Here is a 140,466-nt window from a genome sequence, read left to right as displayed (position 1 = left end):
CAGTTCCTCAGATTGTGGTGAACCCCCCATCATAAAATTATTTTTGTTTTGCTGCTACTTTACAACTGTCATATTGCTCTTGTTATGAGTCATAATGTACATATTTTTTGGAGATAGAGGTTTGCCAAGGGGGTGGTGACCCATAGGTTGAGAACCTCTACTCTAAGGGCTACCATGTACAGGATGCTGGATGTGCAGATTTGGAGACAGGTTCTAAGGTTAGAGGCTTGGACTTGGTATTCAGGGCTGGGTGCTTAGGCCTGCTTCTTGGTGTTACCGGGGCTGCTATGTCCTTACTGCTCATATGCATAAAAACAGTGATATGGTAAAGCAGGAATTGAAATACCTATCGGCACACAGAGTTGCTTTGTCTGCCTTGTTTTTAATTCCAAAGCCCAAGCTGTACCCAAGGCCAATTAGACAACAATCTCTCCAGTAAGATGCCTCTCCAGTATATTTGATGCCCCCAAGCGGTTCCAGGTACAGAGAAAAGTGGAGACTACGGTGGTAGTGAGAAACATAGCCTTGCAAAGGTGTGTGGTCTGGGCACCTGTCTGCCCCGGCTTGGGATGGGTTCCCAGAGAATGGCTATGGATGCACTGCTAAGTGAAAACACTGCTCTTTTCCTTTTTTTTTTTTTTTTTGTTCTTTGTTTTGTTTTTTGAGACAGAGTTTCTCTATTGCTTTGGAGCCTGTCCTGGAACTAGCTCTATAGACCAGGCTGGTCTTGAACTCACAGAGATCCGCCTGTCTCTGCCTCCCGAGAGCTGGGACTAAAGGCGTGGGTCAGAATCTGGGGTGCTTCTGGGATCTGTGAGTGCTGAAAAGGGAGCCCTACCAGTTCATAAAGAGTTAATGCTCAGGCAGGCAGGATGGCTCAGCAGATAAAGATACCTATTAAGCCTGACGACCTGGGTTCTATCTTCAGGTCTCATACCATGGAAGGAGAGGATGATCTTCTCTAAGTTGTCATCTGACCAGCACAGGAGATAGACAGGGAAGGTTCAAGCAGTGTTCCCGGCCCCTGACCTTGTCAGGTACATTGGCTTCTCCATGGCTGTGGTATGAGAGGATGAGGTAAGACCCAACCCCGGACAAATAAGGTATATGTATAGGACAAAGGCAGTGACCTTGCTCCAGTTTGGGGTGTGTGGTTATTTGCATGGCTGGACTGGCATTTCCTTGGTGTTGGTTACGGGGACAAGTCAGTCCAGTAAATAGACCCTGTAAGAATGATTGGGGCCAAGCTTTCTTCTGGGACCGTTTGTTCATACTGATAAAGAACCTCTGAGTGTCCAACCTCTAACAGGGCACTAGATCCCCTGCTGGCAAGGCGGTACCTGCAGTTGGGAACTGGGAATCAGTTGGGTTTTTGAGGTCAAGTACTTGGGGTTGAGTTTCTCAGTCTGAGTTTCTGAGGTTGGGCACTGAAACCTGGGTACTTGTGGCTAGGTGCTTGGACTTGCTATCTGGGTGAGCAAACCTGTTTCCTCCCCTGACTTCTCTGTGGCTGTCATAGCGCATGACTTCACATATGACACTGTTTGTCTTGCCTGTCTATCTTTGGAGATGGCAGAGGCTGAAAGGCAAGAGAAAGCTCTGCCCAGCCTCTTTACATGCCTTTCTGGAAATCCTTTCTCTCTTGACCAGGAGGCCTGAATTTCCTAGTCTTCCACCCCTCCCCCCAGCCATCTGCTTGAAGGAAGTGGCTCCTTAGTTCTTCACAGGAAGCCACAGGCCTCTTCTGCTTCAGCAACCTCCAGCTGCTGCTGGCCCAGGCCACTTTCCAGGCCGGCCTAGTGACGCCCAGTTCCTAGCATCTCCCTCAACCGCCAGCCAAGAAGCCTGTGTGGCATGTTTTTCTTTTAAATAATTATGTCTGGGGCATAGGCTGTGGACCTGAAAGATAGACCTGATGGCAGAGGGTCCTGAATTGTGGGACTGAAAGCAGGAGAAAGGTCCTTCAGAAATCCTGAGGATGATCACTCCAGCGTCCAGGGTTCCTGCTGCAGAGCAGAAGCAGAGTCCATTCATTCCAGTCTCGGAAGACAGTGGTGGAGACTGCCCCAGGGAAGGCTTTTAGTAATTGCGGAGCAGCTCAAGGATAATGAGGGTTGAGGAAGAGTCTAGCCCGGGACTATATTGCCACCTGGTGGTCATGGTCACACACAGCACCACGAAATTGTGGGAGCCTTTTGAGGCTGTTGAAGGGTACTAGGGCCTGGAAGACCCTTAAAGAAAGAGGAAATTCCTAGATAAAGGATTTTATGAAAGGTCAGGACTCCTATAAGTCAGCCAAAACTGTAGTCCAGCGTCCGAGGGGCAGAATTGTTGAAAATTGTTGAGCCAAGGAGTTCAAGGCCAGCCTGGACAGCCCATCAAGAGCTCCCCTTTGGTTTTTCGAGACAGGGTTTCTCTGTGGCTTTGGAGGCTATCTTGGAACAAGCTCTTGTAGACCAGGCTGGTCTTGAACTCGCAGAGATCCTGCCTCTGCCTCCTGAGTGCTGGGACTAAAGACATGGGCCACCAGCCAGCAAGATATTGACTCAAGGAAGGAAGGAAGCAAGCAAGCAAGCAAGCAAGCAAGCAAGCAAGCAAGCAAGCAAGCAAGCAAGCAAGCAAGCAAGCAAGCAAGCAAGCTAGCTAGAGATGGCTCAGCAGCTGCACTCCTCCAGAAGATGAAGGTTCCGTTAGTGACTCGCAACTCCAGCTCCTCCCTCTTCAGGCCTCCACGGACACACACATTTTTTAAATCTTTAAGATAACAGAGACACCACCTCTAAAGTCATCCAACACCTGGGAAGGACATCTTTGGTCTAGAGGAGATTCCTCTGACCCCATTTGACAATCTAGGAAACAGGGGACCAGAAATGAGCTTGGCATTGTCTTACAGCAAGGCAGTCAGAAATAGGGGTCAGACTTTATTTATGTATTTATACTTGGGATTGAGTCCAGAGACTCAATTTGGGGCTCATCTGAGGATGTGGCTCTAGAGTGAAGAGCGCCCTCTGTTAGTTCCTACTCACCCCTGTTTGTGACCAAACATGGCATTGCCCGGCACCATCGCCACTTTAGTCACCAAAGTTGGCACTACAAGGTGGCTTTTCCCAAAAATAAACTCCACTCCGAGACATGAGGCTCTGAGAAGGCTTGGGGTTATGGAGTGTGTGCTTCCGGCTCAGCAGAACTTTAGAAGGGGAAACCCACAGGGCTGGAGAGATGACTCGGGTCACAAGAGCTTTCCGCTCTCCCAGAGAACCTGTTAGGTTGCTAGAACCCACATCAGGGACTAATAATTGCCTGTAATTTTAGTTTCAGGGGATCCAAAACCTTCTTCTGGACTCCACACATGCACACACGCACACATACTTAAAAATAAAAATTAAAAAAAATTTAAATCTTATTAACAACAACAACAAAACCCCAACTATTTTAGTGGAAGAAATTCACTGGTTTTAAAGGAAAGGGAATTGGGACTTCAAGAATGCTAGTAACTTGTCAGACCCCAATCCTGCAGCCGGGCCAGGACTCAGCTGTGCCTTGTCTGAAGGCCACCTCCAGAGAGAAGTCAAAAATGCATACATGTTCCATGTCCCTCCTGCTGTGTGTCATCATGCTGTCTGGTACTGTGTGGATGCAGTAACTGAAGTCTGTGAAGACTGACGAGGGTTCGAGTTGGGAAAGAAATCGGGTGAAAAGGAGATGAACAGGAAGGGAAAGGAAGCCTCATGGATTCATTGTGAGCTCCGAGTAGCCAGGAAGTGGATCTCGTTTGCTGTGGGGTCCTTAGCACCTGGCACAGTGCCTGGCATAGATTGATTACTCGGTAAATGCCTGTGGGATGAAGGTGAAGAATTAAGTTGCATTCTGGGAGAATGCTGTGAGGATGAAGAACAGGCCGGCCATTTTCAGTGTAATTCAACCTGAGGATTGCTGGGGGTTGGGCTTTAGAATACTTAGAGACATATACCAGCAACCCTGATCCTCAGAAGGCCGAGGGAGGAGGACAGCCACGAGTTTGTAACCAGCCTGGGAAGACTGGCAAGATGAATTAATTATGAGGTGGGAGAGATTCCTCAGAGGTTAAGAGCACTTGCTGTACACTCTGAAGACCTGGGTTCAGTCCCCAGAACCCACATGTCAGCTTCCAGCTGTCTGTAACTCCAGTTCCAGGGGACCACAAGCCTCTTCTGGCCTCTTCAGCCACTAGGTACACACATGGTGCACAGATATACATGCAAGCAAAAACACCCCCACACATAAAATAAAATAAAATAAAATAAATATTTTTAAAAATGTATTAATTATAGCCAGGCAGTGATGGTGCACACCTTTATCCCAGCACTTGGGAGGCAGAGGTAGGCAGATCTCTTGAGTTTGAGGCCAGCAGAAGAGCAGAACTGCCCATCTTTGATATGTCCAAGGGAATAAGTGGATAGGGGGCACTCCAGGAGAGAGGGGACCAAATTTGATGCTCATCTTTGGGAGAAAGGAAGAACTCTGAGTGCCTAACAGCAAAGCCCAGCTGCACAGTTAGGTTTTCTGATTCCCAGCTTGTTCTTTGGCTATTTCATTTATTCCCTGCACTCCCTTACTGTGGCAGCAGCTGACATTTTCCGTGGGCTTGCTGTGTGCCAGGTACGGTGCTCGAGCCTTTCTATGTTGTGCCTCAGCCTCTTATGCTTCCTGCCAGGCATACTTCTCTGGGGACAAGCCAGTGGTGGCAAACAATTGCCATCTGCAAAGCTGTCCCTGGAATGAAGGTGGAAGCGATCAGGATGGGTAGGAGATGGGAATCATGAAGTCCCTCTTCACTCCTGCTGTCCGAGGGCCCCAGACATCCTGAAATTGCAGTTCTTGGGGAAGCAGCAACTTCTGGAGGGCCAGATCTCCCAGCAGACTTGGCATGCAATGACCCCACTCAATGGTGTACCCAATTAGATGAAAACCATAACATGGTCCTTCCTCTTTAGGGTTGGAAACCATACCCCTGCCCTCTTGGCTATTTTGTTGTATCTTTTGAGACAGTCTTGATATGTAGTTCAGGATGGCCTTGAACTCTGGATCCTCCTGCCTCAGCCTTCTTGCTACTGAGATTACAGGCATGCACCACCACGCCTGGATTTGCTGTTGCCATTTGATTATTGGGTCTTTTTTGACCTTCTCCTGCCTTGACCTGGGTACTGTATTGTCCCTGGACACTCCTCCCCAACACAGACAAACATTAAATTCACCCAGCATAGCTTGGGTAATGTTTCTCTTCCAATTACCACTCAAGAGGTCTGTGGGTTCCATGTACAAACCTCCTCCTCCACTGGAGCTCTGTGAGGACAGGGAGATCTTGCCAAGCCTTTACAAAGTATCTCATACACACACACACACACACACACACACACACACACACACACACTGACTGCAGTTTGTATTCTCCATCCAATGGAGTCACCAACATGTTTCTCTAGAGACTGGAGACCTGGCTTATCCACCTCTGCCTAAGCCAAGAGTAAATAGCCAGTCAGTCTGTCTGTACAAAGTCCCTGCCTCCCCCACCCCAGGACCCTGGACAGGAGCACTGCGGCCAAACAGGCCCCATTGAGGAGGAACCTCCAGGGAAGTTAGATCTCAGAACAGAAAGGAAGACTTCTGCAGGCAGGTGAACTTTAGAAGGAGACTCCAGGCAAAGGACGGCTCGTGCTCTGGGCCAGAAACAAAATCACCTGGTTTTGTTCCAGGACTGTGGTTGACTTGAGGGGAAAATGAGGGTGGGGGCGTGTGGCTGAGGCAGGCCCGAGCGAGCAGGGCTTCCAGGGCATCTCATTGCATGGGTGACTCACAGGACACAGTCTTCTCATCTAGGTCACTGGGGAGTGACAGAAAGTTCTGGGCTGCAGCTGGAAGAGGGAGGAGGAGAGGGTTCTTAGGGACCACTGGCTGTTCTTTCTTGTGACCACCCCTTTTGCTTTTGAGGTGCTTGGAGACAGTGTAGTCCCAGAGGGCGCTGCTGCCATGGACACCTGAGACAGGCCTCCAGGGCCATAGAACAGGACCAGGGAATCCAAATGTCTGAAAGCCAATGGTCTGAAATCCAGATGGAGTAGTCAACGCTCAGAGAGGGGGCTTCTGTGAAGTGATCTCATTCCCACCATGTTTCCATTCCAAAACCAAGATGGTGTGAGAGAGATGATCCAAACAAAAACAGTGGCTTCTTGACTTTATGTCTGCAGCAAAAATGCCATGTACTGTCGCCACCGCCACCATCATCGTATATAGACACACTTGCATTATAGACAAGTGTTCTGCCTCTGAGCTACGTCCCGAGCCCTAATGTGTGTTATTATTATTACTTTTGTTTTTGAGACAGGGTTTCTCTGTGACTTTGGAGCCTGTCCTGGAACTCAATCTATACACCAGGCTGGCCTCACACTCACAGAGATCCTTCTGCCTCCCGAGTGCTGGGATTAAAGGCATGTGCCACCATGCCTGGCTTTCCTAATGCATGTTATTATGTTACTAATAATGAATGCTTGTGTCAGCTGCCTCTGTGGAGATCCCCTTGTGTGGTGCTGGAGGGTTCAAAAACACAGCATCACCTCATCTCCTCACAGCCCTGTGACCTGAGAGTGGTCACCGTCTCACAGCACTAGGGTATTTGCAACCTTGTCCAATCCAATCCCCAGCCAAGACATCTCCATCTTCCCTTTCAGGGGTTCAGTTTGTTTGTTTTGATATTTGTTTGTTTTTTAAGACAGTGTCTCACTTTGTAGCCCTGGCCACTATATAGATAAGGCCTCGAACTCACAGAAATCTGATTGCTTCTGCTTCCAAGCTCTGGCTAGCATTGTAGTTGTGGGACTGCCACGCCCAACGAAGCTGAGAATGGTCATCCTTCTTGTCAGACGAGGACACTAAGGCTTGGTGTGACTTGGCCAATGCCTCCGTGAGACACTAGCCTAAGTGGCTAAAAGCGGGTTTCTGAATGATGCTGACTGCATTCGAATGCTGCACCTGGTTCTGAGTGGTTTCAAGAACTAAGTAAAACCATGCTACAGTACTGACCCCTGTGAGTCCCAGCCACGAGCCCTGAGGCCGGACAGCTCAGAGAGAAGGAATGAGATCAGGGGCAAAAGTACCTGAAGTCTGCACCCTCTCACCCACCTCTTCTGTGCCCCCCGCGCCCCAGAACCCCAAAGCACTGTCTTCAGAGCTCCTGTGTTTTATTTCTGCCTGAAGGGCACTAACAAAGCTGAAAGCATGAGTGTTGGAGGAAATCAGGGGTCATCTACTTTGTGTCTAGTGTTCAGCATCTCACAGAAGGAAAGGTTCTTTCTCCAGGCACTAAGCTTTGGTGGTCATGGGACTTCACTGGCAATGATGCTTCGGTAATATAATTATCATTGTAAAAAACACTGGAACTGATCTAGCAGGAGTTCGTCCCTGGGACCCTGGCTAACTCTTATGCTGCCTCTTGTTTGTGCTGCCCCCTCCCAATTGCAGAAACATGTCAGAATCTCTCTCATAAGGATCCAGAAGCTCTGCCCCGAGCTCTGCTCGCCTTTTTTGTCCTGCAGCCCTTCCATCCCTTTGGAGCCTTACCTGCCTCCAGTTATCCACTTTAAGTGGCAGATAGTACAAGGACGATACCTCCCTTTCCCGCACGGGGGCGCCTCTCATGAACCTAGGCCCATAACTGCAAAATGAGAGGGAGAGACATGGGGACCTTCAGACGCTTTTTGGTCTATCATTTCTCCTTCCGATTTGGTGGTGGGTTGGTGCGGGGTGGGGGGGAAGGACGACGACGACGAAGAAAGCAGGATGTTACAGCGCGGGGGGCACAAAAGAGGTGGGTGAGAGGGTGCAGACTTCAGGTACTTTTGCCCCTGATCTCATTCCTTCTCTCTGAGCTGTCCGGCCTCAGGGCTCGTGGCTGGGACTCACAGGGGTCAGTACTGTAGCATGGTTTTACTTAGTTCTTGAAACCACTCAGAACCAGGTGCAGCATTCGAATGCAGTCAGCATCATTCAGAAACCCGCTTTTAGCCACTTAGGCTAGTGTCTCATGGAGACTAGAACCCTTGACTCCGGAGTCGCGGCAAGGCCCTGTTTTTTTTTTTTTAATTCTGCTCCATCTGGTGGCCATGCGTACAGGTAGCTGTCACGCAGTTACTTGGGTCTGTTAGCAGGGTGGGGTGGCGTATGCCTGTCATCTCCACACTTAAGAGGCAGGAGGATTGCCGAGAGTTCCAGGACAGTTTAGGCTACCGAGTGACTTCCAGGCCAGCCTGGACTACAAAGTGAGACCTTAGATGATGATGATGGTGATGGTGGGGTGATGATGATGATGATAGCAGCAGCAGCAGGAGGAGTAGTAATAATAAATAATAGGAGCTGGAAAGATCGCTCAGTGATTAAGAGCATTTGCTGCCCTTGTAGAGGATCGAGGTTCAATTCCCAGCACTTATATGGTGGTTCACAGCCTTCTATAAATAACTCCAGCTCCAGGGGATCCAGCACCTTCTTCTGACCTCCTCAGGCACCAGGCATGCACATAGCATACATATATGTGTTCAGGCAAAACACTCATGCACATAAAAGTGAAATAAATCTAATAAATAAATGAATAAAATGTAATAAAACAAACAAAACCCCATGGTGCCATTATTACCAACCATGCATTACAGATAAGAAGAGTGGAACTTGGAGATAGTAAGTAATAGCCCCAAGACTTCACAGCCAACAAGATGAAGAGTCAGGGTTTAAACTCACAGCTCACTGCTATTCATGGCTACACTTGCGACAACCATTTCAGATGACTTCATCTGTCCTCAGAGGAGAACTCAAAGTCACAGACCTTAGGAAGGGTGGCCTAATCTCCATTAAAAGTCCTTTATTTATTCATTGCTTTGTTTGTGTGTTTGCTTTGGGGTGTGGAGGGGAGCATTTGCCATGTCGCATATATAGAGGTTAGAGGCCAGATTGCAGGAGTAGGTTCTCTTTCCACTGTGTGTGCTCTGGGTACGGACTGAACTCAGGTTGTCAGGGGTAGCAGCTGCCTCTGATAGTTAAGGTGATTGCTGCTACCCCTTTAACTATCTGAGGCATCTTGCACCTTGGAAGGAACCAAGGTGCAGTGAAGTGATAGGGTTCAGGGCATAGAGAGTTGAAATGGCATCTCTAAGCTAGGTTTTGTGGTTCTCACAGCTTCCCAATCCATCTGCTAAAAGCCCTATCTTCATATTAGTCACAGCCCAGGGCATGAAAGGAACCCAAGGATTCTGCCTCCCTAATAGGAGGCTCACCGGCAGGCAGCTCATGGGGGGGGCAGCTTTGCACCCACACTTCCTGCCTCCTGGTTTTACCTTGGAGGAGAGAAGAAAAGCCGTGTTGCTGCCCAGAGCCTGCTGATAGATGGGTGCCGCAGGAGGAAGCTACTTTCTGGCTGGCTGAAGGCTGGCTTTTTATAATCATGTTGGATCCCCTCCACCCTGCCCCAGGCAGCCAATCCCCATCAGAGTTTCCATTTCCTGCACTATGCAGAGTTTTCTGGTCTCCTCTCTCCCAGCATCTGTGCCCTGCCTGCTGGCAGAAGATTGTAATTCAAGCCAGGGACCTTGGGAACAGCCAAGAGTATTCAAAGCATGTCACGCCACTGTGGGAGCCACCGCCCTGTCAGGCTTAGTGGAGCTGACCACCAGCTTCCCTTAGGGCACAGAGATCTTTCAAAAGCCAACCCAGTTAACACTGAAAACATTTATTGAGCACTTGCTGCATGACAGGGCCTGCACAGAGTGCTCTGTGTGTATGAGGCCGCTCCTGTTCCACAATGATCTCATGAAGCTCCATAGACTGTTATAACCCTTGCAAAGCTTTGGGGGATGAAGTCACTCCCTTCCATTGTTCCCTCAGGCTGTCTACTTCTGTGTGATGGGTGCATGGTAAAAATGGCAAGAGCATGTGCATATGGCTATTGTCACATTTATATATGTATCTTACATAATATATGCATGTGTATACACATACACACACACACAAATGTATACACTTTCCCCTTGCATGCCAGGCCTTGAACTCCTTTTGTAGCCGAGGATGACCTTGAACTTCTGCTCCTCTTGCCTCTGCTTTCTGAATATTGAGATTACAGGTGTGCACACTATGCCTGGTTTCTTCCATCATGGGAGTTCTGAAGGACTGAACTCGGCTTGGTGGCAAATACTTTTATCCACTGAGTTATCTCTCTGATTCAGATAGAGCACTCTTGGAAGCCTTTGAATGGTGCTACTTACAGAAGCCCTGTGAATAATTTTTTTTGGCTAACATTGCAATTCCTGAAGGTCAGAATTATTACTGACCCCCAAAATAGAAAGGGTCTGATGTAGCCACCAGGTGGCTGGCTGTTGTCTCTGAGCAAATTCAGCTGCACTTCCTGTTGCTGGAAGGTTGGTATTTGGTTGGTGGTTGCTAGGTCAGTCTCCACAAGGTGGAGCCTAAGTTGTCTAGCTGATTCATAGCCCCATCATTGTCTCCATTGATACTCCTGACAAAGTCTACTGCAAAGCTAGAGGAGTGAAATGAAGGGGCTAGCAGGCATCCATAGGTGGGGACTGGCTGTGCAACCTCCTCCTGGCCAGTATTCTTGTGGGACAGAGGGTCACATGATGTGTGCCCATTTTGTGGATTCATATATATATGCACCCACCCACACTACCAGCCTTCCAGTCCTGTTCTGGACTCAGCTTTCCCCCTCCTTTACCAGTGGCTTGCCAAAAAGCCTCCTTAAAGCCACCAGGGCAGGTCAAAGGTGAGTTGTCAAATCCACACAGATGCTAGAGAGCCTGAGCCTGCTGGCATTTAATTTCACACACATTACACACACATGCACACACACACACACACACACACACACTTAATTTCACACACACCTTCTGGGGCTGACTGACTCAGCTGTGGATGTACCACGGCTATCAAGCATTAGAATGCTGCAGTGCCTGTATGCTGATATCTTGCTTGGACATGTGCCTATCTGGCATGTAACCATAGATGCTTAGTCACACCTGGGGCCCAGCGACACATCTGCCCACTCTGTCCAAAGGACCACAGTGAGCATGGCTGAACATCAGAGCCTCAGATGTTCTGTGATTAAAGGCATGTGCTGCCATGCTGTATCCTCCAAGGATGAGGTACGAACACAGGGCCTAACACTTGGTGCTTCCCCCCCCTCCCAGACAGGGTTTTCCTGTATAGCCTTAGCTGTCCCGAATGAAACTCATTCAGTAGACCAGGCTGACCTCGAACTCACAGACTGCCACTTGTCTCTGCCTCCCGAGAGAGCTGGAATTAAAGGCATGAGCCACCACCACCCAGCCTGAGAATTTACCTTTTAATCCATAAGCACAAGGCAGAGATAGTCTAAAGACTCGTTTATGTATTTATGTATATGAATGATCTATCAACTTTATGCCAGAAGAGGGCATCAGATCCCACTATACATACATGTTGTGAGCCACCATACGCAAGTGTGTGAGTGTGTGTGCGCATGTGAGTGTTGGGAATTGAACTCAGGACTTCTGGAAGAGCATTCAGTGTTCTTAACTGCTGAGCCATCTCTCCAGCCCTGGAGATATTCTAGCTAACTGGGAATTGTGCAGGTTTTTGAAACCCCAGAACCACTGACACACCTCCACCAAGAAGACCACACCTCCTAAACTTTCCTAAATAGTTCACCAACTAGGGACCAAGCATTCAAATATATGGGAGGAGGGCATTCTCATCCATAACGCAGCTTCTGTGTCTTTCACAGACAGTGACAATTCTGAATGTCCTTTTCCAATCAGTCCACCCCAGCACTCAGCAGCCATCCCGTCAGGAACAGGCAGATGTTTATTACCCATAAACGTGGCGGCACTGTGCATGGTGGCTTAGGTTTACTATCCTAGCACTTGGGAGACATAAGTAGGAGGAATTAAAAACTGAGGATGGCCTCTGTGATATAAGGAGCACCTGTCCAAACAAGGGGGTGGGGTGGGAAGAAGTAGCTCAATTAATAGAGTACATCTACGAAGCACAAGCAGGAAGCCCTGGATTTGATCCTCAGCAGAAAATAAAGCGGGTGTGGTACACAAGCCCATGATCCCAGCACCCAGGAGGTGTAAACTGAGGATTAGAACTTGAGGTTATCTTCTGATTCATAAGGTGTTTGAGGCCAGCTTAGGCTAGAAATCCTTTTTTTTTTTTTTTTTTTTTTTTTCCCCCAGAAATCCTATTTTTTTTTAAAAACTAGAGCTGAAGCCCAGCGTTGGTGGTGCATACCTGTAGTCCCAGAACTTGGGAGGCAGAGGCAGACAAATCTCTGTGAGTTCAAGGCCAGCCTGGTCTACAGAGCTAGTCCCAGGACAGGCTCCAAAGCACTACAGAGAAACCCTGCTTCAAAAAACCAAAACAAAAACAAAACAAAAAACTAGAGCTGAGCATGGTGACACAAACCTTTAATTCCAGCATGTGTGGCAGAGGCAGGAGGATTTCTCTTAGTTCAAGGCCAGCCTGGTCTACAGAGTGAATTCCAGGACAGCCAGGGCTACATACACAGAGAAACCCTCTCTTGAACCAAAAACAAAGAAGCAAAAAAAAAAAAAAAAAAAACCCAACCAACCAAAAAACAACAGAGATCCTTGGGGCTTAGTTCATTGGCCCCACAAAGTCTGCTGTCTGAGTGAGGCTTAGTTTGGTGTTGGGGGAGCTAAAGTGTCTAAGATGTCCTATTCCTTGAATAGGACACCGAGATGTCTCCACATGGCCAGCTCCTACCTCCTTGTGTGGTAGGGGCCCGGCTGGATCGGATTTCCTCCGTGGTGCTAGTTTTCCTGTGGTGCTAGTTTTCCTAACAGCTAGCCTGGAGCTGGAGCCGTTTTGTTTCTATCGCCTTTTCTTGGTGAGGGCAAGTCACAAGGCCAATCAATGTCGATACAAGGACAAGGAGAAACAAACTTCAAATATTATACATCTGTGTACGCATGTGTGTGTATTTATGCATATGGGTATCGCGGTAAAATAAGGATCAGGATAAACAAATAGGCCGAATAGATGTTTATTCAGGGAGAAATAACTTACAACCTAGACAGATGAACACCAGGAAATTCAACCCGATCTTCTCCTGTCCCAGTCATGCCAGCAAGAGAGTGCCTTTCCTCGCCCCCTCCGACCTCCTTCCACAGGTCACTCCGCCCATGGCTCCACCCCCCCAATGGGCGTGGTCAGTGCCACAGAACTATCTCACTACATTTGGGTGTGCTTATCTAGGCATACATGGAAGTCAAAGGTTCATGGTGAGATTTCTCTTTTGTTTTACAGGTAGAGTGGCATACTGGGCACTGAACCTAGGATTTCATACGTGCTAGCCAAGTACCAGACCACTGAGCTACATCCTGCCCCTAGAGAGCATCTCTTGGTGTGAGGTGTGGCCAGTGCACAAAAGAGAAGGACTTGACCATCTTTGGAAAGTACCTGGAGAGGCCAGCTCAAGGCTGTTGTGGAATATTCCTTTACACCGTGTGAAGACGTGTCACTGAGACAGGTTTAACAAAGAACTGAATGACCGATAGCTAGACAGGACCGATAGCTAGACAGGACGAGTTTAGGTGGGACTTCTGGGGACAGAAAGGAAGAAAGGAGGGGCCACCAGCCAGACAAGGAGAAAGCAACATGATCAGTATGGAGAGATGAGGTAATGAGCCACTTGACAGAATGTAGATTAAAATAAATGGGTTAATTTAAGTCATAAGAGCTAATGGGACAAGCCTAAGCTAAGGTGAAGCTTTCATAATTAATAACAAGTCTCTGGGTTGTTATTTTGGAGCTGGCAGGAAAGAGAATTACAGTAGGCATATTTGCAAGAAGGTTGTGTCACTGGAGTGGTCCCAGTAGACAAATTCCTTCAGACCTTATCTTAATCTCATCATGTGTTCTGACTGCCCCCCCCCCACTGCCACCTCCAAGTCTCCAAAATTGTTAGGTACCTCTTCCAAGCCCTCTGACATGCAGTTTACCTTTCCCAGGTCATGACTGCTCCACTCTGAGTTGCTAGGAACCCAGTTATTTGAGTGTGACAGAAATAGATCTGAAGAAAGACAAATCGGCCTCTACTTTGCACAAGACCATTGTGTACTCTCAGGTAAGAGGAAACTGCTTTTCCCTGCATATAGGGGAGGAGATATCTCCACCACCTGGAAACCAGGAGCCTGAGAGAGTTAAGTTTGCCCGTGTCAGTGTTCTTATCCCTGACCGCAGGGTCCTGTTCATTCTCTACTAAAATGTTGCCTGGAAATGGAAAACTGCATAGAAAGTCTATTTAGAGCCCTCTGTGATGATACCCTTTAGGATCCTTTATCAGCAAAAGATTCAATAATTAGGATGCCTAGCTGGGTGGTGGTAGAGCATGCTTTTAGTCCCAGCACTTAGGAGGCAGAGGCAGGTGGTTTCTGTGAGTTCAAGGCCAGCCTGGTCTGCAAAGGCAGTCCCAGGACAGCCAGGGCTACATAAAGAGACCCTTCTCAAAAAAAAAAAAAAAAAAAAAAAAAAAAAAAAAAAGTAGGGGGGACATCCACTGAAGGTCAGAGCTATTCTCATTTCTACCATTATTTGCTTCCAGGTTACTTTTCACAATCCTGAAATCACACCTTGAAGGTCTGCTTTGATGCTAAATGTCAGCCTAGGTTCCCTAGGAAACAGACCCTGAGAAGAAAGGTACAGCTGGATGCTTTTATGGAAGCTGCAATCCTTAGGTAGCAAAAGTTTACACTTTGGGACTATTACCTTATTCCACCACACTGTCGCTGGGGAAGCTGGAGCCTCGAAGGCTTAGCTGGTTCAAACTCCACTGTGGGAGCTGCTTCAGTCCCCATTATCACAGGCTTAATGGAGTTCTTGACAAAGCTCTAACACTTGACTCCTGGTGAAGCTTGAGACAGCCTGTGACGCTCGGCACCAAGGTGCAATGCTGGATGCTGAGGCCTTGGACTGAGACATAACTATCCTTGGTTGGAGCCAAATGTGTGCTGCTTGTCTATAATCCCAACACTAGGAAGGCTGAGACAGGAGGATTGCTAAGAGTTTGAGGATAGCCTGGTCTCCACAGTAAATTTAGGCCAACCTGGAATCCCCATAGTCAGACCCAGTCTCAAACAAACAACAAAAACAAACCCAAGTCTGCCTATTGTAGGGAGCGACTTGGACATTTACTTACAATATGGTAGATAGAGAATGGGAGCCAGGGAGATGCCTCAGTCAGTAAAGTGTTTGCTGAGAAAGCATGAGGTCATGAGTTCAGGTCTTCAGTGCCCGTGTGAAAAGCTGGGCATGGTGACATACCTGAACTCCTGCACTGCGGGTGTCAGACAGAGACAGGAAGGTCCCTGGGCTCGCTGTCCAGCCAAGACTGGACTAACCATGAGCTCCAGGTTCAGGAAGGGCTCTTCTCAAAAACTATCAAAGTCAACTATTCATTGGGGGCTTACAGTTTCAGAAGGTAAGTCCTTGGCCATCATGGTGGAGGGCACGGCAGCAGGCAGGCAGGCGTGGTGTTAGAGCTCACGTCTTGATCTACAGACAGGAAGTAGAGACACCAGAAATGGCATGGGCTTTGGAAACCTCAAAGCCTACCCCCAGTGACATGAACACACCTTCTCCAGATCCCATAAAGGAGCGCTACAACCCAACAGTGAAGACCAAAGGACACACAGTGTCTGGTGGTGGAGGCAGAGGCAAACACAGGTGGATTTCTGTGAGTTTGGTCTACATAGAGACACAGGAAGTTCTAGAACTTTTGAGACCCTGCCTCAAAAAAAGAAAGAAAAGGAAAGAAAGAAAAGAAAGAAAAAGAAGCCAAAAAAAAAAAAAAAAAAAAAAAAAGAACAAAGCTACCAGGTGGTGGCACACACCTTTAATCACGGCCCTTGGGAGGCAGAGACAGGCAGATCTCTGTGAGTTTGAGACCAGCCTGGCCTACAAGAGCTAGTTCCAAGGCAGGCTCCAAAGCTACACAGGGAAACTCTGCCTTGAAAAACAAAACAACAAAAACAACAACAAAATTGAAGGTTGGATGTATTGGCTCACAGTCAGGAGGCAGAGGCAAGTGGATCTCTGTGATTTTGAGGCCAGCCTGGTCTACACAGCATGTTTCAGGCCAGCCAGAGTTCTATAGTCTGACCATGTCTCAAATAAATAAACAAGCAAACAAATATATAAATAAAATGGAAAGGTTTTCAGAGACTTTTTAACACAGCATAGCCGCATTACTCACAGACACCAGAAGGTGGTGCTGTCGCCAAATGTGTTCCTTCCAAAAGTCAGGAGTTGGGTGAAACCATCTACCAGGATGGTCCTGAGGGCCCCCTTCTCTTCAGCTGAATTAAGGATCTCATGAAAGAGGTTTCATCTCTCCGTGCCCCTTGACCCTCTTCTGCTGTGAGATGACACAGTATTCCTCCTCTCTAAAGAGTCAACAGGGAGCACAGCCCTCAGAGAACCAAAACTGTAGCGCCTTTATCTTTGGTGGAACAGATTTCTGTTGTTTGTTTTCGAAGACAGCATTTCCCTGTGTAGCCCTGGCTGTCCTGGAACTCACTCTGTGGACCAGGCTGGCCTCAAACTCAGAGATCCGCCTGCCTCTGCCTCCCGAGTGCTGGGATTAAAGGTATGCACCAGCCAAATTTCTGTTTGTTTGGTTTTTTTTCCTTTGAGAAATTATAATCTCAAAATCTATTTAAACACAATATTTCCACGAATTGGTAATTATTGGAAAACCTGCCCTTTTTTTCCAGTTTCATTATGAGATAAATGCAAAGTAAATGACATTATCGTTAGTGGATGTGATTTATATAATTTGTGCTAGAGTTTTCCTTTGTAATAAAATGCCTTTTCCCCCAAAAGGAGAAGATAGCACATTTTAATTCCAAGGAAATTTTTATAGTAAAAATTTTATGATTTCTTTTGACTTAATTTTGAGTTTCATTTAATAAAATTCTGGGGCTGTTTGTTTGTTTGTTTGCTTGTTTTAAATGAACTGCCCAGTCTTGGATGATTTGTTGTAGCAGCACAAAGTGGACACACACTCACACACACACACACATACACACATACTCACATACACACACACATACTCACACACATACTCACACATATACTCCCACACATACTCTCACACACATACTTACACATACACACACACACACATACACACACATATACTCACACACATACTCACACATATACTCTTACACACATACTTACACATACACACATACTCACACACACATACTTACACATATACTCTCACACACACACATACACACACATATACTCACACACATACTCTTACACACATACTTACACACATACACAAATACACACACATACTCACACACACATACACACACACTCACACACATATACACACATATACTCACATATATACTCACACACACATACTCACACACAATACTCACACACACACATACTCTCACACACACATACACACATACTCAAACACACATATACACACACACTCACACACACATACACACATATACTCACACACTCACACACACATACACACATACTCACACGTATACTCACACACACATACTCACACCCATACACACACACATACACACACATACACATTCTCACACACACATACACACATACACACACATACTCACACACTCACATACTCACACACACTCACACACATATACTCACACACACATACACACACTCACACATACACACACTCTCACACACACATACTCACACACACATACACACATACTCACACATATACTCACACACATACTCTCACACACACACATACACACATACTCATATACTCACACACATACTCACACACATACTCACACACACACACTCACACACATACACACACACACACTCACACACACATTCTCACACACTCCTCTCTTGTCCCCCCTCCCGCACTCACTGAATCTTATCTTCTTTCCAACAAATTTCTATTTTCATATCTGCTTTTAAAAACCTTGTTTCTGAGTCAGGGTCTTAGTACATAGCTCTGGCTGTTCTGGAATTCAGTATCTGTAGCTATATTAACTTACATGAACCTCTCAAGTGTTGAGATTAAGGGCTGTGCTCCCATACTCAGCTGAAGTCTCTGCCTCCCAAGTGCTGGGACTAAAGGTGTGTACCACCTATACCCAGCCTAGAAGAAGATTTTTGCTAAGTTGTGCCTGAGAATTCAAGCTATAGAAGTCAGTTACCTTTGTGTGTGTGTGTGTGTGTGTGTGTGTGTGTGTGTGTGCATGCGTGCCATTGTGCACATACACTCTTGATGTTGAGGAGAGCAGAGCCCAAGCCTTTACATGTCACTTAAACCACCAGAATTATTTTTAAATCTGGGGGACAGGCAGTGCTGGGGATTAAACCTGGGTGTTTCTCGTGGTAGGCCAGGCACTGAGCTGTACCTTCTGTTCTGCTTTCCTCCATCTATCGGTGGCTCCCAGAGCTCCACAGATGCTTGGCGGAGGAGCTGTCTTTGACCTCTAACCACAAGGACAAGAGTCCACGTGGGATTTAGGTGGGACTCATGGAGGTGTCACAAAAACCTTTTCTGTGCCTTCCGGCTTTGCCCTTCCACCAGGAAAGTAAGGAGCACGGAGCAGGGCAGATGTCACCTGGGTCTGACTCTGTAGGGATGGTCTCTTTTGTCCCTTGCCTGACAGGCTGGTCTGGTCTCGTCCCCGGTCCCGTCCCGTCCCGTCCCGTCCCGTCCCCCGTCCCCCGTCCCCCGTCCCCCCCCCCCCCCCCGCGACTGAGGATTGCCTGGCCCTCAGGGCGGCCCACATCCATCCCCAAGGTACTCGTGATAGGCAGTTAGACCAAGTTCCCAGTTGGACAGTACAGCAGGCAGCCTGGTGAGACAGGGCCAGAGCAACACCCTTCCAGGGAGGACATGGCCTGGAGTGGCTGGGACCACGCCGAAAAAGAGGCAGCAACCAGACAGACACCAAAACAAAACTTTTTAAACATATGTTTAAGACCAGATGGGTGCAGGGCAGGGGTGGGGGCAGGGGTGCCACAGAGCATGTGCAGGGCAGGGGTTGGTTCTCTCCTTTCATCCTGAGGTGTAGGGGCTCAGACTCCTGCCATTTGTTCATTCACTAAGCAGTCTCACGGAAACTCTGTCCAGGAGCGCAAGAGTTCAGACTCTGAAGTCCTGAAGGCATTTTCCTGGAGGGCCAGGCTTGCTGTGGCCAGAGCATAGATACCGGCTGTCTGACTGAGGCCATGCTCACCCAGTGTTTGTCATTGAGGAGCTGGTTGCCTTCGTATAGCCACTGCTTCTCTCGTGGCCACTTGAGGGTACCCTGGATGATGCGCTTCTCCAACATGGCGGTAAGATTCCTCGGTTTCCACAGATTGTGATCTTGTAGATTGTGAGAAATACAGGCATTGGTGACCAAGTCTGTCTGGACACCATGGCACCTCCTCATCTGGGTTTACAGTTCTGGCTGGCCTGGAACTTGCAATGTAGTCCTGGGTGGCTTGGGCCTTTAAAGTAATTCAGATTTTTTTTTTTTTTTTTTTTTTTCAGGATCAGTAGAGAGATGCACTGCGATGGAGTTCAGGCAAAATATTATTTAGTAATGTCTGGGATCCAGGGCTGGAGAACCTGGAGTGGGGGAAGGAGATCTAAAAGCAACCACAGAGCACCAAGAATCCCGTACTTTCATACACTTTAGAAGAGAGGGGTTTCTGAATTTAGCACATTTAAGGAAGGTGCCAGATAGGATATAAGGGGTGGCTGATCCCCTCTATAGTTGGAGCATCTATTTTGACACCAGGAACTTGCTGTGTAGCCAAGGATGACTTCCAACATATACAGGGATCCAAGTGTCTCTGACTCCTGGTAGGTGGGGTTCTGGGCATGCACTACCACACTAGGGTGTTTGTTTCATATTTAACTTTAAGACACAGGGACTGGAGAGATGGCTCAGTGGTTAAGAGCATTGGCTGCTCTACCAGAGGACCCAGGTTCAATTCCCAGCAACCACATGGCAGCTGGCAACTGTCTGTAAATGGAGTTCCGGGGGTTCAACCCTCTCAAACAGACATACCTGCAGGCAAAACACCAATGTAGATAAGATAAAAATAAATAAATGAAAAAGAAATGGCAGGTAGAAAAATTATAGATACAAAAGAAAAGACAGACATAGGATAGACTTGGGAGGGAAATCTCCAGTGAATACTGGGGAAAGCCCCAAGATTATTAAACACAGTCCTTATACATCTCCATCAAAAGTGGGGGGGGGCAAAGAGACTTCCTTGCCAAGATACAAAGAACAAACAAGCATGATTACCTTCTCAATACAAACGTCAAGAAACCACACCCAAACCAAGTATCCTGTCTTCAAGGCAAGACACATAATAGCCATGCCATAGGCCAAATGCCCTGTTGTTAAAGTTAGACACCCATTAGTTACTTCTTGGGGCAAAGATCCTGTGGTTTGACCTTGAAAGGGCAATAGAGGGTTTGAACTCTCTAAAGATGATGTGGAGCCATTTCTATGGCTCCACCTGGACCCAAAACAGGTTACTCACTCATTGATCTTTCACTGGATAGGTATTTATTTAGAGATATGATGCCTAGATCAGGCTCTTTGAACTCTCACCCAAGGATGATTTTAAACTTCTGCCTCCTGCCTCCACTTCCAGAGTACTGTGATGACTCCCAGTGTATTAGGTGCTGGGGATCAAATGTAGGGTTTCATGCTCGGCAGGCACTCTGTCAATGGAGCCATATTATTTATCTGGTTTTGTTTTTGTTTTTGAGACAGTTTCTTTGTGTAGTCCTGGCTGCCCTTGAACTTGCTTTGTAGACCTCAAAATCACAAAGATCTCCCTGCCTCTGCCTCCCAAGTACTAGCATTAAAGGCATATGCCACCACCACCCAGCTGTATCTTGTTTTGTTTTTTTTTTTTTTTGGACAGGGTCTTGATAAATAGCCCATCATGGCACCAAACTCACCATGATCCTGCTTTAGCCTCCTGAGCACTGGAATTACGAACAGGAATCATGGCTGGGAGGTAGTGGCTTACACCTTTAATCCCAGCACTCAGGAGGCAGAGGCAGGCAGATTTCTGTGAGTTCAAGACCAGCCTGATCTACAAGAGCTAGTTCCAGGATAGTCCCCTAAGCCACAGAGAAACCCTGTCTCGAAAAAAACAAAAAAGAAAAGAAATTTCATTTTTAGGGCTGGAGAGATGGCTCAGTGGTTAAGATCACTGGTTGCTCTTCCAGAGGACCTGAGTTCAAGTCCCAGCACACCCACATGACAGCTCACAACTGTCTGTAACTCCAGTTTCAGGGGACCTGACACATATGGCGAAACATCAATGCATATAAAAATAAATAAATTGAAAAAAAAAAAAAAAACAGAAATCACCACATCTGGCTTGGTATTTGCTTTCTTTATTCTTGTATTTTGCCTCTCTGAACAAAACCCATAAGAACTTTTTTTCTCAGTTTCCTCCAAGGTACACCCAGCCAGCCATTGCTGCTAACGTCACAGAGAGGCTGGGTATGATGGTGCGTGCCTCGAGTCCCACCATACAGGAAAAGGAGGAGGCAGGCTGTGTTAGAGGCCAGCCTGGTTTATAGAGCAAGTTCCAGGCCAGCCAATGAGTCCCAGCCTCAAGACAAAACAAGACACAAAGGAAAACATGATAGATAAGCTCTAGGTTTTTCAGCCTAGACATTTAGCAAATACAGGCAAGGCTGGTTCAGCCATCAAGTAGCTGTTAACAAGGTTGACTGGTGTCTCTTGCTCTTTTCCTGGACTCAGATCTAACTTTTGTTTTGTTGTTCTGAGGCAGGATCCAATGTCTCTTGGATTCTGTAATGCAACACCCTCTCTTTCTGCATCTTTATATTTCAAAATTTATCTTGTGTATATTGGTGTGAAAGTGTCAGATGCTCTGGAACTAGAGTTACAGGCAGTTGTGAGCTGCCATGTGGGTGCTGGGAATTGAACTGATGTCCTCTGGAAGAGCAGCCAGTGCTCTTAACCACTGAGCCATCTCTCCATCTCCTTTCTGCATCTTCTTACATATGGCTCCTCTATGGATGTCTCCTCTCTAGCCGGATCTCTGTTTTCTTTTGCCTCACAAAGGTCTTACATGATTTCAAGGTCACATCCAGGCTCAGGACACTAAATTCCACATGCAGATTGATAATTCCCTCAAAACTCTATCTTTCAGGAGCTAGAGAGATGGCTGGGAAGTTTAGAGCACTTGTCCTTATAAAGGATCCAGGATTGAGTTATGGCATGAATATGGTGGCTCACAATTGTCTGTAAGTTCAGGGGGGCCAAGATCCTCTTCTGGTCCCCAAGGGTACCAGGCAATCATAAGGTGTATAGGCATGCCAGTCAAACAGATGGTGTTATAGGCATGCATATATGCAGGCAAAGCACTCATACACATTAAAACAAAGACTGGGAATGTAGCTCAGTGGAGGAATGCTTATCTAACAGACACGAAGTCCTAGGTTTGATCCCAGGCACCAAATAAACTGAGCATAATGACTAAGGCCTGTGGTTTTGGTACTTGGAAGGTAGAGGCAGGAGGATCACAGGTCATCTTTTGATATTGTTTTGCTTTTTTTGAGACAGGATTTCTCTGTGTAATAGCCCTGGCTGTCCTGGAACTTCCTTTGTAGACAGGGCTCACACAGAATATACCATGAAAGGTATATTCTGATGAAAAGGGTGAGAACTGTAAAATGGCCAAACAGTACAGATCTGGCGCTAGAATCAGAGGCAACAGGAGCACAAAGGCTGGCATCTGAGCAAGCACATACATAACCCTGGGAGAAAGGAGGCCATGTTTAATTGGTTAAAAATCTTTTCTTTTCTATTACATTTTATTTGGTGGTGAATATCTGTAAATGCACGCAAGTGCAGATGCCTGCAGAGTTCAGAGGCATCGGGAACCCTTGCTGCTGGAGTTACAGACCATTTGAGCCACTAGATGTGGGTGCTGGGAATCAAACTCCTCTGTAAGAGCAGTAGCAGACAAGACACTTGGAGCCATCTCTCCAGCCTATAGAGGACACTCGTCTTAATATCCTGTTTCCCTCTTAGAGGGCTGAGCAGACTCGCCGACTCCGAGGATAGAGTTTCCTTCTTGGCTGACCACCTGGTTCAAACTCAGGGTCGCCTCGGAGTTCGAATCCGACGTAGCAGCACTGTCACCCCGATCCCGCCCTCTTCCGGCTAGCAGGAAGCTCCATGGCAACCCAAAACATCACAACTTCACGGAGTATCGCGAGAAGCATTTATGAGCCCGCGGCCCAGGAGAGGCGGGGCGAAGGCGTGGACACGGCGGGAAAGTGGGCGGAGCGAGAGAGCTTCCGCGATCCCCGGTCGGAAGACGCTCTCTTCAGGCGGCGCCCCCGCGTGACTGCGCTTTACATAATCGCGGCCTCGAGCGTCATAGTGGCGTAGTCCAATCTAGACCGAATCAGAGCCGTTGGGACCTTTACGTTCCGCCCCCTCCGGTTTGATCGACGTCCAGGCGAACCAGCGAACGGCCGCTCAGCACCGGAGAGCCCGCCCCCGCGCCGGCGGCCCGCCCTCGCCCGCCCGCTCGCCCGCCCTCCGTAGCCCGCGGCCGGCCGCCGCCGCCAGGTTGTGCCTGAGACTGTCAGATAAAGCGGCGGGCCGGCGGGCGGGGCGGCGGTGAGCACGGCCCGGGCCGGACATGGCGGCGCTCTACGCCTGCACCAAGTGCCACCAGCGCTTCCCCTTCGAGGCGCTGTCTCAGGGGCAGCAGCTGTGCAAGGTGCGCGGGCTGGGGCGGCGGCCGGGAGCGGGGGACGCTCCGGGCGCGGCTCGGAATTCTCGGTCTTACGAGGACGCCCGCCGGGGTCCCCTCGGGCAGGGTGTGGCCGGTCCGCTTCGCCGAGAAACGGCGCCGGGCAGGCCGGGGACTGCGGGGCACGTGGGGGAGCCCGGGGCCGAGTTCGGGCCCTGATAGCCGGCGTTCCCGGTGCTTAGCAACGGCGGGGTTTTCTCGGACCCGGTGAGGTCGCGGGAGGGGACGACGAGTCTCTTGTTTGTCCCCGACTGGCTCCCCCGGCAGGATCTCATTGGACCGCCTCTTGCTGTGATCGCCCTGGGTGCAGAATGAGGGCCCGGGGACCCTCCTGTCCCGCCTGAGATTGAATCCCGGAGTTGGGTGCAGCCTGTGAGGAGTGTCTCGAACTCGGACACTTCATGGGCACTTTTCAGCCAATCTCAAAAGTTGGAGGTGGCAAGGCTTTATTAGGGAAAATGAAAAAAGTTTTCAATGTAGCCTTGGAACGCACAAATCAGATGACTTTTTAGCACCTTGTTGGTAGCCTTATGCCTTGCCCTAACCATTTTTGAACTCCTGAAATGCCAGCGGTTTTGTTTCTTCATCCCACTTTGTTCAGGTGAATAGAGCAACAGCAATTAAATCACCAAACTCCTATGAAATGACTGTTTATGAATTCTCAGATATTTCAGAATGTTTCTAGCTCACGAGGAAAAAAAAAGCTCTTATCTTTACCTCTTTCCTTTAGCTACTCATGTTTACTGAGTCTGAGAGAGTGTTTCAGTGTCCCTTTTGATATAAAAACAGATTTGAGATTTTCTTTTTGTTTGTTTTTGAGACAGGGAAGCTCTGGCTGTCCTGGAACTCATAGAGATCCGATTGTCTCTTCAGAAAGTCGTGTGCCCCCTAAACCCAGCCCAAGAATGATTTTTTTTTTGGTTTTGATTTGTTTGTTTTTTGAGACAGGGTTTCTCTGTGTAGCTTTGGAGCCTGACTTGGAACTTTGTATACCAGGCTGGCCTGGAACTCACAGAGATCCACCTGCTGTTTTTTTTTTTTTTTTTAAAGGAAGTTCTGTAAACAAAGTGGCTTGAATCTGTTGCCTTTATTTTCAAGTCATCCTTGGTATTCAACAATGGCAGATAGTCAGCCGTGGAATCTGGAGTCTGCTTTATTCATGCATACATTTGCTTTTCAATCTATGAGTAGTTCATACAGTTTCCCATTTCCACACCAACAGCAGGGAAGTGATGAGGATATTACAGAGGAGGAAAATAAGGTTCAGGGAGTTACATGACTCACTTCAAGCGTAGTGGCTGTGCTAGGAATAGTTAGCCCCCAGCTCTGCTGCTTCCTGCCGAAGCCTGTTTCCACTCCCAGGGCCTTTTCAAATGATCGCCTCCTCTCTTTTCAGGAATGCCGGATTGCTCACCCTGTTGTGAAGTGCACCTACTGCAGGACTGAGTACCAGCAGGAGAGGTAGAGTTCTGGTTGACTTTGAAAGAGGTTTTCTTGCTGTTTTTAGGTTTCTTTTCGAGACAGTAGTCCATGCTAGCTTTCAGTTTGAAATGGTCTTTATCTTTAGCTTCTCTAGGTCTGGGATTAAAGCCATGTGTCATCATTGCCTGGCCAGAACATACATTTTTTTTTTTTTTGAAAAATAGTAACATTAAAAAATATATGCCAAGGATAGTAGCACACACACTCCGGAGGCAGAGGCAGGTGGATCTTCAAGTTCAAGGCTAGCCTGGTCTACAGAGTGAGTTCCAGGATGATCAGGGTTACACAGAAGAACCCTATCTCAAGAAAACCAAACCAAAACAAATAGAAACGTAAATAGACTTATTTCTTAAGGTTTTTGCTTGCTGCTGCTGGTGGCTTATGGCTTTTAATCCCAGCACTCAGGGGGGCAGACAGGCAAAACTCAGTGAGTTCAAGTCCAGCCTGGTATACAGGACAGTCAGGACTATACACAGAGAAACCCTGTCTCTAAAAAACAACCAAACAAAAAATTCTGCTTGCATGTACACATAGGGCTGTAATTAGTTGTATTGTAGCAACCTTTTTTTTTTTTTTTTTTTAAGTTTTATTCTTATTGTTAAGTGTGTTTGTGTGTACAAGTTCTGGTAGAAGCTAGAGGTATCAGGTGTCCCTGGAGCTGGAGTTAAAGGTGGCATGAGATACCTACATGGGTACTGGGAGCTGAACTCAGGTCCTCTGGAAATCTCTAAAGTGCTCTTAACCAGAACCCAGCTCTCCAGTCCCAGAATAGTCTTTTTGTTTTGTTTTGTTTTCTTGGAGACAAGGTTTCTTTGTGGCTTTGAAGGCTGTCCTGGAACTCATTCTGTAGACCAGGCTGGCCTCAAACCCAGGATAGTCTTATGTATAGAGATCTGCTTACCTCTGCCTCCATAGCAGTGAGCTCAGGGCATTCACCACTACCCAGCTAGAACATACAGATTTGTAGTCAGTTACATTATACACAGTTATGTGGTTTCCTGTATATTCACTGGCATATAGTATGCATGTTATTTCCTGTATATTATTACCCATTGTCCAATTAGATTTTTATTTTACTAGTTCAGTTTTCTGCCCCTTTGAGCACTCAGTGGTGCCAACCTGCAATCCCAGGGTCTGGTGAGACCTTGCCTCAGGTAAATACCATATACAGTGATCATGGATCTGGAGAGTGAATGACACATGACTTTAAACAAGCTGGCTGGTCGAGCACATATCTTTAATCCCAGCACTCAGAGACCCTGTCTCAGAAAAACAGCAACACCGCTCTTCCCCCACAATAAAATACTAGCAGTCCTTTAATTGCAGCATTGGTCTACATAGTGAACTACAGGTCAACTACCAAAGCTACGTAGTAAGACTCTGTATAAAACAAACAAAACTATAACTCCAGGGAATGAGAGCCCCTGAGGGCACCACCTGCTCCCACAGGGATTGCCAATAGGCAGGCATGCATACATACAGATAATTAAAAATTGCCCTGGTAAATATTTGCTTTGCATACTTTTCTGTTTTTCTTTTGTGAGTGCTTGGAATTAAACTCAGGGCCTTCCATCTGACAGACAAGTAACTCTATCAGCTATATCCTGAATTTCAGTTAAAATGTTCTCCATTTTGAGGTGTCTAATTTATCTTCCTTCCTTCCCTTTCATTCTTTCTCTTTCCTTTCTTTCTTTAAGACAGGGTTTCTCTGTGTAGTCCTAGCTGTCGTAGAACTCGCTTTGTAAACTAGGCTGACCTCAAACTCAGAGATCCACCTGCCTCTGCCTTCCGAGCGATGGGATTAAAGATGTACAGCATCATGCCCACATTGTTTTCTGTTCTAATGTTATGGTCCCTCTGTAGAAATGGTATGGCAAAATAATCACAAAATGGACTCAATTTTTATTTTGGTCTCGGGCCATTTAATATGTCTTTATCCATCAGACATTCTTTTGTGTAAAGTGTTAGCTTATGTGTATGTGTGACATACTTTTACTGTGTAGCCCTAGCTGGCCTGGAACTTGCTCTGGATGTAAAGGCATGTGCCACTATGGCTGGCTAATTTGTCTTTATCTGAAGATGGGGTTTCTGTAAGCAGATTGCTTAGTTCAGGCACTTAGGTCATACCATGACTTTTTTTTTTTTTTAAAGATTTTATTTATTTATGATGTATACAATTATCTGTATGCATGCTTGTACACCAGAAGAGGGCACCAGATCTCATTATAGATGGTTGTGAGCCACCATGTGGTTGTTTGGAATTGAACTCAGGTCCTCTGGTAGAAACAGCCAGTGCTCTTAACCTCTGAGCCATCTCTCCAGCCCCCATACCATGACTTTTAAATCTTCACAAGGCAAAGGAAGTGTTAATTCTGGTCAGTGGCAAACTTCGAGAAATCACAGATACTAAGTATTTGTCCTGGATAGCATCTGTTTCCCTGAGTCTGATTTTTAGTCTTCCTTACAAAGCAGAGTGTAGTCTGGAGTTCATATTCCAGACACACATTTATTCCTCACCTGGAATTTCTCAAATATGCATCAGAAGCCGAGAGAATTAACCTCTTTTCTGGTATTTTGTTTCGGTGAACACCATATTTTCCACTTTGGATACTTAAAGATGTCATAATTAAAGCTGGGCATGGTGGTCCCACATCTGAAGTTTTAGCATGCAGGAGGTTAAAGGTGTTCTCAACTACATAGTGAGTTTGCAGTCAGCATGGGCTGTAACGAGTACGTTTTTTCCGCCTGCCGCAGCTGGTCTTGTCCTGCTGCCGCGCCAGCCCCAAATAATACACAGAGACTCTGTATTTGATATTATACTGTTGGCCAGGTACTGGTTTCTTATTGGCTAGCTTTGTCTTAAGTATTAACCCATTTTTGCTGTCTATGTATTTTCATATGGCCTTCTCTTACCGGGGAGGCGGCTGGCGTCCAGATCTCTCCAGATTCTCCATCTTGACTCCTCCTTACTACTTCCTATTTCCTCCTTGTCTCTCTTATCTTCCTTTCCTTTTGACCAATGGTGCTTTATTATTAACCAGTATGAGAAACATATACAGAATGACATCTCCCATCATTTCCTCTTTTCTGTCTAAATAAAAAGAAGGGTTTTAACCTTATCATAGCAAAATATATTATACAACAGTTATCAAGTAAGAATCACAGTTAACAATATTTAGTCCATTAACATTTAGCAAGATTTGAAGAAAATATTCCATCATTCTTTGTGTGTCTAAAGTCTAAGTAACGTATCTTTAATCCTAACTAATGAACTATAACCATAACTATCTGTCTTCAACTCCTTTAAAGACCACAGAAGGATAGTATATAAACTCTAGAAATGACAGAGACATCTTGCCTTGTCAGTCACCTGAAGTTCTTCTGTAATCTTCCATCTTCAGCCCACAGGCCATAGTGTGTCTGGCAGACTCTTTAGCAAAGCAGGAAAGTTTAAACTGTCTTCTTGTATTGGCAGTTTGTCAGTCACTTTTCTCTGTGTCCTGCAGACTGTCTGGCAGACTCTTCCATGAAGCAGGATCTCTGTAGCAATGTCCATCTTGAATCAGCAGTTACTTTCCGTTGTGTCCTGCATGTCCAGCTTATATTATATAGCATAAAGTCAAACAGTCCAGACAAGAGCAGTATCTTGTCCAAATGGCTAGTCTTGCCATATTGGAAGTAAACTCCATAATGAGTTTCTTCAATGTCCATCTTCCTTTCTGACGCAGGTGGTGTTGCCAGGAACAATTATGTCTCATTTTCAAGAAAAACCCTAAACCATTTTAAATGCCATATTCTGTAGGTCTTTGAAAGGTTTGAAGAATTTCTATCTATCTCAAATACATCTCTGTGTATCTTGAAAACCTAACTTAACTATAAGCTTTGACTATCATAGGTAATTATCTATAATCTGTACTACATTATACATTACATTTCTAACTGAGCTATATAAACACAATACCTAAACAAGAGGAGAAATATACATATCACAAAATTTACCTTAAATTGTATCAATAAATGAAAATCCATTCCAAAACAAAGTATTCATATCTATACCATAATGGGCTGTATGAGTAAAGTACCAAACTGGGGTGGGGGCGAGAGGCACAAACTGAAGAAACTCATTCTCTCCTTAAACTAGGGTTTTATTACTAGTTTATCAAATGTGCAGGCTATACACCCCCTACCGCTAGCACCTCAGCAATGACAAGTGCCTTGGATTTCAGAGGAATGGGTTACAGATGTTCTAAGAGAAGTCTTGTTTCATTGTTTTCTTCAACAGTAAAACCAATACAATATGCAAGAAGTGTGCTCAGAACGTGCAGCTGTATGGAACGGTGAGTAGGATTTCTCTGAACCAAAATCCCAACAGGAGTGAGTACTCAGATCACGTAGAGCTCAACCTCTAGGGCTGGAGCGATGGCTCAGTTCCTGGCACCCACATGGTGGCTCACAACCATGTTGACTCCATTTCCAGGGGATGTGATGCCCCTTTTTGGCCTCTGAATACAATGTACCCATGCACTGCACATATGTATATGCAAATGCCCATGCACATAAAAAGCTTAAAAATCATATATAAACTTTACCTTCCTTTTTTCCACCGTCTTCCCCTCCTTCTCCCTTCTTTCCTGCCTTCCCTCCTGGATATTTGTTTGTTGACATAGCATGTATGTAAATGTTAGTTTTGGAGTTTGTTCTCCTCTACCTTTGTGAGTTCTGGGATTGGCAAGCACCTTTGCCCATTGAGCACAACCATGCCCACCCACCTTGTTGTTTTCTGGTCTATCGTTATGGTCCCACCATAGAAATGGTATGGCAAAATCACAAAGTGGACTCAATTTTTATTTTGGTCTTGGACCATTTAATATGTCTTTATCCATCAAACATTCTTTTATATAAAAGGTTAGCCTGTGTGTGTGTGTGTGTGACATACTTTTACTGTGTAGCTCTGGCTGGCCTCAAAAGTGCTGGAATCAAAGAAAGGTGTTTACCACCATGCTTGGCCTGTTTGTTTTTTGGGGATAATGTCTCATGTATCCCACGCTGGCTCAAACTCAACTGTGTTCTACTGGATTTTTTTTGTTGAAGTTTCATCATGGACACTAATGAACTTTGGCTATTTGCTATTTTATTTTAAAAAATGAATAATCCATCAGGTAGTGGTGGCATACACCTTTAATCCCAGCACTACTCAGGAGGCAGAGGCAGGCATGTTTCTATGAGTTCAAGACTAGCCTAGTCTACAGAAGGAGTTCCAAGCCAGCCTCCAAAGCTACAGAGAAACCCTGTCTCAAAAAAACAAAACAAAACAAAACAAAACAATAAACCAAAATAAAGTCAATCATTTTTTTAATGATGCTAAGAATTGGTCTTTGCTGGGCGTTGGTGGAACATGCCTTTAATCCCAGCACTCAAGAGGCAGAGGCAGGTGGATCTCTTGAGTTCGAGGCCAGCCTGGTCTACAGATCAAGTTCCAGGACAGGCTTCAAAGCAATACAGAGAATCCCTGCCCCTCCGCCCCCCAAAAAAGAATTGGTCTTTGTTTGAACATGTAGAGACAAATGCATGATGTTGGGAATAGTGTTCACCATGTGTCATAGGCTACAGAGTAGGAATTACTACTATAAAAAAATGATACTTACTTCATACTTTCTTTTTCTCTCCTTTAAGCCTAAGCCTTGTCAGTATTGCAACATAATTGCAGCATTTATTGGCAATAAATGCCAACGCTGCACAAATTCAGAGAAGAAGTATGGACCTCCTTATTCTTGTGAACAGTGCAAGCAGCAGTGTGCGTTTGACAGGAGAGATGATCGAAAGAAGGTAAATTGCTAGGCTTTTCTTCTTTGTCTTTTGGTTTTTTGAATTATATTGAGCCAAATCAGGAGGGCATAATTCTGTCCTTCTGTTACTGACCTCAGAGAGTTAGACTGCTTTCTTCATTTATCAAATCTAGACCATTATATTTTAGCATTTCTTTAAGTAGTTTTTTTTTGTTGTTGTTATTGTTGTTACATTTATTTATTGTGTGTCAATGAGAGGGATGCTTGCCACAGTGTAAACATCTTTGTGTGTATGCGTGGGGGGGGGGGGATTGCAGGGATAGGTTCTTTGTTTCCACCATGTCTGTCCCAGGGAGCCAACGCAGGTGGACAGGCTTGGTTGCAAGTGCCTTTCCTACTGGACCATCTTAGCAGTCACATTTTTTTCTTTAAAACAAAAAATGGTGTTTCTTAGGATTATTTGTCTTACTTTGTGTTTGGCCTGCATATATATATATATATAGTGTGTGTGTGTGTGTGTGTGTGTGTGTGTGTGTGTGTGTGTATGTATTTGTGTGCACGTGTGTATTTGTGTGCGCGTGCTGGACAGGGTCAGGAGTGGGCATCATATCCCTGGACGTGGAGCTAGTTGTGGTCGAAAGTTACCACATGCATGCTGGAAATCAAATCTGGGTTCTGTACAAGGACAACAAGGGCTCTTAACCACTGCTTGCTTTTTAAGACAAGATTGCTTTGTATCTGGTTAGCTTGAAAACCACTGTATAGACCAATTTAGCTTTAACTGTTAAGATCAGAATTGTGTGCCACCATGCCCTGTCCATTTCTTCCCATTACAGTTAGATTTTATATGTTTACTTCTGTGTTCATGTGTGTGCTCACCTTTGTACCATAGGTACACCTTAGAGTTCAGCGTTCTCTCTTATCATATGGATTTCAGGTATTAAACTGAGGTCATTAGGTTTGCGTTTATCTGCTGAGCAGTCTTGCTGGCCCCTAACAGTATTCATTTATTTATTTGTTTGTTTTGAGACAGGGTTTCTCTGTAGTTTTGGAGCCTGTTTTGGACTCACTCTGTAGACCAGGCTGGCCTTGAACTACCAGAGATCCACCTGCCTCTCCCTCCTGAATATTGAGATTAAAAGTATATACCACTACCACCCAGCCTGTTTTGGTTTTTTGAGACAGGGTTTCTCTGTATAGGCCTGACTGTCCTGGAGCTTGCTTTGTAGACTAGGCTGGCCTCAAACTCAGAGATCCACCCCTGCTTCACAGGTGCTGGAGCTAAAGGTATGCATCACCACCCATCTTCTCTTAACATTTCTTAATAATTCAGGTTAGGGCCTGTGAGAGTGCTCAGTGGATAAAGGTTCTTGTTTCCAAGCCTGATGACCTGAGTTCATGTCCAGAGTGCGTATGGTGGAAGGAGAACATTGGCATCTGTAAGTTGTCTTCTGCACTCCACCTGCATAAAAAAGTCTTCTCCACATGAATGAATAACAGTGCAACAGAATTTTAAATAATTCAAATTATAGTGAGCAATATTCCATATGAGTGGTAATTGGCAAAAATCTGTTGAAGTTAAAGACCACAGCATGACATCACATAGAATGTGCATGTGGAGTTGCTGTGTCTTGATGGATCAAAATGGTTTGGAGTTTGGTCTTGCTATTCTCTCTATGCTTAACCCTCTAGTGACTTCCTTTTTGTTTCCTTTTGGTTTTTTGAGAAAGGGTTTCTCTTCATAGCCCTGGCTGTCCTAGCATTGACTCTGTAGACCAGGCTGACCACAAACTCACAGGGATCTGTCTCTCTCTACCTCCTCAAGGCTGACTCTTGCTAATCAGATTAATTTTTAGTGGAGGGATATAACTTTCATTGATGAAAATATTCCTGCCTGTCAGTTGGGACACCTTTCCCTAAAGATGTTGGAAAAGCTGGAGGTAGGGAGTAATGCTCTTCCCTGGGCTGCAGAAGTGGCTCAGTGGTTAAGAGCACTGCTCTTCCAGAGGACCCTGGATTGAGTCCCAGCTCCCATGTGGCAGCTCACAACAGCCTCTTAAACTCCAGTCCCAGAGATCCAAGACCCTCTATGGCCTCCGAGTGCACTCTACATAAATGGCACATAGACACACATGCTGGCAAAACACCAATACACATAAATAGAAATAAAGAGGAAAAAATAGTGTTCTGTCCATCTCTAGGGATAGGGGACAGTTTGGGCTTTGCAATACCTTAGACCTGAGTCCTGTCTCATTCCTGGGGCTAGCTGAATAATTTTGGACAATTTGTTCTCATTGTTTTCTGATAGAGAAACAGAGGGAGACTGAATGAGGTAGTTACAGAAAATAGCTTGTTTGTTTTTTGTTTGAATTAGGCTCTCACTGTGTAGCCCTGGATGTCCTGGAACTCTGTAGCTCAGGGAGGCCTTGAACAAATGGCTGTTTGCCTGTTTCTGCCTCCCAAATGCTAATCTTAAAGATTTGTACCACCACACTTGGCTTTCTTTTTTATTTTTTGAAATAAGGTTTCATGTAACCCAGCCAGCTTTGCACTCAGTGTGTAGTAAGATTGGCTCCCATCACTCCTGATCCACTTGCCTGCATTCCTGAGTGTTGGCATTGTAGGCATGTGTCACCACACTGAGATAATTTTTTTTTACTTCAAATTTTATTTTTTATTTAAAAATATTTTAAATTAGGCTAGGTAGTGGTGGCACGCACCTTTAATTCCAGCACTTGGGAGTCAAAGGCAGACACATCTTGAGTTTGAGGCCAGTCTGAGCTACATAGAGAAACTCTGTTTCAGAAAAAAACAAAAAAATTTAAAATTATGTCCCTTCCTTTTTCTCCCTTCAACTCTCCCATATTCCCTGATCTTTTCCTCCTTCTGAAATTTCAGGCCCTCTTTTTCTTTGTTGTTGTTACATACATATTTATAAACACATAAATGTGTGAATACAACCTGCTCAGCCCATTTAGTGCTGTTTGTATGTATATGATTTTCGAACTGACCACTTGGTATTGGATAACCAGTTAGGGACATCATCCCTGGGGCAGCAAGATAAATTTATTTATTTGGTTTTTCAAGACCAAATATGTTTGGGACTTGCTGTTCTGGAACTCATCTGTATACCAGGCTGACCTCAAACTTAGAGATCCAGAGATCCACCAGCCTCAGCCTTCCAAGTGCTGGGATCAAAAGTCTCACTTTGTAACCCAGGCTGGCCTCAGACTTATGAGCTACCATACCTGAGTTGGATTTTTTTTTTTTTTTTTCTTAAAGCAGAGTTAGACTTTAATAAGAAAGGTGTTGGACCCTGGAGAGATGTCTTGGGTTAAGCACTTGGTTTGCTTTTATAGATCTGCATTCAGGTCCCAGAACCCATGTGATAGCCTGAACCATCTGTAACTCCAGTTCCAGAAGTTAGATGCACTCTTCTGACGTCTAGAAACAGCAGGCATTTGAGTGGTACACAGATACCTACTCAGGCAGAACACACCTATACACATAAGATAATTCTAAAACATTGTTTTTAAGATGTTGGCCCGCATATGATACCGTGTATCTTTAATCCCAGCACTTCGGAGGAAAAGGCAGATGGATATCTGTGGACTACATAGTGAGTTCCAGGAGAGCCAAGGATACTTGGTGAGACCCTGTCTCAAAAGAAAACCAGTTTCTCTTTGTAGCCCTGGCTGTCCTGGAACTCACTCTGTAGATCAGGCTGGCCTCAAACTCAGAGGTCCACCCGCCTCTGTCTGTGGAGTGTTGGAGTAAAGATATACACTATAAAACAATCAATTTTTATGTGTTTGGCACCATATTAGGTAATTTACGTATATCCTGTGACTTGCCTCATGCTTACACAGCTTGCACTTGGCAAGCTTAACCCAGTGGTTCTAGCTGCCAGTGCTCATCGTCTTAGTGTTCATGGTTGAGCACTGATCTCACCTCTTAATTTTGTCTCGTTTTTAGGTAGATGGGAAGCTGCTGTGTTGGCTGTGCACACTGTCATACAAGCGTGTCCTTCAGAAGACCAAAGAGCAGAGGAAACATCTGAGCAGCTCTTCTCGAGCCAGCCATCAGGAGAAGGAGCAGTACAGTCGCCTGAGTAGTGGCAGCCATTACAACAGGTAACCCCAGGTTCATGAGGGACTGCAGGAGCCAGCAGGCCAAGTGCCTCACTCCTCACTCCGCGGGCAGTCCAGGAGGGCGCCATCTCAGAAGTTTCCTATTGTTATGAGGCTTTAGGAAGTCTCTTGCTTTCCATATTTATAATTCGTATGTCTCCAAGTGCCGGGGGGGGGGGCGGGGGGCGGGGGGGGGGTTTCTGTATTGTGTCTTTAGGTGTATAGAACTTCTAGGTGGAATTCTCTTCTTTAATTGTGCATAATCTCGTGGGGTTTGGATGTTTTGTTTCCTGACTAGGGACTGACTGCATTTAAATATATATTTGGACAAATAGTTGATAGGTATTCTAGACTTTTTCAGGGTGGGAGCCAGTTGAAAGATGTCCTTTTGTTGATGGCTGAATCTTCCTTTTAGAGTATGTGCAATGATGTTGAGAATTGGGCCTTAGGTTTAATCCTGTCTCTAGCAAATTTTCTCATCGACAATGAGAAAGAGAATAATGTTTCCTCATGGGGTTGTTGTGAAGGCAAATTATATAGTACATGAATAGCAGTTTGTTTTCTAATGACGGTATTCAATGGGTTTTAGCTGGTTTTTGTTATTACTGTCATTATGGGTTTGTTTGTTCACTAGGCATTATTAAGTACTCTCGTGGGCCAGAGACTCTGCTGGGAATACAGAGATGAATAAAAGCCATGCTGCTCTCAATAGTATGCCTTCTGGTAGAGAAGACAGACTTGTAATCAAGTCATCACAGTCTAATGGGATGGGCACACTTTGAAAACTTGTCCAAATCAGGTAGGAGAAGCAGTTCTAATTAACTTCCTAGGAAGTCAGGAAGGCTGGCTTGGGAAGAGCCTCCTGTAACTACCCCTGGGGTGGATTGGACTTGTCGGAAGAGGACAGGGCAGGTATCCTAGTAGAGGGACTAGGCTTCCAGGGGACCAGAGGGCATGAGACCACACAGAACCTGGGAGAACATCAGCCCATTTGTATAGTTGGAAACTGGAGGAGGAGGAGGAAAGGGCACTACTCACATGGTTGGTCTTATGGGCGGCCAGCAAGGGACCTGTGCAAGGGAAGGACCCATCCGTGTTGGCAGTAATTTCCCTGACTAGTAGAGAAGACACTGAAAGAAATGGGAACTGAGGACTGGGAATATAACTCAGTGTAGTGTTGCCTAATGTTTGCAAAGCTTGGGTTTATAGCTCTTCCCATTGGGGCTACTCTTTTTGTGCAAGTATAGGTAAGCTAAGAAATGTTACAGGAACTTCATCTCAGCCTGGAGATGGTGATGCACACCTGTAATCCCAGCACTCTGGAGGTGAAGCAGAAGGATCAGGAAGGCCAGCCGCAGTTACATAGGGAGTTCTAGGCCAGTGTGAGCTACATGAAATCCTACCTCATTCTCACATACCCCAGCTACTCCCACTCTCACCCCCACTACATACAAGCCACTGTTAGAACTGTGTGTGTGGATGGTACAACTCAAAGTGGAGTCTGAGAACAGAAGCATTTGGAAACATTCATTATTCAAGAGTCAAGAATAAAATAGCCTCAAAATAGGAAGTTCCAGTGGTCAAGAGTTCCAAGGATAGAGCAGTCACTGGAATCACATACTGAGGAGAGGTCAGCAATCACTGGAATCACATACTTGGGGGAAGTGTGGCTTAGTGGTTAAGAGCACTCACTCATTGCTCTTTGAGAGGTCCTGGGTTCTTTTCCCAGCACCCTCATGGTGACTCCCAGCCATCTGTAACTCCAGTTCCAGGGGATCTGATATCTGCTTCTGGCCTCTAAGGACAATAGGCAATGCACACAGTGTGCAGATTGCACATACAGACAAAATACCCACACACAAGATAAAAAAAAATAGCACACACCTCGCTTGGGTATAGCATTGGGACATCTGTCAGTATAAAGGGACTTCATCCCATCAACAGACTCCCATCTTGGTGTTTCAGTCAGTTTTGGGTGACTGTATTAGACTTAAAGCTAGCTTTATTGTGGGACTGAGGTCTTGAGTGAATTCACAGAGATGTGATGAGGAAGACCAGGAGTTCAGATGTGTCTGCTTGGCTCTTGTTACAACTTTCATGCTGGATGTCCTTGGGCCAGGCTTGTCAGAGAATAGCTTGTCTGTACTTCCCAGAGCTATGAGATGGAAGATGCTTGGGGGATAGGAAATGGGAAAGACTTCCTAAAACAGAAAACATACTTCTTAAAGTTTGACTAGGGCTATTTTCATACCTAATAATTAGGTAGTAAGTAAGTAATGGTTTTTGATACAATAGAAACTGGCTGCCTATGCATCTGAGCATCCAAACCTCTAAATCACCTTAGTAGATTTCACTAATCAAAAATAATTTTTTGGTCAGGCTGTGGTGCATGCCTTTAATCCCAGGACTTGGGAGGCAGAGGCAGGCGAATCTTTGTGAGTTTGAGGCCAGCCTGGTCTACACAGCTAGTTCCAGGACAGCCTCCAAAACAATACAGAGAAACTCGGCCTCGAAAAACCAAAAAATAAATAAATAAATAAATAAATAAAAATAAAAAAAATTATAAAGCTGTTGCCCAGAACATTGTTGGTCCATTTGACAGACTTTCCTTGGAGTATTTTATTAATCCTTGATTTCTAATCTGTGTCTCTCTCTTTTTGCCATCAAAAGCCAGAAAACACTTTCTACATCTTCAATTCAAAATGAAATCCCAAAGAAAAAATCCAAGTTTGAGTCAATCACAACTAACGGAGACAGGTGAGCCAGTTGGAGTATGAGTGTACGCACACTTGAAGCACTTACGTAGTTCTTGACTACACTTGAGGGAGTACCTTGGAGCTAGCCAGGGTCCTGAGTGGACCTGTTGTGGGTCCTATGCTAGTCACCTTATAATTATATATAAGCGCTACTGATAGTTGTATATCAGTTGGATATAAGAACTTAGTGGGCGTGTTGGCTCATGCTCATAGTCTCAGAATTTGGAAGGTTGAGTTAGATGAGTGACCTTGAGTTCAAGGGCAGTCCATATAGTTGGCCATATAGTTGGTTGTGATGGCACACTCTTTTAATCCCAGCAGAGGCAGATAGATCTTTGAGTTCAAGGTCAGCCAGGGCTACATAGTGAAACCCAGTTCAAAAATAAAAAATACACATTTAGAACTAGCAACCAGATTAACTATAGTTAAATTCTGTAGTCCACTAAGGAAGTCTGAAGTGAGGAGATGGGTGGTCTTCTGTGTTGTGTGCCTGTAGTCTCCAGGAAGAGCTGGTTTAGAGAGCGTAGAAGAGGGGTGAAGGCAGAGCTGTATGTCTGCCAGGGTACTCCACACTTCTTCAGTGTCTACTTGTATAGATGCCAGGACAAGCGAGAGAGATACAGTTCAGTGTTTCTGTTTCAGTTTTGGCCTAAGTGCATGTTTTCTCCTTCTCATCGATGCTTCCTCTCATGAGCTGCTTTGTCCTAGTACCTAGAGCCCGTCTGTGTTGGTGCAGTGGGCCTCTTCCCAACAGAGTTGTGGAGACATCATTTCCTGTTCCTCCGGGCTCAGGCATTCTGAATTGAGATCACTGACACTTCCCCAAAGTCTTTGGAAGTTTCTCCATCCTGAGAGCTCACATTTGTCGCTCTCCCTGCCTGTTGCTTTGTCTCACAGAGTGTAACTGTCTGTGGAGTCTCCTCTTCCTGTTGCAGTTTTTATTTCCTTGATTTTAGGTCCTACTGAGGTAGTAGTGTCTGTTGACACTAGTTTAATTGGTTTTCAACTTTTTTTTTTTGGAGACAGTTTCTCTGTGTAACAGCTCTGGCTGTCCTGGAACTTGTTCTGTAGACCAGACTGGCCTTGAAAACAGAGATCTGCCTGTCTCTGCCTTTTGAGGGCTGGGATTAAAGGCATGCCACCATTGCCCATCGGTTTTCAACTTCTTGAACCTTTGGGAAATGCATAAGTTTTTCAGGTTGTATGTGGGAAAGAACCATGCAGACCAACTGTCTAGTCTCTTCGCCCATTCTTTTCAGCAGCTAGTTGGGTTGTTGTGAAGAAAACAGATGTGCCATCATCTTTGCATGATCCTGTGAACTGCTTCAAGGAACACTTTTTTTGAAGCCCTAGAATGCAGGGCCACTAAAGCCCAGCCCTGTACTTTCAGGTCCTCCATTCCTATCAGCTTACTTATCCTTATCCCCAGGCTGTGCTGGTGGTCCTGGGAAGCTCATTGATAGCTGAGGTTCTGTCAGCCCAGTCTTTAGCAGCTTCACCTCTTGCCAGCTTGTTTGTCTTGAGGTATTTGCCTTTAATCTTACACTCTGTTACCTTGGATGCACCAAGCTAAAACCTAGACTGGCCCTGCAGATTGTTGAATCATATCCCAGCCACAAGTAAGGATGGTTTTGCTGGGTGGGATGCTAGGTACATGATTATGTCCTCCAGAGAAGACATTAAAAGATCATTTTTCTCCATACTGTTTTTGTGTGTATGTGATATTGGGAATTCCAGGGCTTTCTCCCTTTAGGAAAGTACTCTACCACCAGGCTGCATCCCTAGCCTCATAGATTTAAAAGGTTGTTATTTTTATTTTTCTGTCTGGGGAGTGCAGGGTTGGAGATAGTCTCACTGCAATTTTGGTTCTCCTGGAACTTGGTGGTAATCCAGGCTGACCTCAGACTTTAGATGATCCTCTTACCCCAGCCACTGATTGCAGGATGTGCCACCATGTTTATCTTACAATTTGAAAATTTAGGTGATTTATTTTTCTGCTGTCACAGAAATGTTCATCCATAACATATTCCTTTTGAATGTTCACACATTAGTCCTTTTAATAATTTAGTTGCTTGTTTACATTTTTTCTTTTAAGTTTTCATAACACAACATAAGTTAAATTTTGTTATACTTTTTGTGGGTTTTTTTTTTTTTTCCTGCTTTTTCTTTGTTTTGAACCAAAAAAGGAGGGGCTAGTGTCACCTACTTCTCATCTCAGCACTCAGGAGGTAGAGACAGGAGAGTCAAGGGTTCAAGGTCATTCTCAGCTACATAGGGAGCCCCAGACCAGCCTGGAGTGCACGGACACTTTACAGAAACAATGCAAAGGCATTTTTACAAATTTTTTTCTTGTTGTTGTTTGATACAGGGTTTCTCTGTGGCTTTGGAGCTTGTCCTGGGATTAGCTCTGAAGACCAGGCTGGACTCTTCACTCACAGAGATCCACTTGTCTCTTGAGTACTGAGATTAAAGGCGTGCACCACCAATGCCTGGCTATTTTTACAAATTTTGATGCTCCTTTTTAAATATTCAAACAATATTTTATTTATAAATATGAAATGCTTCAGGGATTAGCATATCCTCCTTACACAGGGGCCATGGTGATCTTTGTATTTTTCAATACAAAATCTTCCCATTTTAGTATATGTTCTGCCAAAGCAAGCACTTCATTGTGTGTGTGTGTGTGTGTGTGTGTGTGTGTGTGTGTGTGTGTGTGTAAATGGGACAGTGTATCCCAGGCTAATCTCATTCTCTGTGTAATGGAGGATGACCTTGAACTTCTGATTGTCCCATCTCTACCTCCTGAGACCTGGAATTACAAGCATGGGCCACTCTTGCCAGGTTTATGTTTTACTAGAGAACCAACCCAGGGCCTTGTGCATAGTGCACAAACATTGTCAACTAAGGTTCTTCCTTATCCCTGAAGTATGGTATATATATTCATGCACTGGGGGATGGGAGCAGCTGTTGAGTAACTGGTGAGTGCTTCCTTAGCAGAGGGCCCTTAGTTTTCAATCTTCAACACTATTTTTTTTTTTAATTTATGCTTTTAGTCCTTAAACTTTATTCCTTATGTCTTCTGTATGTTCCTTCATGGCAGTTCTGTGTTGATCTTATATTGCCATATTCCCTTATTTAATATTGAGGCATGTTTGAGTTACATTCTCTCTCTTCTCTCTCTCTCTTTCTCTCTCTCTGTCTCTTTGTTTGACACAGGGTCTCACTATGTAGACCTGGCTGGCCTGGAATTTTCTATTAAATTGATATGAATATTACTATATAAAGACTTCGTCTTAGTCAAAAGACTAAGAAGCAATCCTGGAACTTTCTATTCATATCTAGGCTGGTTTGGAACTCAGGGATCTGCCTGCATCCACCTCCCCTCCCCCTCCCAAGTGATAGAATTAATGGCATGCACCACCGTGCCTAGCCATTATTCATTGCCTTATTCATTGTCCCTTAGCTTTTCATGTTGTAGACAGAACACATTATCTTAGTTTTCTGTGATGTTCTGAAACCTAGAAGGTATCTTAGTCTATTTGTTTTTCAGTAGCCTACAAAATTCACAGCCTCCACTCAATATTTCTAATTTGCTAGTTAAAGTTGTGACCAAAACTTTCTGATTTGAGGAATGTTATGAGCAGTTTTCCCACCAGCCTGGACCCATAGCTGTGTCAGCCCCAGATAACACATAGAGATGCTGTATTAAATATAAAGCTCTTGGCTTATTACTATTGTTTCTTATTGTCTAGCTCTTGTCTTAAATATTAACCCATTTCTATTAATCTAAGTATTTCCACGTGGCCTTATCTTACCAGAGAGAGAGTCTGGACCTTCTTCTCAAGTCTCTATATCTTGAATCTCCCCTTTTACATCTACCAGAATCCTCCTTGTGTCCTAGTCATGCCTATCTTGCCTTCCTATTTGCCAACAGGGCTTTATTCATTAACCTATAAGAGAAACATATTTACAGAATGACATCTCCCATCATCTCCTCTTTTCTGTTTAAAAAGAAGGGTTTTAACTTTAACATAGTAAAATATATAACAAAACAGTTATTAAGCAAGAACTATAGTTAATAATGTTTAGTCCATTAACATTTAGCAAGATTTAAAGAAAATATCCTATCTTTGTGAGTCTAGTCTTATATGTTACTTATCTTTAATCCTAATTAAGGAAAATTATAACCATCACTATCTGCCTTCAACTACATCAAAGACCATAGAAAGATAGTATATAAACTCTAGAAACGACAGAGACATCTCACTACCTGTTCAGTCACCTGAAGTTCTTCTGTAATGTTCCATCTTTAACCTATAGGCCATGGTGTGTCTGGCAGACACCTTAGAAAAGCAGGAAAGTTTAAACTGTCCACCTGTATTGGCAGTTTGTCAGTTACTTTTCTCTGTGTCTTGTAGAATGTCTGGAAGACTCTTCCATGAATCAGAAACCCTATATAGCACTGTCCATCTTGTTTTAGCAGTCATTTTCCTGTTGGTCATGCATGTCCAGTTTATACAGCATAAAGTCGAACAGTTTAGACAAGAGCAGTATCTTGCCCAAATGGCTAGTCTTGCCATATTGGAAGTAAGCTTCCTTAGGAATTTCTTCGATGTCCATCTTCCTTTCTGATGAAGGTGATGTTGCCAGGAGCAGTTGTGCCTCACTATTAAGAAAAACCCTAAACCATTTTAAATGCCATATTTTGTAGGTCTTTGAAAGGTTTGAAGAATGCCTATCCATTTGAAATATATTTCTGTATATCTAGAAAACTTAACTAACTTAACTATAAGTTTTAACTATCATAGGTAACTACAATCTATACTTAGTTATATATTACATTTTCAAATGAGCTATATAAACACAATACCTAAACAAGAGAGATAATACTTATCACAAAATTGACCTTAAATTTGTATCGATAAATGAAAATTCATTCCAAAACAAAGTATTCATTTCTATATCATAATCCCCTTTTTACCTTAAAAAGAGATTGGTTGTGATTATTAACCATTTATAACCAAGCCCATTTAAATGAAAATAAATATTTATAGACAGTATTTGGGAATTAGAATTCTTTTCCCTAGTAACCTGTCCTTAGACTTAAATTTTGAAGTTAAAGCATTTTAAAAACATATAAATTGGGTTAATATGGAGAAACATATTTACAAAATGACATCTCCCATCAAAGGGATATGAGTTAGCCAGTGTTCCTTTCTTGAGAAAAATCCACCCCTTAGTCTTCAGTCATACTGCTAAGTGCGCTGTAGGCAGTCCTAGAGTCAGAGGGATCAGGCCCTAATGCAGGATAGACTGGGCTGATTTTGCCACAATTGATTGGTACAAGAGTGATTGCTATGGCCTGCATCTAAGCCCTGTGGTTGAATGCTCTCCTCTCGTGCACGAGGCCCTAGCTTCAATCCTCAGCACTGCCAACAGCAGAGATTGTCTCCTAAGAAGCAAGTAGAGCAGAGTGTTTGGAGCGTAGGAGACAGTGAAAATTTACACTAGGTCAGCATGTACTCTGCCCTTACCTGCTCTAGTTGTGAGTTTAAATAGGCTGTCGGGTTGAGGAAAGACATGTTTTGTTGGATATTGAAATAGATACAAGGAAACTTCCAGAATTGAACTTGGAGAAAGAAGACTGATGGCCCTTATCCTGAATGCCTGGTTTATTATTTTGATTGGCTATTGCTCATCCTGAACTTACACTTGTGCATATTGGTCATTTAGGAGAGCATCAGTTTAGTCCCCTCCAGGGCTCTGTCCCAGATGCCTCAAGTGGATGGGTTGAGTGAGGGTAATGCTGTGGTCAGTAGTTGCCTGCTGTCTTCCAGCCCCAGCCTTAGGAGTGTCTGACTGGAAACTGAGGGAGCATGTGCAGTAGAAAGGCTGCATTTTAGCTGCCATGTAAGGTTCAGGAAGGAGCAAACTCAAGGGGCTGTGACAGAGGATTGAGATCAGTATCCACATTTGTGTGTTGCTTTAAAGATTGTCAAGAAGAGTACAGAACTTCCTGTGGGAATTCCCTGAAGAAAAACAGGAAGTGACCTTCAGTGATTCCTTGTTTAGTCTGAGGCACCTCTGATATACGGAAGACTTTGGATCCTCACCCAGAAAAGATTTTGAAGTAATTTCAGGGCCTTACAGATACCTGAAGTGGGAGAGGTTAGGAGGGTCTGCTAAAAGGACATGAGAGCCACCAGCACAAAGTAGTGCGTTGTAGAAAGCATGTGACATGACTGGAGTTTGGTGCCTTTGGCCCTTTCTCCACCAAGCATCACAAATTGTTTTTGTTGTTTTTTGAGGCCATGTCTCATATGATAGCTCAGACTGTCCTGAAATTCACTATATATATAGCCTAGGCCTGCCTCAGACTACAGCAGTCTTGTTGCCTCGTCCTGCTGAATATTAAGGTTATAGGCTGCCAGTGTAGCACAGAAGCTAGTCTTCCTGTACACCCCATCTTTTTAGGGGAGACTGGATGGTTGGGGCTGCAGTTTCTTTTCTTCTTTCTCTTGTTTTGGTTTTTCCAGACAAGGTTTCTCTGTGTAGCCCTGACTATTCTGGAACTCAGTCTGTAGACCAGGCTGGCCTCAAACTCACAGAAATACACCTGCCTCTGCCTCCTGAGTGCTGGGATTAAAGGTGTGTGCCACCAGGTACCTCAGTTTCTTAGGGGCTTGCGCTCATAATTGATAGTCTATCCAGGATTCTAGGAAAGATCTCTAATCACAAACATGGCTGTATGACCAGTAACACCTGGAGATCTTCACCAAGCCTGAAGTAGTAACCTTAGCTTTTGGGATGTCATGTTTATTTTGGTCTCACTTTTGAGAGGTTATGGAGTTGTAGTTGGATTAGCATCGTTTTCTGATGCCCACCTTTCCTGTGCTTGGTTCAAGTCCAGCAGATACTGGTGAGTCTGAAGTGCACTGACCAATGTACTTTGTTGGCCAGAATTCAAATAGTTACTGACCCTAAGGTCACCGCCAGGTGACCTGGAGTGTGTCCTAGGTAGAGAAAAGTTTTCCATTCAAGTTATGAAATTTCTGTCTTCGTTTACTGCTCAGCTTTTCCCCAGACCTGGCTCTGGATTCCCCCGGCACTGATCACTTTGTCATCATTGCCCAGCTGAAGGAAGAGGTGGCCACTCTGAAGAAGATGCTGCATCAGAAGGATCAGATGATATTAGAGAAAGAGAAGAAGGTATGAGTGCAGTGGGAGATGATGCTTCCTCTGTTGGGTACAGACTCCTGGAGAAGAGGTGTCTGTTTGCCAAGTTGATTCCTGGGATGACATTCAGCCTAGGGGTTCAGAAAGCTGATCTTTCTCAGCATTTCCGAGGAGCTTCCACTTCTCAGCAGGACATTAGATAATGAGTCTAACAGTTTAAAAAACTATGTGTAAAGCCGAAGGTGAAGCTCAGTGCCAAGTGCTTGTCTAGTATGCTCCAGGCAGGCCTAGAGTTCAGTCTCCAGCAGGGAGCATATAACAATGTATTTCTGTGTGTGTCTGTGTGTACACGGGTGTGGTGAGGAGGTGCTAGGAAGTGTTGTGTCACTGAGCTACATTTCTAGTAATAAACTACTTAGTGTGAGCTGTCGTAAAAGGTTGCCATCTCAAGGTATTGAATAAAAGCCAGGCATGCTGGCACAAACCTATAATCCCAGGAGTTAGGAAGCAATGCAGAATGATGAGTTCTAGACCAGCCTGGGCTCTGTCTAAGAAAAGGAAAAAAGGGGGGAGGGGAGAAGGTGCTGAGTGGGGAGTGGGTATAGAATTGGGATATAAATACTCTCAGGCTATAACAACCTGATGCCTATGTGTCATTTCTTCCTGGATGATTTGATGACTCTTTATAGACTTTTATTTTATTTTTGGCCCTGGCCTGGTACTTGCTCTATAGATCAGGCTGGCCTCAAACTCCGATTTGCCTGCTTGTCTCCTGAGCAGTGGGATTAAAGGCATCATGAGCCACCAATACCCAGCCTTAGATTTATTTCTTAAGTGTCTGAGTATTTGCCTGCATGTGTGTACATGTACCACAAGTGTGCATGGTGTCCTTGGAGGTTGAATGAGGGCATTAGAGCCACTGGCTCTGGAGTAACAGGTGAGGCAACTCTCCAGCCCCAGTTTTGATTTTTGAGATAGGATCTTGATATGTAGGCCTGACTGGTCTGGAATGTGCTCTGTGGACCAAGTTAACCTCCAATTTACAGCAAAACTTCTGCTTTCACATCCCAAGTGTTAGGGTTACAAGAAACATGCCTGGCTCCTTGATTTTTACAGAGCTGTTTCATTGATGATAGTTGCCGTACTAACTGAACTGCCATAAATACTGAATACCTTAACATCTTTAGTATTGATATTATGTCTTCATGCTTTAAAGTTTCTTTTAAACATTTTATTTATTTATGGGGTGGACACATTTCACAGTGTGTATGTGGAGGCATGTGTCCAGGGGTTTGCAACCTGGTCATAGACTTGGTGGCATTTTCCCCACTGAGCCAGCTCATTGGTCTCTTGCTTGTTTTTTGTTTTGTTTTGTTTTGTTTTGTTTTCAAGACAGGGTTTCTCTATGTAGTCCTGACTGTCCTGGAGCTCACTTTGTAGACCAGGCTGACCTTGAACTCACAGAGCTCATTCTGCCTCTGCCTTCCAAATACTGGGATTAAAGATGTGTGCCACCATGACCCAAACTGTTTTAGTTTTGTTTTTTGAGATAGAGTTGCTTTGTGTAGCCATGGTTGTTCTGGAACTCATTCGTAGACTGGGCTGGCCTTGAACTCAGAGATCCACCTGCTTTTGCTTCCCAAGCGCTGGGACTAAATTCATATGCAGCAATAGACGTGAGTCTGGTGTGTAGAGTTGGAAATCAGCACATTGACACTGCTGGTCCTTGTGGCATACTTTAACCTTTAGACCTCAGACAAAGTATGAGTTAATTTTAAAAAACAATAGGGCCAGTGAGGTGGTTCAACAGTCTCAGGTGCTTGCCACCAAAGCCAGTGACCTGAGTTCGATCCCCAGGGTCTACACCATAGAAAGAGAGAGCAGACTCCTTCAAGTTCCCTGCCTCCACATGCACACTGTGGCACACACACTCACATGTAAGTAGATAAGCAAATGTAACTTAGAAATGTTTTTGTAAACACAGTAGGTGTGCTGAGATGGCTCAGTGGCTCAGTTGCTAGCTGCCAAGGCCTGACAACCTGAACCGGATCCCTAGAGACTGAAACTCCACAGAGTTGTCCTCTGACCTCCAAGTATGTGCTGTGTCACTTTTGTGCCCACGTGTCATACATAAATAATAGAATTTTTAAAAAAAATCTAAATAAAATAATAAAGATTGAATAAAATAATACATCAGTGTTCTTGGAAATGAGAGCAATGATTACTCTCTACTCTTCTCAAACCCTGTCAACTTTTATTTGTAGTTGAGCATTCGGAGAATTGTTGGAGCTGTCAAATCTTAAAAGGATTAGTAGTTTAAGTACCCAAAGTTCTTTGCTGTTGTTGTTTGGGTGGGTGTGTTTGTTTTTGAGACAGTTTCACTGTAGAGCCTAGGCTGTCCTTGAGGTAGCCCTGCCGCACTGCCTTGGCCTCTTGAGTGCTTAGATTACATGTATGCACAACCATCATGGCCAGCCAGAAATGTTTACTCAGAGTTGGGGGAGGCGGTATGCAGCTGTAACCACAGCCACTTGGGAGGCTGAGCCAGGAGAATTCTTGACCCTAGGACTTTGAAGATAGCCCGGGGAATGAAACCCAAAAAGGAAGAATAGAAGAGAGGGGGCAAGGAAGAGCTTGGGAGTTTGTGAATCTTCAGAAAAGCCTTAAGGAAAAGGATACTGTATGTCCTCAATGGATGGTGATTCCATTAAATTGGACGACTGTCTGTTTAGATGTCTGATACCAAAACATTTACCATTATCAAGTTGTTTGAGTCACTCTGATTTTTTTCCTTCAGATTACAGAGCTGAAGGCTGATTTTCAGTATCAGGAGTCTCAGACTCGGGCCAAAATGAATCAAATGGAGAAAACCCACAAGGAAGTCACAGAGCAGTTGCAGGTATGTGGTGACCTGGTGTGCTGAGGGTTTTGTTTGATAACCATCCCTTACATTGCTTTCTCTCTCTGGGTGTTTACAAAGTGCACAAACCCCTTCAGACAGCTTTCATTGTTTTATTTAAGCTAGGTGTGTTTTTGTCTTTTTTTTTTTTTTTTTTGTCTTTTTTTTTTTGATTTATTTATTATGTATAGTGTTCTGCCCGAATGTATGCCCGCAGGCCAGAAAAGGGCACCGGATCTCATTGCAGATGGTTGTGAGCCACCATGTGGGTACTGGGAATTGAACTCAGGACCTCTGGAAGAACAACCAGTGCTCTTAACCTCTGAGACATCTCTCCAGCCCTGTGTTTTCATCTTCTTCTCTCAAGAACTGGAATTAACAAATGTACCCTTTTATTTCTTTAATTCACCAGATGTGAGTCCAGATATCTGAACTATAATCCTACTTATCTTGCTCAGTAGGGCTCCCTGGCTGGTGTGTGTTGTACACACCATCTTTTTGTAGATCAAACTCACCAGTGCACATCTACCAGATACTTTTTTACTTAACCAGGTGTCAAGCCCCAGAACTTCCTGTTGATTTCCCTTCTCTGGACCAGTGCCTGCCTCTCAGAGTGCTCCCTCACCCCCTTACATCCACACAGACCTTACCGTTATTATCATTACCCATTAAACTCATTCTGCGCAGAAAGCACAGACTGTCCTGGGAAAGCTGCTCTTGCACTGACTTATTTTTATGGTTTTTAGGCCAAAAACAGAGAGCTTCTGAAACAGGCAGCTGCTTTGTCCAAGAGCAAGAAGTCTGAGAAGTCGGGCACCATAACATCTCCATGAAGACCCTGAGAAGGCTCCCAGCAACAACAGCCAGTGCTCCTGGGTCAGGGTTGGCAACCTGGCTGTTCTCTGGGAATTGTGCTTTCTTACAAAATCTCTATTTTCTTAACCGTTACCCTTCTTTGTGCGAATGTAGTGGGCTGAATGGAAACACCTGGTTTGTGCCGTTATGCCTGCATGCTGAGCGTTTGGGGTTTCAGACCTGCTCCTCCTCCGCTCCCCTGTGCGCTCCCCACTTTAGTACTTGATGTTTTCCATAGTGGTCACTGCTCAGTGTTATGTGCAGAGTTTCTGTCCACTGTCACACCTGTCGTCCACTGTGCATCACTGCCACCATCACTGCCACCCTCTGAACCTTGAAAACTGCCACCTTGAGACTTCGTGCGGTGAGAGAGGCTTTCTCTCGCCAATAAACCTTTTGCTTCAGGGTATACTCTTGGGTTTTTTCCAGGTATATTATGTATGACCTTTGTACTATGTATAGACAGAGTTTTATTTATTTTTTAAAAAGGAAACCTTTTCTTGATAAAGGAATGATGGTAGCCTAGCTAGTTCTTGTAAAAGCAATGCCTCTTTGGAAAAAAGAAAAAAATGCAGTCTTGTTTGCTAGCTTTTAGTAAGAGAATCCGATCTTTTCTTTCTCGTTACCTTAGAGTAAAGGTAAATGCTGGAGGCGTAAGTGTGGAGCTAAGTGCCTTCGGAGGACTCTGGGAGAGCATTGAGGAGATGCTTAAGGGTGCAGAGATTGACCAGTCTGTCTTTAAGTAAGGGCAGAAAGAACGGTTGTCCAGGTTGTACTGGACACTTCCCCTCTACCTACCCCCCTCCTTTTACATAATTGTAAATTCCCACGTTGCCACTTCTTTTTTAAAAGCATACCTGTTTCTTGCTTGTGTCAGTGTCATACTAGGCTGTTAACAGAACACTTTTTTTTTTTCTTTTAACATGAGCAGAGTCAAGTGGGATAAGATTTGAACTACTGTGTTTTCAGGGCTCAGTGTGGGCTGTGTGGTGGGGAGACATCTCACTGCGCCTTACCCCCTGTCCTCATCCTGTCCTGGGAGCAGCTGGGCCTCCCTGAGTGTGCCCTTCTCCTTATTTTGACCCAGTAGACGGGTGGGAAGGGATAGGTTCATGTGGAGCCTCACTCCTCTATGTTTGTGAAAGCAACTAGAGACGGGCAGTATGTGCCATGACACACAACAAACCCTGGAATCGGTGCAAACGGTACCAGAGTTAGAGCCGATGGTGAAGACAGGTGACGTTTGGACCACATCCACCAGCATTGGACAGCAAAGGTCACTGTTCCCAGCAGGTGCTCTGAAGTTAGTGATTGCATTGTCAGAAGAGACTCATGCACACGGAGGGACAGATGTTGACGTGAGTGCTCTTTCTGACAGGAGACTGGAAGGGCCATGTATTTAGATGTCACCATGGTAGGGAATACAGTTTTCCCTGCTTGGAAGGGTGCTGTGCTGAATCATTTTGTAACTTTTTGAATGAGAAACTTTTAGGTAAAGATAACTGTCATACACTATATTTCAGATGCATTTGCTTCGGCTGTGGGGAAAAGAAGGTAGAAAAAGAATGAGTCACGGTTTCTTAAAACTAAGACTGAGAAATTGTGAATGTGAATTGTGAAAGTACACAAACGCTCATTTAGTTTTGTACTAATTCTTTTTTTTAAGGTCTTAGCATTTAATACTCAGCAAACCTACACATTTTCTAAACTACCATGAGCTCCTGAATGGTAAAGAGTAAATCTCAGTCTTGAAATGTTGATATTTTTTTGTTTGTTTGTTTGTTTGTTTTTTAAATCATGACAGCATTTTACCATGAAATTGAGTAACTTTTGGTAACACCTTCCGTTTCTTTGTATGTTTGTAATAATGGACATTTTAAAACATAGGAATGTTTTGGTTTGTACAGACTTTGACAAATGTGTGTTAATAAAATTCATATTGACTCAGATGAATATTTTGATTCAATTGCTGGGTTCTGTCTTCCTCCCTTCCCCTCTCCCGTGCTCTCCCTCCCTATTTTCTTTTCTGTGCTCTGGTAGAACCCAGGGTCTTGCTCAGGCTAGGCAAATACTGAGCCACTGAGCTGTACTTGGCCCGTGTGTTTGTTTCTTGCTCATTTCACCCGTAGACATTATACTCTTGGCACCCTGAACGTCGTTTATCCTATAGACTAATGGGGAATTTAAAACCTGTCAGGAGTAACAGGGAGGTTCTTGTTACTATTACTGTAAGGCAAATGATCAGATTTTAACGATTTAGCAATTTTGGAATGCCTGCAGGCCCAGTTGGATCATTTCAACGGGGCAAGGACAAGAATTAGTTTCTGTCCCACATCTAGGTTTTCAGTAGGAAGATTGAGGGATCATTAGGCTGGAGTTGGTCCATCCAGTGCTCATTTACCTACACTTGGGCTGGGCATGGTAGAAATAGAACAGTGCTAACCAGTCACTTGTGTCCCTTCTGTATAGTGTAGCCTTCCCTGGTATATGGGGGCCTTAGGTAATCACATAGGCACCTGAAGACTCCAGATGTTATAGGGAATAAGGCAGTAGCTGTGTTCCATCTTATCTGCTCCGGAGGTCACATGCCCTTATGGCTATTGTATGCTCACTGTTACAGTAGTCAGAAACCCATGCAGACTTAAGGAGAGGACACAGATCATTAATCCTGGTGTTTAAATGACACAGTAGCAGTCCGTGTGGGCTGGGAGCTGCCATGACTAGGAATAGGATCTGCTGCGTGGAATCGCTTCTAGAACTGTTAAACACCCAAGAGCAAGGCAGTGGCTGCAGTGTTTTATGTCCTGACTTCAGACATTGCCATGATTTCTCTACCATCTGAGCGGCAAAATTACCAGCATTCCAGCGTGAGAAGGGAGGATCCACATGTGTTCACCCCAGGAGCAAGAAGCACTGAGGTTGAGGTAGAGAGATGGCTCAGTGGTTAAGAGCATGGGCTCCTCTTGCAGAGGACCCAGGTTCACTTCCCAGCACCCACATGGTAGTTCAGTAGCATCCATAACTCCAGTCTCAGGGGATTTGACCTCTAAGGGCATCTCTGCCTCCTGAGTGCTGGGATTAAAGATGTGTGCCACCACTGCCCAGCCAATACAAATTTTCCCAGCATCTTAACATGGCAGCTATCACCTGTCTGGAACAGTTTCAGGTGATTTTTGACTCTCTTGATTTCTGCAGCCTCCTGCCCACACATGGTACACATACATACACACACTCAGGTACACATACACAGTATTTAAAAAGAGAACTGCTGGAGATGGCTCCCACAGTGATCTTGTAAGATTAAGTTCTAAAATTGATTGACAGTTTCAAAAGTAGTCCTTTTTTTTTTTTTTAACATATCACTGGAATTGATGACTTCTCTGTTTCTTAGCCATTAGAGGGGGCTGTCCCTGCATATTTTTAGTCTTGCTTGAAAAGTGAGGTCATGCTGGGTGTGGAGGCACATGCTAGTAATCTCAGCACTCAGGAGACTAAAGTAGGAGGATTACGAGTTAAAGGCCGGTCTGGGCTACATACACCTCCACTACCAACAACAGTAAAACTAAGATTGTGCTGTGCTACAAAGTTAGATTGCCAAGCTTCAAACTTGTCTCTCTGTCTTAGGGTTGTAGTAAGGATGAAATAACATAGACACCTTAGAACAACACTCTTCTACACAGTGTTTGTACAGTTGTATAAGCTGTAAGTATTCGTGCTTCCACAGAACCAACAGTTCCTGTTCAGGCTCCCACTGTGTAGCCCTGGCTGTTTTGGAACTCAAAGCTTCCCCCACCTCTGCTTGCCATGTGCTGAATTAAAGGGGTGTGCTAGCACACCACACCCCATCTTCTGTTTCTTTAAAAAAAAAAAACAAAACAAAAACAAAAACAAAAAAACCTTATTTAATATATGTGGAGTTTTGCCTGTGTATCTATGCATCACATGTGTGTGTGGTGCCCAGAGTGGCCGGAAGGGGGCATCAGATCCCCCAGAACTGGAGTTACAGGCTCTGTGGTACTAAGACTCAAACCTGGGTCTTAGTGAAGAGCAGCCAGTGGTCTTAATAGCTGAGCCATCTTTCTGTTACTTGAGAGGGAAGGTGGTAAAAAGATAAATTAGAATGAGCCTTATCCTTCCCATCTCCTCCCTCCTTCCCGACTCTCTCCTCCCCGCTGGATTGTGTGTATACTAGGCCATTGCTCTACCATCAAGACCAATCTCCAGTTCTGGCCACTTTTTTACTTCTAGTAAATTAAATTTTTACCTCTAGCCAAGCAAGGTGGCTCATGGCTGTAATCCCAGCTCTTGGGTGCCTAAGGTATGACTAGGTGACATTTGAGACTTTCAGGCTGGCATGTCTATTACCAGCAGAGGCAGGTGAACTCCAGGTCAGGCTGCTCTATATTACAAGTTCTAGGATAGCCAGGACTACATAGTGAGTCCCTGACTCAAAAAAAAAAAAAAAAAAAAAAAAAAAAAAATTCAGTACAACTTTCTTGTTAAAAGTTAAAAATCTAAACTGGAAATGGTGGCACATGCTTTTTTTAATCCCAGCATTTGGGAGGCAGAGGCCAGCCTGGTCTACAGAGAAACCCTGTCTTGAAAGAATGCCCACTATGCCCACACCCAGACTTATATTTCTTCTCTTTTCCAGGATTTTATAATTTATCCTCCCTGACAGTTTGGTCTCTTTCCTGCTCTCTCTCCTCGCCTTCCTTCCTCTTCCTCCCATGCTTTATCACCGAGCTCTACCCCAGTCATGATCACTATTTTGATATTAGCTAGTGCTCACTAAACTGAATATAACATCACAAGTGTTTTCCCACAACAAAGAACTATGAAAGAATGTCCAAAAAATTGGGCTGTGGTGGCATTCTCAGCACTCCGGAAGTAGGAGTCTGAAGATCTCTGTGAGTTTGGGGCCACCCTTGAGCCTTGCCTGCATAGCAGGTTCCAGGGCTACATAGGGAGATGCTGTCTCAAAAAAATAAAAATTGTCAAAGAAAAAAATTGCTTGGAGGGAGCCACCAGATGTATTGTCATAATGGCAACACGAAGCTATAAAAAATCAGAAAGTGACATCTGGTGGTGGAGGACAATTGGTTGGAAGCAGCATAAGCTGAAACTTCCTGGGGTGGTGAGGATTCTGTATCGGTTTGACTGGTATTTACAGGAGCGAACAGATAGACATATTGCACTGAATACTTTCTATCTGCATTCCGTTGCAAAGACAAAGCACCAAGAAATGCTATTTAGTCCTAGTAGATGCTGCTGTGAGCCACAGCTGGCTTAAGAACACATGTGTGCATATCTTTTGCAGCAGGACTGGTAATCCTTGGGTACAGGAGATGTATGAATCCTGGCTGCCATTTAACAGGTCTATGACTCTGGGCACGTACCCAGAATCTCAGAGCATACCATTTCTCTCTCTCTCTCTCTCTCTCTCTCTCTCTCTCTCTCTCTCTCTCAACAATCTTATTTTACTTTTTCTTGATGATTTTTTTTTTCAATTCTCATCTGTACAAAACAAATCACATTTTAATGGAATACTGGGGAGATTGTTTTTTGTTAATTAACAAAAGGACTCTTACTCTCTAAAGTCCTAGACTGTCAGAAATTGTGCTGTTTGAAATATCTGCAGGGATGGAACTTTTACTGGAAGGTTTGGGTTATTTGGAGAGAGAAGAGCATCCTGAGAATCTAAGACATGTGCAGAGCTCCAGATAAGGTTTCCAGTGGCAGCATCCCACATCTATCTTCACATGGTAGTTTCCAAGGAAACAGGCTCCTGAGCCCTCTTGATAGCTCAGGCCTGCTGATAATCCCTTTACACAGCCCAGTGTGCTTTTAAGCAATCAAAACACTGCCTCTGGACAGGAGATGTGGCAGAGTGCTCACCTGGCAGGCTCACCCTAAGGGCTGATCCACAGTATTGCAGAAACTAAGCCAAAACAAAGAGTGAGAAGCCCTTCACTGTTCCCCCCCCCTCCCCCCCCCGCTCCCGCAAACATAGGTAACTTTCCTTCATCTGGTGTCTAGTGACACATACAGCTCATGGTTCCTCCAGTGTGTGGTGTCCTTTGCAACATCAAGTCCATTAATGTACCTTTGTCAGAGCATTGGGAGTCTTCATTAGGTACACATTATCTTGGGGATCTCTGATTGTGTATATAAAATGTGCTTCTAGTGTGTGGCATCTAAAAAGCATTTAAGAAATGATAAAATTAGGGCCCTGGCGGGAGAATAATTCAGTAGGTAAAGTGTTTGTCTGGAAGTAAGAGGACTGGAGGAGTTTGAGCCTCAGCACCGTCATTTAAAATGCCAGGTGACAGGGCTTCACAGAGAAACCCTGCTCCCCCAAACAAAACAAAACAAAAAGCCAGGAGGTGTACTCGCAAATACTTATAACCCTAGAGGTGGGGAGGCAGACAGGCAGATACCTGGGGCTGACCAGACAGACAGCCTAGTCTACTTGGCAAGTTCCAGGCAGTCTCTGATGAAAAAATCCTGACTCAGAACAAACTCCTTAGACTTTTTATCATTTCAAAGGAATTAGATATAATATTTCAAATGGAACACCATACAATTGCAAGTATAAAGCACACATATGGGACTGGAGAGAGAACTCAGTGGTTAAGATCAAGCACTACTCTTGCAGAGGACCTGGGTTCAGTTCCTAGCACCCACACACAACTCACACTGCCGATAACTCCAGTTCCAGAGGATCTTCTGGACTCTGAGGCAGTTGTACTCATGTGCACGTATCCACAGACAGACAGACACACAGACAGACACATATAATCACATAATTTAGAATAAAAACAAATCTTTAAAACACAAACATTTTAAAACACACTAATTAAAATTTCACATTAAAATCTCAAAAAATCAATAATAAGTATTCAAAATCATATTTGTAGACAGATTTTTCTTTGGGCCTCCAGCTCACAAACAACAATATGGAGACTTATTATTATGGAACCTTTGCCTTAGCTTAGGCTTTTCCCCAAGTAGCTCTTATAATTTAATTAGCCCATATTTTTTAATCTACATTTTTGCCTCCTGGCCCGATTACCTGTGATGTGTACTGTATGTTCGACTTCTTTAGAGTCTCATTGCTGAGTCTCTGCCTCTCTTCTTCCCAGAGTCCTCTCTCGTTCCTAGAAATCCTGCCTAACCTCTCCCTGCCTAGCTATTGGCCATTCATCTTTTTATTAAACCAATCACAACAATATATCTTCACACAGTATACAAATATTCCCCAACACAAACTTCCAGTTTTTGGTAAAGAACAATATAAGGAAGTATCCAATCACATGTTAATTTACTCTTTCCTTTTTTTGGCCAGGCAAATGCTATACCACTGAGTTCTCTTCTCATTCTTTTTTGAGACAGTCCTATACAGCTCAGAGTAACCTTGAATTTGCCCCATAACCAAGGATGACCTTGAGAGTCTCTGGTCCTCTTCCTGCATCCTCTACTTCAGGAGTGATGGGATTACCATGCTCCACCAAGCCTGCTTTAAGGTTAACTTTAGTGTTTTATTTATGTGAGTATTTTGTCTTCCTCTACATCTGTGCCCCACCAGTGTGCTTAGTGTTCTCAGGAGCCAGCATTGGATCCGCTGGAATTGAAATTATAAATGGTTGTGAGCCACCATGCGGGTGCTGGGAATTGAACCTGGGTCCTTTGCAAGAGCTGGCCTGGAACCCACTATTGAGCCTAGGCACATTTGGAACTTGTGAACTTCCTGCTCCTAAGTGCACCCAGCTGAGAGCAGGTATTCTCTGACCCCAGGAAGGCATGCATGCCTGTGCAATGATGACCTTAGGTAGACTTTCTAAATAGCCCTTAGACTGAGCTACAGGAAGTCACTGACACTATGCAGGCTGAGGTTACTGTCATCTTTTGCTACTTATGGTGCAGCTTCTCCAGCAAGGCTAGTATATGGCAGATGAGTTTGGAAGGATTATTTCTTCTCCTCCTCCTCTTCTTGTATTTTTTTTTCTTTTTTGAAGGGTGTGTGTATGTTGCCTGCATGTATATCTCTGCACTGTGTGTGTGTCTGGTTCCCTTGGAGACTAGAGGACATCAGACTCCCTGGAAGTTGAGTTATAGACTGTTGTTAACCACTATGTGGTGCTGGGAATCAAACCTGGGGTCCTTGGGAAGAGCAGTCAGTACCATTAGCCCCGAAGCCATCTCTCCTTCCCCGCCCTGCCTGGGAAGGCTGTTTTATCTGAATTCTTTACCTCTTGTTCTAGGATCCGGTCAGGGACTTGGTACATTCTGCATGCCTCTGGTTCTGTCTTTTTTATCATTATTTTGAAGCTTGTTCAGGGTGTTCTCTGGATAGATCCAGAGCTCCAGGAGACTAGAGCTGATTCTCAACAAGCAGGTATCCTCTAGGATGAGGGCATCACAGGAGGACCTCGGGACATCTTCTAGACCTCATACCTGCTGTGAGAAGGGGTCTAAGCTTGGAACCATGTCCTCCCCTCCTCATGCATCCATAAGATCAACGTTTATTGGATATTTAGTGTTTGCTAGGGGCAGATTTGCTTCTGTTGGAGACGCAAAGGTGGAAACCACTTTACCTTTACATGGAGTGAGGAAAGCAGCAACTACATCTTCAATTTCTGAGAGAAAGAAACTTTTACTGGGTTTCAGTTTAGTGTCTAATATAAATGAAAAAAGACTCAAGGCTTTAAAATTTTCTAAATTCTTTTATTTTTTATACATTTTAATAATTTATTTAACTGTATTTTATGTGTATTAGTGGAAGGTGTCAGTTCCCCTAAAACGGGAGCTACAGACAGTTGTAAGCTACTATGTGAGTGGTACTGGGAATGGAACCTGGGTCCTCTGGAAGAATAGCCAGTGTTCTTAATTGCTGAGCAATCTCTTCAACCCCAGCTCAAGGCTTTTTTAGAGGTTAAAAAACAAAGTACAAATTAGGAGCCTGGAGAGGTGGCTCAGTGGTTGTTAAACAGCTTGTCTTGCAAGAGTGAGGAGTGGCATTTGGATCCTCTGAAATACACTGATGAGCATGGTGGCCCATCCACCTGCAATTCCAGCCTGTGATGTGGAGACAGAGAATCCCAACATCAAGTTCTGGGTTTGATGAGACAACTCTGTGGGACAGGCGGTCGTGGCACACCCTTTAATCCCAGCAATCAGGAAGCAGAGGCAGACAGATCCCACCCTGGTCTACAGAATGAGTCCCGGGACAGCCAGGGCTATTTTCAGGACTGTTGCACAGAGAACCCATGACAAAAAACAAAAAACTGTCTCAAACAACAACAAAAAAGGTGTAACAGTGCTACTGTCATAGTTGTATATGCCTTGGATTCCAGTGTTTTGGAGTTCCTGATCCCTGGGGAAAAAGCATAGACTCAATCCAATTATAATTCAAAGGTTTCCCGGTTACTGCTAGTAGGGCCACAATCTCTGAGCCAGACTTGAGACTGCTGTGAGAAGGTCACTGTGAGGGAAGAATTTTTAAAGGGAAAAACCACAAGGAGCCCTTGAGTACCTGTACAAACAAGCCAAGAGCTGTTCGGCTCTGCCAAGATTAGGTAGCCAAGGCAACCCGAATGTCTGCATAAAAGCAGGTTACAGAACCAAAAAGCAGTTAGTCAAAAACAGAACAAGGAGATGTACATTTCTAGGTTGGTGGGTGCGGTCACTGAGTCAGGGTTACTGCAAACTTATTTTCTAGGGACCGGAGTCAGAGATGCATGGCTAATGGGTACCTAGATGGATGCCTAGCATAAAACAAAGTGTGCTTTTGGCCATCACACCTGCACTTGGGAAGCAGTGGCAGGTGGATCTCTGTGAGTTTCAGGCTAGCCTGGTCTACATAGTGAGTTCCAGGACAGCCAGGGCTACATAGTGAGAACCTGTCTCAAAAATAATAAATAAATAAATAAATAATTAAAAAAAAACACTTAAGAGTCCTAGCCACTGTGTATTCAGCCTATTTGTTTAACCCATCTCTAAGAGAGCAAAGTAACAACCAACCTTATTCATCGTGGATTTTCCATATAATCATCTTTTCCAACCTAAGCTAATGTATAGCTGCAATGTTAGTTATAGACTCTCCCAAGCCCCTGGCCCAGAGTAATGCATGTGTGTCATGATAATCATTAGCTGGGAACAGAAAATAAGCTGAAAGTGGCCTTAGAAAATGATTATCCACCATTAACCATGGAAGCGGCATCGGACATTGCTTGAGGGTGTTTATCATCTGGTCAGTTGGGGTCAGCTGGAGTCAGTGACTTAAGCCCCTGTGGAAACTCTTTAAAGGTTTCTGTCCCACATTCCTTGCCCCCTGCTTGCTGTGCTGTTTGGTAAATACAGAGCAGAAGCCCTTTGTGACAGATGATGGGAAACACAGGGAGAGCCTAGTGGAGAATTCAGCCTCAGCCTGCTCTAGGCGAAACGACACAAAAGGGGAAGTGTTCCCCTTCTGTCCTTAATGTGACATCCGTAATTATTGGTGACTGAGTTTATTAATGCACTCAAACGGATACATTTTAGCGCTTTGTTAGAAATCTCCAATGTGTTACAGCTGTGCAATAAAACATACGATGTCATAAAACTATGAATCATAAGAATGACTAGATGTCTTCTCTCTGTGTCGTTGTGTTGTGTGTTGTGTACACATAAATACAGATGTGCATGAGCTCATGTGTGCACATGCAGAGAATGTAGGATTTCTCCTCTTGCTCTCTGCATTAATGCCTTGAGACAAGCTCTCTCACTGAACTAGACTCTCTCCTTTGCCTAGGCTGGCTGAGTCCTGAACTCTGAGGACCATGTGTATCTGTTCCCCAATGCCTTGTAACAGGCATGGGCAACTGTGCCAAGCTTTTCTTTTCTCTTAAATTTTTTATTTTGAGGCCAGGTTGGTGTGTGGTGTGGTGTGTGTGTGTGTGTGTGTGTGTGTGTGTGTGTGTGTGTGTGTGTATCCCTGACTGTCCTAGAACTAGCTCTGTAGACTGTAGACTAGGCTGTCCTCAAACTCACAGAGATCCACCTGCCTTTGCCTCCTTAGTGATGAGATTGAAGGTGTGTACCATCATCACCCAGACAGCTTTTTTTTTTTTTTAAGATTTATTCATTTTATGTATATGAGTGTTTGACCTACATGCATGTACGTGTATGCCTGGTGCTTGAAGAGGGAGGCATCAGATTGTCTGAAACTAGAGTTGCAGATAGTTGTGAACTACCACATGGGTACTGGGAACCAACCAAACCCATGTCATCTGCAAGGACCTCAATCTTGACTGCTAGCTAGGCTATCTTTCCAGCCACTATGTTTGGCTTTTTACCTGGGTCCTACTGGGATTCAAACTCAGATTTTCATGCTTGCAGAGCAAGGGCTCTTACCAACTGAGCCCTTACTATGTTTCGTTTTTCCTTTTTTTGTGTATTCCTGGCTGGCTCAGAACTTGCTATGTAGATCCAGTTGGCCTTGTCCTTGAACCCACAGCAATCTACCTGCCTCTGCTTCCTAAGTGCTGGAATTAAAAGCACATGTCACCACATCCAGATTTTATTAGAAATTAATAACCAGCAGTAGGCCAGACATAGTGGTGCATACATGTAATCCCAGCACTCAAGAAACTGAGGCATGAAGATGAAAAGTTCAAGGCCTGCCTGAGCTGAGTGAGTTCAAAGCCATCCTGGGCAGTTTATTGAGAACATGTCTCACCAGGGTTGGGGAGGGGCTATGTTGTGGGATACTCTGTTGCACTGTGTGAAGATATGTCACTGTGACTGGTTTAATAAGAAGCTAATTGGCCAGGTAGGATTTTCAGGGCAGAGAGGACACTGGGAAGAAGGCAGAAATGTCATGATACAAAGAGCAAGCTGGATGAGTGCTACAGAGATGCGGTAAAGCCACAGAGGCAGAAAACAATAGAAACGGATTAATTTAAGTTATAAAAGCCCATTGGAAACAAGCCTAAGCTACTGGCTGAGCTTTGATAATAGGAAGCCTCCATGCTATGATTTGGGGCGGCAGGTGGGACAGATAGACTCAGAATAGGGCTGGATATATATTTCAGTGGAAGAGTATTTAACGTGCTGTATAACTTAGGGTGACTTTGAACTCCTGATCTTCCTGCCTTTATCCTCCAAGTGGTGGGATGACTGGCATGTACCACCATGCCATATTTGTTTTTGCGATGCTAGGAATTGAACTCAGGGTTTCCCTCCCTCCTTCCCTCCCTCCCTCCTTCCCTCCCTCCTTCCTTCCCTCCCTCCTTCCTTCCCTCCCTCCTTCCTTCCCTCCCTCCCTCCTTCCCTCCCTCCCTCCTTTCCTCCAGCCTCCATGTGCCCCCATCTTTAAAGACATTGTCTTGCTATGCATTCCTGGTTGGCCTAGAACTCTGTACCTCCAAAGGGCTGGGCTTATAGGTTTGTTCTTCCATGCTCAGCAAATACAAGGTCTTGTACATGCTAGGTGGGTGCTCTACCACTGAATTAGCATTCAGAGCCCTAATCTGCCCCTTTGTATAAAGGGAAAAATACTGTCATAAATGAATTCCAACCAAAAATAAAGATAGTTTTGCTTTACAATCTCTAAAGGTGGGGGCTGGAGAGATGGCTCAGCAGTTAAGAGCACTGGCTGTTCTTCCAGAGAACCCAGGTTCAATTCCCAGCACCCACCTGGCAGCTCATAACTGTCTATAACTCAAGTCCCAAGGGATCTGACACCTTCACATCTAATGCACATAACATAAAGTTAAATTATTTTTTAAAAATATTTTTTTAATTTAAAAATAATTTTTTAAAAATTATTTTTTAAAAAACACAGGCTCATTCTCACATTTGGAATTCCTGCTGCTACTACAAGCTGCTTCCTCTCTTCTCCTTTCTGAGACTAAAGAAGGCTGGAATTAGTGGGGTGGAGGATACAGGCAACTACAGCCCCCTTCTTGTCTGGTTCTCAGTATCCCTCCAGTGCAAAGGCCCATCCATGTTTCCCCTTTTACCACATGCCACGCACAAAATGCAATGTTCTTGTATTTGTTTGTTTTTTTGAGAAAGAATTTCTCTGTAGCTTTGGAGGCTGTTCTGGAACTCGCTCTGTAGACCAGGCTGGCCTCAAACTCACAAAGATCCACCTGCCTCTGCCTCCAGAGTGCTGGCATTAGACGTGCACCACCAATGCCCAGCATAATGGAATGTTCTATGAAATCATTTTGCATCTAGATTCCAAAGTGCTCAAAATTTCAGGAGTTATCTAAGAAATTCTTGTTTGGGATCTAGGAGGCAGTGGCAGGCAAAACACTGATGCACATAAAACAAAAATTAATTTTTAAAATCTACTTTAAAGATAAAAATGGGAAGCTCCCTTGCTGTGAAGTGCTTATGAGCCACTGGCCTAAAGTGAGGATTCACACACAGCAGGTGCCCAACAATGTTATTAGGTTATTGCTTAGATTAGGGGTGGAGGGGGGAATAAAAGTAGTTTGCAACCCATAAGAGTTGCCCTATTGGCTACAAATCTGAATCTCAAGGTTGCTTAATTCTTCTGTATTTGAGCCTGGTTCTCAGATTAGAACAGAATAGGAAGTAAGGTTGATGTAATCTCATACACTTTTATGCAAATCTATAATTCTTCCATGTTGTCAGCCGACTCTGGGGAGACACAACATGGCTGGGAAAACTCATTCAACGGGATCTCCCACTATATGATGCTGATGATCTTAAAACCTACTTCTCCAAAAGTGCTTGGCTCCCAGTTGTAAGGAAAACAGACAAGGTCAAATGTAAGTCCTTCTAAGGAGAATGGTGCCCCCAGTTTTCACTAGGATGTCCCCAAAACACCATCTGGACAAGACTTTTCTGTCAGCAGAGCAATGGCTCCATGGCATTGATGTCACCACAGAGAACTTCCAACTCAGCAGTCTCTTTGTCTCTTCTAGTTCTTGAAACGATTGTAGGGCTTTAGTAATTACAAAAGTGGTTGCCGTGCCGTTCAGAAATTGGTATTTCACCTGTCTGCTGTGGTTAACTGAGGTGGCTTGTTGTACTGAGAAGAACATTCCTACTGCTGGCAACTCTGCCAGTAGATAGTATGGTTGTTGTAGAGAAACTGATCAAAGGTACACTTCTGGTCTCTAACTTGAAAAGTGCCAGGCAACAGAGGGTGCAGATATCACAGTGTGTTTGAACTCAGCAGCGACACGGTTCTGATACTGGGACTGTTGATTCAAGCTGGGTCAAACTTCAGTTTGAAGTAATAGCCACTCAAGGGCTGTACATAGGCTTCGATCACAATTTTGATGGTCTCTCCTATCAGTATGAACCTGCTTGTCTGGAGAGCCACTCATCAACCCACTCCAGGAGCTCCTTCTTTGTGCACATCATCAAACACTCCTGTTATGTTTCCACGGCCATAATGTAGTGCACACAAGCAGACTAGGCGGCAAGCCAAAGATCTCCCACCCCACAGCGGACTACAGGTTCAGGGGTGTGAAGTGGGTAGATCATCCCCACCTGAGTATTTCTGGCCTCTCTGATGGGAGGATAGACATCTCCATCAGTTACCTGATACTTCAACTTTCCATCCTTGAAAAAGCGCAGTTTTTACTGTCTATTTAGAGTTTCACCATAAATAAGGCTTAATTCCTCTGGTGAACGTAAGCCCTCATTTCTAGTCTGTGTTGAAGTAGTGGTGGGTGAAGTGCTATGGAAAGGAATATTCGTGCCTTGGGGATCAGGGATGACCTTTTTCCTTACAACTTTTCCCGTAACCTTTTGAATCAGGAAGCCCCTTTCCCCTTTTCACACCATGGGAGTTGGGCAGCTATCTGCTACAGCGGGATGGGAGTTGGGCAGCTATCTGCTACAGCGGGAGGGGCTCTGGTGTAGTAGGAGACGTTAGAGAAGGCTTCCCAGTTTTTGTTTTTTTGTAGGTGTGGTGTGCACCTTGTAAGTTGGGCTGTCAATCAAATGCCATCTGGCTGGCAACACATATCTCATGACTGAATTCTGCAGGAAGGGAATGTTATTGACGGTGTCCCACGAAGTAGGTAAGCATGAAGTTACACTGTGTTGGCGGTATGCTTCATCAGTAATTTTATTCTTGTTTGAAATTCAGGTGTTGGACAGTTTTCACCATAGAATCCTGTCCAGGTACAATTGGGTTTGTACTGGTCCGATCCCCACCTCGGTTTTTGACATGGGTTAGAAAAGCAAAGATTTGCACCGTGGCTAAGCGCCAATGCTGCGCCGAGCAGCAGGATGCGGACTAGCATGTTGGTGGGCATCACGTGGCCGAGCGCGGGGTGCATGGTCTGCAGGATGCCAGTTGCGCAGCTGGACGAGTTCGGTTCTGCAGCGACGCTCTCTGCTAGCAATTTGAAAAACTCTCAAGTGACAGCGGCGCAGGCGCACCACGGGAATGGGGGGGGCAGAGCGTGCGCGTGCGCATTGTCGGTGGGCGGGGTCAGTGCGCACGCATTCACGGCTCCCTACCCCGCCCTTTCTCTTCCCGGTTTTCCTCTCAGCTGCGGAGTCTGGCTACTGGCAGCTTCCGGTAGGAGTGCCGTGAAGCAGGACCCGGTTTCTGCTGGTTGTCAATGTCCTACGGTCCCTTAGACATGTATCGGAATCCCGGGCCCTCGGGGCCCCAGCTCCGGGACTTCAACAGCATCATCCAGACGTGCAGTGGCAACATCCAGCGGATCAGTCAAGCCAGTGAGCGAGGGGACCCAGCTGGGAGCGGGGGGCGACCCGAGGGACAGGCCTGGGTGAGGTTCCCAAGACGCGGAGCCCGGTCGGGGTCGCAGCCAAGGCCACACCTGAGGCCGTCGTGAGCCTTCACTCGGGGCGCGGCGAGCTGCCTTGTGCGGGTCGGTCAGGCTCGGGCCCTTCAGGTCCACACCCCTGTGTTAGGCATTGTGAGTTCATGGTGTTGGGTCAACAGAGCCGTCTTGACAGCCCGAGGGTGGGAGGGAGTGTGTGTCATCTCCAGGACTGTGAGCAACAGTCTTGACTTGACGCAGTGGTCAGCCGAATTTTTCCTGTCATCGACGTCTCTCCACCCACCTTGCTTTCCACAGTTTGGATCAGGGGTTGCTTGCTGGCTGAGGGCTTTGGGGTTCACATTCTGCTTAGTGGTTGGGTCCTGGGGCATCAGCAACTTTCAATTAAGGGAAGTGGCGAATGCATGTGTTTGGATGACTTAAATACACTGTGCTTCCTGTAATTAATTTGGAAATCAGAGTCAATGGCTGGTATTTAAGGATGGGAGGACTCCTGTTTTATTACAGAGAATGACGGGGAACATTTTAATTTACATTGTCTTTTGTAGCAAAGAAGTTTTTTTGTTTTTTGTTGGTTTGTTTTTTTTAATTCAAGCATGATGATTTCATTTTCATTTTCTGTCTCTGTTGAGTTACTCTTGTATAAATCTGATACACAGAGACTCGTGGCTACAGTGGTCTGTAACTGCCTGTCTTAAAACTCACTCCTCACCATTAGAGTCTAAGACTGTAGCTGAGAGTCAAATGCAGGCTGCTTCTAGAGGTTCAGAAGCAGCTTTATTTTAAAAATGGTGACGACCATCTGTGTTGTTATTGTGAGCTTAGCTGTACTGTCAATAGGTAGAGTCAGTTCCAGATTACAATTATGGGCTAAACTTTAAAGCATAAGCTATCACTTTGCTTTGCTTTGCTTTGCTTTTATTTTATTTTTGAGACAGAATTTCTTTGTAGCTCTGGCTGTCCTGGAGCTCATTTTGTAGACCAGGCTGGCCTTGAACTCAGAGATGCACCAGCAGCTGCCTCCCAAGTGCTAGGATTAAAGTCATGCACTGCCCTATCCAGCTTGCCACTTTGCTTTTAAATCTCAATGTAAATTGTACAATTTGAGAGGTAGATTTCTGGTGGGGAGGGTTAGGACTGGATGTTTGGTGGCAGGAAGAATATTCAGCTTGTGAAACTCAGATCAGTGCTTAGAGAGTATGGTACTTTGTGTTCCAGTTCTCCTTTGTCAAGGAGCTGTGATACATGTTAGATCAGAAGATCCTGGCTCAAGGGGCAGGCAAGAGGCAATCCTGGCTCAGGTAAAGTGCTTGCAGCCTGACAACCTGCTTTTCACCCAGAGCCCATGTAAAGATGGAAGGGACAAATTAACTCCACAAAGTTGTACTCTGACCTCCACAGTCTCTTCCCTAGATGTGCACTGTGTGTGTTTGCATTAGTTTGTAGGTATGTTCCACATACACACACAATAATAATAGTAAACAAAAAATTCTTAAAGAAAATTTTGTGCTGGGTACCCTTTAATCCCAGCACTTGGGAGGCAGAGGCAGGCAGATCTCTGTGAGTTTGAGGCCAGCCTGGTCTCCAGGGTGAGTTCCATGACAGCCAGGGATACACAGAGAAATCTCGTCCTGAAAAACAAACAAACAAAAAAACAAAAACAGAAAAAAGAAAAGAAAGAAAGAGAATTTTGTTTCAAGGCTGAAGTTTTCTCATTAAGATTAAACCTAATATGAATGTCTTTCTGTGGAATAGTCTGTTGAGTATTAAGCTGTACAGTAAGCGTAGGAACTGGCATAGATTCTTGAGAGCTTGTTTGGAGGTTCTAACAGGGGAGCATTGCTACTCGTATACCCTTGACCAAAGACCAGTCTATTTGAGGAAGGTCATCCTCTTCCACCCAGCAGGCAGCTTCAGCTTCGGGAGGGACGCACGTGGAGTGGTAAGGAGGAAGGGGACAGCAGCCTAGCCAGCCAGATGAGCTGGATCAACCCTGTTGATCAATGGGGTGACAGGTCACCCTAACATCCTGGCATAGGTTCTTTTAACAGCAAATTTGTGTTTACTTAGATTAGTTTGAAGCCCGGGTATAGTGTAATTGTAGTGTTTGAGAAGGTTAGTATGGAGGATTGACATGATTTAGGCAAATCTAAACTGCCTAGTGAGCTCAAAGCAAGCCTGGGCCACATGAGACCCTTTTCAAAAGGAAAAAGGGAGAGAGGGAAGGGGGAACCGGGGAAAGCCAAACCCTAGATGTGATGAGTCAGGGCTGTAATCCCAGCTCTGAGGAGGCTGTGGCAAGACAATTTCCATGAGTTCAAGGCCAGCCTCAGCTGTAGAGTGAGATTTAAAACCAAGCAAGAAAAGCTGTGGGGTGGGGGAATAAAAGCAGTTTTCTTGGTGATAGACATTGGTTTAGCTGTTGACCAGGCACTGGACTCAAGGGGACCATTAGAGCTGACAATTAATATGTTACTAGCTACTGTTTAAGTACATAGTGTGCTAGGCAGTATGAAAAGTACTTTATGTGTGATATCTTTTTTTTTTTTTTAAGACAAAGTTTCTTTGTGTAACCCTGTCTTGGAACTCACTCTGTAGACCAGGCTGGCCACAAACTCAGAGATCCCCTTGCCTCTGTCTCCTAGTGATGAGATTAAAGGCTTTCAATACTACTGCCTTGCCCTCCTCCCAATTTTAATTCACAACAATCCTGTGAAATAATCACAAATATCCCTAGCCTATGGGTTAGGAGACAGACTGAGAAAGGTTAAAGAATTGCCTAGCTGAATGTGTATATGTCTGTATGTGTGTGCTGGACGCTGTGGTTTCTTTTCTTGTAATATGTTCATCTTCCCTGCTAGATTTGTTAGCTCTGTTTAGCTAGGAAATGTGGCTTATTCATCGTTATTTTTGTACTGTTTCCCTCAGCCCCGAGCATGTATGATGAGTTTATCCATTCAGGGTGTAGCAGGCATTCTTTACGTGCTGCTGTCTGGTGCCGTGTGTTTGTTTGCATGCATTTGCTTGTGTACATACTAGTAATATCAAGTAGTAGCAGGTGCTTGACGGAAAAGAAAGCAGGGTAAGTGTGTAGAGGGAAGGGAGAAGGGATGGAGGATAAGCTGCCAAGGAAGGCCTCTCTGAGGGGATGGTAAGACTTGAGTGAGCTGATACCAAAATGGAAGGATCTTTGTGAGCAGTGGAGAAAGGTAGTGTGTGCTGAGGGCAAGTCTAAGGACTTTGATGTGACAAAGAATGGGAGGAAGGCAGGTGTGGCTGGGTTAAAGATAGGGAGCAAAGTAGAAGTCAGAGAGATAGACTGAGGGGTGGGGGTGGGGGTCAGGCCACATAGACTTTTAGAGCTTACTACTTGTGAGTGCATGAGTGAGGCCTCTCTCTGTGTCTTTCTCCTTGAATGCTGTTATATACCATATCATACATCCTAGACAGTGTAACTTAAATGTCTTCTCTTGGGATTTCTGGGTGGGAATTTGGAATTTGAAATTGGTAGGTGGTATGTGTCTACTGTCTAGTACCCTCGACCAAGCTTCTACAAGTCATGGCCAACACACCCGAGTATTCTGTGAGAATGACTGCTCAAAAACACATATGCACCCACCCATGAAAATCTGAGAGTGCCTGTTCCTTTTTTTTCTGAACTGTTCAACCACAGATTTGGGATTGGAGTTATGGAGCATATCAGCCTGAAACAGGGCAACCTACTTGGTGGGTTGGAGGTGTAGCTTGGCTGCCTAGTACGGACAGTTCTACAATGCATGTGGGGTGCAGATGGGGGAATTCTTGCCTCCACCTACTGTGTACTGAAGAGTTTATCCAGGTGTTTCTGGCGCTAGTGTAGGGGGAAAATCCCGAAGAGCTTCACAGTTAACTCTCAATCAGAGAACAGCATTTCTTTCCTTACATGGCTGATTTATCTTATGTTTCCAGTACCCACAGACACCAAACACACAGGTGGTACATAGACATTCATGTAAGCAAAATACTCATATAGTTAAAATAATAAAAAAAGGAAATTGTAGGGCTGGAGAGATGGCTCAGCAGTTAAAAGCACTGACTGCTCTTCCAGAGGTCCTGAGTTTAATTCCCAGCAACCACATGGTGACTCATAGCCTTCTATATGGGATCTGATTCCCTCTTCTGGCCTGTAGGCACTCATATATATAAAATAAATAGATAAATCTTTTTTTAAAAACAGGAAATTATAAAGAAAAATATTACCATTTGCGACAACATATCACTTGTAGCTCATGTTATCCTTGAACTCCTGGAAGTCTTCCAGCTTTAGCTTCCTGAGACCAAGGATTATAGGTGTGAGGTACTAGCCCCGACTCTAACATGCTTTTTTTATTTTGTTTTGTTTTGGTTTGGTTTTTCAAGACAATTTATCTCTGTAGCCCTGACTTTCCTGGCACTTGATCTGTAGAGCAGGCTGGCCTTGAACTCAGATTCACATGCTTCTGCCTCCTGAGTGCTAGGATTAAAGGTGAGTGCCATTCCCTGGTGCTTTTTGTTTCTTGAGACATTGTATGTAGCTCTGGCTGGTCTAGAATTGGCTATGAGACTAGACTGGTCTGGAACTTACAGAGGCCCGCTTGCCTCAGCCCCTGTAGTAGTGGGTAAAGGGGTGCTCTACCACACCAGGCTCTGCTTTGCTTACTGGAGAACTAGGAAACTGTTGAGCTTTTAAATGCTCGTGAACTAAATTTGGATTTTCCCTCAGCTTCTTAGCAGTTTCATAAGTGTTCTGGAGAGTTTTGCTTTACTTTTCCTGCTCAGTTTCCTCATCTGTGTTCATATTTATTTCATAGGGTTTTGAGGACTGAGATAACTTACATGAAGTGCTAAAACAGTGCCTGCTACGAAGTGGGTGTCTGTAATCTTCACCCTTGGGAGGTGGGGGCAGGAGTCAGGAGTTCAAGGCCAGCCTCAGCTACATAGCACATTTGAGACCAGCCTGGCTACATGATATCCTGTCTCAAAAAGACAAACAGAACCTACTACCTACCTGGTGATTATGTAAAACATGTTAGCTATTATTTGGTTCCTTTTCCTTAAACATAAGCAATTTTCCCTCACTTATAGTCCATGTCCCTTAATCTAAGCCAAGCTTTTGACCTTGTCACTAGAGCAGTACTACTTTTGTGGGATGAAGGACCATGCGTTATACAATTCTCTTTAGACAGTGCCAGGCTCAGCAGTGGGTGTGTTGGCATTCAGTGTGTACTTAATTGATTTTTATCATTGCTAAGTACATTTTTCTTGGTCTTGAGTTTGATAATAATAGCTGTCCTTAGTTGAGTGCTTTTATGTGCCAGACAGCATTCTAAAGTTAGCTGCCTGTTTCATCCTCACATCAGCCATATGCAGCTTCTCTTGGTACTCCCACCTCTTAGGTGAGGAAACAGGCACAGAAGACCGTCGTCATTTCCTCTACATCACTCAACTAGAAGTGGTGGAACCTAGTGGTCCACACCTGTTACTCAGTCACTTTCGAGGCAGTCAGGAGGATCACCACATTGAGTTCAAGGCCATCCTGTGCTAAATAGCAAGTTCTGGGGTACCCAGTGCTACATAGCTGGTTCCAGGCTAAGCAGGGCTACATTTCAAGAGCCTGTCTTTAGAACAAGAACAGTCTTAATTCAGAGCCTGGGCTCTTAGCAATCACATGTGTTGTCACTCTTGTATGAAATGGAATATTATGCCTTTAATTGTTAGTACTCATTTTCAGTGTAGTTTAGAGATTTACTGTTTAGTTTAGTGACTGGATTTTTGTTTTGTTTGTTTGTGTGGGGGAGCAGTGATATCATGTAGCCCAGGCTAGCCTTTAACTCCTAATTGTAGGTATGCACCACCACCCCTGACAAGCTGTTTTGTTGTTGTTGTTTTGTTTTTTAAAAGGTAAATCCCAGCCTTCAAGAAGCTGAGGCAGGAGGATCAGAAGTTTGCAGCTGGCCTGAGAATAAATAACTTGTTCCATTTGTAGAGCAGCTGTGGGACCAGGCAGGATAGAAACCTCCATTTTCACCTAATTTCGTGCATAGAACACTGAGTTGGCTTCACTGTCATAATCAGTACAAAAGCATTTTCATGTTTGGTATAGGTAGTTTCTTGAGTTTATGGATTTCTTTTGTTTTATTTTCAATTTATTTTATAAAATGAAACAGAATTTTACTATGTATCTTTGGTTGGCCTGGAACTCATAGAGTTCTGCCTGCCTCTGCCTCTTGAATGCTGGGATTAAACACGTGACATCACACCTGGCCTTGTTTTATGTTTTAGTATAAGTAATGCTTTTTTCATTGAATATGTTTGTTTATGAGTGTTTGCCTGTGTGTGTTTATGTGTTCCATGTGCATGCCTGGTACCCTCATAGGTCAGAAGAGCTGAGTCAGGTTCCCCTGGAACCAGAGTTACAGATGGTTGTAAAATTACATGTGTGTGCTAGGAACCTAATCCATGTTCTCTGCAAGTGCAAGAACAAATGTGCCAGGCAGTGGTGGCATAAGCTTTTAATCGCAGCATACCAGAGGCAGAAGCAGGTAGATCTCTGAGTTCAAGGGCAGGCTAGTCTACAAAGTGAGTTTCAGGACAGCCAAGGCTTCACAGAGAAATCCAGCCTCAAGTTATGTTCCCCCTGCCCCCCCTCACCAAAAAAGAAAAAAACAAACAAACAAACAAACAAAAAAAAACAACAAATGTTCTTAACTGATGAGTCATCTCCATCTTCTAAATGCTTTTTAGTATATTGAGTTAGAACATTAGATTGTCTCAGATAAGAAGAATCTTGTCCCATCTGTGTGATGGAAAGTTGCTTTCAATATGATTAAATAGATTTGGATTGTGGTTTGTGGGGGCATTTATATTCTGCTCATATCTGCTAATAAGTGCATAAGGAGTGTTCAAATTAGAATAATTTTTGGGTTGATGTTAGTGATAATGTATAATAAATTGGTTTACTTTATTCCTTTTTTTTTTTTTTTTTTTTTTTTTTTTTTTGTTAAAGAGTTTTAGCTGGGACGCAATTTTAAAAATGAGAGGTCAGAGATAGGAGAGGTTAAGGTCTAGTGTCCCCCACTCCATTCTATAGATATCTGAGATTGGCTTTGGACTGATCCTTCTGCTTTTATGTCCCAAGTGCTGTGTTACAATACTAGACCTAAGTGTCATTATAAAATTGACAAAATTGTTTACATAACATTTGGCATAAACATCTAGTTTCTTGCATTAGGTAGTATTTCATAGGAGGTATTCGATTGTCTTTATCCAAAATATTTTTTAATTTATTTTATGTGTATGAACATTTGTCTGTATGTATATTTACTATGTGCATGCCTGGTGCCTGAAGAGACCAAGGAGAGTAGGGTATTGGGCCACCTGGAACTGGAGTTGTAGACAGTTATGAGCTGCCATGTGGGTGCTGAGAATCGAACCTGGGTCCTCCAAAGAGCAGCAAATGCTATATCCTACTGAGCCATCTCTCCAGCCCATCCTAGAGTATTTTAATAAGTGTTGGTTGGGGATGTAGCTCAGTGGTAAAGCACATGCCTAGCTAGTAAGATCCTTGCTCACTCCCCAGCTGATGTACCCATGCAAAGTCATATTATAAAACATTATAAGTGTCTATCTACTTCATGTGCTGGGGACTGAGCCCAAGGCTTTACCAATGTGCATTCTACCACTGAACCATATTCCTAGCAATAACATGTCAGTTAAAGGGGCTGAAGAGTTAGCTTATTTGAGGATCTGAGTTTGATCTCCAGAACCCAGATACGGTAATTCAAGTGCCAGGGAGACACAGGTGGATCCTTGGAGATCAAGGGCCAGCCAAGGTGTGTGGTGCCAGAATAATGACACCCAAGGCATCCTCTGGCCCACACACTCCCACACCATTCTGCCTTCTCCACAAAAGTAAAACTTTCATTTGCTAGATTTCCTAGAAAAGGAAGCTGGGCAGTGGTGGCACACACTTTTAATCCCAGGACTTCAGAGGTAGAGGTAGGTGGATCTCTGTGAGTTCAAGGCCAACCTGGTCTATAAAGCTACAAAGAGAAACCCTGTCTTGAAAAATCAAAAAAGAAAAGAAAAGGCATGTTCAGGTCTAGAGAGTTATCTCAAGGGTTAAGAGCATTTGCTGATCTTCTAGAAGATCTGGGTTCAATTCCCAGAACTCACATGGTGGCTCACAACCACCCTTGACTCCAGTTCCAGGAGATTGATGCCTTCTTCTGGTCTCCTCAGACACCAAGCAGACATACATGCAGGCAAAACACACATTCACATAAAATTTTAAAAAAATATATTAAAGAGAGGGAATGTTCATGTTAACCAAGTGGACAGAAGATCCTTTCAGATTTAACTCATTTTGATATGTTAAGCACACTCAAGTGGAAATAAATGCTGTAAATGTTCTTGTTTTGTGCTTTAAGTTTTGGGAAGGCTACAGCTCTTGGTGTAAGCTATGTGGTCCAATTGTTGCTCGTCAGTCACAATTCCTCATGCTGTGCTTACAGAGGGCAGTCTGCAAGAACTCTGCCTTAGTGGCAGGTGACTGTAAGAACCTGTCATACTTATGGTTTGGATTTTAGGATATTTGATGAGGCTGGATGGAAGCTTGTAGGAAGATATCTTAATGTTCAGAAACACAGACACAGCCAGCAAAGGCTTACATTCATTCAGGTGCTTACTAAGCAAATGATTACAAAGTTCCCAGCCCTACTTCCCCAAACTTCTTAACTCGGAAGTCCAGATGATTTCAACAACGGAAATCAGAAAAGTCTAGATGAAAAAAAAAGTTCTGTCATCAGAAGTACACAGAAAACAACTGTTTATTGACTTTTTCCATAGTCAATGAAATGTCCACAGCTTCCAAAAGTAATTAATATTTTGATAAGTAATGGATAACTAGCTACATACTTTGTACACTTTTAGATATTCTCGGCTTATTTTTTTTCCCCTCAAGTCAGGGTTCTCTGTGTAGCCCTGACTGTCCTGGAACTCGCTCTATAGACCAGGCTGGCCTTGAACTCAGATCCTCCTGCCTCTGCCTCCTGAGTGCTGGGATTTAAGCAAGTGCCAGTATGCCCAGTTTGCATCTTGCATTTACAAGATTAGGAAAGTCACAGGGCTTGGTGGTGGTGGCACACAGCTTTAGTCTCAGCACTTGGGAGTCAAGGCCAGCCTGGTCTATAGAGCAAGTTCCGGGACAATCAAGACTATACAGAGAAACCCTGTCTTAGACAGACAGACAAACAGAAAAAGCACAGGTAGGCCATCTCTGAGCCACACATTTGGGTTGCAGAAAAGCTCCATAGTTACCCACCATCCTTCTGGGACTAAAGCGGTTTCATTGTTACCTACTTTGGGATTCAGCAGTGTGGGAGTACTTGGAGATCATTTAGTCCTCAATAGTAGTGATGTCTAATGGGAAAGTTGGGGATGTAACTCACTTGGCACAGTACTTGCCCAACAAGCACAAATGCTCAGGTTTAATCTCTAGCAACTCAAAGAGGACCCCAGCGCTCCAGAGGTGAAGGCAGGAAGATCAAAATTCAAGGTCATCCTCAGTTATGTATGGAGGCCAGCATTGGCTAAGTAGAACACACTACAAGATTTAATGAGGAAAAAGTGAAACTCCACATGTAGTACATATTCAATAGAATTAATTAAATCTGGATATAATCTGCCAGTGGTGAAAAGGAGGCCCAGCAAAACAAACCATCATAGCCAGTTGTGTGCATTAGTTAATGGTTAAGTCTGGCTTCTATGTTAACTTTCCTTATTCCTGATTTACCTTAATTCACACCTTTTCCTTAATGTGAATGCCATAAAGTGGAAGGGAGAGGCTGACTCAGCCGGTATCCTTGTATACACTGAGTGCCTGGTCCCCTGCTGGACTCCAGGGAGTACACAGGCATATTCCCAGAAGTGGGAGGGCACTGGGGAAGGGAGCAGGTTAGAGCAGGGGCACCAGCCTGTGTGGAGTCAGGTTAAGGCACTGTCAGAAAAACAGGGTGGGGCAAAGTGGAGCCCTGGAAAATCCAGACCAACCCTGTGCGACTGCATTCTGTTTCCCTTAAGAGTCAGCCCTTTGAGAGCAACACTGTGTGACTCAAATTGTATAGCCTTTGGAGTCAGCCCTGCGTTTGAATTCTAGTTATGGCATGCTATTCATAACCAACCGGGGACTTGCTATTAAAATCTCATTATAATTGCACAAGGTCCTCTATACCCTGGCTTCCCACTACTTCTTTGGCCAACACTTATCTTTTGCGCACTCAGCTCTAGCACTCTGGCCATACCACACACCACTCCTTTTGTTTTGAGGACTTTGCCCTAATTAAGTACTCTCTTTGCCTGAAATACCTCTTCCCCTAGGCGCTTTGCTTCCTCTTGCATTTTCTTTAGATCTGTGCTCATTGTTTCCTTATCCGGCCACTGGCCACCAGGTGTGAGTGACTACCCCCCCCCCCACTCCTTCCCCCTCACTTGAATTTATTTTTTGGTAGGACTCTCACCTCCTGGTGTGTGTTTATTATCCACCCTTGAGAACTAAGCTTCCTGAAGCAAGTGCTATCTGGGGTCTAGGACAGTGTGGAGTAGGTGCTGTCCTCTAGATGAACAAGTCAGTCCTGAGTGTCTTTTGCTCACACTCGCAGGAGGATGCTAACAATATAGCATTGGTTAGGTTCAAATAAGAAAATACCAAATAGTGTTCATGTCTGTCCCTCCCCTCTAAACTCCTGCTTCGGATTCTCAAGCACTTGGCATTTCAAGAGTGTACCACTTTGCCTTGTTTTATATGGTACTGGTGATTGAACTCAGGGCTTCAAGCATACTCAGCAACTCTACCCAACTGAGTACATCTCCATTCCTAATGCCTGCCTTTCATACATCATTGTTACAGCATCCAGTTGATAGCTTCAGTGTTAATCAAATTCTCATTTAATTTGGATAAGGACCATCTATATGTTAGTGATGAAGAAAAATGGTTATTTGTATTTTAGTAAAATATAGCAATTATAGTGTTGATGTTTTCCTCTGGAATTATTGAGATATAAGTAACCTCTACTAAAGAAAATAGATTTGAAATATCTTAGTTTTGTCAAAAAAGTAAATTGCTTGGTCATGTTTGTTGGGGACAGGATTTCATGTAGCTCAGAATGACCTCAAACTTGATATATACCTATCTTAGGACTTCTATTGCTGTGAAGAGACACCATAACTATGTCAAATCTTATTAAGAAAAGCATTTAATTGGGTGGCTTACAGTTTCATTAAGTTCAGTCCATAATCATCATGGTGGGACGTGGCAGCTTGCAGGCAGACATGGTGCTGGAAAAGGAGCTGAGCATTGTACATTTTGACCTGCAGGCAACAGGAAGTGGTCTAAGATACTGGGTGTGGCTTGAGCAAAAGTGAGACCTCAAAGCCCTCCTCTACAGTGACACACTTCCTTCAACAAGGCCACACCCCTTAATAGTGCCATTCAGGACACCACGATAGTCATAGCTGGTCTTGAACTCATGATCCTCCTGCATCTAGGCATGTGCCACCAGCTCAACTTGATTTTTTTGAGAAAGGGTTCCTGTATAGACCAAGGCTATCCTTACCCTCAGTATATAGACCAGACTGGCCTTGAGTTCATAGTAGTCTTAATGACTTAGCCTCTTGACTGTTGGGATAAGCATTTTCACCACACTTGGCTTAACATTTTGGTATTTTAAAAGGCATCATTACTGAAATGTGAATTTGGGGCATCCATCTATCTATCTATCTGTCTGTCTATCTATCCGTCTATCTGTCTATCTAATCCATCTATCTATCTATTTGACAGAGCCTTATTATGTGGCTCTGGCTATCCTGGAACTCACTCTGTAGATTAGGCTGACCTTGAACTGAGAGAATCCACTTTCCTCTGCCACCAAAGTGGTGGGATTAAAGGCATGTGCCAGTAAGACCAGCTAAGTGGTTTTTATTTGTTTGTTTGTTTTGTTTTTAAGATATTCACTTTTGTGGGGGGGGGGTGCATGTGTGCTACCAGTTTGGAGGATGGAAGTTGTTTCTTTCTCCCACTTGGGTTCCTTGTTCGGTGGTGTCAGAATTTATAACAGGGGCCGTCCAACTAGACCTAGAACCATTGAGTCTTAAACTTCAAACTTGGAGTGAGTGGAAATCCTTTTTGGTTAGCTCTGGAAGCACTGTATGTGTGCCATCTGTATGATATTGACAGAGAACAGCACTGGCGTCCTCACTGGCTTCACTAACCCTGTCCTTTTGTAGTCAGAGAGCATGAATGAAGCTTTGATGCTTGCTAATCCAGAGGGAATAGGAAAGGCGCTTGTCACAGAGGAGCTGTCTTTTGTCTATTGAAATTCTGCTGCAACTTGAAAATATGTGTTTTCTTTGTTTTCCCCTCTCCTACTAGTTAAGTGAGGCAGAGAGAGTGTGGAAGGTACAAAAATGCCTATAACTGGGTGTGCACAGATAAGATGTGTTGCCTCATATCTATTTCAGACCATTGCTACGAAAGTTAGAGGGTGTGTATACAAATCAATAGAGTACTTGACATTAGAAGTACTTAGTAAGTGTTCACCTGTTGCTAAACTAAAAGTAAATGTTCATTGTCTTTCTAAAAGCATTTTCTGTAAAAAAAAAAAAAAAAAAAAAAAAAGCTAGTTTGTATTGGTGGGTAAATATTCATTGTGATTGTTTTTGAGACAGGATCTGATGTATCAGGCTAGCTTTGAACTTCCTATATACCCAAGGATACCTTTGAACTTAAAGGCATGCACTACTTTGTTTTTTAATGCAGTGCTGAGGATTGAACCCAGGGCTTCATGCATGCTAGACGAGCTCCCTACCAAGTAAACTATATCCCCAGCCAATTGTTTATTGCATGCTGGTGTATCGACTCATACTTACAGTGTCAAGAAAAATGTGATTCCCTCCCCAAACAGGGTTTCTCTGTGTAGCTTTGGAGCCTGTCCTGGAACTCACTCTGTAGACCAGAGATCCACCTGCCTCTGCCTCCCAAGTGCTGGGATTAAAGGTGTGAGCCACCAACACCCATCAAAAAATGTGATTAAATCCCTTTGGGTCACTGAGAATAATTTTTAATGGTTTATGGTTGGAAATCCAACTAGACTAAATCATTAGAAGTCTAACTTACAGCAGGAGGATAGATAGGAGATGGAGGCCAGCCTAGGCTACAGATTGAGACTCTCTCAAAAAATCAAGTCAGAAGATGTTGCAGATTGTTGTAGCTTTGAAACTTTTCCAAAGGTGGGGAGTGTTTCCTTCCCTTTTTTGTGATACTGGGATGGAACCCTGGTGTTGGGTATATACACTACCAATCTACTACCTTCCCAGTCCTAACGGGGGTGAAATGTTTAGTGTCGTGGGACATCTAGAAGAATTGGTCAGTTCTTTGGAGCTGACAACACAAAACCACCTTTTGTTTAGTGACACACTTGTAGGAGAAGGGTGAACCTGGAAAGCACTGTTGGAGAATGTGTCTGTCAAGATTCTGGTCTTAGCCAGGTGGTGGCGGCACATATCTTCAATGTCTGCTCTTGGGAGTTACATGTCTGTGAGTTTGAGGCCAGCCTGGTCTACAGAGTGAGTTCCAGGACAGTCAAGACTGTTTCACAGGGAAATCCTGTCTTGAAAAACCAAAAAAAAAAAAAAAAAAAGAGAAAAGAAAAAGGTGAAGGGGTGAAGGTGCTCATGATGAATGTGTTGTTTTTTACATAAACCTTTCCTCCTTCTTTCTAGCTGCTCAGATAAAGAATTTGATGAGCCAACTTGGAACTAAGCAAGACTCAAGCAAGCTCCAGGAAAATTTGTGAGTAGCTTCCTAACACAGTTGAGTTCTGTGAGGGCCCTTTGAGGACATAGTGTCCTTCCACTTTGGATCTGTGATGTCAGAACAGGAGACAGTGGGTCAGGTGGTAATAGCTGGGCCTGGAAGAGGGGAGCAAAGTGTATTAATGGGTCCAGATTTCTGCTGCCTTGAAATATTTCTTTTCTTCCCTTGGTCAGGTTTGCATAGTAATTTAGGGAAGTAAAGAAGAAACTCCCTCCACTCTTCAGTTGTTTCAAGGAGCTTTACCAATGTTTCCCTGTGTTGATGACCCTCCTGTTGACACAGGACTCCTGACAGTTTAGTCTAGTTGGATTTCTAACTCTAAGAAAGACAAATTCATTCTCAGTGATGCAAAGGGACCGTAAATGAGAGAATAAATGGTCCAATGGGAGAACTGATTTTTTTTTTTTAATCACATTTTTCTTGACTTTATTTTTGCTTTCAAAGTTCTATTCTTGGGGCTGGAGAGATAGTTCAGTGATTAAGTATTGCGGTAAATAAGGATCAGGATAAACAAATAGGCCGAATAGATGTTTATTCAGGGAGAAATAACTTACAACCTAGACAGATGAACACCAGGAAATTCAACCCAATCCTCTCCTGTCCGAGTCACGCCAGAAAGAGAGCGCCTTTCCTGGCCCCCTCCGACCTCCTTCCACAGGTCACTTCCGCCCATGACTCCACCCCCAATGGGCGTGGTCAGTGCCACAGAAGGACTATCTCACTACAATTAAGAGTACTCATTGCTCTTTTGAAGACACGGGTTCAATTCCCAGGACTGACATGGTGGTTCACAACTGTCTATAGCTTCATTTCCATGGTATCCGGCTCTCTCTTTTCTGCCCTCTATGGGTGCTGCTCACATGTAGTGCACAGGCATACATGCAGGGAAATCATCCATATACATAAAATAATAAATTAAATTCTTTGGGGCCAGCAGGATGGTTCAGCAAGTAAAGTGCTTGCCATCAAGCTGGGGATTTGAGTTTGATTTTTGTAACTTACATAGTAGAAGGAGCAATCTAACTCTGAACAGTTGTTCTCTAATGTCAGTAGCATGTTCCACGTGCATTATGGTCCTCCTGTGCCCACATGCATACACACACACAAATGTACACACACATACACACACACACACATTTATTTTATCCCCTGAGACAAGGTCTCAACTGGCCTCAAGCTCACAGAGACCCGCCTGCCTCTCCTCCCTAGTGCTGGGATCAAAACGTGCGGTTTTCTGTCTTGAAAGTCTATTGAGCAGCATTCCTTGTTTCCTCTCTTGGGTGCTGTGAAGTGACTGCTGTCACAGGGAGCTATTCTAGGGAGAGGCGACATGTCTGCGTATGTTAGTGTTTCTGGGGTGGTCTCACTTCTGATTGCCTTCCTCTGTTGTCTTGCTTGTTTTCTAGTCCTAGATGTCTACCTGCAGTGAAAAAATGATGTGGCGTCCTAGCCATCAAGGCTGCTACAGCAGTAATAGATCATAGACTAGATAGTGCATAAGCAAGCAACATTTATTTCTCATAGTTCTCAAGATTCTGGCAAATACAGTGTCTAATGAGGGCCCTCTTTTTCATAGATAACATTTGGTTTTTGTTTCTTTTGAAATGGTCTCACTATGCTGGGATCCATCTGCCTCTGTCACCTGAGTGCTGGGATTAAATGAACATGTCTTTGTGCTAGGCAGTTGATGCTTTCTTGCTGTGTCCTCACTGGGTGGAGGAGGTAAAGCAGTTAGTTCTCTGGTGCCTCGCAGGGGGCATTAATCACTTTCTACTACCTCTTAATAACATCACCTCCTAATAACATTGGGGGCTAGGATTTTAACATATGGCTTTTCTGTCACCCCTTAAAACCTTCGTAGAAATGGCCAGAGTGTAGAGGAAACCATGATAGGAAAAACTTATTTATGTATTTATTATTTGCATAGCATCACTGATTTGTTTTGTTTGTTTTGTTTTGTTTTGAGACAGGATTTCTCTGTGGCTTTGGAGCCTGTCCTGGAACTCACTGTGTAGATCAGGCTGGCCTCGAACTCACAGAGATCTGCATGCCTCTGTCTCCTGAGTGCTGGGATTAAAAGCATGCGCCACCAATGCCTGGATCCATAGCATTACTTTTATATTTCATGTTCTTCCCTATTGAATTTCCTTATCCTTCCTTCCTGCCTGCCTGCCTGCCTGCCTTCCTCCTTCCCTTTCTCCCTCCCTCCCTCCTTCCATCCATCCATCCATCCCACCCACTATGTTGCCGAGGCTGGCCTCAAACTGTTGGATTCAAATGTTCCTTCTATACCAGCCTCAGAGGTGCTGGGACTAGTGGTGAAGGCCCAGCACCCTGCTTGTGATTTTTATTCTTTTTTTTTTTTTTTTTTTGGAACCCAGTATCTTGCTCTAAATGGCATAAGCCTTTGTTTGGGAGGGAAGAGCTAGAAAGTCAGGCATAAGGAGCAAGGCGGGGAAACAAAGGATAAATCCATAAAAGAATCTATCTTTGAGCAAGAGATTGGGAATAGATCTTGGGAGTTTTTTTCTAGGTACATAGGAAGCTATACTTTTAATATATGTTTCATCTAACCCTAGTCAGTGGACTGTGGTAGGAACTGACCATACAGAGTCCTGGGAAATAGTGAAAAATTTAAGTGAGTTCAGTGTGTTAAAGCCATTAGGATTGGGTGTAGGTAGTAATTACTCCTATGTTTCTGTCAGAATGCCTATATGCTTTTCTTCCCAAACAGTTGAAATTCCTGGTCTGTGTTTCCTTCAGCAGGTGTCATTGAGCATTTTCCTGCTCAGTGGAACTGTTTCAGTAATGAGGAAGGCCCCAAAGAGGGTTTGTGAGCGCAGGCATTGAAGAGCCTGTTGAATGGCCCTTCATCCCTTGCACTGGGAGTCTTGGGCATGAAGTAATAGTGTGAGAGCTCTCAAGAGGCCATGGCATCCTGACACTTGTCTTTTCTCTCTTAGGCAACAGTTACAGCACTCCACAAATCAACTCGCCAAGGAAACAAATGAGTTGCTGAAGGAATTGGGGTCCTTGCCCCTACCCTTGTCTGCATCAGAGCAGGTTGGTATTTTATGTTTTGTTTATTAATAGAAAAGGGCTTTATTATGATAGGAGTATGTGGAACAAAAGCTCTAGGAGAGCTCTAGTCTTGTAGATTTCTTGGAACTATAATTCCCTTACCACGTGTTATAGTTTCGATGGAATACAACAAAAAGCAACTTAGAGGAGAGGGTTTTTAGTTTGTTTGTTTTTTAGTTCACAATTCCAAGTTACAGTCTTTTTTTTTTTTTAAGGTTTATTTATTTATTTATACAGTGGTCTGCCTGCATGTGTTCTTGCAGGCCAGAAGAGGGCACCAGATCTCATTATAGATGGTTGTGAGGTGCATGTGGTTGCTGGGAATTGAACTCAGGACCTCTGAAAGAGCAGCCAGTGTTCTTAACTTCTGAGCCATCTCTCCAGGCCCTGGTTACAGTCTTATTATTGTGGGAAAATCAAGGTAGCAGAAAGCCACTAGTCACATCTCATCCACAGTCAAAGGAGAGAGAAATCAATGTGTGCATGCTTGTTTTTTTTGGCATGTGTGCTCAGCACAGTTCATGATCTCCTGCCTAGGGAATGATGCTGCCTACAATTGGTTGGGTCTTCCTACACTAATCAATTAAGGCAGTCTCCCATAGATGTTGACAGGCCAACCCATTGTAAACAGTCTCAAGTAATTACAAGTTCTGTAATGATGACCATTGAAGTTAACACTGTCGATACAGAGAGGCAGCATGATTGTTGTGGAAAAAGTGTATGTACCAGGTGTAGCAAAGTGTCTGGCACTCAGCATGTACTGCGTGTATAATGGCTATTGCTGTTATTAATAATATATTACAATGTATTTAGCCAAAGAGGAATCTCAGCGTTTGCAACTCTCTGAGGTTTGGTATCAGCTGTGCTTGCAGGCTGAGTTCCTAGATTGTTTTGTGCCTCATCTATATTTTCAATTAAACATCTTTCATATTTTGCAATCATTTCTGTATCTCACCAAAGGTCACCCTTAGGTCTTAGAGTAAAGGATGCCTGGCGGGAGATCCTCGGTAGTTGAGTGGCCTGCATATAGCCTTGGGTTTGATCCCCAGCATCACTGACAAAAAGCATCTTAGTGAGTGTCTGAAGTGTAAAACTAATTAATCTTATCAATAAAAAAATCAGTAGTCAGAAATTGGGGCAAAAACCTGAACGGCCAGAGAAGCAGGGGAGCAGCCGCAATCGCTTCCTCCATCCAAAAGGGCCGCGATCCCATCTCAGCCCTGCCTTACTACTTCCTATATTCTGTCTGTCCTCAGTCCTCCAAACCTCCATGGGCAGCTAGTGGCTAGCTCTGCCCTCTGACGCCAAGCAAGCGTTGTTAGTCAGACACAATGAAAATATCACACAAGTGTCCTGTGGTCATCACTATGTGGCTGCCTCAGTGTTTATTTATGCTGATACGTCAGTGGCAGACGGGCCCGTCTCCCTTCCATCCATCTTCTCCAGCTTGCTTCCACATCGTCCCTTTCCTTTTCCAGCTGCACACTGAAGTATGCATTTGCCAGTGCTGATAGTTTTCCTGGTAATGAAAAGGGAATCTAAAGGCCTAATGCAGGCAGAGCATTATAAAGTGCTTAAGAATTAAATAGTAGCCCAAGCAAAGTATAAATAGAAAGTTAGGCCTGCTACCAAAAAACTTCAACTAATGTGTTCCAAAGACAAGTATATTTTTGGACTATAAATGCCCTTACTCCCTTCCATTAGCCTGAATCATTAAGAATACAAAATAGAGCTGCAAACATGCACTCCTCAGTGAAATATAATTCTGTCTCTTCTCTGTTGTGCTGACTGTCCTTTGCCTTTTCCATACCTAATGTGTCCCCCTCCCCCATCTTTTCAATACTACCCTGTATCTTAGCCAGTGCATTCTGCTTTCTGTCACTGGCCAATTCCTCTGACCTTTTTTTTTTTTGAGCCCCTTTGTTTCAAGAGAGTATTTCACTATGTAGCTCAGTTTGCTCTAGAATTTGTGGCAATCTTCCACCTCTCCTTCTCATTGCTGATTTCTAGCACCTGGTTTTTTTGTTTTCCTTGATCTGCTCACTTGACCTGTCTTCTGAAATTTACTCTCCCATGATGCTGTTCAGTCCCGTCCCCCAACCCTGATGGTACCCAAGATGAGTTCCAGCCTTCTTCACTGTTTCTTCCTCGAAGTTGGCATACCCCAAAGTTCTGCTATTGACCCTCTGATTTCCTCACACACCCTTTCTTCCTCAGGAGCCTCACTTAAAGACGTCAGTGCTGCCTTTCTAATGAGGGCATCCAGGTATCTCCCCAAATTTAGCTCTGAAGTCTTCAGGTGTGATTGTGTTGCTAGCTGCTGTTGCCAATACCTGATCTGTTCTCTCCAACTTATTTGTGGTGCTGGGAATGGAATCCAGAGCCTTGCATGTGCTGCATATCTGGTCTACCATTGAAGTGTTTATCCAGGCCCCGGCATGTCCTCTTGAATATCCTACCTCCCAATATAGTATAGTAATGATCTTCTGAATTCCTCATTCAAACTATGATATAAGTTGACTTGACTATTCCTATCATCATAGAAAATTTAATTTACACATAAGTGCTGGGTGCATATAGCTCAATGGTAGAGCACTTAGCTGTCATGTTCAAGGTTTTGGTTCCATCCCCAGCACAGGAAAGAAAAAAATTGTGCCTTTTGATCTAATCCCTAAGGGAAAAAATGTGAAGGGTGAATAAATGTATCTATTTTGGAGTCAAGTGTAAATTGCTATTACAATGGGACTTATTTATAGTGATTTTAAAACTGGCAACAGTGGAAGGAATGTTTACATAAAATGTACTAACAACAGGCTCATAAAATGGATGTAATAAAGTTCATAATTGTAACGAGTATAGTAAAGCAGAAGGTGCTCATGATTTATTTTTAAAATAGTGTTTTGGGGCTGAGGGTAACTCAATGGTAGGGTGCTTGCTTGACGTATATATAAGGCTCTGAATTTGACCCAGTTAGTAGTTTTTACTTGTTTGTTTATTGGTCTCTGTGTGTATTCCTGGGTGTCCTGGAACGCACTGTGTAGACCAGGCTGGCCTTGAACTCACAGAGATCATCTTTCCTCTTCTTCCTGAGTGCTGGAATCTGAGGCATATACCATCACACCCAGCATCAGTAATTTTAGATGGCAAGGTTGGGGGACTTCTGCCTCTCCTTAATGTAGCTGGAGAATAAATCTTCCGTGAGACCTTTGGTCCTTCTTTTTATACCTCCCTAGAGCTGGGATTAAAGGCATGTAATCCCAAGTGCTGAGATCTCCTTTGTGTGAGCTGTTTCTCTTTAGGACTGGATCAATTTCATGTAGTTCAATGTGGCCTTGAACTAACAGAGATCCATCTACTTGTCTCTTGAGTCCTGGGATTAAATAAAGGTATGTGCCACCACTGCCTGGCACTGTGGCTAGCTAGTATGGCTGCTGTGATTAAAGGTGTGTATCACCATTGCCTGGCTCTATGGCTTGTGGCTAGCTTTGCTTTCTATACCCTTGGGCAAACTTTAATAAATCATAAATAATATACCACCACAGCAATGGAGTGAGTGCTTGTTTGTTTGTTTGTTTGTGACACAGCCTCACTGTGTAACTCTGGCTGTCCTAGAACTGACTTTGTAGACCAGGCTGGCCTTGTACTCACAAAGGTTCACCTGCCTCTGCCTCCCAAGTGCTGGGATTAAAGGTGTGTGCCACTATGCTAGTCTGTTACATTGTTTTTAATGCAAAGATTAAAATTCTAGAAGGAAGAAAAAAAATTCTCACCCAAACTTGCTTTCTAGTATAGCCATCAGTTTCTGAGTCATTCTTGATTTTACCCCTCTTCCTTCATCTCTAGTTACTAAGTCATAATGTTTCTTAAATTCCTTTTTGTGATCCAATTACTGCCATTATATCCTCCTACCCATTAAACCTAGATTGTTGCAATTTTTTGTTTTTTTTTTTTTTTCTTCCTGTTCCAGCTGGCATGCTGTCACAGTCTAATTTCTCCAAGTTAGTAGGTTGTGTTTCCTGCTCAATTGCCATTGCTCTGTTCCCTAGAGGTGACCCCTGAATGCACTGGTTTGACATGTAGAACCTTCCCTGCTTTTCCAGTTTTTTCTTACTTATACACCTTTGGATCCAACCAAACTACCTTGGTTTTTTTTTTTTTCTTTTTTTAAATGTTGATAATTTTCTGTCTTTGTGATGTGGAAAAATAAGCTATTTTTTGCCATTTAAAAAAATAAACTATTTTCAAAAACAATATTTCAGTCAGGCATGCTGGTGCGGCTTTAACCCGAGCGCTGTGGCACTGTCATAGCTTCCTTATGTCACTGGTCCTTATGCACCAGTGGAGGGAGCTGTTGAGACTGGGATGATGTTCCCCGTCCTGTCTAGTCCAGCACAGGTTCTCTCAGTTTGCAGTTTTTGAGAGATATGAGTAGTAAGCTTAGTAAGGCAGCCTACAGGTAAATAAAATGGTTTCTAAGTTCTTGAAAATTTTAAAACTCAAAAAGAAAAACTGTCAAGGAAAATAAGGATAGTTTCCAGGAAAGCCAGTAACTCAAAAGGCCTTTACTATGCATTTAGATTCTCCATCGAACAAGTATAACACATTGCAATTCCTTTTGAGTTACGAGGTAAGTGACATTTTGGTCTCGGGTTCATCAATGTACTTTGACCTCTGGTCCATAGTGTTAACCTGCGGTTTGGTTAACCAACTTGAGGAAGAGCCTATTTTGTAATTGTTTTTATACTTTGAAATCTCTTAGATATATAATTGTGCTTTTAAACTGGTATTAAAACCAAGTAATTCCAAGTTTGTTTGAAATTTCAAGTTTTTGCTTGATTTCTTCAGCGCCAGCAGAGGCTTCAGAAGGAGCGCCTCATGAATGACTTCTCGTCAGCCTTGAACAACTTCCAGGCTGTGCAGAGAAAGGTGTCAGAGAAGGAGAAAGAAAGTATCGCCAGAGCAAGAGCTGGGTCTCGTCTGTCTGTAAGTTCATTCTCAAGAGAAGGCCTTTAGCAAGCCCAGAGTCTACCCCAGACATGTCCCCCCCCCCCCACTGCCTTGTTCTCTCTCCACCAAGTAACTGCCACTAACCTCATGCAATGCAGAATGCTTCATGTTCAGAGTCCTGTGTCATCTTATAGATGCTGTTAGAGTGGAGGGATGTCACTCCTTGGTCCTTTAGCTAAGGCAGCTCTTGTTCTGTGTGTGTCTCTGGCATGGTTTTTGGATAACAGCAGCGATAATGCCATCTGTTTTCTAGGTAGAAGACAGGCAAAGAGAGGAGCAGCTCGTCTCGTTTGACAGGTAAAGCATTGCTCATCCAGTTTGCTGGGTAGTTATTGTGAATCCACATCTTTGTGTCTATTATTATTATCATTCTTTGTTATGCTTATGGGGGTTTTGCTTACATGTAATTCTATGCACCATGTGAATGCCTGGTGCCCACAGAGGCCCAAAGAGAGCTTCGAATCCTTTGGAACTGGAGTTGCAGGTGGTTGTGAGCTCCTATATGGGTGCTGGGAATCAAGCCTGGATCCTCAGCAAGAGCAATTAGTGCTCTTGAAAGTTGAACCATCTCTCCAGTCTCTTTGTGAATATTTTTACTTTTTTTTTCTTTCTTTTTTTTTTTTTAAAATCAGGGTTTGGTGTAGTGGTGCACACTCCTTTAATCCCAGCACTTGAAAGGCAGAGGTTTGAGTTTAAGGCCATCCTGATCTACATAGTGAGACCCTTGGGGATGAGGCAGGAGTACCAAAAGAGTTGGAGGATAGCCAACTACAGGGCTTAACACTTAAGTAAATGAATAAATAAATAGAGTTGGAGAGATGACTCAGTAGTTAAGAGCACTGTCTACTTTTGCAGAGGACCAGGGTTTAGTTCCCAGTACTCATATAGTGACTCACAATCCTCTGCACCTTTAGGTCTAGAACTGTGGACCTTTTCTGGCCTCCTTGGGCATGGTACCTGAAGTAAGCTTCAGACTAGCCAGAGAGGTCTATATAGTGACCTGTCTCCAAAAATGGGGAAAAGAATTAATTACCTAAGAACTCACTATGTAGACCATGTCCATTAGTTTGGAACTTAAGTGGCTTATTATAGATATGTAGTCATCTCTCCCACTACACTGTGAGCAACTCAAAGCCCAAAGGACATGCATTAAATAGTATATAGGTGAAGTATGATTTATACATACTGTTGAGAAAATGCATAAGGGCTAGAAAGATGGCTCAGTGGGTAAACGCACATGCTGCCAAGGCTGACACCCTGGACACCACATGGTAAAAGGGAAGAACTGACTCTTAGAGGTCCTCTGACTTCCACTTACTTGTACATGCATGTGCACATACAATTAAAATAAATGTACTGGGCTTAGTGGCACATGCCTTTAGGGAGGCAGAGACAGGTGGATCTCTGAGTTCAAGAATAGGGTCTACATAATGAGCCTATGTAACTTCCCCCCCTGTTTCTGGAGACAGATTACTGTGTAGCCCTGGCTGGCCTGAAACTTGCTTTGCAGACCAGGCTGGCCTTCAACTCAAAGAGATCCACCTGACTCTGCCTCCTGAGTGTTGGGATTAAAGAAGTACACCACCACACCCAGCCTATACATGTAATAAATTTTTAAAATTTATTGTATGCACCTTGGTGTTTTGTGTGTATGTATGTATGTGTGACTGTTTCAGACATTTTTGAGTTGCCATGTGGATGCTGGCAATTGAACCTGTGTCTTCTGGAAGAGCAGCCAGTGCTCCTAACTGCTGAGCCAACTCTCCAGTCTGTAATAATTTTTTTTTAAAGAGTCAGAAACTACGTAATATAACATTGAATTTTCCAAGTATTTTTTTTTCAATTTAATAAATAACAGACTTTACTTCTAAGTACCTGCAAAAATCAAGTTGCAAAAACTTTATTAGCCTTTAGTTTGGTTTTCTGTTAAGTGGGATCTATCCCAAAACAATCTCAAGGAACTTCCTAGAACCAGATGTGGTTCTCACTGATGTGTTGGTGGAACCTTGTTTGGTAGCTGAGTCTGTTTTCCTCCATTCATTTACTGCTCCTGTACACAGCTTGTACTTTGAGAGTGCCCTTGAGAGCTGGGTCAGTGCACTTCATTGAGTTTGAAATTCTGGATACTTCCCTTGTCTGGAAAAATTACTCCTAAGTGGAAAAGAGCAAGGAGCCTGTCTTCCATAAATCTGCCTCATCTCAGTTTTGCCAATGGCTGAAATTTTATTTTCTTAGTATCACATCCTTGTCTCTGGAGAGGAAATGTGGCCCCCGGGGATTTTGTGTTGCTAGCAGAACAGTTGGGTCCTGGGTAATGTCTGTGTAGGTCCTGCTGTCAGCAGAGATGTAGTTATGTCTCCTCATACCTTAGAGAGAAGGAATCAACTGGAGTGCTTGTCTCCCTGTAGCCATGAGGAGTGGAACCAGATGCAGAGCCAGGAGGATGAGGCGGCCATCACCGAGCAAGACCTGGAACTTATTAAAGAGAGGGAAACGGCGATTCGGCAGCTGGAGGTAAGAGGCAGCCTGTGGCTGTTGCTTGGCTTGGGTGTCTGCGGATATTTGGAGTATCTTTGCTGGATTAATATAAAAAGGGCTGGATTGGGTCTTTGAGTACTTTATATATCTATCAGTTTCGTCACAGCAAAAATAAGTGACTGTTATGTGCTGCTGGCCTGTGTGCTCGGGAGAACCTAAATCTTCCTCAAACTCTACTTAGCACATGGTCTCCAGGAGAGACACATGCATGGAAAATAGCAAGGCAGATCATACTGTGTTGCTTCCTAGAACTTTCCCCATCTCAATAGCAATCTTCAGGCTAATCAGGGTTCTGTGGAAAGCTTCTTTCAATAGGTAGGCCAAAGTTCTTGCTCTATTTTTGTACATTATAAGGCCCAATTCTGGGGCTGGAGAGAACAAGCAGTGTTCATAACCACTGGTTGTTCTTCCAAGAGGACTGAGTTCAGATCCCAGCACCCACATGGCAGCTCCTAACTGTCTATAACTCCAGTTCCAGGGAACCCAACACTCTTATACAGACATTCATACAGGCACAACCCCAGCACATTTAATAAATAGTATAGTGTCCAATTCCAAATATAGCTCTTGTCACCTCAGTGGGTCAGAGTTGGAGCTATTTTTAATGTGGGATTGAGGGAGAGTTTTGTAGACAAGATAGAGCTCTATCTTGATCAAGGCAACATATAAAAACATTTTTTAAAATGCTGTTGAAGGTATGCTCATATGGAGCGGTGGTTTGAATGAGTATTGTCCCAGTTGGTGGCCTGTTTGGGAGGTGTGCTTTAAACTTTAAAACTTTTTAAATTTATTTATTTTTGTTTATGATTGCTCTTAAGGATCAGAAGAAGGGGTCAGATCCCTTGGGATTAGAGTTTTGGCTGGTTGTGAGCTGCTGTGTGTGTGTTTGGAACTGAACTTGGGTCCTTTGCAAGAGCAACAAATGCTCTTAACTGCTGATTCATGTCACCAGACTCTAAAAGAAAGCATTTAATGGGGAGCTTGCTTACAGTGTCAGATGGTGAGTCCATAACCGTCATGGTGGGAAACATGGCAATATGCAGCAGTAACTGAGAGCTTACATCTGATCCACAAGTTGGAGGCAAAGAGAATGAGACTAGGCCTGGTGTGGGCTCTTGGAACTTCAAAGCTCACCTCCAGTGAAATACCTCCTTTAACAAGGCTACACCTCCTGACCCTTCCTAAATAGTCCACCAACTGGGACAGTACTCATTCAAAACATACACCCCATGACAGGCTAATTCCTTGCTCTTCTACCTGACATGTGGCAGGCCATGGCTTATTACCTATGAGTATTCAAAATCCTGAACCTGGAGAATCTTATATACATCACTGCCAGGAAAACTGTGCAGGTTAGCTCACCAAGCTGACTTGTCATTAAACTTTTTCAGTCAGAACTGCAGGTTTCCAAATGCTGTTGTCCTTTGACTCTGCCAACTTTTCTCTATAATCTAAGCTCTTTGTCAGTCAGTTGAAAACTGTTTATATGGGGCATCATGCAGGTGACAATAGAATCCAATAGTTCCTGGGGGAAACCAGCTCCTTGGTTGTTTGTCTTTCAGTTGTTCCCCAGGCAGCACAGTCCTATAGAAGCCATTGAATTCTCTAGTCCAGAGTTCTAGTGGCACTGACATTGTTCTGCTCCACGTAGAGCTGTCACACTGAGATTGTGTCCACTCCAACACTCCAGTTTAGGCTAGACGGATCTTACTAGTCTCGGGTAATATGTGCAATTAGTATTTTTTTGATGGGTGAGTTTCATGCCATCTGTTCTACAATATTAAGTAAACAGCAGTAGATAGTTTTCTGTCCATGGGAAGAGCTGCAAAGCAAGTGTGCTAATATTAACCTTTAGGGAAGGAAAGGAAAGCAATCTTCTAACATGTTGTTTAATGTGACTTAACTGGTTTTTTTCTTTTCTTTTCTTTTCTTTTTTTTTTTTTTTTTTGTCTTCCTTAGGCTGACATTTTGGATGTCAATCAGATATTTAAAGATTTAGCCATGATGATCCATGACCAAGGTGACTTGATAGGTATGTACTAATTCATACCTTGGAGTGAACACAAAGATCAGTAAGATGGGTCACCTATAGACTTAAAATTTAGTAAAACCTTTTTTTTTTTTTTTTAAGGTACTGAATTCATTTTCTTATAGTCAACTGTAGAGGTCAAAGGGCACACTCTGTACCCCTGTTCACTTGTTATAGCCCATGAATCTATTAGAGAAAGAACTGTTGGTGCCCCGGTTTTCAGCTTCAGACTGTTGTAGGATTGTGGGGTTCATAACTTTTAAAAGCTTTTTAATGTGGAATTAGTATCAAGTTTATAAAAAGTTACGAAATAAGCCATGCAGTGGTGGCACACGCCTTCAATCCCAGCATTCTAGACGCAGAGGCAGGTGGATCTCTGTGAGTTCGAGGCCAGCCTGGTCTATAGAGCAAGTTCCAGGACAGGCTCCAAAGCAATACAGAGAAACCCTGTCTTGAAAAAACAACCAACCAAACAAACAAAGTTGCAAAATAAAACCAACTCTAGGAATCTTTTATATCCCTACCCAGGATTTTCCTGGTTAATAACATTTTACTCCACATACTTGGTGATATACCCCATGTGTGTGTACATGTATGCATGCCCCCATACAAGTTTTTTTTTTCTCTTGAACCCTGTATAGATGAATTGCATTCTTAGTAACCTCTTGCTAGTAAATATTCCAGTATTTCTGAAGAATAAGGCTGTTCTAACTTAAGAAGTTAGGAACTTGTAGCTGGGAGTGATAGTGGTACCTGTAACCTTGGCACTCAGGTGGAGGCATAAGAGTCAGGAGTTCAAGGCTAGTGTCAGCTACGTGGCATGTTAGAATGTTGAGGCCATCTTAGGCTACATGATACCCTGTCTCAAAAAATTAAATGAAAAGTAAATTTTGATTTTATGGCTGGATGGTAATAGTGAAACTAAGGCTTTGGCATCAAATCTGTTCAGAGGGGCTGGAGAGATGATGCCGCAACTAAGAACAGTGGTTGCTCTTCCAGAATACTCAGGTTTGATTCCAAGCACCTAAACAGCAGCTCACAATCATCTATAAGTCCAGTTCTAAGGGAATCCAACTCCCTCTTCTGGGCTCCAGGAATGCACATGGTACATAGTCATACATGCAGATAAAATATCCGTATTATTTTTTAAAAAAGAAATTGTTTTGTTTGCAGTATTGAAATTCCTGAATGTGTTGAAATGTGCATGCATTTCTTTACAGATAGCATAGAGGCCAATGTGGAGAGCTCAGAGGTGCACGTGGAAAGAGCCACTGATCAGCTGCAAAGAGCTGCTTATTATCAGGTAAAATCTCTCTGTGATGTGCTTTAGATTCAGTGAACAGTGAGGCTGTGTTGACACTGCAGGCAGTTGCAGCCTTTTGCCTGGGTTTAAGCTGGAGGCAGGCAGTTATAATTTGCAGCTCCAGTCCCATTTTTAGTTTTTATCTTTGCAGCCAGATCACCAACATCATCATCAAATCTTGAAACATCAAATCTTAAACAGAAGCTATGTGGACTAAAAACTAATCTTCATGAGCTAGCCTGATGCCTAAATCTAGCATGATGCTAACCTTACACCCTAAACGGCTGAGTTGTCATATCGAGAGTAAGATCTGCAGGGAGAGTGAAGCTTCAGAGGCACCTATCCTGACTGGGTCAGAGCATGGGTGTCCTAGAATCTACTGTAACAGCTCTATAAACAGGGCTTAATCATTGTGGAGCTGTGCCCATGAAGGGGATTCCTCTGGCTTTATGGCTTTTATGAGTCTTTTTTGCTTTATTTTGTTTTGTTTTATGAGATTGGGTCTCACTGTGTATTCCTGACTGGCCTGGACCTCACAGAGATCCTCCTGTCTCAGCCTCCCATGTGCTGGATTAAAGGCATGTGCCACTGCATCCAGATCTTTCTCTGAGTCTGTAACTCAGATTTTACATATTGAAAACAAAGTCCTCATTTCCCCTCATTTAGTGTTGCATAGCTCTTTTGAAGTATCTTGCATTTTAGTAATTTTCTGTATTCCTGGGGTAGCTGTATTTTACTTGAGCTGAATATGCTTGAGGAAATTGTGTTTTGTAATATTTCCTTGAAAATTTTGTGCTAAATATTAAATGAGAAAAACATCAGACATATAGCATGATCCAGTTATAGCAATCATATAACAAACCAGCAGTGTGCATAGATGAGCAAGCAGAAGGAACACAGGCTTTCAATCCAGTATCAGGAGGCAGAGGAAATAGATCTCGTAGATTGTTAACCTGATCTATAGAGAGCTCCAGGCCAGCCAAGCCAACTTAGTAAGACCCTATCTCAAAAACAAACATACAAAAAACAAACAAACAAACAAACAAACTCCAGAGAACAGAAAGAAATAGAATGATACGGTAACAATCTTATCTATGGGTGATTGCTTTCTTTCTGCTGCCTGTATGTTTTCCAGTGAATGTACTCTTTGTGCTAAGTATAAAGTAGTTATTAAAATACACAAGACCTAGGCTCAGTGGTTAAAGTAAATAAGAGGCCTAGCCTTCACAGCCTCAGACCTGTGTAACTCCAGCCATGGATGGCAGAGGGGGATCCAGGTGTGAGACAAGTCATATTAGCAGATGACACCTACAACAAAGGTGGGGTCCTTTGTAGGAGTATATTTGTGAACACTTAACAGGCACTACTATTTAGAACTGGTGGCTTTGGATTTTTAAGAGTTTGCATGTTTGTGCATGGTAAGAGTTAATTATAGGCTGGATATGTGCCTCTGTAGTAGAGCATGTTCCTAGTGTGTACAAGGACCTGGGTTCAATCCCAGCAGGGAAATACAGAAGTGTTATTTTGAGTTCAAGGAGGCAGATTATGATGCACTCTTGGGCTCTTAGGTATAAACATTTTCACTTGTTTCATGAGTGTCTTTAAATATTTCTTTCCTCAGAAAAAATCTCGCAAGAAGATGTGTATCCTCGCCCTTGTCCTGTCAGTGATTCTTACAGTCTTGGGAGTGGTTATCTGGTTTGCTTCTAAATGAGGTGTGCTTGCCTCAGAGCCTTCTCCTGCTGAGGTGTTTTCAAGGGCAAGTGCTCGATGGAGTCTTGCCAGAACAAACTGACCACAGAAGAGAGCGTGTACCAGAGAGTCCTGTGATAATTTAGCTAGAAACTAACTACTAACTAGTCCTTGGAATTAGTGACCCATGGAGACAGTATTTATCAATTTATGCATACATTCTGTTGATTTCTCAGATAAGGAATTAACTTACATGTGTTTTCCTTTCTCTTGTATTTTGATTGCCCTTTATCCCAAGTGTTTATTGGTTCCATTGTGGATATTCTTTTTGACAGGTAACACTACAGTCTCATAATATTTTTTTTTTTTGTATATACACAAACTTTACCTTTTTATAAGCATCTGAGATAAATTTCCTTCTGGAGCCAGCCTGTTGAAGTCTGAGAAACTGTACAATATGCCAGCAATTTTTATTTAAACATTTTGATTTGAGTTTCCAAGGGGTCTGTTCTCTGTTTTGCAAAATTTTGACACTGTATGTAAGTGGGGGAATAAGAACCTGTGGCTTTAGCTGAAATGAGAATGGCCTGTCTCTGAGAGTGGGCCCTTTGCCAGGGTGTGGAAGTCTGGGTTTAAGTTAAGTTGACTTCACTGTCTGCTGGTGTTTACAGAGTCCGTCCCCGCACACTAAGTCCCACTCCTGTTTTAAAGAGGTTGTTTCATTGAAATGTTACAATCATATGGGCCCCTCGTCCACCTGTTTTCATAGAAAGGGAGACTAAAACACAGCATGATTCTGGAAAGCAAATAGGGATCGTTCGGAATGGTTCTCTTGTCGTTCACTTGTGGCTTATATTCCTGGTGAATGATAAGTGTTGCTGTCAAAGGCCTTATGAGCATTGCCTGGCTTTGACGGCAAGATTTTAAAATTTAGACTGAGGTGGGGTTTAAAACTTAAGTCTGTGAACCTATTGATAAAGCAAAGAAAAGGTTCCTTTTTGTAAATAATACTGGTTTAGTGATGTTAGACTTAGCCTAATTTATGAACAAGAGATCAAACACACATAGTGTTAGACAAACAGTTTTAATAAGAGATTGCTGTCTTGTAATATAAGCGTTGTTCACTGCCCTTTTTCACAGGCCTGGAGCAGATAGAGTGTAATTGGTTTAGGCATTCAGATAAATGTGAATCGAGGCCCAAAATGTCAGCTCTTCCTTCACTGAATTGGAGGATTTGGCTACTGTTGGTATATTTATGTTTATTTCTTCTATTCCTCTTACTGTTAATCTTGTTCTGTACTAATGTGACCGGTAGGGAAATAAGGGCCCAAATGCATACGTCTCTTTGCACTTTTGCACCATCCCACCTACTTAATACAAATAAACATTTAAAAGCTTTTGTAGTTATTTTTATGAGTTAAAATCCTCATGATGTAGGTGTTGGGTAATGTGCTGCCATGAGGAAAACAGACCAGCAAGAAGACTGGAGAACAGGTAAGGATTGACTTGAGAGTGCAGTAGGCATTGCTCCTTTCTTTGAAAAACAGGACGGAGAGAAAACTGGTGTGTACGTACTTCTAATCCTAGTTCCTGAGGAGACAAGACAGGAAGGTTGTGAGTTCAAGGCCAGGCTGGGATACATAAAAGATTTGAGATTAGGCTCTGTGTTTAAGAAGGAGAGGGAGAGGAAGAGAAGATAGCTGTCTATATGACACAGTAGCCCGCTTGGCAGCTTCAGAGAAGCCCCTGTTCTCAGTTGCAGCTGGACTTGGATACGTCATCTATGACAGTCCAAGAAATAAATAAAGAAGCAATATGTTTTGGCAAACTATTGGGAACAACAAAATGGCTGTAATTCCATAATACTGTGTCACTGAGTGGTGGCTGTCATGATGGCTATGGGAACAAGTGGGAACTTGGTCTAGAGTTTGTAGCAGTTCTCAAGAAGCTGTTCCTAGAACCCTGCCTTGTGCCTGATTATCTTTGGAGGCACCATGGTTTGAGACAGTGGCTCAAGCCTTCTTCATATTAAAAATGTGTGATAAAGCTGTGGTCCCCTTACCCAGCGTTCGTTAGTTTGGTCTGTTTCCCAGACATAGGAATCTGTTAAAACCCCACATGTGTACTATGTGTAGCCAGCGCTGAGAACCATTGTGTGCAGGTCTAAAACTAGACTGCAGTATGAAAGGCCTGAAGACTCCTAGCGCACCAGTAACTTGTTGAGGGTATTTAGACAAGTAGCTTAGCCCATGTGCCCCGTGTTTTTTCTCAATTGCTTAAAAAAAAAAAAAAAAAAAAAAAAACTAATTCTTTTATTGATTCTTTGGAATTTCACAACATGCACCCAATTCCACTCATTTCCTAGTCCCTCTATATCTATCCTTCACCCTTGCAATGTCGATACCCAAAAGAAAAATTTAAAAAGTAAAAATATTAATTTAAAGCCAACAAACAGCAACAACAAAATACTTCACTCCTATGTCTTTGCTGCCTCTCCATCATCCCTTTGTTCACCTTGGTGGCACTGGAAGCTGCAGTGTGTCATGCAGTGTACCCTTTTGTCTAAACAGCTTTACTTGCAAGTGTTCATTGTAATGAGCTGTTGTCTGGTTCAAGGCCTCTGACCTCTGGTACTCCATCAATATTGGACCCTCTCCCAAACTCCTCTCAGATATCCTGCTATTGCCCAAAGTCATGGAGATCCTGTGGCTCTGGTTCCACAGGATCAGTCCCTGCATGAGTTCCAGCAGGTCATAGATGGGGTAGATGTTGGGGTGGGTCAACTCAAAGCACTGGATATGGGCCTGGGTGGTAGCTGAATTGGTCAAGCCTTTCCTCTTCTTCCTCCTCCTTTCCCTCCTCCTCCTTCCTCCTCCCTTCTTCTTTTTCCTCCTCCTCCTTTTTTTAACTATAAAATCCCTAAGGCAACAGATGTATAGTCTGAACATACAAATTGTAAATGTATTTCTGTATTCCTTTCATTTTGCACTTACTGTTCAGCTTCCTGAATTGAAATTGAAATGTTCTAGGAGTACTGGGTACTATCTAGCACTCTATTTAAAGAGAAAAGTAATAGATTTTTAATTGTCGTTTTTATGTATATGAATACTTTGCCTGCATGTGTGGCTGTGTACCATGTAACATGCCTGGTGCCCTCAGAGTTGAGAGCAAGTGTCAGATCCCTGGGTCTGTTGGTAGAGGCCATTGTGAGCCACCATATGGGTGCTGGGAACTGAACTTTGATTCTCTGCATGAGTAACAAACACTCTTAACTGATGAGTCATTTTTTTTCCAGCCCCTCTAGCAGTCTCTTAAAATGAGTTAGTGCTATGTAGAGTAAATAAGAGCAATCTGGCCACTTCATTGGTAATGTTTCACACTAAGAATATGATAAATATTAAATTGGTGCTCTCAGGACCAGATGTGTTCATAAGTGTTCATGTGTGCATACCCGCACACACATAACACTTTTCGTTTTTACTAAGGGAGTGCCTTCCCACTCATTGTGCAGTCTGCAATAAACTCATACTGCTTTGTGTACCATTGGGCAGAGACATTAAAGGGAAATTACCAGGCAAGCATGGTAATACACACCATGAATCTTAGCATTCAGGACATAGAGACAGATAGATCTCCATGAACTCAAGGCCGTCCAACTATCCAGGGCTATGTAGGTAAAACCCTGTTTTTGTTGGTTTTGTTTATTTATTTATTTATTTAATTTATTTTTGGTCTGTCAGTTTTGTTTTGGTTTTTTTCTTTTTCTTTTAAGGAAGGAAAAGATAAATTACCAGTCAACCTGTGAATAATAAACCAAAAGCCCCCCCATATTCCACTGTTTGTTTTGGGGTTTTGTTTGTTTTGGGGGGTTCTTTTTTGTTTTGGTGTTTTGTTTTGTGTTTTTGGGTTTTTTTTTTTTTTCTTTTTTCTCTTCAGAGACTGTCTTATCATGGAAATGAAGCTTTTGCTTTTGGTCACTTAGTAAAGACTGCACAACTCAAGTCACATCTCAGTCCATTCTGTGTCCTAGGGCAGGGAATCCTCTACTTTCTTTCCTGCTTGTCCAGACATGAGTAGTACAGCCCTAGCCTTCCAAGGAGTCTTTCCAGTATTAGCACTGCAAAGTACAACTACTTTAAAGTCGCCAGCTAGCTAAGACATAATTTAGAAGGTTTGTGTGTGTGTGTTTGTGTGTGTGTGTGAGTGAGTGTGTCTGTGTATGGGTGTGTGTATGTGTATGAATGTTTGCTTCACGTGTGTGTGTGTGAGTGAGTGTGTCTGTGTATGGGTGTGTGTATGTGTATGAATGTTTGCTTCACGTGTGTGTGTGTGTACCTGGTGCCCAAGGAGGTCAGAAGAGGGCATCAGGTTCCCTGAAACTGGAGTTATAGACTGTTGTGAGCCACTGTGTGGATGCTAGGAATCAAATTGGGGTCCTCTGCAAAACACTGCTGAGCCATCTCTCCAGTTGAACGTTTAATTCTTAAAGAATAAACTTAGGTTGGGCATGGTGGCACACACCTTACTAATCCTAGCACTTGTGAGCCAGAGATAGGTGGATCTCTGAGTATGAGGCCAGCCTGGTCACCATACTGAAACCCTGTTTCAAAACAAGAAAGGAAAGAATAAATTTGTGAGCTGTCAAAACAGCTTAGTAGATAAAGACATCTGTTTGGACGCCTGGTGTAACAAGAGTAATAGACTGATAATGATACAAGCTTTAGAAGTAGATTATGATTAAAGACCAAGTTTTTACCTGTGGAGAAATGAGAATAATGCTGTAGTGAGAATATTGTATCTGAGAAAATATTATTTCTATATTTTTTGTGTGTAGGAGGAACTGAGGGAAGCTCATATGTATGTGTAGGTGTGTATATTGCATGTGTAGAGGTATATGCATGCATACATACTTATATGGATCATGGGAGAACCTTGAGAGTTGTTCCTCAGGTGTCTGTTATCTTTTGTTTGAGACAGGGTCTCTTGCAAACTTTGCCAAGTAAGTGATACCAGCTGGCCAGTGGGCTTCCAGAGCTTTGCCTATCTGTGCTTCCCATCCTTACATCATTGAAATTACAGACATGCTGACTTTTTACTTGGGTTTTTGAGGACCTAAACTTAAGTTCACTTAACAAGGCAGGTGCTTTACTGACTGAACAGGAATTTAAAGACTTGAGGTACTTTGCATGTAAATGTCATTTGTGGAATATTTGATCCATTAGTGCCAGCAAGCTACTATGCTAGATTCTTTTTCACATATGTATTGTATCTATAAAGCGATTTATTTCAGCCCCTTTCTGATATATATGGTTATTTTGCATGTCTGTGCTCTACATACATGCCTGGTGCTTGGGGAGTCTTGGAAGTGGGAGTTGGATCCCCTTGGAGTTACAGATTGTGAGCTGCAATGTAAGTGCTGGGAATCAAACCTAGGTCTTCTGTACAAGCTTCCATCAATAGACCTCCTTAAATTTTTTATTATATTTATTTATTTGGGAAGGGCATAGCCTGTCACAGAATGCATGTAGGAGTCAGAGAACAATTTGCAGGAGTCTGTTCTCTCTTTCCACGATATGGTTCAAGGGACTGAACTCAGGTTGGAGGCAAGCACATTTACCTGCTGAGCCATCTTGTTAGCCATTGTGTACTCTTAATGATTCAAGAAGTGGAGACAAAGGTAACCTGCCATGATCAGGCAGCTTGTAAGCGTGGTCATCTTGAGTACTATACTTTAGATCACCATTGTATAGCACTATAGTCTGCATCACTGAGAGGAGCCATCCTGCCCACCACCTCTTCAGAGTGCTTCCTCTCAGACAGATCTGGAGAACCGAAACTAGCATCATCTCCTCCATTATACCTACTGCACTTTTCATCTCTCACCTGCTAACGAAGCTTGCCTCTTACAATGTCTAACCATACAACTTTGCATTGTCTTCATTTGATCATACCAAAGATGTTTTAAGATTTACTTTTACTTATATGAATATGTTTGTGTCTGTGTATGCCACATGTGTGTGTACAAATAAAGGCCAGAAGAGAGTGTTAGATCCCCTGAAGCTAGAGTCATGAGTGGTTGTGCACTGCTTGATACGTTTTTTCTCTTTGGTCATGGGATCTCATGTGGAGCAGAGCACTTGATTCTTCTTCCTCTACCTCTCAGGTGCTAAGAGTACAAGTAATGTGTCACCACGTCTGACCTTTGTAAGGGTTTTTTGTTGTTTTTGTTTTTTGCTTTTGACAACTTTTAATGTCTCTATATTTTATTCTAGAGAAACCTGTCAGAGTCTTAAAATGTTAATGTCTTTAAATTCAAATCTAGAGAAGTCTGTCAGAGACTGGGATGGGGGCACGGCAGTGGAGTAGAGAATTGTAAGGGTAAGAATACACCACTTGGGTTTCTTGTGGATGACAGTAGGTAGACTGCACAAAGATTAAGAAATTGAAAGTTGACCTTTAGCTAAGATTTTGTCCAGTTATTGATAGCTAGAAATAACTTCAACATTACCTCATGCCTGAAAAGGGATTCAAAACTCAAAAGCTCACACAAGTTGCCAGATAAAAGTATCTGTGTGTGTGTGTGTGGTGCTGTGGAAGCCTTGCCCAAGCTAGGTGAACAGTCTACCACAACCAACCATACTGTTAGTCAGAAGTCTTTTATTTCATAGAGCTTAGAGAGCTGCCTCCATGGTTAAGAACATTTGTTGATCTTGCATTCAACCCAGGTTTGGGTCCTAGCATCCACATGGCAGATCATAATTGTCTATAGTTCCAGTTCCAGGGAATCTGATATCCTCTTCTGGCCTCTGAGGGTGCCAGACATGCATGTGGTCCACAGAAATACAAGATGGCCTCAAATTCACAGAGATCCACCTGCATCTGCTCCTCTAGTGCTGGATTCAAAGGTGTGAGCCACCATACCCAGCTCAGAACATTTTAAAACAGTCTTTTAAAATGAAGTTTACTGGCCAGGCAGTGGTGGCACAGGCCTTAATCCCAGCATTAGGGAGGCAGAGGCACAAGATCTCTGTGAGTTCAAGGCCAGCCTGTTCTATAGAGTGTTTTTTTCAGGACAGGCTCCAAATATGTATGTATGGATGTATATATATATGTGTGTGTATACATATATATAGTTTGATATATGTGTGTTTATTACTATGCTTCATTCAAAACATTTTTGCAACTCTTTAATTTCTTCTCAGAAATCATATCCTGTATATTCAATAAGGAGTCATAGGATTATATGCTTGCCTGAAGTAAAATTTAGAATTCAGATTTTTTTTTTCCCCCTATCAGCTTGGTCTTTGGGATCACAAAGTTGAAAGGGGGCATTAATAGTCCTTTTGTATATTTTGTTTTATTTTACTTTACTTTTTGAGACTAGGTCTCTCTACATAACCCTGACTATCCTGACCTGAGTCCTGGAGAGATGGCTCAAAGTTTAAAAGCATTGGCCTTCCAGATGTCCTGAGTTCCATTCCCAGCAACCACATGGTGACTCACAACCATTTATAGTAGGATCTGCTTAGTTATATTGCAGTTACATCTTGAAACCTGGAGACTCATCCAGAGAAGTCTTTTAAATAGGCTTATTTGATTTTTTTTTTTTTTTAACTTTCTGGCAGGGCATGGTGTTGCATGCCTTTAATCCCAAATCTCAAAAAGCAGAGGCAGGTGGGTTTCTTGTGAGTTCAAAAATAGGGTTTCTCTGTGTAACAGCTCTGGCTGTCCTGGAACTATCTCTGGAGATCAGGCTGGCCTCAAACTCCCAGAAATCCACCCGCCTCTGCCTCCTAAATGCTGGAATTAAAGCGTGCGCCACCACTGCTGGGCTGAATAGTGCCCTTAATGAATGATTCTAAAGAATTTTTGAGATAGGATCTCAAGGAGCCTAGACTGTGGTAGCTGAGGCTGCCTTCTGGAATTCCTGATCCTCCTACCTCTACCTCCCTAGTGCTAGGATTTCAGGCACCTTTCCACAACCTGTTTCTTAAAATAGAAAACTGTCAGATCATCACCCCAGGTTTTCTGTAAAAGTGTAAAAGGGGCATCAGCTGCATACTAGTAAGAGTATGGCAGAAACCTATGAGATTTGTGACAGCATGGCCTTTGGCTTTATAGACTCAGGTTTGAATCCCACTCCTTGTTTTAGGGTGAGGCTGAACAACACTCTGAGCCTCTCTTCTGGAATCAGTCCATCTTAAATATTAGGAATACCATGTGAGATGATTCATACATATAAAATACTTCCCAGTAAGTACTCAATAGACAAAGCCATTACAACCATCAACCTGGGAATTAGCCGAAGATGGCAACCCTAAAGCTTTCTTGTACAGTATAGTCACTATGAACTAAGTAGAAAAATCCTAAGGGGCTTTTATTAACCATTTGACCTATGCCCAGTGAAAATTTGAATGCCTTTCTCTGTTTAGGCCTGCGCCTAGCTGCATTTGTCCAAAGTTTTCATAAGTAGACTTAATGATCTCTGACACAAGACTCCCAAGATGCCCTCAAGCCTCAAAAAAAATTACTGGTGCTGGAGATTGAACCAGTGGCCTCATTCGTGCATATTGAGCACTCACTACCATTGGCTTGGATTAGAAAGGACAAATGAGTAAGGATGCGGCTTTTGGATGCAGCTTTCCGGAGGAGGGCTGGAAGAAAAACGGGATGAGCAATCACTTTTTATCTGTAGCGATCACTTGCTTATCCCTAGATGAAGCGCGAAAGGCTGGGAGTTAATGCAGATTACAGAGCTCAAGAGCTTTTGGAGGAGAACCGAGAGGGACGGTAGAAGCCGCTTCAGACCCTGAGACCAAAGAGAAGCCCTAGGCTCGAGATTTCCAGCAAACACCGCAAACACCGCAGACTTCAAAAATAAAACTAATCACCACCAGAGGCGCCCCCGAGAGCGTGCTCGCGTCGTGCGTGCGTGCGAGCGCACAGGCTGCTGGGATGCCGCCTCTTCCCTCTCGACCTCCCAGTTTCCCGGCGTGCTTCGGGCCCGCCAAATGGGAGGGGGAGACGCAAGATGGCGGCAGCCGCGAACTCCGGCTCTAGCCTCCCGCTGTTCGACTGCCCGACCTGGTGAGTGCCGGGGCTTCTGGGGCTGGAGCGGCCTGGCGTGGGCTAGCCGGGGCAGGAAGGGAGGCTGGGGTTTTTTTCTTTTCTTTTTTTTTTTGAAGCGAAACGAACGGCTCAAAGAGAGCCTGGAATGATTGAGGGGAAACTGTCCGCTGTGAGGGGCCGGGCGACGTGTGGAGGAACCGGGGCCCAGCCTCCGAGGAAACCCGAGGTTTGGGAGCTCGAAGCCGTTCACTTTAGACAGCCCTTGGGAGGTCAGCCGCTCGTAGAGGTGCTTCAGGCCTTGGCCCCTAACTTGCCCCAACTCCTCATTGAGTGCCTGGTGCTCTCGGGGAGCATCATACCTGGCCCCGGTGTTGAACGTCCCGAGCGCGCACGAGCTGGCTTCCCTACCCCAGCCAACCTGATGCTGCAGCCCTCCGTGGCTGCTGCATCCTCCAAGCGGCGCCTCCCCTGTTCCCGCGGACTGGGAGCTCCCTGCGGGCAGGGATGGCGCGGACCTATCCCCCTTGTTCTCAGTGGCCGGACCTGCACGAAGCCCGGTACAAAAGACACCAGAAGTTGTTAGAATACATCCTTTTCATCCCTTGGGAAGTCCAGAGGAGCTGGTTTAAGCTTTGAGTAGGGTTCAGGATGAATAAATAACGCATTGCTTTGCACGAGGATGCATCCGAGTTAGAGTCCTTTTCTGCTCCTCACGGTGTTAACATGCTACTTCTCGGTCTTCTGTTACACTGAGACTTTCAAGGGCAAAAACATATGCATCATTCTCAGCTCCTAGGCCCGAGTCACGCACATGATAGGATATTCAGAAAATATATTTTGGCTTTAATGCTCATTTTAATCTGTTTCTCGAACAAAATGGGCTTCTGTCCAAGGCAGTGAGTGTCCTTTTAGCTACTACCGTAAAATGTTGGAGCAGAACAAGAGGTGACTGTGTTGAATCTTCAATTAGACAGACAAGGTACATTTCTTCTGTGCAGAAGTAAGGGCCCTGAAGGTTCAAATAAGGAAGCCCAGGAAGCAAATGAGTGGCTGTTTTCTGGATTTCTTTATCCTTTAAAAAACAAAACCAAAAACCAGCCATTTACTTCTGCCTACAAATTCTTTATCCACAATGGGCCCTGGCTGCACTGATTTCAAATTTGGGCCGGCCAAATATAAAGAGACTTTTTTGAGATCACCTGTCATTAAATGGCAGGTGACTTGTAATGCGTACATCCCCCTTGAATGATAAAGAACAGAGAATTCTATTTTTGCAGAAAGACCTGTTTGGGGTACTTGGTTTCATGGGCATGAATGTTTTTCTAACCCAGTTCCCTAATCACACATCTCTGATTTGGGTCAAGAGTTCATTTGGGTAATAGTTTCTGCTGATCTTGTGTTGAGGCTAATATTGATCAGTCCCCAAACAACTAATTTTTGTTATTGTTTGGTTGGTTTTACTTTTGTTCATTTGTTTAAGGGCAAGATCTGCATATGTAATCCAGACTAATGTGGAACTTGCTGTATAAACTAGGATGGCCTTGAACTTGGAGTGATAACTGGAAATTCAGATGTGTGCTTCTATACCCAGCAAAACAACTGATTTATTCCATCTTTATGTTCTGTCAGGACTAGTAAATCTTAGATTAAGACCTCAGGTTAAACCAGGCATGGTAGTGTACACCTGTAACCCCAGTACAGAGAAGGTGGAGGTGGGAAGCCCAGAGACGTTCAAGGTCATCCTCAGATCATTAGGGTTTGAGGCTAGCCTGGGATATATGAGACCCTGTCTCAAAAAACAGGCAGAAAGAATGAACCTCTCCAGGTGAGGAGACATACTTAGACACTGAGCTGCTTTCTCTCTGCAGTGCTTACATAGCCAGTGTTAAAATGTTTTTTGAGCTGCTCTAAATACAGATCCACCAGAATCTCCTCTGGAACAATTGAATCACTTGGGAAGAAAGCGTCAAAGGTAGAAAGAAGATCTCACACTGAAGTACATGACATTTCTGTTTGAACACGAACTAATTATAGGCTGGCAGGAGAGCCTCGATGTTGAACAGGGTAGGGATTGTGAAAGACATTTGTGGACTCATCCAGAAAAATGCTTTTCCCCCCCACTCTTCTTTTCCAGGGCAGGTAAACCCCCACCTGGCTTACATCTGGATGTAGTGAAAGGAGACAAGCTAATCGAGGTATTGAAATGCTCCCCCATTCTAAAGTTTGTTTGCTAGTGACTCACTTTTCCATTTTTCTCCTTTGCTTTGTCTTCAGCAATGTTATGTTTGGGTTTTGTTTTTGGTTTTGTTTGGGGGGGTGTTTGTTTGCTTTAAGACAGGGTTTCTCTATAGTCCTGGCTGCCCTGGCACTCCCTATGTAGGTCAGGCTGGTCTTGAATTCACAGAGATCTGCTTGCCTCTGCCGCCTGGTGATGTGATTAAAGGTGTGTGCCTCCACACTGGCTTGTTCTTACCTATTTATTTATTTATTTGTCATCCCCCTGTTAAAAGTTCTTAGGAACTGGGGATGTAGCATTCAGACAACCCTTTTGGTCCTGCACTCAACACTCTTCTCTCCCACAAACACAGTTTTTTTATTATTTCTCTCACCTTATAAATGAAGATAACTTTTAACAGGTCATGGTCTGCAGGGCCCAGACAACTGGAACACATGGTTTACAATAACTGAGGAAGATCATGATATAATTTGAGTTTAACATTTAAGCTGTTTCTAAGAGATTAAGGTTTAGTTCCTTTCGGCTTGTATGGTTAGGTAGGGTACTTGTCAAAATAGAAAAGGAAATGGAGCTAAAGTCCATTCAGTTAAAACTAAAGGGGAAGTAAGGTATGGTGCCACACACCTTTAGTCCCAGCACTCAGACAGAAGCAGGCAGGTGTATGTGAGTTGGAGGCCAGAAGAACTATACATTGGGTCCCTGCCTGGAAAAAAAAAAAAAAAAAAAAAAAAAAAAAAACTAATGACAGAGAAAGAATCATGCATAAAAATATAGTTAAATGTTGTAAAGGAAAAGTTTAGTGGAATTAAAACTTCTGCACAGGTTTCTAGAGTCTGTGTCACATCCAATTTTAAAGTATAATAAGGTTTTGTTCTGATTGGTGTTGAGACAAGATCTCACTATGAAGTTCTGGCTGATCTGAAACTTACAGACAGCCATCTGCCTCTGCCTCTCAGGGCAGGGATGTTCTTTTATATTTGAGATAGAGTTCCACTCTAGTCCATACTGGCTTGGAACTCACTATGTAACTCTGTCTGTTTTCAGAGTCTTTGGTAGTCCTACCTCAGGTTCCCAAGTGCTGGGATTGTGTGAATCACCATATCTGCCTTATTTATGTTAAGATATGTAGTTATTTGCTAAGAAATAGAGGATAAATCCACTGGTGTCATAGGTAGATTTTAGGTTCAAAGCTCTGTTATTAAGTTTAATTATTTTTCCTTGGTGTATATAATAAAAAGCATGACATATTTGAAAAGTGGTGGCTTTTGGGGGTAGTGTGGGGTAGCAGAACTGGACAGTCTCACACAGCCCCTTTGAGTTCCTTTTTGGAAAAGCACTTTCCTGGGTTCTTTATGGAGGTTTATGAAATAGAGTTCAAATGGTTATTCTAAGAAATAATTTAATTGAAAATATCTGGAAACCTCTTTTACTCCAGGTGGGTGGCTTCATAGGAAAACAAATTTTGTTGCTACATAGAATAGTATGAAATCTAAAGATATATAGAAATCTCTTTGTGGGCTTGAAGAGATGTCTGAACATGTAAAAGGCTTGCTATACAAGCCTAACAACTTGAGTTGGATCCCTGGAACTCATATAAACATAGACGAAAAGAACCAACTACACAAAGTTGTCCTCTGACCCCTACAGTGCCTGTTCCTCCAATATACACAGACATACAGAGAAATAATAATATAATATATTAAAAGACAAAATCTATTTTGTTATTATAGTTTAGTAAATCTTTAGTTTGCAACAAGAATAAACAGGCAGAAAGACTCAGTGATAACATCACATTCCTTTGTGGAAGATATATATTTCCAAAGTACCTTTCCTTGATTCAGCAGCCTGTGATTATTGGTTTCTGCCTGCTGATAGTGTCTTTATCTTTTCGTTCTTCTACATTTGCTGAGTTGCATACCATTGTCAAATTATAATTCATACATATCACTGTATGGCTCTTAAAAGAATAGGCCTGGGGATGTGGGCGGGTGTGTTTTGCTATGCTAGTGATCAAGGGTCTCATGCATTCTGGGCAAGTGTTCTACTGCTTAACTATATCGCTTAGTCTAGATGTATTTATATTAAGGATTTAGATTTGATCAGCACTTGATACTAACCGAGCTATCTATATCATAGTCTTGTTCCCAAGGCTTGTGATATGTCGTGATAGTTGGGTTGAAGAAGTGCGATATTAAAGTAAAAGCCATGAGTCTTTTAGGCCCAGTGTGTAAAGACACATTCTGAGTTATAACTCAGAGGCACATCTGGATAGTGAACAGCCATAGCTAACCAGAAATTTAACCAGAAAGAGTAATGCATGACTCATTCACCTTTTAACTAATTCTAAGAGGTATTTTCCATTAAAAAAAATTCCCTTTTAAATTTCTGTGGTTAGGATGTTGTTGATAGTGAATGTGTGCCTGTGAGGACCCCCCCCCTCGTCCCTCATCTCTCATCTCAATCTCTAATATGCCTGCACCCTAGAATTACTGCTTTTGACCCACTATGAACACTGGTTATTAGCAAACAAGTTAGTGAGGACAGCATCTTTATAAGTAAAAATGAATGAGAAATACAATGAGATTCAACCTGTATAAATGCTCCTTGGAAGGTGCTGTTAATGTTTCAGAGCTCCCTGTTAGAGCCTGTAACTCACCATGTAGATCAGGCTAGCCTCACACTCTTGGAGCTCTACTTCTGTCTCCTGAATACTGAATGCATTCCCCAATCACCATTTTGAGATAGTCTTTAGACAGTTAAATAGAATTTACTATGTAGCCCAGGCAGGCCTTGACTCTATGGCAGGAGCCACTACACCAGGCTTCCCAAGTCTTATTAGTAATATGAGTCTTTTTCTCTGTTTTATTTTGGGGGAGGGCAATGTGTTTTTGAGTCAAAGTCCTAGAAGCTACCCTATTACTGTCCTGGATTGAACTGTGTAGACCATGCTGGCCCTCAGTTTATTGTTATCCTTTTTTTACCTGTGCTTCCTGAGTGCTGGGGTACAGGTGTACACAATCACAGTGTTTTATAATGTGTAGCACTGGGTAAGTGAGTGGCTGTCAGGTCATTACCAAACCTGGTGCAGCGTAGTATGTCCCTGAGATGAGCTGTAGTGGGCACTGCTGATTAGATTCCCCAGAGGTGACCCACAGATCCAAGCTGCTTGAATTGATTGAATCATAAAGCTAAGCTCAGGAGAAACTGAGTAGCTGCCTAAAGGAAAAGCATTCTTTGAATTTTTTTTTTTTAGAATATGACCCATGTTACATACTTATTTGCTCTTTAAAATATTCATTTCTAGTTGGTTTACCCTCAGTACCAGTGGATTAAAGAAATTGTATAACTTAGAGGTATAAAATGTTCAAACTGGGGGATCTGGAGAGATGGCTCAGCAGTTGAGAATCCCTGCTCTTCCAGAGGACCTGAGTTCAGTTACTTGCCTGAAGCTCAACCATCTGTAACTCCATCCTGGGGATCAGATGCCCTCTTCTGGCCTCCATAGGTACCTGTATACATGACATACATTGTACACGAACACATAAAGTGAAAATAAACTTTTGTTTTAGGCGAGGTCCCATTATGTAGCTCTGGTCTGGAACTCAGTCTATAGCCCTTTGTAGCTTTGAATTCACAGAGACCTGCTCGCCTCTGCCTAGAACTAAAGGCATTCACCACCGGGGCTTGCATTTTTAGATGCTCAAATTTAAGCTCCTAAGAGGCAGAAGTAGGAGGGTCAGAAGTTTAAGGTCATCCTGAGCTGTATAGCAGGTTTGAGGCCAGCTTGGAATATATGAAATCTTGTTTTCAAAAGATGAAAGGAAAAATATTAAACTGTAAAATCAAATAAATTTGAATTTTGCTTATTTACTCTTTAATAATTTATTTTATGTGCATTGGTATTTTGCCTGTATGTATGCCTGTATGGGGGCATTGGCGTTACAGCCAGTTGTAAGCTACCGTGTAGGTGTTGGGAATTGAGCCCTAGTCCGATGGAGGAACATTTAGTGCTCTTAACTACTGAGCTGTCTCTCCAGCTCCTTTATTTTACTTTTTAAAAAAATTAGGGGGGTATGTCTCTATAGACTAGTCTGGCCTTGAATTTGGGGATCCCCCTGCCTCTGCCTCCCCAGTGCTGGGATTAAAAGTGTGCACCACCATGTGTGGCTTGAAGATTTAAGATAATAGGTGTTAGTTACTATTCCTGGCTTCTCTTCATTTTAGGAATGTTGGGTAGAATGTGAACCAGAGCTCAGTGAGACCTTGTATTTAAGGAACAAGACAGCATGTTAAATGATGTTCATCAGGGGCTCACACTAGACCACCAGCATCAGGCTGGATATAAGACCTTGTCAGTAATAATTCCTTAGTGTCCTTAATTGTATGGCTGTAGTTTATAACCATCTGTGACACAGTTGGACATGTGATTCAGCTCAAAGAATGCACTTTTCTTTTCCTGCCCTTCCTACTCACTTGCTAATCAAATGGTCTTTTTTTTTTTTTTAAGAAAAAGGATGTTTTTACTTTAGGTATATGTTGTCTGCATTTATGTGCACTGTGTGCATGCCTGATGCCTATGGAGGCCAGAAGTCACATTCCCTAGAACTAGAGTTAGAGATGAGCCATCATGTGGATTCTGGGGATCCAAACCAGGGTCCTGGAAAAGCAGCCAGTGTTCTTAACCCCTGTACCGTCTTTTCAGCCTTCTTTCTTTTTCCTTTGAAACAGGGTTTTACAGTGTAATAGCTTTGGCTGTCCTGGAGCTCACTATATAGACCAGGCTGGCCTCCAACTCTGAGATCTCCCATCTCTGCTCCCTGATTGCCGGCATTAAAGGCATTCAGCTACAACTCCAGCTCTTAACAAAATATTTATTTCAGCATGTATGGTGGCTTACACCTTTAATCCCAACACTTAGGAGGTAAGAGGATCTCTCTGAGTTTGAGGCTAACCTAGTCTAGATAGCATTCTAGGCTAGCCAGGGTTACATTTATTAAATTTTTATTTTATGAGCATTAGTGTTTTGCCTGCATGTATATCTGCCTGCATGGAGTTACAGACAGCTGGGTACTAGGAATTGAACCCAGGTCCTATGGAAGAGTAGTCAGTGCTCTTAACCACTGAGCCATCTCTTCAGCTCCCAGAATTACATTTAAAAAAGAATACAAGAATTTATCTCACAGGGTTAGGCCACTTACATTTAATAGAATTAAGAACAGTTTTGTTTTTCATATAAGCTCTACACAATGGAGGGTTTTATTTGGAGAGAGATGAAATGTAATCCTCCATCAAAAAGTTTTAGCTTGGTAAACTGTTATTTGAGAACATAGAGGTAGGCCTGTAGATAGAGCATTTGTTGGGGAGGTTTTCAAGACAGGGTTTCTCTGTAGCCTTGGCTGCCCTGGAACTCCCTCTGTAGATCAGGCTGGCCTGCAACTCATAGAGATCCATCTGCCTCTGCCTCCTGAGTGCTGATATTAAATGAGTGTGCCACCACTGCCTGGCTCATAGAGCATTCTTGAGGTAAGTTTGTGCAACTGACTTGAAAGAAGTACTTAGAAATAGGTAAAAACATTTCTTTCCTGCTCAGTAGCCCAGATCCCTGTTCTTCAGCTGACAGTCCTGCCTTGAGGGCATTTTTGCTGAACTTCGATGAGTTTATTGCCCTGGGGAAGAGGTCTGTCATTTGGAATTTTAGTGGCATGCATGGAACAGGCTTGAGTAATGTCCCCCAGGAGCCAGGGTGAACTAATGGAACAATATATATGTTTTTTATCTTGGCTAGAAGTAAGAAGAATGCATGGTGGCCATTTGGGATCTAGTGTGCATCACACGTGGAAGATATTCCCATGGTGCATCTTATGATGGTCAGAAGCTTGCATGGGAGACACAGGCTGGAAAGCCCTGCGCCGATCTTACCAGAACCTAGAACTTAACAGTGGGAGATGCTTTTCTCAATTGTTGGAAGAATAATGCAATTTCATATTTATTTAGAAACTGATCATTGATGAGAAGAAGTACTACTTATTTGGGAGAAACCCTGATTTGTGTGACTTTACCATCGACCATCAGTCTTGCTCTCGAGTCCATGCGGCACTGGTTTACCACAAGCATCTGAAGAGAGTTTTTTTGATAGATCTCAACAGCAGTAAGTGTCTACCCCGTCCCTGCTCCCCTGGGGACCGAGATGGTGTTGGAGGCTGGGAGATTTTATTTTAACCAGCTCTTCTTTATTTAGCTCTTATTTTCTTGAAATAATTGACTAAAGAGAAAAGATAGTTTGGGAGACTCTCCTGGGACACGTTTGTTTGTGGAGAGAATAAAAATGTCATGAAGGAACACGGGTTATTGATGTTCAAGTACTTGTAAGGCTACTCTGTTCCCAGTTTAAGTTGAAATCATGAATGGTGTCACTGGTATGCAGCAATACATGATGTTTCAAAAACACTTGTTTTGAGCAACATTTGCATTATTTACAGTAAGTTATTTATTCCAGATACACTTTGCTTTAACTGAATTACAACGATTTTAATTTCATAAGTACACTGCAATTAGTAAGATTTTAAACTTTGCTTAAAATGGTCTAGAGAAATGCAGTTGAGACTGGATGGTGTGGACCATTAAAGTTTGCTTGTTTGCCATGACAAACAGAGTAAAATGTACAAAGTTGTACTCCCTCTGCTCATTGTATTTGACCCTCCCACCCACCCAAGCACACCCAGACACACACCTCCCCAGTCTGTTTCCATAAGGACCCTCTGAGCCTTGTCTTACAGGTTCTCTTTCTGCCCATTTCATAACATGCAGAAACGCTGACATGGAAAATTTCAGACCCTGATAGGATTTTGGCTTGCCTTGGCATTGACATTGCATCTGTGTTGACCAATCTCTCCTCTTCTGGGGAAAAGCTAAAGCATAATACCACCAGACCAGCAGTTTTCATGTTCTTAGAGCTGGAGCTAGAGAGGGCAGACCACACCTATGCTTGCCTTGTGCCTTGGAGAGTGGAGCATGGCTTCTGCTCAATTGGAGCCATTCCTACTGGACCCAGAATGGATGCGAGCCTTTCTGGCAGCAGAGAACAGGCAATGGTGTCCGTTGGATATCAGCAGATTTAAAGGTGTGTAAGAGACCCACTGAAGAGATTCAAAGCACCTTGCTGTAACACAAGACAGGACGAAGTGAACCCAGTGACATTTTCATCTTTTCTGCAGACACAGTTTCACGTGTCTCTACATTGCCTGCACTCAGGAGGATGAGGCAGGAAAATCATGAGTTAGTCTGGTTGACATAGTTTGTTTGAGTCCAAACTGGCTACATAGTAAGTTGAAAATCAGCCCTAACTGGTGAGACCCTGTCTCAAAAACCAAAGGGGTTGTAACTCAATGGTAGAGTGCTTGCCTAGGATAGCTAAGACCCTAGGTTTGACCCTAGTACTGGAAAAATAAACAAAAAAAGTTGCTTTAATGAATATAGTCCTGAATCTGACATTAATTATCAGATCAGAACAGCAAAAGTGATGTGCTGTGGAAGCTGAGAGTCAAAGGTGATGCTTTCCCTGGCTGCTTTTGATTCCTCTCCTGACATTACTGATTTGCTTATTCCCAGCTCATGGCACTTTCTTGGGTCACATTCGGTTGGAACCTCACAAGCCTCAACAGATTCCCATCGATTCTACGGTCTCGTTTGGTGCATCCACAAGGGCATACACTCTTAGAGAGAAGCCGCAGACATTGCCATCAGCTGTGAAAGGAGATGAGAAGATGGGTGGAGAGGATGATGAACTCAAGGGCTTGCTGGGACTTCCCGAAGAGGAAACCGAGCTTGATGTAATTCTTTGGCATTTTTTTTTTCTTTTGGGACCCTTGTGTTCACAGTATGTAGCCGTTCCTCCTAGTTCGGAATGACAGGAGGCTCTTTTCAATATGGTAAAGAGCCCTTGACAATGTATGTGGCCGGCTGTGACCAGGTTTCCCTGCACATGGGACTATGTGTTTCTTCACTGGCTATTAGAGGCTGAGACCAGAGTTGACGTTTTTCTGTTTTAGTCTTTGTGAGTTTTCTAGATGTTATTTATTTTATGTGTTTGGTGTTTTGACTGCATAAATGTATGTGCATACCACTGAGTTCTGAATATGGAGTTGGATCCCCAGGAACTGGAATTACAGACAGTTGTGAGCTACCATGTGGGTGCTGGGAATCAAACACGGGTCCTCTGGAAGAGCGTGCTGCCAGTGCTGTTAATTGCTGAGCTATATCTGCAACCCGTGGATTTTTCTGTTCTTACGACTTATGGTCCAGTTGCTAATCATATTTCATGTGAACATCTTCACATATCTAGTGGGTAACATATTGAGAATTAAGCCAACTCTGTCATGAGAGTCTCTGTAAACAATAAAACTTTATACAACATTGACATTGTTGAAGGTATAGGTGTTCTCATTAAGAATGATCTAGAGTTGATACAAAATTTGTGGGAGCCTGCATAGATAGACACCTGAGAGCTGCATTTTTTGCTATCCAGGGAAAGTCCTTGAATGAATACACACAGCTTAGATACCCATGGAAGACTGTAATTTCTGTCTTCACAGAAAGTTCTGTTGGCTAACACTACCTTAGCAAAGCCAACATTTTCAGTCATTTGGACTTTTTGGTAATGGCCTGACAGCCCAGGAATCTTTTTTAAAAATATAGTCTGCTTTTGGGCTAGAGAGATAGCTCAATGGTTAGGTTCACAGGCTATTGTTCCAGAGTACTCTGGTTGATTTTCAGCACCCACATAGTGGCTAACAACCATCTATAATTCCATATGTGGAGTTATGGGCATACACGTGGTACACAAACATGCCTGCAGGCAAACATCCACATACATAAAATATAAAATAAACAATAAGATAAAAATAAAACAAATAAGGTCTAGGCTACTTTTGTTCTTTTAGATTTAGGTGTCTATATAGCCATGCATTTTACAAAGTTTAATTTCAAAGTGGTAAAAGTGTTGTTCTTTTAATATTTCACTTTATTTTGGTGTTGGGGATTGCATTCAGGGTCATGTACGTGCTAAACACTCACTCTACAACCATCCTGAATCTCTAGCCTGTTGTCAAGAGTCTGACCCCAGTAATTTGTGATTTCATATGTCTGTTACTACAGTGGTGTGGTTCACATAGACCAAATGCAAATGTTCTTAATTAATCCTGTGCATGTGCTATTGCTGTACACTACAGCAGCTTCCTAGGCTTCCAGAAGATAAACAATAGTAGTTAATAGTGTAGAAGTCATTTCCTTCTGAAGTAACCTCACTGGAAGCCTAAGGGCCTTTCTTGGTGGTTGTCATTGTCCGCCCCTCTCCAGGCTAGTCTGCTTCCCTGTCTTTCAGTTGAGTATGTTAGGTCCTCTGGGTTTCTGGCCTATCTCAGGCTGCAGTTGGAGTTAAGTCCTTGAAGTAGAAAAGCAGGAAGCAGTGCTAAGGCCAAAGTAATCATGAGAGACATGGACCAGTCATTGGATCTGGGACCAGGTGCAGTTTCTCTGTGGCTGTGGAGGCTGTCCTGGAACTAGCTCTGTAGAGTAGGCTGGTCTCGAACTCAGAGATCTGCTTGCTTCTGCCTCCTGAGTGCTGGGATTAAAGGCTGCACCCTGCGAGTAACAAGATCTTAAATGCCAGAAATGTACTGCCATTGTCATTAAGAATTTTAAAGAAAAAGCCTAGAGGCAGTAGCACACATCTTTAATCCCAGCACTCAGGAGGCAGAGACAGACTGATCTCTGTGAGTTTGAGGCCAGCTTGGTCTACAGATCGAGTTCCAGGACAGACTCCAAAGCTACACAGAGAAACCCTGTCTCAAAAACATATTTTGAAGGAGGTGTGCTGTTTCATTTTCAGGGTTTCAGAACATCAGCACACAAAGAAGGAAGTGTTATAAATTTAAGAATGACCTAGTCTACATAGATCATGTCTGCCTGCCTCTACCCCCTACCACAGACAGACGAAAAAGGGAGATTTTAAAGACTAGCTACTGAGAAGATTTAGTTGTCTTTTTCATCTGTCTTGTTAATTTAAAACAAATTTTAGTATTCCTCCCAGGCAAATTCCCTTTAATTCTTGTCATAAAGTTGTGGTATCATTCTTTCAGAACCAGGGAAGTGAACAACCATCCCCCATTTCAAGGGTGACCTGTTCACTGACAGCCTTTCACCTACTTCCATAGCACTCTTGTGGTCAGTGAGGATGGCTCTTGTTCTCTATTAATAGTCTTAATTAGGACAGGAGGAACCCTCTGCTGCAGAAAGCAGTCTCACTGGCCTTGGGAGGCCAGAGGAAGCCCAAGTGCCTTCTTGCCTTTATTTAGTGTTTTCTCTTTCAAGCTCCCTATGTCCTAATTTATTCTTTCCTTTGTGAACCTTGACTTAGAACCTGACAGAGTTCAACACTGCCCACAACAAACGCATTTCAACCCTCACTATTGAGGAGGGGAATCTGGACATTCAGAGACCAAAGAGGAAGAGGAAGAATTCACGGGTGACTTTCAGTGAGGATGATGAGATCATCAACCCGGGTAAGTGTTCTCCGTAGTTTCTCCTTTTAAAAACAACGATTTATTCTTATTTTATGTTCATTCCTGTTTTGCCTGTGTGTATCTCTATGTGAACGTGTCATGTTACCTGAAATTGGAGGTATAGACAGTTATGAGCTGCCATATGAGTGCTAGGAATTGAAACCCTGGTCCTCTGGAAGATCAGCCAGTGCTCTTAACCACTGAGCCATCTCTGCAGCCCCCTAGTTTCTTTTGATGGAAAAAGTAAGTAGCAAACACAATCTATGGGCCACTGGGCATGTTCCTGACAGAAGTTAGAGAGATAGAAAGTGCTACACTGAGGAGAGGTGTTCTCTACAGGTCACCAGCAAAGTGCTGTGGACATTCAGGTATTCTCTAGTTACCATATAAAAGAAGGGGTAAAGGATGGGCCCTGGACAATATAGTGTATAGAGAAAAGCTGCTTCTCTTCTACTGACCCAGGATGTTGTGTTATGTGAAGGTGTAAGTGAGATATGGCTTTTGTTACCTTAACTCAAAATAGCATTTTCTGTGTAGCTTTGGAGCCTGTTCTGGAACTTGCTCTGTAGACAGGTCTGCTTGCCTCTGCCTCCCAAATGTGTGCACCACCACCACTTGGCTGCTTAAAGTTTTTTATGTGGTCTCTACTCACTGGGCCCTTGGTGCTGTGACTCTTAAATTCATTGTGGAGCAGCCCAGCCACCTTTCTGCTTGGAGAGTATTTGACACTTTGGTGTTGGAGCTGGAGAGGTGGCTCAGCAAGGACCCAAGTTTTATTCCTTGCACCTATGTTGGGCAGGTCAAAACCACCTGTAACTCCAGCTCCAGGGGATCTAACATTGGACACATGCACTCACACTTTGTACTTACCCACACTTTTACATAACTAAAGTTCTAGAGGTTTTGTTTTGTTTTGTTTTGTTTGTACCCCAGCTGGCTTGGAGCTGTATGTAGGCCAGCCTTGAACTCAGGGTCCACCTGTGATATGTTATAACCTGTCTGATTTAGTACTGTGGGTTCGTCAAAGCTGAGAAGGAGCTGTTTTGATGGGCTGCTCAGGCCCTCTAGTGAAAGTTGTGAACATGAAACCCTGCTTTGATTTCTAAGTCTGTTCTTTGCTGATGAACAGACACTTGTCATTTTATCTTATCACTAAAATAGTCTGTTGTTTTATCTGCCCTCAAAAGAGAAATACATAGAAAAGAAAACTCTGGGAAGGCAATGCATCATGATCTAAAGCACAGGCCTGTTTCTGAGTTCTTGAGTTAAAGTCCTGGCTCCTCTCCTCTCGGACAGCTAGACTGGCCTAGCACTTTGTCTCTTGCAAGCCATGGTCTGTTTCTCCTCTACGCGGCGCAGTTCAGCCATCCCTGCCTCATAGGATTATTGGAAGACATAGCACACAACATGTTTAGTATTATCTGGTTGTTTGGTGTGCGGCGGAATCCCTCATTCTCCCAACCCTGCTCTCATCTCCTTTTGCAGAGGACGTGGATCCCTCTGTCGGTCGCTTCCGGAACATGGTGCAGACTGCAGTGGTTCCAGTCAAGGTAGGAGGCTCCTTTGGAGAGGGTTTGAAATGTAAATAGTCTGGGCTCAAAAGCCACCGTTGGGTTTATCTCAGTTGTAGTACATGTGCTTAGCAAAGTCCTGACTCTGATCCTCAGCACAGAACAACAACCAAAAAAGAAAGAAACAGAGAAAAAAAACTGCTTTGTTTTGTATAGATGAATGCTTATGTGTCTAGTTTTAAAATACATCCTGTGCTTCTCTCCCTTTAAAAAATTCTTTTTCTTTTACATGTATGAGTGTATGTATGTATGTATGTGCACCACATACATGCCTAGTTCCCTAGAAAACCCGAGGGAGCATTGGATTCCCTAGAACTGGAGTTAGAGACAGTTGTGAGGCACTATGTCAATGCTGGGAACTGAACCTGTGTCCTCAAGAAGAGCAGCCAGTGCTGAGCCATTTCTCCAGCCCTCCTCTCCCATCTTTCTTTCTTTGGGCATACCCTTACCCTCACCCTGTGTCTCAGAAATCCCGTGGTCCCCACAGAAGAGCTTCAGGTGGCCAGCCAGAATACAGTGTACTAACAATTTACTGTGGAAGTGTAGTCATCTTCCTTAAGGCTGCCTCCGGTTTACCTTCCTCTTGTCTTCTCTGCTGACTTAGTGAAAGAGAAGCCTTAACGTGGGGCTTTTGCCTTGTCCTTTTAAAAATTAGTTTGCAGGGCAGTGGTGGCGAATGATTTTTAATTTCACAGCACATGAGAGAGGCAGAGGCAGACAGATCTCTGTGAGTTCAAGGACAGAGAAACCCTGTCTCAAAACAAAACAGTTATTGTTGTGCCTTTGAAAAGGTTTATTTACTTACTGTTTTATGTACATGAGTGTTTCCCTACATGCGTGTCCACGTATGATGTGTGTGCCTGGTGCCTTTAGGAATTGTTACGGATGATTATGAACTGCCATGTGGGTGCTGAGAATTGAAACTGGGTCCTTTAGAAAAGCAATAGGTGCTCTTAACTACTGCACTCTCTTCAACCCCAGCCATGCCTCTATCAAAGGAGTGGGCCCATTGTGATCCTGTCTACATCTCAGGGTAAAGGTCAGGTGTGTTTAGAAATGGACAAATAGAAGTCACCAAAATACCCTGATTTTCAGCATACTGAGTTCCCTGGTGGGTAGAGCAGCCTGAAAGGATGCGCATTGCCCCTTACAGTGAAAAGACACCTGTTGCAGAGGAGCCCAAAGTGGTTGCGAGAGGCTAAGCAGCAATGCTGCAGAAAGTTGAGTTTAGTCTTTAGAAGGCAGTCATTTTTGATACCTGTAAGGAACAGATCCTAGACTACCCACACTCTCAAGCCAGGTACCAAATCCACAGATGCCCAGATGAGTTACATAAAATGTGTATTTGCTGGTACCCTGCACACTTTTTCCCATGCACGCTCTGGTGCCGAGGATGGAGCCCAGAGCCTGTGTACTCTAGACAAGAGCTCTCCCACTTGCAACAACCAAGAGTCTTGGACAGGGCGGCTGTTTCCCGTGTGTGGTGCAGTGTGATAGAGCAGAGCATGCGACTTCTTTTGCAGGATGCCGTAACCCTGACTCTCTTGAGCTTTTCTTTCTCCATTTTCCCATATTTGCATGTTGTCAACATGCAAAGCCAGCAGGTGACTTTATGTCAGTTTTACTGTGGCATAGGATATGCTTGTATAAGCATAAAGTTTATCTGTAGTTTGAACATTGACAATTGGAAGCTTGTGTTTAACCATCACCCCAGTCGAGATAGGGTACTCCCTACCTCTTTGGCTCTAGGCCCCTAGTGAACCACACACATCTTGACCCAAATTTGATTACTCTTGGACTGTTTAAAATTGGGCACTCAAGGCCAGGGAAGAGTGGTGGTGCATATCTTTAATCCTATTATTCAAAAGGCCGAGGTGGGTGATTCTCTGAGTTCCAGGACATCCAAGATTACACAGAGAAACCCTGTCTTGAAAAACTGAAAAGAAAAAAGAATGTGTTTGCTCATTTTATTGTTAGTTAAGTGTATGTATCTGTATGTGGGAATGTGCACATGAGTAGGAATGCACCCTTGGCAATCTTAGAGGTGGCTTTGGTAACACAGCAGTGTCCTGTTTTTCTCAACTTGAGGTGGACAGGTATTACTGTGCAACATTGTTAACTGGTAGTGGTAATGCATGCCTTTAATTCCAGCACTTGAAAGGCCAGCCTGGTCTGTGGAGTGCTTCCAGGACAGCCAGGGCTGTGTAAGAGACTCTGTCTCAAAAGAAATAAAAAGAGGGGGCTGGAGAGATGGCTCAGAGGTTAAGAACCCTGGCTGCTCTTCAGAGATCCTGAGTTCAATTCTGAGCACCCACATGGTGGCTCACAACCATCTATAATGCGTTCCAGTGCCCTGTTGTGGTGTGCAGTGCAGGCAGAACATTCTATACACTGCATATATAACAAATAATAAATCTTTGAAAAAGGAAAAAAAGAAAAAGAGCCATTACTCAGATGGCGTCAGACTCTGAGAGTACAGAAACAATGGGCTACACAGTGGTCTTTTCCCAGGTGTTAGCTTTCTAAGGCTAGAGTGGAAAGAAATGAGGGCTTCACCTTACATTTCCTCTCTGTTTTTTCTCCTCTCCTCTGGCAAACCACAGAAGAAGCGGATGGAGGGCTCTGGCTCTCTGGGCCTGGAGGAGACAGGGAACAGGCGTATGCAGAACTTTGCCTTCAGCGGAGGACTCTACGGGGGCCTGCCCCCCACACATAATGAGACAGGCTCCCAACCGCATGGCATCCATGGGACAGCGCTCATCGGTGGCTTGCCCATGCCATACCCGAACCTCGCCCCTGACGTGGACTTGACTCCTGTTGTGCCATCAGCAGTGACCATAAACCCCACACCAAACCCTGCAGTCTATAACCCTGAAGCTGTAAATGAACCCAAGAAGAAGAAGTACGCAAAGGAGGCTTGGCCGGGCAAGAAGCCCACACCTTCCTTACTGATTTGATATTTGGGCTGTGGAGAGGGTGGGGATGGGTGGGACTGGGTGGAGGGTTACAAAAGGAGCTAATGAACTAGGGAGAAACTTCCATGTGTGCGGTATCGTCTTTCAGAAAGTCTCCTGGGGGCCTGACCATGTTCTATTGAGACTAGGGGTGGGGCTAAAGTACCGGTTAGAGACCCAAGTCAGAACACTTGAAGTGTGGCGAGAGGCTTCCCAGGCCCTTCTGAGCAGACTGCCCTGGCGCCCTACGTGTGCCGCCACCTCCTAGGACTGTTTCTATGTGAAGTCCCACACAGGTGGAATCCAGAGCCATGGAGGAGGTGGTAGCCTCATTTAAATTCATTTCCCTTGTGAGTCCCAGGTAGCAAAATGGTCACCATGGATCCCGGGTTGGTTGGCATTCATTTTAACCAAGGCCTGCACAAGTGTTTTTGGGGTCCAGGAGTTAGGCCTTTCTCCTCTGTCTTTCTGCTGGAGTGAGACCATGTTGAGTTCCCATTGTCTGTGGCCAGAGTCACAGACACAGGTTTATGGGTTGTGTGGTATTGTTGGACTTGGCCTGTTTTCCTTGTCCATACTGAACACTCCACTTGCTGAGTTCTCATTTAGTTCCGGTGCTGCCCTCCCTATGGTGCCACCTTTTGTGCGTGCCATGAGGCAGTTTCTAAGACTGACCAGTTAGGGTGACTCTCGTTGACCAGGGACCAGTCAGGGGGGCATGCCCAGCTGTTGGTTTGGAGGCTCCCTCAACCCCCCACTCACCCACCCCCAGTGGAGAGTTCAGGTTATTCAGAGCTCCAGGCTAGACCTGGCTAACAGGAGACGAGGTAGAAACCATTATATGAGCTTTGTACAGATTTGTACATTTGTGTAATAGGCCTTTTCTGCTTTAAGTGTAGCTTTTTACCTGTAACCTTTACTACATTGTAAATTAAATGTACCTTTTGTCATTTGGGTGCTGTCTTGTGTCTTGCTGCCAGGACGCTGGGGTGGCATGGCTGTTCTGGGAGTTGGTGCTCTGCCCTGTTAATTATCACAAATAAAAGTCACCCCCAAAGAATGAAAATTCTCATTAGAGAGTATAACCCCCAGACTAAGACCCGTTGAAGGGTGCCTGTTGCCCTTGTCAGAATGTAGAACAGATGCTTCCATGACAGCACAAGGCTCTAGGCTGCTGTGTCCTGGAGTCTCATGCACTGCAGAGATGCAGGAAGGGACCAGATTCCAGTCACACTGGTTGACTCAGCATTTGGGAAGAAAGGACAGTAGGACCAGGGGCACAGAGTCATCCTTGGCTGCATCATGAGTTCAGGGCCTGGCTGGGCAACTCAAATTTCAACAACAAAACCCACGGTAAAGGGGATTGAACTTGCAGCAGAAGCAGCCTCCAGATTGTTGATAGTGAAACCCATAGTGCAGGGGTGCCATCTCCGTCTGTTCGGGTGAGTCCTCGTCTCGTGAGGATACCTTCTTCGAAGCAAGTCTTAGGACTGCAGTCATCCCAAGGTCCTTCCTACGAGCTGTGGGCACTCACAGCACTTTGAGTTTTCTATCCTAACTTGTCTATGAGCACTGTAGGGAAGTAAAACTCCAAGCACAGGTTTACATGGCTGCTTGGACAAGGGATGTGAAGGGATCTAGGTTGTCTATTGTCACTCCGTTACGCCTGGTTGTGTCTCTGTTCTGTTTTGAAGTTTTAAAATGTCCAGTATAGGCAAGTGTGGTGGCACACACCTTTAATCCCAGAACTCAGGAGGCAGAAGCAGGGGTGTCCTAGAGTTCAAGGCCAGCTTGGTCTACAGAGCAAGGTCTAGAACAGCCAGGGCTACACAGAGAAACCCAACCTGTCTAGAGAAACCAAACAAAACCAACAAAAAAAATAGAGCCTTGGTAAAGTGCCTGGCACACAAGGATATATTTGAGTCTGAGTTCAAGTCCCTAGCACCCAAGGACCACACTCCATTGCATAGGTATATAGCTGCTAACATAGGGACAGGTGTGGGGGCAGAGACAGGTGGATCCCCAAAACTCATTAGCTAGCCAGTCTAGCCAAATTCCAAAGTCCCAGGTTCAGTGAGAGGCCACCTAGGGAATGAGTTGGAGAGTAAGGAGGAAGACACTCAAGAGTCAACAGTATATTCGTACATCCACAGGGATGCACATACCCACAAAAGGTACTTAAAATGTACTAAAGCAGCTAGGTGTAATGGTACATGCCTGTAATTCCAGCACTTGAGAGGTGGAGGCAGGAGGATCATGAGCTCCAGGTTATCCTCATAATGACTTCAAGGCCTGGCTTGGGATAGGTGAGGCCTTGTCTCAGATAAGCCAGAAAGAAATGGCCACACTGCTGCACTGTCTCAACAGGAGGCTTTGGTCACTGTAGCTGCACTAAAGGGGTGAACCAAGGGTTTCCAGGTGGAGGAGCCCCTGTGAGAGCCATTGAAGGAGGCCACCACAAGCCTTGTTAGAGGAATTTGAAAGTACTAAAAGGATCACACACACACTTCAACAGGAAGTGGGGCTCACACCTTTATGACATAGGAGTCTGAGTTGTGAGGATTTCAAATGGCAGGACAACCTGGGCTACACAGCAAAACTGCCTTAAAAACAAAAAAAGAAAATGGGGCTGGAGAGATGGCTCTGCAGTTAAGAGCACTGGCTGCTCTCCCAGAGGTCCTGAGTTCAAGTCCCATCAACCACATGGTGGCTCAATCTGTAATGAGATCCTGTGCCCTCTTCTGGCATCCAGACATACATGCTGACAGAACACTCTATATATAATAAATAAGTCCTAAAAAATAAATAAAGGTGGGGGCAGTGGTGGCTCACTCCTTTAATCCCAGCATTGGGGAGGCAGAAGCGGGGGGGGGGGGTTCCTCTGAGTTTGAGTTCAAGGGCAATCTGATCTACAAAATAAGTTCCAGGACAACCAGGGCTACAGGGAGAAACCCTGTCTCAAAAATAAAATAAAATAAAATACCCTGGAGGTGGATCAATCAATGGTAAAGGCACTTGTTGCCCAAGCCTGGGGTGTGAATTCAATCCCTGAAACCCACTGAACACAGTTTGTTCTCTGACCTCCAAATGCATGCCGAGCTAAAAGCATGTGGGCACACATACACATACATGTGCACACACACAAAAAAAAATTAAGGTCAGGCTTGGAGGCAGAACTCCAAAAGAGTTCAAGGCCAGCCTGGTCTATGTAATATGTTGTAGGTCCCCCAAATAGTGAGATCCTGACTCACTTGAAAAGTTTGGAAAATCAAGAAAAAGATGTCGCCTCACCTGACCAGAAGAATTCCTTGGGGAGATGTGAGGTGGGGCCTGATTGTGCTAGAGTGACAGTTGGAAACAGGTAAGGATGACCATGGCCTCTGAGTTTCCAGGGGACAGGCAGATAGATCCCCACCCCCACCACCATCTGTCTAGCAAATCTATATATAAATCCAAATGCTGAGATTATTTCAAATTCTGTCTGGCAGAGGGGGAGGAGACCAAGCGGAGAGAGTTGTGAAATCTTCCAAGGAGGGTGACACTTGCTGTCATCAAGAAGTGGGAGAGGGAAGGTTAGTGGTGGCACATGCCTTTAATCCCAGCATTCAGGAAGCAGAGGCAGGAGGATCTCTGAGTTCCAGGCCAGCCTGGTCTACAGAGTGAGTTCCAGGACAGCCAAGGCTACACAGAGAAACCCTGTCTCAAACAACAACAAAGGTGAAGGAGGGGCCATCTCACTCTGCAGAGCGATGATAGGGTGCAGTGTGCAGTGAACAAACATGAGGGTTGCCACATGATGGGTGGGAAGGTCTCCTGGCCTGCCTGTGTCCTGAAGGGAGCACTACTGGGATGGAATGCAGTACCTGCTTTCACCACCAGGAGGGGGCCTTTTCACCCTTGGAGCCTTACTGCAAGCAGTGAGCTTCCTCCAAGGGTGCCTGGCAACCACATAGGAAGAAAGGGAAGGACTCACTGTTGAGCACCACACGGATGAGGATGATGTCTCCCCATTGTGGAAAACTTGAGCCTTAGTGCACACAGGCCCAGGAGGTACCACAGCACAGGGCAGTCCCTGGTTGCTGCCTCCGCCCTCCCTATTCCCAGGACAGGAGACAGACACAGAATTTTCTTGGAGCTGGAGTTGTCAGCTGACCTGGTGTAGACACTGGGGACCACGAATGTCCTTCAGGAGAGCAGAAGAGCTGAACCATCTCTCCAGCCCCCTTGCTGATGTTTCCTTACCCTGTACCTCTGCCTCCATCTCTGGGCCTTTTGGTGGTAGATGAAGCTTCAGGTATTGAGCTCACACTTGGGCCAGGCATGAGTTTGGATGTCTTCCACTGGGGACAGGAGGGCAGGTGCGGTGTGAGAAGTTACCATCAGATGAGTCTCTCCTGATTCCCTCCCCTGCTGCAACTCTTTGATTTCCGTAGTCCTGCTTCTGGCTAACTGAAGTCTGTCAGCCCAGGACATGGTTTTTGTCCTTAAAGTTGACCCTGAGAAAGGCTCAGAGCTACACTGGCATCCTGTTTTTTGAGACAGGCTTTCTGTGTAGCCCTGGCTGTCCTGGAACGCTCTCTGTAGTGCAGGCTGGTGTCAAACTCACAGAGATCCACCTGCCTCTGCCTCCTGAGTACTGGGATAAAAGTACTCTCTGTTGTCTCAAAGCCATGTTTGAGCTTTCTTTTCTGGTGAATGCAGCACAACTAACCTGATTGTGCAGACAGCTTCCTTGGAGAAAGACTGTCATTCATGGTTGGGTTTTTTGTTGTTGTTGTTGATATTTTGTTTGTACAGTTTTGTTACATTGCCTAAGCTGGCTTCAAACACCTAGTTTCAAATAATCCTCTCTCCTCAGTCTCCTGAGTAAATGGGAAGGACTCCAGGCATGGCGCTGTGTCCAACTAAGGCTGGGACTTGGAAATTGTCCCATAAGCCTATGGTCCAGAGAAGCAAGAAAGTATTCCAGAATTAAGAGCATGTATGTGTTTAAACGGAGTTTCTGTCTCATCAGGCCCTGCAGCCCTTTAATCCCAAATGAACACACAGAGGCTTATATTAATTATAAACTGTTTGCAGGGTGGTTCAGGCTTCTTATTGGCTAGCTCTCTCTTATTTTTAACCCATTTCTATTCATCTGTGTATCTCCACGTAGTCTTGACACACCAGAGAATACCCAAGCATGCTATCTTCCTGGTAGCTACATGGCATCTCTATGTTGGCTCATTCTCTCCTCCCTTTTCCCAGAATTCTCCTAGTCTGGTAGCCTTGCCTATACTTCCTGCCTGGCTACTGGCCAATCAGCGTTTTATTAAACCAATAAGAGAAACATATTCACAGCATACAGAAGGCCCTCCCCCATTATATGTGCCTTGAGCTGAAGAAATGGATTAGTGGGTAAAGCACTTGTAGTACAAACACAAGGGATGGAGTTCAGATCCCCATGGTTCATGCCCAAATCCAGGGGTGGTAATGCACAGTTACGGTCCCAGCGCCTGGTGGTGTAGACAGGTAGATCTAGGGACTCAGTGATCAGCTAGTCTATCTCAAATAGTGAGCCCTAGCTCAGTGAGAAACTGTTTCAAAAACTTGGGTGAGGGGGCTGGAGACATGGCTCAGCGGTTAAGAGCACTGGCTGCTCTTCCAGAAGACCCTGGTTCAAATCCTAGCACCCACACGGCAACTCACACCTGTCTGTAACTCCAGATCCAGAGGATGTGATAGCTTCATAACAATGCACGTAAAATAAAGCTAAAAAAATAAAATATAAAAACTCTGTGAAGATACTTGACCTTTGAACCCGCCTGCCCCTTCCTTTTCCTCTTCCGGGGACAGTGCTTACAGGTGCTCAAAAACTAGGCTGTCTTGAACCCCTGGCAACAGGATTGTTTACCTTTATACCAAGAAGGTTGGGAAAGCACCTAAATCTGCATGCGGTGTGTGCCGGGGCAGACTTCGAGGGGTTCGTGCTGTCAGACCTAAAGTCCTCATGAGACTGTCTAAGACAGAAGCATGTCAGCAGGGCCTACGGTGGTTCCATGTGCGCCAAGTGTGTCCATGACAGGGTCAAGCGGGCTTTCCTTATTGAGGAGCAGAAAATTGTTAAAGTGTTGAAGGCACAAGCACAGAGTCAGAAAGCAAAATAAATATTCAGCTTTTTAAATTAAAAAAAAAATTGAAGAGGGCTAGAGAGATGGTTCAGCAATACACATATTGCTCAGTCAAAAGACCTGAATTTGATTTTCAGTATTCATACCAGGGGCTCACAACTACAGCTCAAAGGGGTCTGACCCTCCTGGCCTCTGCAACCACACACACACACACACACACACACACACACACACACACACAGAGAGAGAGAGAGAGAGAGAGAGAGGAGAGAGAGAGAGAGAGAGAGAGAGAGAGAGAGAGAGAGAGATTCTCTTAAAAGCATGGAAGCCCTTCAAGGAGGATAAGAAGATGTTCTGGAAAAAAAAGCAAGAGATGAAACTATAAGGCTGCCATGGGCCAGGATTCCATGAATCCATACTATCAGGGGCTCAGACTTGAGCTCCAGGACCATCAGGAGCCATGAACAATTTAACAAATCCAGAGCTGTACTTTAAGAAGCCATGATGGGTAAGAAGCTCAGGGGTGGGAGGGTGGAGAGGTGGGGGTTGGGGGAAGGTGGGGGGTGGGTCAGCAGTTTGCCCCAGGCGGGTAGGAATGTGCTGTGCAAATACAGGGAGGGAGAGAATCCAGGACACGGGCTCACCAGCCCCGACACTCACTGTGCATTCAGAGGTGTCATTCACTCAAAGGAGAGCGCCTGAAGAGCTGCATTTGAGGGGCTCTGTGCATATGCCTGGAGCCCGATTCCAGGCTGAAGACACAGGCTTGAAGACAGGCACACAGAAGCTAAAACTGCGGGAGAGATGGGTCCTGACCGGCATAACATGAAGCCACAACCGGGCGCTCAGGGATCAGGGACAAGCAGTGCCATTGCACCCCACGCCTCCATTGCATGCCAACCCACCACATGCCAATTGCAGCTCACTGGCTGTGTGGGGCCCTGCTTGTCCACCGCAGCTCCCAAGCTCGTCAGTCCCTGTGCTGCGAGCTCAATTGTCTCCTGGCCTGTCACATCAGCCCCAAGCATCCTGCCCTCAGACTGTGACCCAAAGCAGCCTGGACAGGAGGTGGGCACCTAACTCAAACCCCGGACTTCCTCCTTTCTCTGCATTCTGCCCCTTAAAGCCTCTCCCACCTGTCCCACCCCCAGGTCGGTCCTCTATGGCGCCTCCTCTGAGGCACACCGCAGCCTCCATCCTGCCCCTCCCTGCCTGACAAGCCACTGCCTTCACAGAGACCAAAGTCTGCTTAAAATGTCATGTGCTTCCCATGGCTTCACACTCAAGTCAAGATGGGGCTCACCACCCAAACTTTTTAAGACAAAGGCCCAACTCTGCCTCACACTTGAAAGAAAGTTCTTTGGTTTTGGTTCCTTGCTTTACCGCTTGTCGGGCACCCCTCACCCTCTGCTGCTGCCCTGGAACTTCCTCTGACCAGCCTTCTCTGGTCCTCAGGCTGCAGCAGCAAGGCCCTGAGTAACCTTTGCACACTGAAACTGTCTTGTCTACTGTGACAACCGTTTCCCTGGGAACCACACTTTGGGAACTAAACAAGACCTTTGGGAGGGGTCCTCCTTCCTCTCCTGTTGATTCTACATCACCAATGGGCAGCTGCAAGCGATTATTTCTCCAACAGAAAGAGCGGCCGGAGTCCAGCTTGGTAGTGTACAACGTCCTATATACTGACAACGTAACAGCTCCATGGTGTGGTTAAGGGAAAGATTTTTATTGTAGACACGGGAGAGAGAACAGCCAGAGGCATCTGGAAGAGTCCAGAGCAGAGAGAAAGAAATAGACTGGACATGGCCAGGGCTATCTGCAGGGAGGGGGGAGGGGATAGCAGGGCAGAGAGAATAGAGAAAACATAGTAAGAGAAGCCGGAGCAGAGTGTAGAGACAGTGAACACGGAGAGATTAGCAGGGTTATAAGGAAAATGAATGACTTGGGGTGGGGAAGCCTGTGAGCCGGCCAGAAGACGTTTAGGGTAGTGTCAATCCCAATGATGGAAGAAGAAAGAAGGCCAACCCAAACCATCATGGCCTAATTAATTACAGCAAGCAATTAACTAAAGCGAGCTTTTTAAATTCATGTACATGGGCTGCATCCCCTAAGGCAGGATTTGAGAGGTCAGCCTTCAACGTGAGGAAGACCAGGTTTTTACAACTCAGGGGTAGGTGGTTTCCAAATGGGATATTTGGCAGGCAAAACAGGCAAGTTTGTAAGAGCAGAGCGTAAGCGTGTAAGCGTAACTGTTAGTCTTAATGACCTCCTGAATCAAAGATATGATTGCAAGGTGTCAGAACAAGGCAGCCACAACAACAGGTAGTCATAGCAACTTTTAAATCCAGTTAGGGTTGCAAGGTGATTATAACAACTTTTTGAAACAAAGACAGGGTTGCTGTTTCCTGGAATGGTTAGTACAGGGCCATTTGTATGTTGCAGGGAATCTTTGAGAAACAGAGGTTTAATCATGCACTGAAATGAGCCTATTTCCTTCCCTCCCTCCCTCCTTCCCTCCCTTTTACCCTCTCTGCCCTCTCACATGCACTCTAACCACCCTCCCCTCCCATCCCCCCACCCCAATTCCATTTGTAGGGGAATGCCTTCCAGTTGGGGTCATGTAGATCTGACAGGTCATGTGAAGTAGGACTAGGGCTTCTCTCCTGTCTCTAGGTTAAGGCAGTTATTCCTCCATGGGGGATATGTTCGCAAAGTCCTTTTGTGCACCAGGGATATGTCCTGGTTCCACTGTCTGAGGTCCCTTAGACTGCTCAGTCCTTCTGGCTGAGACCCATATTCAGGGGAACCTGTGTCAGTCCCATGCTGGCTTCCCAGCTATCAGTCTAGTGGCCATTAGCTCCTCCTTGTTCAGGTAAGCTGTCTGTATGTGTTTCTGCTGCATGGTCTTGTCCTCTCCATCTGCATCTGGGTTCTAGTTTGACTCAGTGTTTATGTATGGGTGTTTGATCCTGTTTCCAACAGGCATTAGTTGAGGGCTCCATGGGGAAGTTTTTGTTGATCTCACTCTCCGGGAAGGGCATTTATGATAGCCTTTCCACGGAAGCTCAAATTGTTAGTTGGGAGCAGTCTTGTAGTTCTCTAGACCTTTCTTTGTGTTCAATTTTTATCTTCAAACCAATATTGGCTCCCTCTTTTATGTTCTCTCTCTCTCTCTCTCTCTCTCTCTCTCTCTCTCTCTCTCTCTCTCTCTCTCTCTCTGTCTCTGTCTCTCTCTTTCCTGTCTTCTATTCCTAACCAGGCTCAATCTTCCTGGTCGCACATGTTTTCCTTTCCTCCCCCTCGTTTTCTCCTACTTCTCTCTCCATTCGCTGCCCCCCCCACTTCCCCTTGTCTTTTATTATAAGATGGCTTTTAAGCCTAAAATGGACACAGGCTGATTCATCACTCCCCCCTTGTCTTTTGTGGCAATGCCAAATCTTTAATAGGGTCTTAGTATTCTTATTCTGGGTGGCAGAGGTAGACAAAGTTTGTAATGCATCAAAAGATGCATACCTGTTTCTTTGGTATAGAAAGAACAAATTTTTTAAGGCCATATAATTCCAGTATGCCAATAGGTGTTGTAGGCAGCCATTTGTCCCCCTTACCAGGGAGTTTCCTTTGGATCTAATATCCCAGCCCTTTGTTGAGGACCAGGGATGCCACGTTCTCCTCTATAACGACTTCCTGCTAAATTAGGATGCTGTTGTCAGGGCCCAGGAAGGCTGGAATATTTGCCAGAGGCCGGGAGGAGATTAAGGCAATGGGACATTCATCAGAAGCCTCTGGGTTGCTGACCCTGCTGAAAAGAGGGAGCAATCACTTTGACGTGACTGGGTTACATGGTTTACACCAGCTTTCAGCAAAGCCAGGGCTTCCCAGTTTGTGGGACTGAGGCCGGCGTGGTGTAGATCAGCTTTGGAGCAATTTGTGGTACCAGCCAAGTGGAACTCTGCCAAGACTGATACAGACTAGGGACAGAAATTAAAGAACTTAAAGGAGCTTATTTGGAGCTTCTCCCTCAGGAATAGGCAGGGAAGCTTAGGCTGTTGATTGACAGGGGTGGTTATCTGGAGCCATTTGACCTGTGAGAGGGGGATTCAGGTTATATGGTTTTTTTCAGTTCCATGTAACTTATCATTGTTTGTAATCTGCATTAAAATTTATACTGTAGAAAAAAACAGTCAACAGATGTCTGCAAAACAGCTGAAGTAGTTTCATGCCTTTGAGTCATAGCAAAAGCTATGACTTTGGGTTAAAGGCATTAACATGTTTTGGGAGGGGTGGGTTTCTAATGCACAGACTGACTTAGTGGAGTTCATTCTATATGGAGAAATACCTTGCTCAGCCTAGACATGGTAGAGAGGTGCCTTGGTCCTGACTCAATGAGATGATGGGACAGACTTAGTAGACTTTCTAGGGGAGGCCTTACCCTCTCTGAGGAGGAGCAGTGGGACCTTGTCCTATATTAAGGGAGTTTAGTTGAGTCTTATGCAGATTCCCCATTTGTTAGACTGGAGTCAGTGATCTCTCACTAGCTTGGGTCAGCTGACTCTGTGGGTTTCCCCAACATGGTCTTGACTCCTTTGTTCATATGTCTCCTCCTTCACTTTGATTGTACTCTAGGAGCTTGGCCCAGTGGTTAGTTGTGGATCTCTGTGTCTGCTTCCATCTGTTTCTGGAAAAGGGCTCTAGCTTTGTAGGCTGGGTATCTTTTGCTTTATGTCGGGTATCCACTTATAAGTGAGTACATACTATATTTGTCTTTCTGTGTCAGGGTGTTTTTTTTCTAGTTCTGTCCGTTTTCCTGCAAGTTTAGGATATCATTGCTTTTTAGTGCTGAGTACTCCATTGTGTAAATGTGCCACATTTTCTTTATCCATTCTTTGGTTGAGGGGCTTCTAGGTTGTTTGCAAGTTCTTGCTATTACAAATAATGTTGCTATGAGCATAGTTGAGCAAATGTGTGAGTGTGCCTCCTTTGGGTATATACCCAAAAGTGGTATTGCAGGGTCTGGATGTAGGTTGATTTCTAATTTTCTGAGAAATCACCATACTGATTTCCACAGATGCTGTACAAGTTTGCACTCCCACCAGCAATGGAGGAGTGTTCCCCTTTCTCTCCAGCATAAGCTGTCATTGGTGTTTTTGTTCTTAGCCATTCTGATCAGTGTAAGATGGAATCTCAGAGTGGTTTTGATTTCCCTGATAACTAAGGATGTTGAACACTCCCTTAAGTACCTTTCTGCCACTTGAGATTGTTCTGTTGAGAATTCTCTCTTTAGATCTGTACCCTTTTGTTACATATGTTCTTCCTGCCAGCTTGTTCCGCAGCCGCCTTACCCCAAATGAACACAGATGCCATATTAGTTATTAAACTGTTGGCCGGTGACTAGGGTTTCTCATTAGCTAGCTCTGTTTTCATTATTAACCCATAACTACTAATCTATGTCTTTCTACATTGTCTTATCTTACCGGAGAACACCTGACTCCTGTCCTCTTTCCCAGGGTCACAGGTGATTGCTCCTCTGCCTACATCTCCCAGAATTCTCTTCATCTCCTAGCCCTACCTATCTTCCTGCCTCATTGGCCAAACAGTGCTTGATTCATTAACTGATAGTTTACAGAATGACATCTCCTATCATCTCCTCTTTTCTGTCTAAATAAAAAGAGGTTTAAACTTTAACATAATCAAATTACATATAACAAAATAGTTATTAAGCAAGAACTATAACTACAATATTTAGTCCATTAACATTTAGCAAGATTTAAAGAAAAATTATCATCTATCCTATCTTTGTGAGCCTAAAGTTTTATAACTAAGGAAAGCCAGTTTTATAAGTAACTAAGGAAAGCCATAACCATGACTATCTCTCTTAAACTCCATTAAAGACTTCAGAAGGATAATGTGTAGTAAACTCTAGAATTGACAGAGACATCTCTACACCTGTAACATTGGAGGAGCATCCATCTTCAGCTCTTAGGCCACAGTGTGTCTGGGAGACTTCTCAGTGAAGCAGGAAATTTGAAACTGTCCCACCTGAATTGGCAGTTTGTCAGTCATTTTCCTTTCTTTATTTTGTATGTTTATTGTTTTGATTATTTTGTGAGGGGACTTTTTCTTTTGGTCCAGTCTATTTTGTGTTCAGTAAGCTTCTTGTACTTTTATAGGCATATCCTTCTTTAAATTGGGGAAGTTTTCTTCTATGATTTTGTTGAATATATTTTCTGTGCCTTTGAGTTGGACTTCTCATCCTTCTATCCCTATTATTCTTAGATTCGGTCTGGTGTCCCAGATTTCCTGCATGTTTCGTGTTAAGGATTTGTTGGATTTAAATTTTTCTTTGACCAGTTAATCTATTTTTTCTATTGTGTCTTCAATGCCTGAAATTCTCTCTTCCATCTCTTGTATTCTGTTGTTTATGCTTGCATTTGTGGTTCCTGATCTTTTACCTAGATTTTCCATTTTCAGAATTCACTTGGTCTGTGTTTTCTTTATTGTCTCTATTTCAGATTTCAGGTCCTGAATAATTTCCTTCACTTGTTTGGTTGCTTTTTCTTGGTTTTCTTTAAGGGATTTGTCAGTTTCTTCCAATTTTTTGTTTGTCTTTTCCTCCATTTCTTTAAGTTATTTTTTAAGTCACTTTCTTCTGCTTCATCTGTGCAAGGATGTTCATTCAGGTCTTGCGGTTGTAGAACCACTAGTTTCTAGTGGTGCCGTATTGCTCTTTATAGTGTTGAAGTGTGTTCTTACCTTGTTGTCTACAAATCTCTTCCTCTAATCAGTCAGGTGGAGCGCGTGCTTCAGGGGTTTCTCTCTCTCCAATTGGTATAGTTGGGGGCCGTGGCTCTGGTTTGGTTTCTCCTTCAGATACAAGCAGAGCAGAGCCTCCAGTGAATGTCCTCCTGGTGGAAGTGGGCCCAAGGCTCAGGTGCTCATTTCTTGAGGTGCAGGTGGGGCTATAGTTCCAGCGGAAGCTGCTCCCACCAGTGATTGCTCCTCTAGATGTGGGTGGGGCTGAGGGTCCAGGGCTTGCTGTAGCACTGGGTATCTCCAACAGAGAAATGGCAGTGGCTGGGACACAGGTCCTCTTTCCCAGAGGACCTTCTTGTGACAGTTTCTAGAAGCCACTGCTGAAAACTGCTGCTGTCATCTCACCGAGTAGTTGCTCCCTTGTCCCAGGACTGAGGCTCAGGCCTCTCTGAGCCTGAGTCCCAGGCCTGTTTCTGATGCTGCTTCTGATGCTGCTTCCTGGCTGGTGGTTCAGGCCTACCTCTCCAGGGTTTTTTAAAGATTTATTTGTTATGCCCATCATCAGGGGCGGGGTCAGCAGATTGCTGATTCCCAACACATTTAAGGAATGAAGACAGCAGAAACAAACTCAAAGGACACAACACTTACTAGAGATGAAGGCATTGAAAATGAAACTAATAAAGCAATAGGGACAATGACAACAACGGCTGGGATCATTCAGAGGTTTATCAGTTTGACCAAAGAAGTGATTTTTGGTTTTTTTTTTTTTTTTTTTTTTACAAATAGGGGGCTTTTTCTCAACTGCCTCCTTGCCCAGGGACTCAGAACCCACCAGAGGCTTCCTAAATGTTGGGTTTCCCCAGTTCAGTTAGGTTGGACCTTTCAGACTTCAGTCTCTGCTCCAGGTGATGCCTGATGCTCTGCCTGGTATCACTGAACACCCAGTCCCCATGGTTCCTTGGCCCTGTTGCACAGCCTAGGCATTGAAACCCTGCCAATGGATGTGCAGGTGAAGGACCTCTCTGATTTCCCAGCCCCTTGTCTCACCAGGGTCCAAAGGTGGTGGCTCCAGCTGAATTCCAAAATAACCACAAGTAACCAGATGGGCCTTGTGATCTTTCCTGTTGCCCTGGATGGAGAAATGTTGGATCTTGTTAGGTCTGCATCACCACATTCCCAGAATTGGATCTCACAGAACCAGACATCACAGGAAGGGTTTAAAAGTTTCAAAAAGCAGGGGATGGTGGAACTCACCTTTAATCCCAGCACTTGGGAGGCAGAGACAGACAGATCTCTGTGAGTTCGAGGCCAGCCTGGTGTACAGAGCAAGATCCAGGACAGGCTCCAAAGCTACATACACAGAGAAACCTTGTCTCAAAAAACAAAAACGAACAAAAAAGTTTCTATGACTTACCAGAGGAGGCCTCCATAAATAGAGGAAAAATGTGCTTGCTGTTTCCCCTCCACTGAACCAAAGGCATGCCGCAGGGCCTTAGGGTGCCTCTAGGGTGTGCATACCTTAGAGAGCAGCACCTCAGTCCTCAAGGGCTAGAGAGAGGTCCAGCTTCTGACTTTCTGAGTTTGGCTTGGGGCCTTGATCTTGCTGGGACCTCCTAATGGAAAGAGATGAGAAGGGCTAGGATGCAAGCACTTTGAAATGTGTAACAGGTCCTTTTGACACTGATCCCGAGGGAGCCTGAAGGCCAGTATGGGGTTTGATAAGCTGATAGGCACCAGGGGTTGCCATATGTCCCTTCTGCCAGAGGTTAGGAAAGTGACACTTTCCTGAAGAATGCTAGCTTTTATCTAACTGCCAATAATTATCCTTTAGTCCAGGTTGAGCTCATTGAACTGCCTTTTGAAGTTTTGGGAATTGGAGTTTCCTTTGGAGATAACAGGTAGCCTTTTACCTGTGCCATCCATTTAGTCTCAGCCATGACCCCAGTGACTCGGGATATGCTGGAGGACATACAGACAAACTAAGTTTGGTTTCCACAAAACTTAAGTCCTTGTGGGAAGTAAGAGTCATCAGGAAATAGCGAAAAGAGCTGTGAGAGAAATCTCTGGTTTGGAAAAGGGAAATTGACAAGGCACATCCAGAACACGCTGCATCCTGTGTGGCCTCTCCCAGGCTATGGGTCTCTTCACTAATCCCATCCTGTTCAGGCAGGATCTCTAGGATTGCCAGAAGCAGAATGAGCCCCCAAGGGAAGATTCAAATATGTGTGGTACTCAGGCCTAAACTGATTGGGACAGACCCTGCTGTGGGGAACACAGGATATCTGATCTGATGTGCTACCCATGGGATGGACCCTGGTACTGGGTGTTAAGTCTAAATTGCCCTCCCCAAACCCTCAAAATGCCAGTCCCACTGACAGCATCCTACATGACAGTCTGGTTAAGCTTGGGGTGGACTCTGGCAGGTAAACAGATGGATTGCTGTGGAGAGACAAATCTTACACTTGGCCATTCTTGGATGTGTCTGTCTGTCAAGAAGAAGCAGCACTTCCCCTAACTCAGGCAAATGGGGAACATACCTATTAGTACTGACCTGTAAAGCATCAAGGTTCCCACGCTAGCCTTCTGGGTTTTGTGGCCTGCAATCTCCCCCACTGCTACTCCAACTTCCAGGCTCTTCCTGTTTACAGACTCCCTCCCATCTCAGCCCATTTCCTTTCTAACCAGCGGCAAGGGTTTCCCACCTTCTTTGCTATTCTCCCTGCGCCTGGGGACTCCAAACATCCTCACATAAATCTTTCCACCTGTGTGGCCTATTGTGGTGGTTTTGCTGCATCTTCGCTTACACTGGGAATTCCTAAAGGACAGAGGGAAAGGGACCTTTGATTTTCAGCTTCAGTCCTTTTTGTTTGCTGCTGGGAAAATTGAGGCTGAGAGGGAACGGTGGTTGTTCCTGAACCTAACCATTACTTGGAGTCCGGTTTGGTCCCCTGGGAAAGGGTTGGGTGGGAGACAGGACAGGTCCTCAGGCTCTACAAGCCCCAAGTAACATCTCTCTGCCCTCAAGGGAGTCCCACTCAAGCCTCAGAGGAAAGAATGTGGGATGGATGGAGGAGTGAGGGAGAACTCACATTCCAGAATATTCTCTCCACTATTCAGAAAACACATGGCTCTGTAGGTCTAAGAGTAAAGGAATGAGTCCAGGGCTCGGGCGCTTGCAGTGGCGGCGCAGGAAGAGCTGCCTCGGATGTGCATGCTGACTAGGAGCCCCTGGGAGAGCAGTCATCATTCTCACAGGGCTGAAGAAAGGGTGAGCTCTGTTTGCAGGGTCAGGGAAGTCAGTGTGCCACGCTTAAATTGAAACTTAAAGGCTGAAAAGGGTGTCCAGTCAGGGCTGGTGTGAATTCCAGCAGAGACCACGAATAAGCAGATGCCCTGCAGCAGGAGATAGGACACCTAGACCTCCTCAAGTTTGTCTCTTCTAGAGGGAGCTAGCTGGGGGGCGGGGGGCATTTCCATTTCCTTTTTTCTCCAAAATCACCCTCACCCCACCCCACCCCTACCTTCAAGTGAGAACAAGAAATAGGAACTGCAAAATCTATCTAGGGAGACTTTCTGTCTTATTTTGTTTTTGTTTTTTGTTTTCTCAGACATTATCTCACTGTGTTGCTCAGGCTGGCCTCGAGCTTCTAGCCTTGGGGCAGAGCTATGACTCAATGTTAAGATCCTACACTGTCCTTGCAAGGGACCTAAGCTTGGTTCCCACCATCTAAATCAAGCAGCCTGCAATTACAGATGAATAAATAAATAAATAAACAGACAAACAGGGCACCTACACTTACATGCATATATCCAAACACACACACACTAAAAATAAACAAATTTTTTTCTTGTTGTTTTGGTTGGTTGTTTCGTTTTGTTTTGAGATGGGGATCTCTGTACTCAGCCTTAGCTGTCTTGGAACTTGTTATGTAGACCAGCCTGGCTTCGAACTGCTGAAGAGATTTACATGCCTCTGACTCCTGAGTGCTAAGACAGAAGGTGTGTGCCACAATGCCAAGCTGATAAAACAAATCAAAGAAGCCAGGCAGTGTTGGCACATGTCTTTAATCCCAGCACTCGAGAGGCAGAGGCAGGCAGATCTCTGTGAATTCAAGACAAGCCTGGTCTACAGAGCAAGTTCTAGGACAGGCTCCAAAGCTACAGAGAAACCCTGTCTCAAATAAACAAGCAAACAAAATCAAAGGAAAAATATTGGGCTCAAGTGTGGTGGCAAGAACTCGGACCATAGATACCCAGCAAGGAAGATATTCTTTAAAAAGATTTTTTTAAAAATGACTGGAGAGATGGTTCAGTGATTTAGAGTGTTGGCTACTCTTTCAGAGGTTCTGGGTTTGACTTGAAGCATCTACATGTTGGCTCACAACCATCTGTAACTCCAGTCCCATGGAATTCTCTGGACTCCTTGGGCAACAGGCATACATGAGGTGCCCACATTTACATACAGGGAAAACACCCTTATACACAGAAATGCGTTGACATTTGCTTATTTTGTGTATGTGTGCACAGGGGTAGCACAACGTGCCTGTGGAGGATAACTTGCAGGATTCAGCTTTCTGTAGTGCTAAATTATTTATGATTTATTAAAGTTTGTCTGAGGATCCAGAAAAGCAAAGTCAGCCTCAAGCTATAGAGATCAGGCAGTGGGGATACACACCTTTAACCCCAGCAGCCAGAAGCTAGGAGGTGGTGAAACACACCTTTAATCCTAGGACTCAGGATTAAGAGATAGATGGATCCCTGTGAGTCCAAGGCCACCAGATTGACGCAAGAGTGAGTCAGTTAAAAGAGTATGATAGCTCACACCTTTAATCCAAGCACTAGAGGCATATAAGAGACAGGAGAGTAGAGTAAGATGCATTTCGTTCTCCAGCCACACGGAGGAGGGGTAGCAGTTTGAGATGATGAAGAACTCACGAGTGCATCAGGCTGAATGAGAGGTGAGAGCTAGTGGCAGGCTGCCTTGCTCTCCTGATCTTCAGCTTGAGTCCCAATCTCTGTCTCTGGGCCATTTATTATTTCATATTATAGCTTTCTCCTTTTACCATGTAGGACCTAGGAGTCAAGCTCATGTTGTCAAACTCTTCCCATTCATCGACTTTGCCAGCCCAAGAAAGATATTTCTCTATGCACGTATTTACTTTGTGGGGCGGGGCACAGGCCACAGCACATGCATGGGGGTCAGAGGACGGGTCAGAGGACAGCTTGCAGGAACCAGTTCTCTCCTACTACGTGGTCTCTGGGAATTCAACTTAGGCTGGGTTTTGGTTTTTCGAGACAGGGTTTCTCTGTGGCTTTGGAGCCTGTCCTGGAACTAGCTCTGTCGACCAGACTGGCCTCAAACTCACAGAGATCCACCTGCCTCACAGGGATACACCTGCCTCTGCCTTCCGAGTGCCCAGCTGGCTGTTTTGTTTTTTAAAATGCTACTGGGTTCATTTTGCATTGATCAACTACTGCTGACCATGATTAATATACCCAGTGAGACTCCATTGGAGAAAACTATATTTGCATCCAGATGTCTTGGTTAAGGGCACCTTCTGGATTGAACCTGTGAGGAGGCCCTTGATTTTTTTTTTTTTTTTTGAGACAGGGTTTCCCTGTGGTTTTAGAGGCTGTCCTGGAACTAGCTCTTGTAGACCAGGCTGGTCTTGAACTCACAGACATCCGCCTGCCTCTGCCTCCTGAGTGCTGGGATTAGAGGTGGGCGCCACCACCGCCCGGCTCTGTGAGGCCCTTGTTAATCACACAGACAGAAGGAGAAAGACCACCAACCCAAATCATCATGGCCAAATTAATTAAAATAAGCTTCTTAAAAAAATTTGTGTGCATGGGCTCGCTGTCCCTAAAGGTAGGGTTCAGCATCACACATGGATAAGAATTTTTATAGCTCAGGAGTTGCCCGGGGCCCTTGGTGTTGGTCGACAGGAACTCTGAGGGGGGAGGGGAGGGAGGAAGAATGAGGGACAAGAAACTCAAGAGATGGAGACAAGACAGTACTCTGACCAAGTCTGACTTAATGAATCTAACCACAGGGTTTAAATAGTGGAGAAATGTCGGAATGGGCCAAAGGGAGGATGTGAGGGAGGCAGAATGTCCTGACAAGCAGGATGTTCTGCTATAAGATGAGTTGCTCTACGATAGGCCTGCAGCTGGGACTCTTTCAGGGTCAGGCTGCATCATATGCTTAACAGGAAAACAGTCATAAGGGAATGGAAAATTACCAGTGTGTTAGTATCTAAGAGAGTAGTAGGAAAAATGGCTGTTAAGATGCTAACTTTGTTCAGGGGTTCCCCACAAGGAGTCAGGGGCATCCGGATGGGAGATTTGGCAGGCAAATAGTCAGGGGTTACAGCAGCAGAATACAAATATAGCAAGTTGGTCATAACAACCTCCTGAAACAAAGGCATGGTTGTAAGGTGGTCATAACCAAGTGGTTATAACAATGTGATCACAAGACAGGGGTCATATCAAGGTGGTCACAACAGAGGAGTCATAACAATGTGGTCTCACTGTGAAAGCTGTTGGGAGAGTTCGAATGAAACAGTTTGGTTAGGCATAGGGTGAAGCTCAATAAGTAAAACATTTATAAATGTATGAGCATAATAATGAGGAGAGAGTGATCCAGGGGAGAGTCAGAGGAGAGAGAGCCAGATGCCTGGAAGGCCTCGGTGCAGCTGTTTCAGGCCCACTCCCTAAAACAATGTCCAGAGTAGCAAGAGGAGGCATGAGGGCGACGGCTCAGTCAGTCCCCTCTTAGAAGTCACCCAAACTGCTTCTAGGTGTTTTGTGGTGGTGTTGATCACCCAGTAACTGTTTCAAGACTGACAGAAGGGCCGGGAGCGGAGCAGGTTAGAATGCCTCAGAAGACAGCCCACCCATGGCACCCCAAGG

General features: G+C 44.2%; 3 protein-coding genes, 1 non-coding gene and 1 pseudogene across 6 annotated transcripts; 4 read left to right on the top strand and 1 right to left on the bottom strand.

Moving 5' to 3' along the window:
• Positions 1 to 23,675: 23,675 nt before the first annotated feature.
• Positions 23,676 to 50,931, top strand: Fam76a (family with sequence similarity 76 member A). 3 transcript variants are annotated; one of them, XM_051189009.1, is made up of 9 exons: positions 23,677 to 23,865; positions 25,295 to 25,359; positions 29,663 to 29,717; positions 31,054 to 31,206; positions 35,142 to 35,299; positions 37,967 to 38,053; positions 45,126 to 45,261; positions 48,026 to 48,127; positions 48,874 to 50,931. In XM_051189009.1, the coding sequence occupies exons 1-9, from the start codon at positions 23,785 to 23,787 to the stop codon at positions 48,958 to 48,960; spliced, it is 924 nt and encodes a 307-aa protein (XP_051044966.1). In that variant the 5' UTR covers positions 23,677 to 23,784; the 3' UTR covers positions 48,961 to 50,931. The 3 variants fall into 3 exon arrangements, with proteins under 3 accessions (XP_051044967.1, XP_051044968.1, XP_051044966.1); XM_051189010.1 differs by lacking the exon at positions 37,967 to 38,053 and having other exon boundaries at positions 23,676 to 23,865; XM_051189011.1 differs by lacking the exons at positions 48,026 to 48,127; positions 48,874 to 50,931 and adding an exon at positions 45,857 to 46,036 and having other exon boundaries at positions 23,676 to 23,865.
• Positions 50,932 to 63,044: 12,113 nt separating this feature from the next.
• LOC127225097 (prostaglandin G/H synthase 2-like) lies at positions 63,045 to 64,257 on the bottom strand (annotated as a pseudogene).
• A 215-nt stretch (positions 64,258 to 64,472) lies between these two features.
• Stx12 (syntaxin 12) lies at positions 64,473 to 95,702 on the top strand. The gene is made up of 9 exons (XM_051189008.1): positions 64,473 to 64,699; positions 78,562 to 78,631; positions 81,619 to 81,718; positions 86,582 to 86,719; positions 86,997 to 87,040; positions 89,152 to 89,257; positions 91,241 to 91,313; positions 92,531 to 92,613; positions 94,235 to 95,702. Exons 1-9 carry the CDS (start codon positions 64,582 to 64,584, stop codon positions 94,325 to 94,327), a joined length of 825 nt encoding a protein of 274 aa, XP_051044965.1. The 5' UTR covers positions 64,473 to 64,581; the 3' UTR covers positions 94,328 to 95,702.
• Positions 95,703 to 103,232: 7,530 nt separating this feature from the next.
• On the top strand, positions 103,233 to 121,644 carry Ppp1r8 (protein phosphatase 1 regulatory subunit 8). Its single transcript, XM_051189007.1, has 7 exons — positions 103,233 to 103,392; positions 105,509 to 105,569; positions 111,605 to 111,758; positions 113,219 to 113,439; positions 116,025 to 116,169; positions 117,655 to 117,719; positions 120,344 to 121,644. The coding sequence occupies exons 1-7, from the start codon at positions 103,337 to 103,339 to the stop codon at positions 120,695 to 120,697; spliced, it is 1,056 nt and encodes a 351-aa protein (XP_051044964.1). The 5' UTR covers positions 103,233 to 103,336; the 3' UTR covers positions 120,698 to 121,644.
• LOC127225542 (small Cajal body-specific RNA 1) lies at positions 107,711 to 107,876 on the top strand. The gene has a single exon (XR_007834825.1). It is a non-coding gene; the product is annotated as a small Cajal body-specific RNA 1 (non-coding RNA).
• Positions 121,645 to 140,466: the final 18,822 nt, after the last annotated feature.

This window comes from Phodopus roborovskii, unplaced genomic scaffold (assembly GCF_943737965.1).
Source record: "Phodopus roborovskii unplaced genomic scaffold, PHOROB, whole genome shotgun sequence".
Lineage (NCBI taxonomy): Eukaryota > Metazoa > Chordata > Mammalia > Rodentia > Cricetidae > Phodopus > Phodopus roborovskii.
Note: the sequence above shows the minus strand (reverse complement) of the source record. Positions and strands in the feature narration are given on the sequence as shown.

Coding starts and splice junctions, on each gene's coding strand:
- Stx12 (XM_051189008.1), top strand. CDS start 64,582: ATGTCCTACGGTCCCTTAGACATGTATCGGAATCCCGGGCCCTCGGGG. Junction 64,700..78,561: donor CCAGCGGATCAGTCAAGCCA/GTGAGCGAGGGG, acceptor CCTTCTTTCTAG/CTGCTCAGATAAAGAATTTG. Junction 87,041..89,151: donor CAGCTCGTCTCGTTTGACAG/GTAAAGCATTGC, acceptor GTCTCCCTGTAG/CCATGAGGAGTGGAACCAGA.
- Ppp1r8 (XM_051189007.1), top strand. CDS start 103,337: ATGGCGGCAGCCGCGAACTCCGGCTCTAGCCTCCCGCTGTTCGACTGC. Junction 105,570..111,604: donor AAGGAGACAAGCTAATCGAG/GTATTGAAATGC, acceptor ATATTTATTTAG/AAACTGATCATTGATGAGAA. Junction 113,440..116,024: donor AAGAGGAAACCGAGCTTGAT/GTAATTCTTTGG, acceptor ACCTTGACTTAG/AACCTGACAGAGTTCAACAC.
- Fam76a (XM_051189009.1), top strand. CDS start 23,785: ATGGCGGCGCTCTACGCCTGCACCAAGTGCCACCAGCGCTTCCCCTTC. Junction 38,054..45,125: donor ATCACAACTAACGGAGACAG/GTGAGCCAGTTG, acceptor TTTACTGCTCAG/CTTTTCCCCAGACCTGGCTC. Junction 48,128..48,873: donor AAGTCACAGAGCAGTTGCAG/GTATGTGGTGAC, acceptor TATGGTTTTTAG/GCCAAAAACAGAGAGCTTCT.